This window comes from Cetorhinus maximus, chromosome 24, assembly GCF_964194155.1.
Source record: "Cetorhinus maximus chromosome 24, sCetMax3.hap1.1, whole genome shotgun sequence".
Classification (NCBI taxonomy): Eukaryota; Metazoa; Chordata; class Chondrichthyes; order Lamniformes; family Cetorhinidae; genus Cetorhinus; species Cetorhinus maximus.
This window is the reverse complement of record NC_135902.1, coordinates 1111454-1255632: the sequence shown is the minus strand read 5'-3', so window position 1 is coordinate 1255632 and position 144179 is coordinate 1111454. Positions and strand designations below refer to the sequence as shown.

Genomic DNA, 144179 nt, shown 5'->3' with positions numbered 1-144179 from the left:
GGGAGCTGCCAGTTCCACAGCTGGCACCTCCCCAGTCGTCGCAGCCTCACTGGATGCTGTGGTCACTGACAGAAGGGCAGAGGACCTGCTGCCCTCATCCGGAGCGCCCTGAGAGGAGCCCGCAGAGACGCCAGGCAACTGCTCCGCCGACATGAGGTCGCTTCAGACCTCCCTGCTCACCGTGGATGGATGGGCACCGAGCTGGGATACTTGTTGCCCAGACCATCTCCCCCACTGGCACTGACCAGCTGAGGTCAATGCCAGTGTGAGGGTTTGCTGGTCCGACCCTGATGGGTCTCCTGGAGGAACCTCTCCACGAGAGTCGCCACTCTATCCATGGGGGACACATAGCGCTCGGACATGAGGCTCATTGCTTCAGCGATAGTCCGTGTAGACTCCTCCAGCACGGACACCAAGCCAAGCATAGCCTCATGTATCTCCCCCAGATGCTCCCACACACCCGGCCGCATTTCCTGCAGCTGCTGCATCGCAGGAGCTCAGCACCTCCCCCACCTCCTCCCAGGCAGGTTTGGCCATGTTGGGGGGGGTCTCTTCCTCCCATCCTGGGAGAACCAGCACCTCCCCCCGTGTGGCCACCTCCTCGAGGGGGGGCAGTAAGGCCGTCATCAGAAAAACCAGGGGCGCACTGGCCCCCTGCCCTACCCTCCGGCCTGACCTGCTCACCAGCAGCGCTGAGGGGGACCTTCCACTGGGTGATTCACAGCCTTGGAGATGCTGCAGCAGCTTCTTAAACAGGCCCCGGGGTCACTATTGGACCCGGTGGTCACTGCAGACCCACCGCCCCCCCGCCCACTCCCACTGTCCTCGGGGGCCGCATAAAATGGCAGCGCGGACCCGATCACCCACCCGCCCACTCCCGCCCCCCCACCCAGCCCGCCCACTCCCACCCCCCCACCCCCGCACCCCACCCGCCCACTCCCGCCCCCCCACCCAGCCCGCCCACTCCCACCCCCCCACCCCCGCACCCCACCCGCCCACTCCTGCCCCCCCACCCAGCCCGCCCACTCCCACCCCCCCACCCCCGCACCCCACCCGCCCACTCCCGCCCCCCCACCCAGCCCGCCCACTCCCACCCCCCCACCCCCGCACCCCACCCGCCCACTCCCGCCCCCCCACCCAGCCCGCCCACTCCCACCCCCCCACCCCCGCACCCCACCCGCCCACTCCTGCCCCCCCCACCCAGCCCGCCCACTCCCGCCCCCCACCCCCGCACCCCACCTGCCCACTCCCACCCCCCACCCACCCACTCCCAGCCCCCACCCCCCCACTCCCACTCCCCAGCCCCACACCCCCACCCGCACCCCACCTGCCCACTCCCACCCCCCACCCACCCACTCCCACCCCCCACCCGCCCACTCCCGCCCCCCACCCGCCCACTCCCGCCCCCACACCCCCCCACTCCCACCCCCCAGCCACCCACTCCCACCCCCCAGCCACCCACTCCCGCACCCCCACCCCCCAGCCACCCACTCCCGCCCCCCAGCCACCCACTCCCGCCCCCCCACCCCCCACCCAGCCACTCCCGCCCCCCCACACACACTCGACCCCATCCAACTACCCCCCTCACACACACACTGTACCCCATCCAACTACCCCCCTCACAAACACACTGTACCCCATCCAACTACCCCCCTCACACACACACTCTACCCCATCCAACTACCCCCCTCACACACACTCTACCCCATCCAACTACCCCCCTCACACACACTGTACCCCATCCAACTACCCCCCTCACACACGCTGTACCCCATCCAACTACCCCCCTCACACACACACTGTACCCCATCCAACTACCCCCCTCACACACACACTGTACCCCATCCAACTACCCCCCTCACACACACACTCTACCCCATCCAACTACCCCCCTCACAAACACACTGTACCCCATCCAACTACCCCCCTCACACACACACTGTACCCCATCCAACTACCCCCCTCACACACACTGTACCCCATCCAACTACCCCCCTCACACACGCTGTACCCCATCCAACTACCCCCCTCACACACACTGTACCCCATCCAACTACCCCCCTCACACACACACTCGACCCCATCCAACTACCCCCCTCACACACACACTCTACCCCATCCAACTACCCCCCTCACAAACACACTGTACCCCATCCAACTAGCCCCCTCACACACACACACTGTACCCCATCCAACTACCCCCCTCACACACACTCTACCCCATCCAACTACCCCCCTCACACACACTGTACCCCATCCAACTACCCCCCTCACACACGCTGTACCCCATCCAACTACCCCCCTCACACACACACTGTACCCCATCCAACTACCCCCTCACACACACACTGTACCCCATCCAACTACCCCCCTCACACACACACTCTACCCCATCCAACTACCCCCCTCACAAACACACTGTACCCCATCCAACTACCCCCCTTACACACACACTGTACCCCATCCAACTACCCCCCTCACACACACTGTACCCCATCCAACTACCCCCCTCACACACACTGTACCCCATCCAACTACCCCCCTCACACACACACTGTACCCCATCCAACTACCCCCCTCACACACACACTGTACCCCATCTAACTACCCCCCTCACACACACACTGTACCCCATCCAACTACCCCCTCACACACACTCTACCCCATCCAACTACCCCCTTCACACACACACTGTACCCCTTCCAACTACCCCCCTCACACACACACTGTACCCCATCCAACTACCCCCCTCACACACACACACTGTACCCCATCCAACTACCCCCCTCACACACACGCTGTACCCCATCCAACTACCCCCCTCACACACACACTGTACCCCATCCAACTACCCCCCTCACACACACACACTGTACCCCATCCAACTACCCCCCTCACACACACACTGTACCCCATGTGACTCTGATTGAAAGACGCAGTGCTGTTCTGGGTACTGAATTCCCTATCCGAATTGTTTCTATTCTCTGTGACGTTTACCCTGATCTCCTTCCTCATTGTTCTTGGGGATTCGACATTTGACGATTGTTTGTCACCAAATCTTCAAGGGAGGAGCTTCTCCTGGAAGCCAAGTTAATCCATAGTGGACCCTGACTCCTTTGAGGCCGGCAGTGGGAATGTGTGTCACTTGCTGTTGGCATTTTTTGCTGCATTGGGAATTGCGACCTCACTGCTGAATTGGAGGTCAGTGAGGGAGGAACCGATATACAGGAGCAACACAGGGGTTCATTTATGGGAGTTATTGGGGTAATTTATAGGAGGCTATGAAGATAATTTACCCCGAGGACCTCCTATAAATGTATCCCATGACCACCTGGCATCTGGGAGGGAATCAGTCTCTGGAAGATGACAGGAAGATTGACAGTGGGTGTTTGCCAACTACAGGCTGCACTGGGAAAGATAGCAGCGCCCATCGGTAAACAACTAATCAGCGCTGAGGAAGAAGACTGGCTAATTTGGTTGAGCCATGGCACATTCAACCAAACTTCTCATTGAAAGATCACGTCCTTTCCCATTTGTGGCTCTGGATGCAAACAAAATCTCCCACATTTAGGTACATTGACTCGTTTAAAATCCAGCTTTTGGCTGGAAACAGCTATTGTTGGAGCTCAATGTGGAAATGAAAATAAACAAAGCTTTTAGACGTAGATCTATAAGAGCCATAAGACATAGGAGCAGGAATTAGGCCATTCGGCCCATCGAGTCTGCTCCGCCATTCAATCATGGCTGATAAGTTTCTCAACCCCATTCTCCCGCCTTCTCCCCGTAACCTTTGATCCCCTTACCAATCAAGAACCTATCTATCTCGGTCTTAAATACACCCAATGACCCGGCCTCCACAGCCTTCTGTGGCAATGAATTCCATAGATTCACCACTCTCTGGCTAAAGAACTTTCTCCTCATCTCTGTTCTAAAAGGTCTTCCCTTTACTCTGAGGCTGTGCCCTCGGGTCCTAGTCTCTCCTACTAATGGAAACATCTTCCCCACGTCCACTCCATCCAGGCCTTTCAGTATTCTGTAAGTTTCAATCAGATCCCCCCTCATCCTTTTAAACTCCATCAAGTATAGACTCAGAGTCCTCAAACGTTCCTCATATGTTAAGCCTTTCATTCCTGGGATCATTCTTGTGAACCTCCTCTGGACCCTCTCCAGGGCCAGCACATCCTTCCTGAGATACGGGGCCCAAAATTGCTCACAAGATTCTAAATGTGGTCTGACCAGAGCCTTATAAAGCCTCAGCATCACATCCCTGCTTTTATATTCTAGTCCTCTCGAAATAAATGCCAACATTGCATTTGCCTTCCTAACTACTAACTCAACCTGCAAGTTAACCTTAAGAGAATCCTGAACTAGGACTCCCAAGTCCCTTTGCAGTCCAGATTTCTGAATTCTCTCCCCATTTAGAAAATAGTCTATGCGTCTATTCTTCCTACCAAAGTGCATGACCTCACACTTCCCCACATTGTATTCCATCTGCCACTTCTTTGCCCATTCTCCTAACCTGTCCAAATCCTTCTGCAGCCTCCCCGCCTCCTCAATACTACCTGTCCCTCCACCTATCTTTGTATCATCTGCAAACTTAACCAGGATGCCCTCAGTTCCTTCATCTAGATCAGTAATGTATAAAGTGAAAAGTTGTGGTCCCAACACTGACCCCTGCGGAACTCCACTAGTCACCGGCCGCCATCCTGAGAAGGACCCCCTTATCCCCACTCTCTGCCTCCTGCCAGACAGCTAATCTTCTATCCATGCTAGTACCTTGCCTCTAACACCATGGGCTCTTATCTTACTGAGCAGCCTCCTGTGCGGCACCTTGTCAAAGGCCTTCTGGAAGTCCAAGTAGATAACGTCCATTGGCTCTCCTTTGTCTAACCTACTCGTTACCTCCTCAAAGAATTCTAACAGATTTGTCAGGCATGACCTCCCCTTGATTAAACCATGCTGACTTTGCCCTATTTTACCATGCACTTCCAAGTATTCTGAAATCTCATCCTTAATAATGGACTCTAAAATCTTACCAACGACCGAGGTCAGGCTAATCGGCCTGTAATTTCCTGTCTTTTGCCTCACTCCCTTCTTAAACAGGGGGGTTACATTAGCAATTTTCCAGTCCTCTGGGACCCTCCCTGACTCGAGTGATTCCTGAAAGATCACCACTAATGCCTCCACTATCTCTTCAGCTATCTCCTTCAGAACTCTGGGGTGTAATCCATCTGGTCCAGGTGATTTATCCACCTTCAGACCTTTCAGTTTTCCTAGCACCTTCTTGGTAATGGCTACCATACTCACCTCTGCCCCCCGACTCTTTTGAACTTTGGGGATGTTACTCGTGTCTTCCACCGTGAAGACTGATGCAAAGTACCTATTCAGTTCCTCCGCCATTTCTTTGTTCCCCACTACTACTTCTCCAGCGTCATTTTCCAGCGGCCCAATGTCCACTTTTGCCTCTCTCTTACCCTTTATATATCTAAAAAGACTCTTGCAATCTTCTTTTATATTACTGGCTAGTTTACCTTCATATTTAATCTTCTCCCTCCTTATTTCTTTTTTAGTTGTCCTCTGTTGGTCTTTGTAGGCTTCCCAATCCCCTGGTTTCCTACTGCTCTTCACCGCATTGTATGCTTTCTCTTTAGCTTTTATGCTGTCCCTGACTTCCCTTGTCAGCCATGGTTGCCTCGTCCTCCCTTTAGTATGCTCTTCCTAGGGATGAATTTTTGCTGTGTCTCCCAAATTACTCCCAGAAACTCCTGCCATTGCTGTTCCATTGTCTTTCCTGCTAGGCTCATCTCCCAGTCAATTCTGGCCAGCTCCTCCCTCATGCCTCTGTAGTTGCCTTTATTCAACTGTAATACCATTACATCTGATTCCAGCTTTTTCCTCTCAAATTGCAGGGTAAATTCTATCATATTATGGTCACTTCCTCCTAAGGGTTCCTTCACCTTAAGCTCCCTTATCAAATCTGCCTCATTACACGTAACTAAATCTAGTATTGCCTGTTCCCTAGTGGGCTCCACCACAAGCTGCTCCAAAAAGCCATCTCGTAGACATTCCACAAATTCCTTTTCTTGGGATCCACTACCAACCTGGTTTTCCCAGTCTACCTGCATATTGAAATCACCCATGATCACTGTAACCTTGCCTTTCTTACACACCTTTTCTATCTCCTGGTGTATCTTGTGCCCCACATCCTGACTACTGTTCGGAGGCCTGTACATAACTCCCATTATGGTTTTTTTACCTTTGCGGTTCCTCAACTCTACCCACACAGATTCTACATCATCTGACCCTACATCGTTTCTTGCTATCGATTCAATTTCATTTCTTACTAACAAAGCAACCCCACCTCCTCTGCCAACCTGCCTATCTTTTCGATAGGATGTATATCCTTGGATATTTAGCTCCCAGTCCTGATCCCCTTGCAGCCATGTCTCCATAATGCCCACCACATCATACCTGCCAATTTCAATCTGCGCCACAAGCTCATTTACCTTATTTCGTATACTGCGTGCATTCAGATACAACACCTTCAGTCCTGTATTTCCCGTCCCCTTTCTCATTGTCGTCCCTTTATCTGATGTGCTTGAAGTTAGATTCCTAGCCCTTTCCAAACACTCTGTCCTATTTTGTGTTCTGGAGAATTTAATAGCCTCTCCTGGGCTCTCCTTTCTTTTCAGTTTTTTCATAATTTTCCATGAAGTTGAATCCACCCCGCCCCCCCAGATCTCAGTATTATGCATTGTACCATGAAGTTCGAACAGAATAGAGGATTCTGGCTGGGATCTTGTGACAAACGGAGCCTTGATTCAATTTTTTAAAGAAAATGAGGCAAAAATGTAATTGAAACATCAGCCAGTGTTTGTAACTGCTATCTTAATTAATTGGGTGTCAAAGTAGAGTTGCCAACTCTGGCTGGACATAATACTGGAAATGTGATCACATGACCCCCCAACGTCAACCGCCCCTCCCACAGGCTACGGCCATTGGTCATCCAACATGTCAATCATCACAGAGCCCCACCTTCCCAAGGCTTTGCAATGTGCCCTGGTTTTGAGATTTGAAATCTGGTCACCCTCGCCTGTGTAGCCCCAATGTTTGAATATTGATGTTACTCTATTCTTCGTGTCTTTTGCAGCTTCTTCCTCATCTCCGAGGTTTAACCCTGATCTGGAGCAGGCCAGACCCCACACCAGTGGTGAGGAGGAGTTGCAGTTACAGCTCGCACTGGCCATGAGCAGAGAGGAAGCAGACAAGGCAACACAGGTAAAGCAATCACCAAGACACAGATCCCTTTAGCCAATATCAGTTTATATGCAACCGTTCCCAACCCGCAGAATGTACACATTTTTTTATTCATTCACGGGATGTGGGCTTTGCTGGCTGGGCCAGCATTTATTGCCCATCCCTAGTTGCCCTTGAGAAGGTGGTGGTGAGCTGCCTTCTTGAACCGCTGCAGTCCCTGTGGTGTAGGTACACCCATGGTGCTGTTAGGGAGGGAGTTCCAGGATATTGACCCAGCGACAGTGAAGGAACGGTGATATATTTCCAAGTCAGGATGGTGAGAGACTTGGAGGGGAACTTCCAGGTGGTGGTGTTCCCATGTGTCTGCTGCCCTTGTCCTTCTAGATGGCAGTGGTCGTGGGTTTTGAAGGTGCGTTCTAAGGAGCCTTGGTGAATTCCTGCAGTGCATCTTGTAGATGGTACACACTGCTGCTACTGTGCGTCGGTGGTGGAGGGAGTGAATGTTTGTGGATGTGGTGCCAATCAAGCGGGCTGCTTTGTCCTGGATGGTGTCAAGCTTCTTGAGTGTTGTGGGAGCTGCACTCACCCAGGCAAGTGGAGAGTATTCCATCACACTCTTGACTTGCGCCTTGTAGATGGTGGACAGGCTTTGGTAAGTCAGGAGGTGAGTTACTCACCGCAGGATTCCCAGCCTCTGACCTGCTCTTGGAGCCACAGTATTTTTATGGCTAGTCCAGTTCAGTTTCTGGTCAATGGTAACCCCAGGATGTTGATAGTGGGGGATTCACTGATGGTAATGCCATTGAATGCCAAGGGGTGATGGTTGGATTCCCTCTTGTTGGAGATGGTCATTGTCTGGCACTTGTGTGGCACAAATGTTACTTGCCACTTGTCAGCCCAAGCCTGGATATTGTCCAGGTCTTGCTGCATTTGGACATGGACTGCTTCAGTATCTGAGGAGTCGTGAATGGTGCTGAACATTGTGCAATCATCAGCGAACATCCCCACTTCTGACCTTATGATGGAAGGAAGGTTATTAATGAAGCAGCTGAAGATGGTTGGTCCTAGGGCACTACCCTGAGGAACTCCTGCAGTGATGTCCTGGAACTGAGATGATTCATGCCCAACAACAGAACCATCTTCCTTTGTGCTAGGTATGAAATCAACCAGCAGAGAGTTTTCCCCCTGATTCCCATTGACTCCAGTTTTGCTAGGGCTCCTTGATGCCACACTCAGTCAAATGCTGCCCTGATGTCAGGGACAGTCACTCTCACCTCACCTTGGGAGTTCAGCTCTTTTGTCCATGATTGACCCAAGGCTGTAATGAGGTCAGGAGCTGAGTGGCCCTGACAGAACCCAACTGAGCATCAGTGAGCGGGTTATTATTAAGCAAGTGCCACTGACCGCACTGTTGTTGACCCCTTCCATCACTCTATTGATGATTGACAGTAGACTGATAGGTTGTAATTGGCCGGGTTAGATTTGTCCTTTTTGTGTACAGGACAGACCTGGGCAATTTTCCACATAGCCGGGTAGATGCCAGTGTTGTAGCTGTACGGGGACAGCTTGGCTAGGGGCATGGCAGGTTCTGGAGCGCAAGTCTTCAGTACTATTGCCGGAATATTGTCAGGGTCCATAGTCTTTGCACTATCCAGTGCCTTCAGCTGTTTCTTGATATCATATGGAGTGAATCGAATTGGCTGAAGACTGGCATCTGTGATGCTGGGGATCTCCAGAGGAGGCTGAGATGGATCATCCACTCCGCACTTCTGGCTGAAGATTGTGTTTTTTTATATTTGCTCAGGGGAACTGGGCGTCGCTGGCTAGGCCAGCATTTATTTCCCATCCTTAGTTGTAATTGCCTTGTACTGATGTGTTGGGCTCCCCCATCAATTGAGGATGCGGATATTTATGGAGCCTCCTCATCCAGTGAGTTGTTTAATTGTCCAGCACCATTCACAACTGGGTGTGGCAGGATTGCAGAGCTTAGACCAGATCCATTGGTTGTGGGATCGCTTAGCCCTGTCTATCAATTGCTGCTTATGCTGTTTGGCACACAAGTAGTCCTGTGTTATAGCCTCACCAGGTTGATACCTCATTTTTAGGTATGTCTGGTGCTGCTCCTGGCATGCCCTCCTGCACTCTTCATGGAACCAGGATTGATCCCTGGCTTGATGGCAATGGTAGAGTGGGAAATATGCTGGGCCATGAGGTTACAGATTGTGTTCGAGTACAATTCTGCTGCTGCTGATGGCCCACAGTGCCTCATGGATGCCCAGTCTTGAGTTGCTAGATCTGTTTGAAATCTATCCCATTTAACACAGTGGTAGTACCACACAACACGATGGAGGGTATCCTCAATGTGAAGGTGGGACTTTATCTCCACAATGACTGTGGGGTGGTCTCTCCTACCGATACTGACATGGACAGATGCATCTGCGAGGGGCAGGTTGGTGAGGATGAGGTCAAGTATGTTTTTCCCTCTTGTTGGTTCCCTCACCACCTGCCACAGGCCCAGTCTAGCAGCTATGTCCTTTAGGGCTCGGCCAGCTCGGTCAGTAGTGGTGCTACCGAGCCACTCTTGGTGATGGACATTGAAGTCCCCCACCCAGAGTACATTCTGTGCCCTTGCCACCCTCAGTGCTTCCTCCAAGTGGTGTTCAACATGGAGGGGCACTGATTCATCAGCTGAGGTGGGGCGGTACGTGGTAATCAGCAGGAGGTTTCCTTGCCCATGTTTGAACTGGAGGAACAGCACCTCATCTTCCGACTAGGCACTTTACAGCCTTCCGGACTGAATATTGAATTCAACAATTTTAGATCATGAACTCTCTCCTCCATCCCCACCCCCTTTCCGATTTTCCCCCTCCTTTTTGTTTTTTCCAATAATTTATAGATTTTTCTTTTCCCACCTATTTCCATTATTTTTAAATGTATTTCCACCCATTGTTTTATCTCTACCTTTTAGCCTTTTTCGATTCCTTCACCCCACCCCACCCCCACTAGAGCTATCTGTACCTTGCTCGTCCTGCTTTCTACCCTTAATTCGCATATTCCTTAGATAATATCACCACCTTCAACACCTCTTTGTCCGTTTGTCTGTGACATCTTTTGGTTATCTCCACCTATCACTGGCCCTCTATCCAGCTCTACCTGTCCCACCCCCCCTTAAACCAGCTTATATTTCACCTCTTTTCTATTTTTACTTAGTTCTGTTGAAGAGTCATACGGACTCAAAACGTTAACTGTGCTCCTCTCCGCAGATGCTGCCAGACCTGCTGAGTTTTTCCAGGTATTTTTATTTTTGTTTTGGATTTCCAGCATCCGCAGTTTTTTGCTTTTATATTAAAGTAGCTGCTCCCAGTCCACTTAGGCCAGATCCTGTCTTATCATATTTAAATTCAGGATCTTTTTTCCATCCATCTTTGTCCTTTTCCATAACTACCTTAAATCTTACAGCGTTATGGTCACTATCCCCGAAATGCTCCCCTATTGATACTTCTACCACTTGCCCGGCTTCATTCCCTAAGATTCAGTCCAGTATCGCCCCTTCCCTTGTAGGATTTTCTATGCACTGGCTCAAAAAGCTCTCCTGGATGCACTTTAAGAATTCTGCCCCCTCTAAGCCTTTCACACTAAGACTATCCCAGTTAATATTGGGGAAGTTGAAATCCCCTACTATTATTACCCTATTATTTTTGCATTACTCTGAGATTTGCCTACATATCTGCTCCTCTATCTCTCCCTGACTGTTTGGGGGTCTATAGTACACTCCCAGCAAAGTGATTGCCCCCTTTTTGTTTTTAAGTTCTACCCATATGGCCTCATTTGAGGATCCTTCTAGGACACCATCCCTCCTCACTGCAGGAATTGACTCCCCCCCTGCCCCATCCACCCACCCCGTCACGCCTGAAGATTCTATACCCTGGAATATTGAGCTGCTAGTCCAGCCCTTCCCTCATCCATGTCTCTGTCATAGCAACAATATCATATTCCCATGTGTTAATCAATGCCCTCAAATTAATCTGCCTTACTTGTAGGGCTACTTACGTTAAAATAGATGCAGTCCAGCCTTGCATTATTTCCTTGTGCCTTAACAGGCCTATATTTACACTGCCTTCCAGACTTAGTTTCTCTTCTGTATTTGGCTGTTCATCACCCCCTGCTGTACCTCCACTCTGTATCTCATGCCCCACCAAATTAGTTTAAACCCTCCCAACAGCACTAACAAACCTCCCTGTAAGGATGTTGGTCCTGTTCCGGTTCAGGTGCAACCCCGTCTGACTTGTCCAGGTCCCACCTTCACCAGAAACAGACCCAGTGATCCAGAAAACTAAAGCCCTCCCTCCTGCACCATCTCTTCAGCCACATATTCATCCTCTTTATCCTCCTGTTCCTATACTCACTGGCACGTGGCACAGGGAGTAATCCAGAGATTACAGCCTTTGAGGTCCTGCTTTTTAATCTGCTACCAAGCTCCCTAAATTCTTATTGCAGGACCTCATCCCTCTTTCTACCTATGTCGTTGGTACCAATGTGAACCACAACCTCTGACTGTTTGCTCTCCCCCTTCAGAATGCCCTGCAGCCGCTCTGTGACATCCTTGACCCTGGCACCAGGGAGGCAACACACCATCCTGGAGTCACGTCCACAGCTGCAGAAGCGCCTGTCTGCACCCCTCACTATTGAGTCTCCTCCCACTATTGCTCTTGTACTCTTACTCCTCCCCCGAAGTGCAGCTGAGTCTCCCACAGCGCGGTGAACTTGTCTCTGGCTGCACTCTCCAGAGGAACCTTCACCCTCACCATTTTCCAACACAGAAAAACGGTTCTTGAGTGAGATGCACTCTGGGGCTTTCCTGACTACCTGCCTGCCTCCCTTCTTCTGACTGGTGGTCACCCATTCCCTCTCTGACTGCATTTCCTTACGTTGTGGAGTGACCACATCTAAAAACGTGCTATCCACGTAACCCCCAGCCTCCCGGACGCTCCACTGTGACTCCAGCTGATGCCCAAACTCCGAACCTGGTCAAACTGGTGGCACTTCCTGTACATGTGCTCATCCAGACTGGAAGGAGTGTTTAAGAATTTCCACATGCTACAGGCCGTACAACACACGGGACTCAGCTCCCTCGCCAAATTTTTTGTTTGTTTTTAATTAAAAGGCTATTTCCTTAAATTTAAGCCCTGCTCTGCTCAGTGAAGTCTCGCTCTTTACAGCACCACTCTGCTCAATGAAGTACTGAGGGAGCGCTGCACTGTCAGAGGGTCAGTACTGAGGGAGTGCTGCACTGTCAGAGGGTCAGCGCTGAGGGAGTGTCGCACTGTCAGAGGGTCAGTACTGAGGGAGTGCTGCACTGTCAGAGGGTCAGTACTGAGGGAGTGCTGCACTGTCAGAGGGTCAGGACTGGGAGTGCTGCACTGTCAGAGGGTCAGCGCTGAGGGAGTGTCGCACTGTCAGAGGGTCAGTACTGAGGGAGTGCTGCACTGTCAGAGGGTCAGTGCTGAGGGAGTGCTGCACTGTCAGAGGGTCAGTGCTGAGGGAGCGCTGCACTGTCGGAGGGTCAGTACTGAGGGAATGCTGCACTGTCAGAGGGTCAGTACTGAGGGGGTGCTGCACTGTCAGAGGGTCAGTACTGAGGGAGTGCTGCACTGTCGGAGGGTCAGGACTGAGGGAGTGCTGCACTGTCAGAGGTTCAGTGCTGAGGGAATGCTGCACTATCAGAGGGTCAGTACTGAGGGAGTGCTGCACTGTCAGAGGGTCAGTACTGAGGGAGTGCTGCACTGTCAGAGGGTCAGTACTGAGGGAGTGCTGCACTATCAGAGGGTTAGTGCTGAGGGAGTGCTGCACAGTCAGAGGGTCAGTGCTGCACTGTCAGACTGTCAGTGCTGAGGGAGTGCTGCACTGTCAGAGGGTCAGTGCTGAGGGAGCGCTGCACTGTCGGAGGGTCAGTACTGAGGGAGTGCTGCACTGTCAGAGGGTCAGTACTGAGGGGGTGCTGCGCTGTCAGAGGGTCAGTACAGAGGGGGTGCTGCACTGTCAAAGATGCAGCCTTTCCAATGCAATGTTAAGCTGAAGGCACTTTCTGTGTTCTTTGGTCGATATCCCAAGGTTCTAACTTAAAGAAGAGCTGGAGAGTTATCACCAGGGTCCTGGCCAATATTTATCCCTCAATTAATTTCACAAAAAACTGATTTATCTGGGCCATTATCACATTGCTGGTTGTGGGATCTTGCTGTGTGCAAATTGGCTGCTGTGTTTCCTACATTATAACAGTGACTACACTTCAAACGGTCCTTCATTGGTTGTAAAGCGCTTTGAGATGGCTTGAGGTTGTGAAAGGCGCTATATAAATGGAAATCTTCCTTTCAAATCAAACTTAGTCTGCACAATGTCAGGCCTTGTTAGAGCCTTGGATACAGACAGCAAGTGGAGGGCGGTTCACAGCAGAGAGTAAACACAGGGACACATGTGGCTGCTTAGAGCCTCTGTTGAACAGTGTGAAGGTTGGAAGTTATGTGGCTGATTCGCACTCACTCTGTTGTTGACCAGCCCTCGGCAACAGCAGCTCAAGTGAATTGAAACCTCTGAGATTCTGGTGCTTCTGCAGATAGTCCACAGCCCCCTCCCTCTGGCAGAGCCGGTCATAACCAGCATCGGTCAGCTAGAGAGAGCCCACACTGCCAGCTCTGTCAGAGAGAGAGAGCTGGCACAGACCGGTCAGTCAGAGAGAGAGAGAGAGAGAGAGAGCTGGCACTGACCGGTCAGTCAGAGAGAGAGAGAGAGAGCTGGCACTGACCGGTCAGTCAGAGAGAGAGAGAGAGAGCTGGCACTGACCGGTCAGTCAGAGAGAGAGAGAGAGAGAGAGAGAGCTGGCACTGACCGGTCAGTCAGAGAGAGAGAGAGAGAGCTGGCACTGACCGGTCAGTCAGAGAGAGAGAGAGAGAGAGAGAGAGAGCTGGCACTGACCGGTCAGTCAGAGAGAGAGAGAGAGAGAGAGAGCTGGCACTGACCGGTCAGTCAGAGAGAGAGAGAGAGAGAGAGAGAGAGCTGGCACTGACCGGTCAGTCAGAGAGAGAGAGAGAGAGCTGGCACTGACCGGTCAGTCAGAGAGAGAGAGAGAGAGAGCTGGCACTGACCGGTCAGTCAGAGAGAGAGAGAGAGAGAGAGCTGGCACTGACCGGTCAGTCAGAGAGAGAGAGAGAGAGCTGGCACTGACCGGTCAGTCAGAGAGAGAGAGAGAGAGAGCTGGCACTGACCGGTCAGTCAGAGAGAGAGAGAGAGAGAGAGCTGGCACTGACCGGTCAGTCAGAGAGAGAGAGAGAGAGCTGCCACTGACCGGTCAGTCAGAGAGAGAGAGAGAGAGAGAGCTGGCACTGACCGGTCAGTCAGAGAGAGAGAGAGCTGGCACTGACCGGTCAGTCAGAGAGAGAGAGAGAGAGAGCTGGCACTGACCGGTCAGTCAGAGAGAGAGAGAGAGCTGGCACTGACCGGTCAGTCAGAGAGAGAGAGCTGGCACTGACCGGTCAGTCAGAGAGAGAGAGAGCTGGCACTGACCGGTCAGTCAGAGAGAGAGAGAGAGAGAGAGCTGGCACTGACCGGTCAGTCAGAGAGAGAGAGAGAGAGCTGGCACTGACCGGTCAGTCAGAGAGAGAGAGAAAGAGAGCTGGCACTGACCGGTCAGTCAGAGAGAGAGAGAGCTGGCACTGACCGGTCAGTCAGAGAGAGAGAGAGAGAGCTGGCACTGACCGGTCAGTCAGAGAGAGAGAGAGCTGGCACTGACCGGTCAGTCAGGGAGAGAGAGAGCTGGCACTGACCGGTCAGTCAGAGAGAGAGAGAGCTGGCACTGACTGGTCAGTCAGAGAGAGAGAGAGCTGGCACTGACCGGTCAGTCAGAGAGAGAGAGAGAGAGCTGGCACTGACCGGTCAGTCAGAGAGAGAGAGAGCTGGCACTGACCGGTCAGTCAGAGAGAGAGAGAGCTGGCACTGACCGGTCAGTCAGAGAGAGAGAGAGAGAGAGCTGGCACTGACCGGTCAGTCAGAGAGAGAGAGAGCTGGCACTGACCGGTCAGTCAGAGAGAGAGCTGACACTGACCGGTCAGTCAGAGAGAGAGAGAGCTGGCACTGACCGGTCAGTCAGAGAGAGAGAGAGAGCTGGCACTGACCGGTCAGTCAGAGAGAGAGAGAGAGAGCTGGCACTGACCGGTCAGTCAGAGAGAGAGAGAGAGAGAGCTGGCACTGACCGGTCAGTCAGAGAGAGAGAGAGAGCTGGCACTGACCGGTCAATCAGAGAGAGAGAGAGAGAGAGCTGTCAGCAGGAAAAGGGGCATGTTATGGGAACTGTCGGTCTGGCTGTAGACTGACTGACATGTTTGGAAATGAATTAGTTAGAAATATTAAATCTCTGATCAAGAATTGAAGGTTATAGTGTGTGGCCTAGGGCAGCAGCAAAACTCTCCTGTGTTAGATACAGAGTAAAGCTCCCTCTACACTGTCCCCATCAAACACTCCCAGGACAGGTACAGCACGGGGTTAGATACAGAGTAAAGCTCCCTCTACACTGTCCCCATCAAACATTCCCAGGACAGGTACAGCACGGGGTTAGATACAGAGTAAAGCTCCCTCTACACTGTCCCCATCAAACACTCCCAGGACAGGTACAGCACGGGGTTAGATACAGAGTAAAGCTCCCTCTACACTGTCCCCATCAAACACTCCCAGGACAGGTACAGCACGGGGTTAGATACAGAGTAAAGCTCCCTCTACACTGTCCCCATCAAACACTCCCAGGACAGGTACAGCACGGGGTTAGATACAGATTAAAGCTCCCTTAACACTGTCCCCATCAAACACTCCCAGGACAGGTACAGCACGGGGTTAGATACAGAATAAAGCTCCCTCTACACTGTCCCCATCAAACATTCCCAGGACAGGTACAGCACGGGGTTAGATACAGAGTAAAGCTCCCTCTACACTGTCCCCATCAAACATTCCCAGGACAGGTACAGCACGGGGTTAGATACAGAGTAAAGCTCCCTCTACACTGTCCCCATCAAACACTCCCTGGACAGGTACAGCACGGGGTTAGATACAGAGTTAAGCTCCCTCTACACTGTCCCCATCAAACACTCCCAGGACAGGTACAGCACGGGGTTAGATACAGAGTAAAGCTCCCTCTACACTGTCCCCATCAAACACTCCCTGGACAGGTACAGCACGGGGTTAGATACAGAGTAAAGCTCCCTCTACACTGTCCTCATCAAACACTCCCAGGACAGGTACAGCACGGGGTTAGATACAGAGTAAAGCTCCCTCTACACTGTCCCCATCAAACACTCCCAGGACAGGTACAGCACGGGGTTAGATACAGAGTAAAGCTCCCTCTACACTGTCCCCATCAAACACTCCCAGGACAGGTACAGCACGGGGTTAGATACAGAGTAAAGCTCCCTCTACACTGTCCCCATCAAACACTCCCAGGACAGGTACAGCACGGGGTTAGATACAGAGTAAAGCTCCCTCTACACTGGCCCCATCAAACACTCCCAGGACAGGTACAGCATGGGGTTAGATACAGAGTAAAGCTCCCTCTACACTGTCCCCATCAAACACTCCCAGGACAGGTACAGGTGAGTGGAACTGTGACTCCCTTTCATTCTTGTGGACACTGCTGGATTCTTTACCTTCTGCCTGTTTGAATGCACTATACTGCTTCGGCCCTCACACACACAGCCTACTGCTGACCATTGCTCTGTTTGTAAATTCTGATGTGTAACTGTGTGATGAAGGCCTACAGTTCCTGGGTTCACTGTCCAGTCTGGGTGTCTCAGGGTGTCCTGGAGATGGGGACAAATCGGCCAGGGCTCCAGCTACTGTCACTGCCCACTGAGTCCGGCTGGCAATGTCGGCGTGTGGACACACACAAACAAGTTCATGGCTCTCAGCTCTGAGGCTATCATGGCCAAATAGCTTGCGCCACTCACCGTGGAGACTCACGTGAAGAGTGGTCTCCTGGGTGAGGAGTCCAGGAGTATCTCACAGTCCCTGTGACAAGAGGTGGGGAGAGTGGGCATTGGGGTGAGTGTGGGCATTGGGGTGAGAGTGGGCATTGGGGTGAGTGGGCATTGGGGTGAGTGTGGGCATTGGGGTGAGAGTGGGCATTGGGGTGAGTGGTCATTGGGGTGATAGTGGGCATTGGGGTGAGTGTGGGCATTGGGGTGAGTGTGGGCATTGGGGTGAGAATGGGCATTGGGGTGAGTGTGGGCATTGGGGTGAGTGTGGGCATTGGGGTGAGTGTGGGCATTGGGTGTGAGTGGGCATTGTGATGAGAGTGGGCATTGGGGTGAGTGTGGGCATTGGGGTGCATGTGGGCATTGGGGTGAGAGTGGGCATTGGGGTGAGTGTGGGCATTGGGGTGAAAGTGGGCATTGGGGTGAGTGTGGGCATTGGGGTGAGAGTGGACATTGGGGTGAGTGTGGGCATTGGGGTGAGAGTGGGCATTGGGGTGAGTGGTCATTGGGGTGATAGTGGGCATTGGGGTGAGTGTGGGCATTGGGGTGAGAGTGGGCATTGGGGTGAGAATGGGCATTGGGGTGAGTGTGGGCATTGGGGTGAGAGTGGGCATTGGGGTGAGTGTGGGCATTGGGGTGAGTGTGGGCATTGGGGTGTGTGTGGGCATTGGGGTGAGTGTGGGCATTGGGGTGTGTGGGCATTGGGGTGAGTGTGGGCATTGGGGTGAGAGTGGGCATTGGGGTGAGAGTGGGCATTGGGGTGAGTGTGGGCATTGGGGTGAGTGTGGGCATTGGGGTGAGAGTGGGCATTGGGGTGAGTGTGGGCATTGGGGTGAGAGTGGGCATTGGGGTGAGTGTGGGCATTGGGGTGAGAGTGGGCATTGGGGTGAGTGTGGGCATTGGGGTGAGTGTGGGCATTGGGGTGAGTGTGGGCATTGGGGTGAGTGTGGAAAGACTAATTTCACCTGGTCTGATTTTCATTCTGAGGCGTCTCAGATTTTGCTTTACTCTGGAGCTAACCTCCTGAACACAACTGTGAGCAACTCCTCAGGGCATCAAAACAAGTTGTGTTTCTGAAGTATTTTCTGAACACTTGTTTATTAAAACTTTTGGGCAGGGGATAATTGTATTTGAAGAGAAGAATCACCCAATCAGGTAACAGAGTCTACTCATTTTCCCATTGATGGGGGGGCGGGGGGCGTTGACATTTCAGGCGGCCAATTGCAGGCGTGTGTGGCAGGGCAATTGGAGGTAGACGGTCATGTGACATCAAAGCAGCATTGACTCAGGGTCTGAGAGGGTTCCAGTGATGTTAGCCTGTGTTTCAGTGTTGAGTCCATGATGTACTTGCTAATCCCGGCTTTTAATACCTTGTAGCAGCCAAGCACAGAGTCCGATGAAGAAATCCAGCTGCAGATTGCATTGAGTTTGAGTAAAGAGGAGAATGAGAAGGTAGTTTCTGCTCATTGAGCAAACTCACTAATGCTGTCACCGTATCGCCTCGTTGTGTGTCTGTGCTTTCAGCCTGTCTGCTGCAGCTACTTGTTCATTAACAGTGGTGCACCTCCTGCTCACTTTCCTGGGGATAAAGGGGATTGAAGAATCTTCATGTTGCATCCTTGGCTGACTCATAGCTTAACCATCTGTTGACATGTCTGGCTACTGGCAGGCAGTGAGAGACCAGGGGAACTTCAGGCCAACATCTGTAGCACTGTCTCTCTGACCTGGTTCAATGAGGAATGAGCATCAACTTGGACCCAGACAGATTTGCCTTTGTTAAACTAGACCTGGGCACAGTGACAGACACGTTCCCATCCAGGTGGCTGACATCGACACTTTAATAGAAAGGTTGTTCTTGGTGCAGGCTCATGAACCTTGATCCCAGTGATTACTTCATTGTCACTCTTCACTGGGACAGAGTTGCACATCAATAATTAATATGTAGGAGTGTCTGGAATCTGTCAGGCTAATTTTTAAACATGTGTCACCAAAGCATTTTTAATGACTGGAAACGGGGCAGTGGTGATGAGAGTCAGATTAATGGGTATCAGCAAGTTCTCCCTACCAAACCTGCTGTGCTCCCACATTATCCCACTCTTTCATGAAGTATATTCCCAAGCAGGAAGTGGACCCTGTTTACATTTGCAAATCGGTCTGAGAGGGCAGAGGAGGGATCACTGTCAACTCTCCTGCCCAACCACAGCTGGAGCCAACCCCTGCTGCTGGATTCTGGGCCAACCGTTGGGCGAGATCATTGGGCTTTCCCCATGAGCAGACATGTGACAGATGAAATTTAATGCAGGCACATGGTTATATTTTGAGAGGAAGAATGAGAATGACCATACTTACTAAACGGACTCATTTTGAATGGGAAGCAGGAAACCAGTGCAGGGGGGTGAGGGCGGCAATGGGGAGGGGGTGCCTGTGCACGAATTTTTAAAGGTGGCAGGACAAGTTCAGAAGGCTGTTTAAAAACAAACGGGACTCTTGGTTTTATAAATAGAGGCTTGGAGTACAAGAGTAAGGGAGTTATAGTGAACCTTTATAAAACACTGGTTACCTCACAACTGGAGCATTCCTTTCCTCTCTGATATTCTCCCACTCCCGTCACTAATATACTTTCTTAACTGCCTTATCAATAGAACATAAATCAGCAAGTTAGAACATCCTTGTAATGAGGGTAATGCAGTAACTGCGGGGATTTTAATCTTCATGTGAACTGACAAAACAGTTGGAGGGCAAGGTCCTGCAATGGATTCAGGAGAGTTTTTGAGAACAATTATGTCAAGGCTATTTTGGTTCTAATATTGTGTATGGAGACTGTGTTAGTTATAAATCTTATAATCTAAGATCCCCTGGGGAAGAGTGATATGTTAGAATTTCATAACAAAAACTGAATTACCTGGAAAAACTCAGCAGGTCTGGCAGCATCGGCGGAGAAGAAAAGAGTTGACGTTTCGAGTCCTCATGACCCCTCAGCAGAACTGAGTATAGTTAGGAGAGGGGTGAAATATTGAGAATTTCATATTGAGTTTGAGAATACTATGGTTAGCAGCAAATTTGAAATTAGAGTTTTAAATTTAAGCAAAGCCAATTATGTAGGTTTGAAGGTGAATTGGCTAAGATTGAGAAATTAGATTAATTTATGATGATAGCTAAGAAATGGCAAAGATTTCAAGAAATAGTTCATTATTCTCAACAAATATACATCCCCTTGCGAAACAAAACTTCTGTGGTAAAAGGGGCCCAGCTGTAGAGAACGAGAGAATTTCAGCATTAGAATAAAGGAAGAATCTTACCCAATTTTGCTTAAAAAAACGGTTCAGAAGCCTGAGGATTGGCAGGATTTTAGAAATCAGCAAAAGTGACCAAGCATTTGATGAAGAGAAAGAAAATAGAACGTAGGTTAAACTAGCAAGATATATAAAAACAGGTTTTAAAAGCTTCTGCAAGTATGTGAAAAGAAATAGTAGCGCAAGCAAATATTCTGTATATGTATTAATGATAGAGAACACACCGGAATTAACAAGGAACTAGAGGCCTAATGAGTGCGAGGTACTCAAAGTAGTTATATTATGTAAAGAGTCAGTACTAGAGAAACTAATGGGACTGAGAACCTACAAATCCCCAGGGCCTGATGGTCTACATCCTAGGGTTTTAAAAGAGGTGGCTGCGGAAATAGTCAATGCACTGGTTTCAATCTGCCAAAATTCACTACATTCTGGAGCAATTCTCAAGGGTTGGAAGTTACCAAATGTAACATTGCTATCCAAGAAAGAATGGAGAGAGAAAACATGGAACTACAGATCAGTTAACCTGATAACAGGAGGGAAAATGCTAGAATCTAGTTTTAAGGAAGTGCTAACAAGACACCTCAGAAAACACAATTTGCTTAGAGTCACTGTGGCTTTTATGAAAAGGAAATCATGTTCAACAATTCTAATAGAGTTTTTGAGGATGTAGCCAGCGGGGTAGATAAAGGGGGACCAGTAGATTCAACGTATTTGGATTTCCAGAAGACATTCGAGAGATTGTTATACATGATTAGGGCGCATGCGATTGAGTATAATATATATATTACAATGGATTGAGGATTGTTTAACAGTCAGAAAACAGCAGGAATAAACAGGTTGTATCTACAGCAGCGGCACAAGGACTTGGGCCTCAACTATTTACAATCTGTATTAATGACTTAGCTTAGATGGAGGGACTGAGTGCAATATATCCAAGTTTGTTGATGATACAAAGTTAAGCAGGAAAATAAGCAGTGGGGAGGACATAATGCAAAGGGATATAGACCAGTTAGGGGATTAGTTAGGAAGGTGGTAGATGGAGTATAATGTGGGGAAATGTGAAATTACCCACTTTGGTAGGAAGAACAGAAAGACTGAATATTTTTTATAAGGTGAGAGTCTAGTAACTGTTGGGATTCAGAATGATTTGTGTTCCTTGTACACACAAATCAAAACAAGCAGGTACAGCAAACAGTTAGGAAAACAAAGGATATTTTAGGCTATATTACAATGGAGTTGGAATATAAGATTAGGTAGGGCTTTGGTGAGATAACCCCTGAAGTAATGTGTAGAATTTTGTGATGTTACCTAAGGAAGATCATCCTTGTCTTAGAAGGGGTGAAACAAAGGTTCACTAGACTGATTCCTAAGGTTGTTGCATGAGGAGAGATTGAGCAGAATGCACTTATATTCTGTTGAGTTTAGAAGGATGGAACTAATTATATTGAAACGTGGAACATTGTTAGAGGGCTTGACAGGGTAGATGCTGAGAAGCTGGAGAATCTAGAACATGGGCACAGTATCTAGATAAGGGGTCGGTCATTTAGGACTGAGATGGGGAGAAATTTCTTCACCAGACGTTTTGAATCTTTGAAATTCTCCACCCAGCGGGTTGTCCATGTTCAGTCAGTGAGTATATTCAAGATTGACAGATTTTTGGGCACTAAGAGAATCGAGAGATTTTGGGAATAGTGCAGAAAAGTGGCATCAGTTGTGCTGAGGCTAGCCTCCATGCCAGGAGTTATGGGCCTTCAGGTGATGAATGTCCCAATACAGATGATCAGACTTGAGAGGCCTTATGGCTAACTCCTGTTCCTATTTCCTATTTTATCAAAATACCCCAACACTTTTGAGGATGTGTGAATATGTACCCCCAGGCTCCTTTACTCATGCTCCCCCTCCCACTCCACTCAAGATAGTATCATTTAGATCATACTGCCTCTCTGAATTGTGTCGCCCAAAGTGCGTCACATCTCCACATTAAACTGTACCTGCCATGTGTTTGTCCATTTCACCAGTCTATGCCCTCCTGAAGTCTGCCTCTGTTTTCCTCACTATTTACTACATTAGCAAATTTTGTATAATCCTCAATTTGGAAGCTGTATTCCCTGCACCCAACTTAATGCCATTCATATGTAACAAGAAAAGCAATGATTCAAATACTCAGTATCCTTCCCTCCACTCAGACAACCACTGATCATCATTACTCTCTACCTCCTATGTCTTAGCCAATTTCATACCCAAATTATCATTGTTCCATTAATCCCAAATCAATTCTACTCTATTCTATTTCCCAAATAAATCCGTTATGTGACAGTTTACCAAATGCCTTTTGAAAATCCATGTACACAACATCCACTGCACTACCTTCATCAACCCTCTCTGTTACTTCAACTCAGTCAAGTTATTCAGGCATGAATTGCCTTTAACAAATTTGTGCTGCCTATCCCTTATTAGCCCATTCTTCTCCAAATGAGAATTCATTTTGTCTTTGACGGTGATCTCTGTAGTTTTCTCAGTATTCACATTAAGCTGACTGAGCTGTAGTTACCAGGTTTATCCCTGTTTCCTTTTTTGAGTCTGGTGGAACGTTTGAGGCTCTGGTGTCACTCCCATGTCCAAGGAGGACTGAAAGGTTGAGGTCAGAGCTTCTGCTATTTCCAACTAAGCTGCCCTCAGCAGCCCAGGATGCAGCCTGTCTGGCAACTTGTTAATTTGTGCGATGCCAACCTAATTGCCACCTACTTTCTATTTATTTTTATTCTAAACAATATCCCTGCTTCCTCCTGGGTAACTAAGGAGTCTGTTCATTTTCCAATTGGCTGGGTAAGACACTGCACCTGCAAGATGGGCCAATGAAGCAAGTGGGAGTGGGGTGGTTTGAGGCAGGAGGTCATGATCAAACCTTTAGGAGTACATCAACCTGAGAGCAGAATGGGAGACATTGCTGGGCCAGATATTTCGGTGCCAGTCACTCGGTGATGGCGGAGTTGGTGTCAGGTCATTTGGTGGCGGGCGGCTCGGTGCCGGGTACATCTCTTCACTTGCCTCTCTTGTCTAAGCCCGTTAAGACCAGAAGAACGCTAGACAACCCTCGCGAGTTCTGGGGTAACTGACTGAACTTTGTAGCTGTTGATCACTCAAAATTCTCACCTCTGTAAGGAGCAGTGTCACCGGGTGGTCTCACTGAAGGTTATTATGTAAAAGGCTAGAGCTGGTCGCACAGCCATTTTGAGTGAGTGTAGCAAAGGCTTTGTAGGAAGACTGGACCATGTGACAAGACCACCTTGTAGCCTATTCTGTGACAACGTTAATAAAGCTGCTTGATCCATGTCTGTTTACGATAGAATCTGTTGAGAAACTGGGGATATTTCTCTAGTTCCTCGTTTGACATGTTCTGCTTTTCTCAAGTACAACTTAACCCGGAGAAGCTCGTTTCTCTTACTTTGTAGCAACTAAGAGCGAGGTCTTCCCTTGACGATGATGATGAGGAAGCGGATGAAAATCTTCAGAGAGCCTTGGAACAAAGTCGCAAAGAGACTGAAATAGCCAACGGGAGAAATGAGGTACATCCAACTCTCCCTGTGCCAAATAAGGGCCAGCCTCTGGAAACAATGTCACTGTCAACCATGGCTAAATTAGCAGAACATTCACCACAAAGCCAGAAGGTTCAAATCCCACCGCAGAAACTAGAGCTTGTGAACCAGGCTGACACTCCAATGTGACTGAGAGAACGCCTCACTGCCGAAGGGTCAGTACTGAGGCAGTGTTGCACTGTCAGAGCGTCAGTACTGAGGGAGTGCCGCACTGTCAGAGGGTCAGTACTGAGGGAGTGTTGCACTGTCGGAGGGTCAGTACTGAGGGAGTGCTGCACTGTTGGAGGGTCAGTACTGAGAGAGTGCTGCATTGTTGGAGGGTCAGTACTGAGAGAGTGCCGCACTGTCAGAGGGTCAGTACTGAGGGAGTGCTGCACTGTTGGAGGGTCAGTACTGAGAGAGTGCTGCACTGTCAGAGGGTCAGTACTGAGAGAGTGCTGCACTGTCAGAGGGTCAGTACTGAGGGAGTGCTGCACTGTTGGAGGGTCAGTGCTGAGAGAGTGCTGCACTGTCAGAGGGTCAGTACTGAGGGAGTGCTGCACTGTTGGAGGTCAGTACTGAGGGAGTATTGCACTGTCAGAGCATCAGTACTGAGGGAGTGTTGCACTGTCAGAGGGTCAGTACTGAGGGAGTGCTGCACTGTTGGAGTGTCAGTACTGAGGGAGCGCTGCACTGTCGGAGGGTCAATACTGAGGGAGTGCTGCACTGTTGGAGGGTCAGTACTGAGGGAGCGCTGCACCATCAGAGGGTCAGTGCTGTGGGAGCACTGCACTGTTAGAAGGTGAGTGCTGAGGGAGGGCTGCAATTTCGGAGGGTCAGTGCTAAGGGAACACTGCACTGTCAGAGGGTCAGTGCTGAGGGAGTGCTGCACTGTCATATGGTCAGTACTGAGGGAGTGCTGCACTGTTGGAGGGTCAGTGCTGAGAGAGTGCTGCACTGTCAGAGGGTCAGTACTGAGGGAGTGCTGCACTGTTGGAGGTCAGTACTGAGGGAGTGTTGCACTGTCAGAGCATCAGTACTGAGGGAGTGTTGCACTGTCAGAGGGTCAGTACTGAGGGAGTGCTGCACTGTTGGAGTGTCAGTACTGAGGGAGCGCTGCACTGTCAGAGGGTCAGTACTGAGGGAGTGCTGCACTGTTGGAGGGTCAGTACTGAGGGAGCGCTGCACCATCGGAGGGTCAGTGCTGTGGGAGCACTGCACTGTTAGAAGGTGAGTGCTGAGGGAGGTCTGCAATTTCGGAGGGTCAGTGCTAAGGGAACACTGCACTGTCAGAGGGTCAGTGCTGAGGGAGTGCTGCACTGTCATATGGTCAGTACTGAGGGAGTACTGCACTGTTAGAAGGTGAGTGCTGAGGGAGGGCTGCACTATCATATGGTCAGTACTGAGGGAGTACAGCACTGTTAGAGGGTCAGTACTGAGGGAGTGCTGCACTGTCAGAGGGTTAGTGCTGAGGGAGTGCTGCACTGTCAGAGGGTCAGTACTGAGGGAGTGCTGCACTGTCAGAGGGTCAGTGCTGAGGGAGTGCTGCACTGTCAGAGGGTCAGTACTGAGGGAGCGCTGCACTGTCGGAGGGTCAGTACTGAGGGAGTGCTGTACTGTCAGAAGGTCAGGACTGAGGGAGTGCTGCACTGTCAGAGGGTCAGGACTGAGGGAGTGCTGCACTGTCAGAGGGTTAGTGCTGAGGGAGTGCTGCACTGTCAGAGGGTCAGTACTGAGGGAGTGCTGCACTGTCAGAGGGTTAGTGCTGAGGGAGTGCTGCACTGTCAGAGGGTTAGTGCTGAGGGAGTGCTGCACTGTCAGAGGGTCAGTGCTGAGGGAGTGCTGCACTGTCAGAGGGTCAGTACTGAGGGAGCGCTGCACTGTCGGAGGGTCAGTACTGAGGGAGTGCTGTACTGTCAGAAGGTCAGGACTGAGGGAGTGCTGCACTGTCAGAGGGTCAGGACTGAGGGAGTGCTGCACTGTCAGAGGGTTAGTGCTGAGGGAGTGCTGCACTGTCAGAGGGTCAGTACTGAGGGAGTGCTGCACTGTCAGAGGGTTAGTGCTGAGGGAGTGCTGCACTGTCAGAGGTGCCATCTTTAAATGAGATGTTAAACCTCGACCCTGTCTACCCTCTCGGGTGCATGTGAAAGATCCCACTGGATTATTTTAAGGAAGAGCAGGTGAGTTCACCCTAGTGTCCTGCCAATATTTATCCTTCAATCAACACCACACAACCAAATTATCTGGTAATTAATTTCATTAATGCTTGTGATTCAGTACATTTCTCAACATACTGCAAAACCAGTGGCTGTGAAGGACGTTGGGCTGTTCTGAGAATGTGGAAATTGCTGTATAGATGTGAGTTTGTTCTGTCAGGCAGTGTCGATGGTATTCCAATAATCACAGGTGCAGGAACAGAGAATCTGTATCTTACTCTCTAACTGTTACTAACCCCCACCCTTTCCTTTCTCTTCATGTTGAGATTGTGCCTTTAACTGGGCTGCACTTCCTGAGGACCAGACACCCTGCAGTACATCACACTGTGTGTATCTGCAATGACACCGCGTGTTGGCAGGCAATTCTACACGTGAAGCATCACAGTCCTGAGGTGCTACAATTTGACCCCAATGTCCCTAGACTAGAGATTCAACCAGGGTTCCTGCACCAATTGCTGCTCAGTGCACAGGTATCGAAGCAGATGAGAGCCTTGGCAGTCAAGTAGCCCATGAGCATGCACACCCAGCTGAGGTATGGACTGCTTGCATTAACCATATGGAAACTGGATCCCAATCAGGAATCACCCCTTCCAGGAGGGGGAAGGGAGACATTGGGAAGAAGGAATATTTGGAATTTGTTAATGTTGCTCAGGTCACTAACAGCTGTGTTTTATTCTTTGTCTAGTCCTCGCTGCAGGAACTGGCTGATATCTTCGGGGGCTTGGTGACAGCAACAGAAACCAGAGCTGATCCATGGGACACCAACACCCAAAGTCATCCCTGGAGGAGCAGTAACATGGCCACTACTCCTTCCGCAGCCTGTCCTGAGCTCTGGAATACCCTCGGTAAAGCTCTCCAATCATAAGCTTAAAGTCGCCTCAGCACTAGGACATCCTGAGGGTGGGAAATTTGAATCTTTTCTTTCCCAGGTTCCTGTGACATCCAGAAAGCTGAAGGTACAACCCCCTCCCCCTCAGGCTGATGGATCTAAAGGGATAAAAACAGAAAATGCGGGAAAAACTCAGCAGGTCCGGCAGCCTCTGTGGAGAGAGAAACAGAGTTAACTGGGCTCTGAAGAAAAGTTGTATTGGACTCAACGTTAACTCTGTTTCTCTCTCCACAGATGCTGCCGGACCTGCTGAGTTTTCCAGCATTTTCTGTTTTGATTTTAGATTTCCAGCATCTGCAGCATTTTGCTTTTGTTTTAGTGAATTTAAAGAGTTGGTCAGTCTGTCTCCTTCAGGCTCCTGAACAGAGGGTGACTGGGCTCTGAGCTGCATTTGACAGGACAGTGAGCACCAACACACCTCCCCCTCCTGATGGAGGGATCACCAGCCCTTCGGCCCAGTTGGGTGAATGGGTGAATGTCGCTGCTGTACGTTAATTTTACTCAGAGAATTTACAATCTGCAACTACTGTCCACTCAGGGTATTATGAGAAATCTGCTGGTTTTTAACTGGACACTGTTACTGCAGCTCGGATCAGGGCTGCAGACTGAAAACAGACTCAGTTTGTGACAAGTTCAACGATAACCCAGCCCTGCCTCTGACTCATTGGCTGGCACAGGCATGTCAATGATCAGCCCGTTTTCAGGTTTAGTGGGGGAGGGTATTGCAGAGTCTCGGTAAAACCAGCAGCACTGCATCTAGCTGACCCTCAAAATCTGTGCATTTGGACTGCCCTGGAGCTGAGAATGAGTGATCAGTCTGTTAGGAAGAGGAGGAGTGGGTTCCCATTCAATACTTCACTGAGCAGGAGGGTAACTTCAACAGGTAGGAATCCTGTCCAAACTGCACTATTAGCTGTGGCTCTTTAACAGAACGATGACAGATTTTGTGTGATTTCCTTCAGGTACAAAAGCGTCTGTCCCGTGTACTGCAACTTCTTGGCCATCTTTAGACACCAAAGCTGCTGCCTCTCCACAGGTGTGGGACACAGACCCCTGGGCCCAGACGTCTGACCCAGCAGCTACCACCCAGTCCAGTGTAGATCCATGGGCAACAGTGTCAGCCGCCAGCATCTCGGGCAGTCTACCATGTGCCAGTGTGCCAGGTAAATGGGAAGCAACTTCCATACCACCGACTCCCTGTCAACCAACAGGCAAAACTCCCCAAGCTCATTCTCTCTCTAACAGCCTGCAGCCAATAGCATTGTAACAAAAATGAGATATTTCAGGCTCTGATGCCTCAGCCCTTGTAGCTTTCTGTCTCAGTACATCAAGGGTTAACCGCCAGGCAATCGCTCAGGAGGTGAGGTTAAGAGATCTCAGGGAACATGCGGATTGGACAGGATGGTCCTCGGCAATTTCACACTAATGGGGTGGGCAGTTGTGGAAGATTAAATGGAGACCCCCTCACTCTGCATACCTCACCCATTATCCCACCAATTCTGGCATCAGTCTCCTCACTGAGAGTAACTGGCACCACACCTAAGGCAGGCTATATTAGTCATAGAGGGAGTGCAGTGCAGAATGATATCAGGGCTAAAAGGGTTAACATTTGAGGACAGGCCATATAGACTTAGCTTGAACTCCCTTGAGTTTAGAAAGTTGAGGGGTGATCGAATTAAGGTTAGATAGAGAGATAAAGGGTTAGCTAGAGAGAATCCATCTCCTCTGGTTGGAGAGAGACCTGAACAAGGAGGCATAATCTTAATTTTAGAACCGCACCTTTCCAGAGGGAAATCTGGAAGGACATTTTCACATGAAGGGTAGCAGGTGAAATTCTGCCCCCCACAACCTTCCCCCAAATCGGCTTGAATGCTGGGGGCTATTAGGGCTTTCTAGAATAAAGTGGATAGATTTTTGTTATGTAGGGTATCAAGGGAGATGCAGCAAAGGTGGATAAATGGAGTTAAGATTCATAAAGGTCATGATCCAACAGTGAGTTAGAACAGGTTTGATGGGCTGAATGGTGTCCTCCTGTTGCTATGTTACTTTTATTCATTCATGGGATTAGGTGTCGCTGGCCGGGCCAGCATTTATTGCCCACCCCTAATTGCCCTTGAGAAGGTGGTGGTGAGCTGCCTTCTTGAACCACTGCAGTCCATGGGGTGTAGGTACACCCACAGTGCTGTTAGGGAGGGAGTTCCAGGATTTTGACCCAGCGACAGTGAAGGAACGGCAACATATTTCCAGGTCAGGATGGTGAGTGACTTGGAGGGGAACTTCCAGGTGGTGGTGTTCCCATCTATCTGCTGCCCTTGTCCTTCTAGGTGGTAGTGGTCGTGGGTTTGGAAGGTGCTATCTAAGGAGCCTTGATGAATTCCTGCAGTGCATCTTGTAGATGGTACACACTGCTGCTAATGTGCATCGGTGGTGGAGGGAGTGAATGTTTGTGGATGGGGTGCCAATCAAGCGGGCTGCTTTGTCCTGGATGGTATCAAGCTTCTTGAGTGTTGTTGGAGCTGCACTCAACCAGGCAAGTGGAGAGTATTCCATCGCACTCCTGACTTGTGCCTTATAGATGGTGGGCAGGCTTTGGGGAGTCAGGAGGTGAGTTACTCACCGCAGAATTCCCAGCCTCTGATCTGCTCTTGTAGCCACAGTATTTATATGGCTAGTCCAGTTCAGTTTCTGGTCAATGGTAATTCCCCAGAATGTTGATACTGGGGGATTCAGCGTTAGTAATGCCATTGAACATCAAGGGACGATGGTTAGATTCATCCTTGTTGGAGATGGTCATTGCCTGGCACTTGTGTGACGCGAATGTTACTTGCCACTTGTCAGCCCAAGCCTGAATATTGTCTAGATCTGGCTGCAGGATTCCTAGCTTCTGACCTGCTCTTGTAGCCACAGTATTTATATGGCTAGTCCAGCTCAGTTTCTGGTCAATGGTAACCCCCAGGATGTTGATAGTGGGGGATTCAGTGATGGTAATGTCATTAGATGTCAAGCTGTGATGGTTAGACTCTCTCTTGTTGGGGATGGTCACTGTGTGGCACTTGTGTGGCATGAATGTTACTTGCCACTTGTCAGCCCAAGCCTGGATATTGTCCAGGTCTTGCTGCATTTGGACATGGACTGCTTCAGGATCTGAGGAGTTGTGAATTGTGCATTGGTTCAGCCCAGGAGAGGAACCAGATCTTTCTGTTTAAATATAAACATGTGACTGTTATTTAGAATCAGTTCCTTTTTGAGTTTGAGGTATGTATTCACATTTTCTTTATCCTGACCAGATATTGAAAACTATTTCTCAGCTTGTGCCTTCTAACTGGCTTCTTCATCTGGAGCCAATAGTGAGATGGCAGAGATAGGGAGGGGCCCTGAAGGCATTTGAAACAAGGATGAAAATTGTAAAATTGAGTCCTTGCTGGACCGGAGCCAACGTAAGTTAGCATCAGGGGTGCTGGTGAACAGGACTTGATGTGACTTTAGCTATGAACAGCAGGGATTTGAATACGATAAGGTTTTATGGAGGGTGGAAGATAGGCCAGCGAGGAGGGCACTGTAAGAGTCGAGTTTGGAGATAACAAACTCGACATTACTAGAGGTAACACTTTGGACCTAAAAAGAGCAAAAAAAAAACTAGAAACAGTGGAGGACCAAAGAGACTTGGGGATGGAGGTACAAAGATCATCAAAATGTGAACAGATACCGAAAATATTCAAGAGGGCTAATGGAATCTTGGCCTTTATATCTCAAGGGCTAGAATACAAGGGAGTGGAATTGATGACTCACCTATACAAAGCCCTGGTTGGACCTTGCCTGGGAGAACCATGAGCAGTTCTGGACACCACACCTTAGTAAACTAGCCTAGGAGGGAGTGGAGCTATGATTTGCCAGAGTGATACCTGCACTGCAAAGGTTAAATTACAAGGAGATCTCATACAAACTAGAATTGTATTCCAGGGAATTTAGACGGTTAAAGGGTGATTTAATCAAAGCTTTCAAGATATTAAAAAGAACAGATTTAGAGAAACTATTCCTGATGGACTGAGAGCCATAGTCTAAAAATTAGAGCCAATATTTTCAGGAGTAAATTTAGGAAAATATCTTCATGAGAAAGTTGGAGAAGTTTGGAACTCTCTTCAGGAAATGGCATTGATGCTAGATCAATTATTAATTTTTAATTTTTTATGAAGGGAAACAGGGCAGAATGCAGCTTTATGGAGTTAGTCACAGATTGGTATGAATTGGGGGCTCAGACTCGAGGGGTTAAATGGCCAATTCCTGGTCCTATATTCCTAAGGCCTGGATGAGGGCTTCAGCAGCAGATGAGCTGTGGCAGGCCGGAGCTGGGTGATGTTATGGAGGTGAATTGGACATTGTGAAGAATTAAAGGATTAACAGTTGAACATCTGCAAAACAAGAATTTTCCAACATCAACACCATGGTTTTAAACTGTGAAAAAATGACACCTGTGTCACGACACTCGAGGAGAGCTGACAGTCTGACTCAGATCCGGGGGCTGGGGGCAGGGGGCGGGGCGGGGGGGGGTCAGGGCTGGGGGCAGGGGCGGGGCGGGGTGGGGGGGTCAGGGTGGGGGATGGGTTGGGGGGGTCAGGGTGGGTGTTGGGGTGGGGGGGTCAGGGTGGGGGTTGGGGTGGGGGGGATGGGTTGGGGGGGTCAGGGGATGGGGTGGGGGGTCAGGGTGGGGGTTGGGGTGGGGGGGGTCAGGGTGGGGGTTGGGGTGGGGGGGTCAGGGCTGGGGATGGGTTGGGGGGGTCAGGGCGGGGGATGGGGTGGGGGGGGGGTCAGGGTGGGGGGGATCAGGGTGGGGGATGGGGTGGGGGGGGGTCAGGGCGGGGGATGGGGTGGGGGGGGGTCAGGGTGGGGGGGGTCAGGGTGGGGGATGGGGTGGGGGGGTGTCAGGGTGGGGTGGGGGGTCAGGGTGGGGGATGGGGTGGGGGATGGGTTGGGGGGGTCAGGGTGGGGGATGGGGTGGGGGGGTCAGGGTGGGTGTTGGGGTGGGGGGGTCAGGGTGGGGGTTGGGGTGGGGGGGATGGGTTGGGGGGGTCAGGGGATGGGGTGGGGGGTCAGGGTGGGGGTTGGGGTGGGGGGTGTCAGGGTGGGGGTTGGGGTGGGGGGGTCAGGGCGGGGGATGGGGTGGGGGGTCAGGGTGGGGGGGGGTCAGGGTGGGGGATGGGGTGGGGGATGGGTTGGGGGGGGTCAGGGTGGGGGATGGGGTGGGGGGGGTCAGGGTGGGGGATGGGGTGGGGGGGGGTCAGGGTGGGGTGGCGGTTCAGGGTGGGGGATGGGGTGGGGGATGGGTTGGGGGGGGTCAGGGTGGGGGATGGGGTGGGGGGGGTCAGGGTGGGGGGGTGCGTGTCAGGGTGGGGGATGGGTTGGGGGGGTGTCAGGGTGGGGGCTGGGAATCCATCTGTTTATTCTGTTTCTGTGATGTTTTTCTCCGTCTCTCAGACAGCTCCACCTTTGACCCCTTTACAAGTCCAGGGGATTCTGCGCCGGATCAGTTTACAGAGAGTGTCTGGGCCCAGCCACCACCAACTGTGTCCGATAGTCCAGCGGGTAAGGTTCAGGCTCTCTCAGCAATGGCCTCTCTATAGGGCTGGATCTGTAATGGCCACTTGTTCACTCCCCTGCCCCCAACTCGCCCCCAATCCCTCCCACTCCCCCCACACCCCTCCATTTCTCCCCACTCACCCCCAATCCCTCCCACTGAGACAGGACTCTGACTCCTGGATGGTTGATTGGAGTGGAGTGATCCATATTCCTCTGAATCACACTCTGACACAAGTTTGGGCTGGAGGGAGGTGAAATCAGCCCTACCGCTGAATGTCCTGCAGTTCCTCCTCATGCACCCTGCCTCAACTCACAACAACTTGGAGTTTGCCTGCGGCTCCTCCGAAACTGGTCTTCCACATGAGGAGTAGCTGCTTCCACCCCAGTGTCACTGAGCTACAGGTGTGTCCCTTGACAGGAGTGACAGTTCAGAGGAGGACTGAGAAGCAGCAGAGAGAAGGAGGAATTTAAATTTTGCTAAAACATCTGAAGGTATCTTCAACAACAACAACTTGTACTTATATAGCACCTTTCATATACTAAAACATAGCAACATGCCTCACAGGAGCAATTATCAAACAAAATTTGACACTGAGCCACATAAGGAGATGTTAGGTCAGGTGACCAGAAGCCTGGTCAAAGAGTTTTTAAGGAGCTTCCTGAGGGAAGAATTGAGGAAGAGAGACGGAGAGGTTTAGGGGGGCAATTCCAGAGCTTCGGGCTCAGGCTACTGAAGGCACAGCCACCAATCGTGGAGTGATTAAAATCAGGGACGATCAAGAGCCCAGAGTTGGAGTGCAGATATCTTGGAGGTTTGTAATGCTGGTGAAGACGGGGGTGTGGTGGCGAGGCCTTGGAAGGATTTGAAAACAAGGATGAGAATTTTAAATACAAGGTGTCGCTTAGCTGTGAGCCAAAGAGATAATAAAACATCTTTGCATCCCAGTCCTTCCCCTAGAAAAGTGCAGCTGATGTTGGAATACCAACCAACAGGCAAACGAGAAGGAAGATGTTGAAATTCTCTGGAATCTGAAGCTCTTGGCACGTCATAACATTCAAGGCTATGGGCCAAGTGCTGGTAAATGGGATTAGGTAGGTAGGTCAGGTGTTTCTCACGTGTCGGTGCAGACTCGATAGGCTGAACGGCCTCTTCTGCACTGTGTGATTCTGTGATAAAGGAAAGTGTCAGTCACCACCTAACAAGTAAAGAGGGGTCAGCCTCTGCCTCAGAACTGGACAGCGACAGATAACAAATCCATTTTTAGGACTCTGTGAATCCAGGCAATTGAAGCAGTCTTCAGTCTTCCCAAAGATTGACTGAGCAGTTAGCTGGCAGAGAGACAAGGTAGGAAGCTTAGTGATTCCCCTAAAGAGGCACAGCTCGTTGTTACCATATCCTTTTATGTTTGTAGCATTGTGGGAGGCACAGCCTATTGGATTGAGAGCAGAAAGGTACTGAGGGGCCAGGACTCGAGGATAAAGATGAGCCAGGAAAATTAATCTCTAATTCTAATCCTGCAGGAAAGATGGACCTGTTTGGTGAAATGGTTTCAAACACAAAGCAAAATGGCAGCAGTAGTCCAGATGTCCTTGAAATGATCGAAGTAGGGAATTCCCTAAAGGACTCCTCAAATGGGCCTCACCGGACCCCAGAACTATTCCTGGATCCTAATGCTGCATCCCTGGTGAATCTGGACTCGTTGCTCTCTGCACCTTCTCACAATCTTAAGAGCAAGAATCCTTTCCATACATCAGGTAACAGTCTGACGGAGAAATGTATGTCTTCTGGTAAAACACATTCAGGGCAAAAATTTGTAGTACCAAGCATGGCTGAGAGTGACGGACTGAGATAAACCTGGAGTGACTGAGAGTAATTGACCTAGATAAACTGAGAATAATCAACTAAGATAAAGCAAGAGCGACTGACTAAGATTGACTGACCAAGATAAACTGTGACCAACTGGGGTAAACTAAGAGTGACAGATTGAAATTATTCGACCAAAATATACTTAGAATGACCAACTTGAGAGTGACCGACTGAGATGAACAGAGAGTGACCAACTGAGTGTGATCAATAATTAACTCCTTTAGAAACAAACTGGACCAACATAGATGGGGAATAAAATTAGCGATGAGAAGGGTCAATACAAACTGAGACAGTAAAATAATGCCTAGGACTGGGTGGATCATGTGGGGGTAATGGGGTTGGGGAGGGGTGGAGAGGGGTGCAATTTAGTGCTCAGCTGAACAGGGCTGTGAAAGGAGGTTAAATGGATGGATGATTGCGAATGACGGGTCAAATGTCTTTCAGTTATTGCCCACTGTCCCCAAGATGATGATGTTTGTGTCGGGATTTTGATGATGTCACAGCAGAGGGGAAATCGCTGCCATTATGATTTATTGTGAATGCTGCCACTCCCATTGTTCACTCCTTTCAAGTCTGGGAACCAAAGCAAACCCACTCCACCCAGATGGAGTGAATCTCCTCCTTGTCTCTAAGAGGCCCATTTGAGTTTTACTCTGTATCTAACCCCGTGCTGTACCTATCCTGGGAGTGTTTGATGGGGACGGTGTAGAGGGAGCTTTACTCTGTATCTAACCCCGTGCTGTACCTATCCTGGGAGTGTTTGATGGGGACGGTGTAGAGGGAGCTTTACTCTGTATCTAACCCCGTGCTGTACCTGTCCTGGGAGTGTTTGATGGGGACAGTGTAGAGGGAGCTTTACTCTGTATCTAACCCCGTGCTGTACCTGTCCTGGGAGTGTTTGATGGGGACGGTGTAGAGGGAGCTTTACTCTGTATCTAACCCCGTGCTGTACCTGTCCTGGGAGTGTTTGATGGGGACGGTGTAGAGGGAGCTTTACTCTGTATCTAACCCTGTGCTGTACCTGTCCTGGGAGTGTTTGATGGGGACGGTGTAGAGGGAGCTTTACTCTGTATCTAACCCCGTGCTGTACCTGTCCTGGGAGTGTTTGACGGGGACAGTGTAGAGGGAGCTTTACTCTCTATCTAACCTCGTGCTGTACCTGTCCTGGGAGTGTTTGATGGGGACAGTGTAGAGGGAGCTTTACTCTGTACCTAACCCCATGCTGTACCTGTCCTGGGAGTGTTTGATGGGGACAGTGTAGGGGGAGCTTTACTCTGTACCTAACCCCGTGCTGTACCTGTCCTGGGAGTGTTTGATGGGGACAGTGTAGAGGGAGCTTTACTCTGTATCTAACCTCGTGCTGTACTTGTCCTGGGAGTGTTTGATGGGGGATAGCGTAGAGGGAGCTTTACTCTTTATCTAAACCTGTGCTGTACCTGTCCTGGGAGTGTTTGATGGGGACAGTGTAGAGGGAGCTTTACTCTGTATCTAACCCCGTGCTGTACCTGTCCAGGGAGTGTTTGATGGGGACAGTGTAGAGGGAGCTTTACTCTGTATCTAACCCCGTGCTGTACTTGTCCTGGGAGTGTTTGATGGGGACAGTGTAGAGGGAGTTTTACTCTGTATCTAACCCCGTGCTGTACCTGCCCTGGGAGTGTTTGATGGGAGATTATAATCCAGCCTGATGACAATTACCTCACTAGCACATGCTGCATTGTGACGAGATGTTGGGTGTGAAGGGAGTTGGACTCAGTTTGCTGTCAAATTATGAACTTTCTTCTCTTTGCAGGAGGTCTCGGTTCAGTCTCAGCATCTAACCCTTTCCAAGTCACCGGGCAGAATAAACTGACCTTGAAGCAGATTCAGAACAGTGCTGGTTTTGCCCAACCTACCATTATGGGCAGTGGCACTGTAGGAATGGGCAGGGCATCAATGCCCTTCATGACTCCTCTACCCAGTGCCACAGGCTGCATGTCCACCACCATGGCTCACCCTTCAACATTCAATGGTTTACCCCAAGGGGCAGGCATGATGCCAGCCACAAGAATGGCAGTGGACAATAGTCATTGCTTTGGCCAACCGCTGCTACCAGTTTCTACAGCTGCTGGAATGCCTCAGCCAACCACAAGCCTGAACCCCTTTCTCTGAGGTCAGTGACCTTTAATTAGCCTATAGGAGCTGTGTTTATAGCGGGGTGTATATCCTACCTGGTCATTAGGAACACTATCCCATGCTGCTTCAGTGGGATTAACTGGAGTGACTTTGCAAATATATATTGGGGCTGTTTAATTCTTCAAAAATAAACATTTAATTTTATATCACTGACTAATGTGTCATGTGTTCCATTTTCTACAATTTAACACAAATATTGTCTGGATGTTCGGTCAGCTGTCTTAGCCTTGAATTGGCATCTCAGCAGTGATTGGGTAAGGCACCTCGGCAGTGATTGGGTAAGGCACCTCAGCAGTGATTGGGTAAGGTACCTCAGCAGTGATTGGGTAAGGTACCTCGGCAGTGATTGGGTAAGGCACCTCAGCAGTGATTGGGTAAGGTACCTCGGCAGTGATTGGGTAAGGCACCTCGGCAGTGATTGGGTAAGGCACCTCGGCAGTGATTGGGTAAGGCACCTCGGCAGTGATTGGGTAAGGCACCTCGGCAGTGATTGGGTAAGGCACCTCGGCAGTGATTGGGTAAGGCACCTCGGCAGTGATTGGGTAAGGCACCTCGGCAGTGATTGGGTAAGGCACCTCGGCAGTGATTGGGTAAGGCATTGTCACTCAGCCTTCTCCAAAGCTCCTGTTGTAAACAAGAATCTGTCCATGACATTAGCCGTGAGCTCAGTGCCTTGGGGGTGCAGCCGTGGGTCATTCAGCTTCTGGTAGCTGATGATCCGGGTGGTTTCCCTCCACTATCACTCACCCCTCTAAGGCAGAGGAATCCAAATATTTTCTAAATGCTGAGCTCAGAACTGTGGGGGTAGGCTGAGAAATATTGGATCCAAGTACAGAAATCACTCCGAGCTGGTGGGCAGGTTCAAAGCTACTCAGACTAATGGAACGTTGGCCTTTATCTTGGCCGGGGGGGGGAGGAAGAGTGCCTGTTAAACACCATCTGGAGGAAGAGGATACACTGGACTTGGAGGGGTGCAGAAAAGATCCTGGGATTAAAGGGTTAAATTAGAGAGCCATTTGCCTTCAGTGGCCCCTCTGTTTTCTTGTGTATGAAGTTCTGAGGGTGATCTAATAAAGGCAACTGATTAAAAAGCCAACAAGGTAGGCATTTCCTCCGATTGGGGAAAGTCCAGAACAAGGAAACATTTCTTTGCACATAGTGAAAATTGGAAAATCTCTCCCCCCAAAAAGTTAGTGGGGGTTTCAAGTGAAAATTCCAAGACCAGGATTGCTAGATTTTGATAAAAGCAAAAAACTGCAGATGCTGGAAATCCAAAACACCTGGAAAACTCAGCAAGTCTGGCAGCATCTGCGGAGAGGAGCACAGTTAACATTTCGAGTCCGAATGACCCTTCAACAGAATGTTCTGTAGTTCTGACAGTTCTGTTGAAGGGTCATTCGGACTCGAAACGTTAACTGTGTTCCTCTCCGCAGATGCTGCCAGACCAGCTGAGTTTTCCAGGTATTTTTGTTTTTGTTTTGCTAGATTTTGGTTGGATTAGAGGCTACAAAGATTACAGAACCAAGGTGGGCAGATGGTGTTGCTACAGATGAGCTCAGCACTAATACATTATCGGAACAAGCTCGAATGTTGTTCTTGTCTACACCACCAGAGAGAGTACGCCGATTACTCTCATTCACTGAGCTCCCAGCTGAGAGCTAAAGGGTTAACAAGTTGTAAAAACACTGAAATCCAGGCTCACCAACCAGGGAAAAACTTTTTGTTCTCAAACACACACACACAATTGTAACATCTTAATCATACAGACATTCAGCACAAACTGAAAGACCCAGTCCTCCCCACGCCCCTCCCCTGACCCACTGTGCCCCCCACCCACTCCTCTCCCCCTGACCCACTGTGCCCCCCACCCACTCCTCTCCCCCTGACCCACAGTGCCCCCCACCCACTCCTCTCCCCCTGACCCACAGTGCCCCCCACCCACTCCTCCCCACTCCCCTCCCCCTGACCCAGTGCCCCCCGCCCATTCCTCTCCCCCTGACCCACACTGCCCCCCACCCACTCCTCCCCACTCCCCTCCCCCTGACCCAAAGTGCCCCCCACCCACTCCTCCCCACTCCCCTCCCCCTGAACCAGTGCCTCCCACCCACTCCTCCCCACTCCCCTTCCCCTGACCCAGTGCTCCCCACCCACTCCTCTCCCCCTGACCCAGTGCTCCCCACCCACTCCTCTCCCCCTGACCCACACTGCCCCCCCACCCATTCCTCCCCACTCCCCTCCCCCTGACCCAGTGCCCCCCGCCCACTCCTCTCCCCCTGACCCACACTGCCCCCCACCCACTCCTCCCCAATCCCCTCCCCGACCCAGTGCCCCCCACCCACTCCTCTCCCCCGACCCACTGTGCCCCCCACCCACTCCTCCCCAATCCCCTCCCCCTGACCCAGTGCCCCCCACCCACTCCTCCCCACTCCCCTCCCCCTGACCCACTGTGCCCCCCACCCACTCCTCTCCCCCTGACCCACATTGCCCCCCACCCACTCCTCTCCCCCTGACCCACATTGCCCCCCACCCACTCCTCTCCCCCTGACCCACATTGCCCCCCACCCACTCCTCTCCCCCTGACCCACATTGCCCCCCACCCACTCCTCTCCCCCTGACCCACATTGCCCCCCACCCCTCTCCCCCTGACCCACAGTGCCCCCCCACCCACTCCTCCCCACTCCTCTCCCCCCCACCCACTCCTCCCCTCCCCCTGACCCACAGTGCCCCCCCCACCCACTCCTCTCCCCCTGATCCACTGTGCCCCCCACCCACTGCTCCCCACTCCCCTCCCCCTGACCCAGTGCCCCCCACCCACTCCTTTCCCCCTGACCCACATTGCCCCCCACCCACTCCATGATGAGATTTCCAGGCCTTGGCAATGACACTGGATATTAAAACCCGAATTTGGTATCTCTGACCCTCCTGATTTTCCGGATGGTTCTGCCCTAGTTCTTTCCCCTGAGGTCTTAACATTAACCGTGTCCCACAGGATGTGCAATACATAGAAACAAACACAGTTCTTTGATTTTAACTTTTATTGCTTAAAATTTACACACATTGATAAAAATATAGTTTCTAAAAATTACAATGTGTCTGAGTTTGGACAACAAATCGTTCTGTTTTACAACTTGGAAGCTACAGATTGAGAAACACTTTGATCTCGGCATGTTATACACTGGAGGAAACTCCTCTACAACTTGCAGTGTCTCTAACTCAGGACTTGTGCTAATTAAATCAGACTACACTTGCTCCACACTGATCAAACACAGTGTACTGACAAAATCAAAGCTAATAACAAATAGAAACACGTACATAGAGGATCAAACTCAGCTCAGGTTTCCTGAGGCTGTAAGTGGCATTTTACTTTCACAGAAACATTTCCACCTGACCGTCAGCCTAGTCATGTTTTTTTAATATAAAGTGTACAAGTTGTATTGAAAAAAAGAAAATGCAACATAAAGTACAGTGACAAGATAGAATGCCACATTAGGAAACAGACCATGATTGTACCCAGATTAACCCTCAACATATTGCCCTGGAATTGGGACTAAACCCAGAAACTCTTAAATTTGGCGTAAAGGCGCTGGTCCCTGTGGTAACATGTGAAACGAGGTCCCTTGAGAAATCGTTTATTTTGGAAATCACGCAGGATTTGCCTTCACCACGGCTCCCAGATCCCAGGCATCATCTCGATTTGAGATCCCGAGGGTTAAAACTAAAAAAAGCTGGGGTAATACAATCTCTAATTCCACCCAACCTATTAGGAGGTCAGTGTTACAATTAAAAATTCCAGTCACTCTGAGGGTTCCCAACTGTCTTATTAGGAGGAATGTTTTTGCAGATTTACACAGATTTACACTGTGACTGACCCAAACCAGTTTTTTACGAAATTCCTTCTGAACTTGCCACAGTGCAGGGAGCTCAGGACTTCCTGGCTGATCAATGTCGCATCATTTCATTCTTCATTTCTTTTAACTGAATCGGTTTTAAACCAAAATCCCCTTTGGAAGCAAATGAGAAGCCTGATAAATTTCCAGGTTCCAGAAGCTTTTCACATCAGAACTCACTTGTGGCAAATTAAAGCAAATTACAAACGCTGGTGGTGGTGATAAACTACAGGTGGCCCCTAGTTAAAAGACAGGAAGAGGTGGGGGCATTCTGTACACAGCGGAGTGAATTAATAAAACACCCAAACTTCAACAAAGAAACTGGCAATGACAGTTCAGAACTGATAAACCAAGAGCCCCTTTAATAACCCATCATCCACAGAACGTCCTAAATAATAAGGTCCAACCCAACAGGAACGCTAGCAGACACATACTACTCTGCCGTTACAAGATTCAAACGTAGGGAAGGGGAAATCAACATATCAGTAACTAGACCAGCATTAAATCGGCCAGTCTTAACTAGGTCACCATTAACAAAACATTTTCCCAGGTTAATTGGACTCGATAACACATTTTTCCCATAGGTACACAGACCAGCAGTTATCTGAGTGCCCAGAGGGGCACTTTATACCCCAACATGATCCAAATCAAAGCTTCATTCATGATCAGGGACAATAAGAGTGAGGAAGGTTGGTCTTTGAAAACGAGACTTGAAACCTAAAGAGTAGGTTGGACAGAAATAGAGGAAGGAGATCCCAGGGACTGGATGGGTTTGATGTTCTTGAATTATGCTATAAATGAAAGCCCAGATAATATCCTTGCATGGCAACACTTCTCCGTAACTGGAGTCAGTTGGAGTGTTGGCAAACTGGGCCCACGCCCATTCAACAGAAATGCACACTCCTCATCAGTTAGAATGAGCTCAGCTTGATAAGGATGGGCAGCCAAGGTCAGCAGAGGCCAGCGAGACACAAGGGCCCTCATGGGGACAGCTCAGTCTATCAGCACTGACTAGTATCCTTACCATCTAGTTCAACATGTAAAGCAGCCATCACTTCTTACCAAAGCCTCATCTAGTAATTCAAACTAATGAATGTAGTTGATTGCATTTTGTAGATTTGACTTGATTTTAAAAGGAAGAATCTAAATAAAACACGGTAATTTCACACAGCAAGTTAAAGAAAGTGTGATCCTGTTATTGGTAAAAATCTGGGGTTCTTCACTAAGTGAAATTTGTGTCAGTGATTTCAAAGTTTTGACAGTTTCACAACCCTCTGTTCATCAGGAGCAAGGAACAATTTCTGCCAAAAATCACCAGGTTTGTGAGTGAATGGTAAGTGTTTTCAGCTCAGAACTCAGTGCTTGAAGACAGATTTAACATTTGGCCTGTTTTTAGTAATCAAAGGGATCAGGGTTAAGTTCAGGTAGTGACTGTGTAATGAAGCCTGGTCTGAAATCTCTCTCTCAGTTCACCCAAGGCAAAAAACCAGCCTGTACTGGGCACGGAGCGGGGGGAGAGAGAGAGGAGGAGGAGGAGGGCAGAGGGTGGGGGGTAGGGGGAGGAGGGTGGGGGGGAGGAGGGCCCCCTCCTCACCCCCCCACCCCAGGGGGGCAGGAGTGGGGAAAATCAGTGACAGGGCAGCAAACAGGCTCAAAGATGTTAAGACAGGAGAATGCTCCCAACTCCACAACACTGTCCCTGTCTAAGTTCCCACTGGAATGGAGTCCACGGTGACAGCTGCCCTGTGGAATCCCAGCACTTCACTAGGAGAGGGGCCTCAAATACAGTCTGGACTAAATCTCTGCTCAGGGTGGGACAAGGGGAGAACTTGTCACACTGTCCCCTGCTCAACTAACACAAACCAGGCCAATGACAACTGGACATGATGCTGGATGTGGCTTGGCTCTAACCAGAGGGAGGAAAGGGTTTCATAAGCCAGCGAGGGGGGGACCCAACATGTACCAGGTTAAAATTTGCTGGGTTTAAGAAAACAAAATTACCAGAGAAATTAACATTTTCTGAGGTTATTAAAGCTGAAGCTGAGATTAGCAAAGGCTCTGTCTCCATTACAAATTGCTGAATAGTTCATTCTTCTTGCTCCAGTCCATCTGGGGGGCCCGCTTGTTTGAACGTTTCGAATGAACCTTCTCCTTGGCCTCTGCTGCAGAGGTACTGAGGCTCAAACCCACCTCCACAAATTTCCTCTCACCTTCAGGCTGGAGCTGCCAAACAAAGAGAGAGAGAGAGAGAGTCAACTTTCCCTGTGACCATCACCTGCTCAAACTGGAGAACAGGATGGCCTGAATTCATATAGCCCCTTTCACCACTTCCAGGCATCCCATAATTATACAACTAATGAAGTTTGAAGTGTAGTAACTAGAGTAGGAAACATGGCACTCAGTTTGCACACAGCAAGATCCCACGAACAATAGCTAATCTGCCTTTAAATAAGGCTGGCCAGGACACTAGGGAAAGCCTGTCTGCACTTCTTTGATCTGCTTCTCTGCAGTACATTTCATTTTATACTTTGAAATAGTGGCCACGGAATCTTTAATATACATCCAACAGGGCAGATGGGATCTCAGTTTAATGTCTTATGAGAAAACCAGCTTCTCTATCAGTGCAGCGCTCCCTCAGGACTGACCCTCCGACAGTGCAGCGCTCCCTCAGCACTGACCCTCCGACAGTGCGGCACTCACTCAGCACTGACCCTCCGACAGTGCGGCGCTCCCTCAGCACCGACCCTCCGACAGTGCGGCGCTCCCTCAGCACCGACCCTCCGACAGTGCGGCGCTCCCTCAGCACCGACCCTCCGACAGTGCGGCGCTCCCTCAGCACCGACCCTCCGACAGTGCGGCGCTCCCTCAGCACGACCCTCCAACAGTGCGGCGCTCCCTCAGCACCGGCCCTCCGACAGTGCGGCGCTCCCTCAGCACCGACCCTCCGACAGTGCGGCGCTCCCTCAGCACTGACCCTCCGACAGTGCAGCGCTCCCTCAGCACTGACCCTCCGACAGTGCAGCGCTCCCTCAGCACTGACCCTCCGACAGTGCAGCACTCCCTCAGCACTGACCCTCCGACAGTGCAGCACTCCCTCAGCACTGACCCTCCGACAGTGCAGCACTCCCTCAGCACTGACCCTCCGACAGTGCAGCACTCCCTCAGCACTGACCCTCCGACAGTGCAGCACTCACTCAGCACTGACCCTCCGACAGTGCAGCACTCACTCAGCACTGACCCTCCGACAGTGCAGCACTCACTCAGCACTGACCCTCCGACAGTGCAGCACTCCCTCAGCACTGACCCTTCGACAGTGCAGCGCTCCCTCAGCACTGACCCTCCGACAGTGCAGCGCTCCCTCAGCACTGACCCTCCGACAGTGCAGCACTCCCTCAGCACTGACCCTCCGACAGTGCGGCGCTCCCTCAGCACGACCCTCCGACAGTGCAGCACTCCCTCAGCACTGACCCTCCGACAGTGCAGCACTCCCTCAGCTCTGACCCTCCGACAGTGCAGCACTCCCTCAGTACTGACCCTCCGACAGTGCAGCGCTCCCTCAGCACTGAATTGGATGTGTCAGCCTGGATTATGAATTTGAGTCTCATTCTCAATCCCCTAAGCTTCTGATTCAGGGGTGAAAGTTGCTAAGCACTGAGCTAAAGCTGACAAAATGTGGGATCTGCATGGGGGCAGCGGGAGGAGGGCAGGGTGAGGCACCCCTTGCCCTTCGTTAGGGTAACAACCCAATAGCAATCACTCAGTACTGCATCACTATTTGTTAAATTTAAAGATTTATTCCCCAAGTCATCACTAGCCTGCTACCTCTCCTGAAGATTCTGGTCCTTTCAATCCACCAGAACCTCAATCAAGTTGCTGTCTTCATTGCCAGCCAATGAACATTAATTGGCAAGTCGACTGCGAGGTGCATCATTGATCCGGCTATGTCTTTTATCCACGCAATGTTCCCTTATATCGCAAGGAACAGGAAAACAAGGTGAGGATTTCCCCAGCCCAGTGGTCCTGAAGCTATAACAGCAGCAGCCGCGCAACGATGATCAGCTACTGACCCCAGATTGAACTGTGTGGGGTCAAAGTTCAAGGAAATTCGGTTATCCTACTTAGGATTTCAGATAAGGATCAGGCCCATTCAATAAGAAACATGTTACAGTGAATGGCATTCACACTCTTCAGATTATAACACAAACGCTGGTCAGGAGCACAGTGTTTCAGCTCAAACCTGTACTCAGGCAGCTGGCACTGTACAGGGCTGGAGAAAAGGCACCGAAATTAAACTCGGAGTCACAAAGCCCCAACTAGGAGCCATGCCTGCTCCTTGCAGCCTCCACTAACCCTCAGTAAAGGTGCAGCATTTGGTGTGGGAAATATCAGGCTCACACATGACCTAACCGCACTTCACAACACTGCCAGGTTCATAGAGAGCAGGCCTCATCAGCACTCACCATCTCAACACATATCTGCACTTCTGAAGTCAGTGCTCTAACAGAGGAAACATGTCATTGGCGGGCCTCCCAGGTCATGGGTCGTGACCTCAACAGATCATTGGGATCACAAGCTCCAAGGCAGCAAAGGCGACCGTCAAGATGTGAATTTCCCCCCCCCCAAATGGTTCATCGATGGGACAGGTTTTCGCTGCCCTGATTGGTCATTATTTCAGGGCCCTCATTGGCTATTCCGTTCCATGCTCCAATTGGCTAATCAGGGTCATCCTTGGATGCACTCATAATGGAGGCGTTATTTTGAACATGGGACAGTCCAAAGCTCCATTACATGTGTGCCCCAGAATCTTCAAAACTATTGTGGCCAAAACCATTCTCCCCGCCCCCCTCAACAACAGCCCCTACCCCTCCGACCCACTCCACTCTCAGTCTGGGGTCGCACCAATTTTCAAGCATTAAAACCAGGTCACAGTGGGTAGGTGTTTGGGAAGCACTGTCATAAGCAATTGTAAAAATCTACCTCGACCATCTGGGCACTCTCATCCCTGGCTGGAGTTGTTGGAGTTGATGGGGAGGATGATGAATTGGAAGAAGGTGCTGATGAGGGAGTCACTTCTGCAGAGATGTTCCCATTGGCCTGTGAACGGGGAGGGAGGAGGTGGTCAGTCATCACTAACTTCACAGAAAAGCAACAAATAAACAAAAACAAACACACGCAGCCAGAGGGAGGAATCTCCGGGACCACCACAGCCTCTCTCCTCTGCTCGGCCAGTTTCTAGCTCCTTTCTGCTCAATCAGGAGCTGAAGTCCAGGGGTAAAGATGGGAGAGATTGGCCGGAGTATTTTGTATTCAACATCCTCCTCCATCTGAAATGCGAGGTAAAAGCAGGGGGGGGAGGAGGGGGAGGATTGAATGGATCTGCCTCTCTAACGTGGAAAGAAAACTGCTAAAGTGGGGAGTTCCAGAGCTGGAATCAAACCCAGGCTCAGGAGCAAACCCAGGCTGGGCCTCCCCCCCCACCACCGCACTCAGGCCTGTGAGCTGCTCATTGAACTGCATAATCCAGTGGGAGAATCTGCTTCAATGGGCTGATCAACTACAGCGAAGCAGGTCATACTTCCTGGCTGGATGCTCAGAGTGCAGCTTTCTACATCAATCACTGGCAACGGGGGAGCGGGCCGGTCTGATATCACTGGCAACGGGGGAGCGGGGCGGTCTGATATCACTGGCAACGGGGGAGCGAGCCGGTCTGATATCACTGGCAACGGGGGAGCGAGCCGGTCTGATATCACTGGCAACGGGGGAGCGGGGCGGTCTGATATCACTGGCAACGGGGGAGCGAGCCGGTCTGATATCACTGGCAACGGGGGAGCGGGCCGGTCTGATATCACTGGCAACGGGGGAGCGGGCCGGTCTGATATCACTGGCAACGGGGGAGCGGGCCGGTCTGATATCACTGGCAACGGGGGAGCGGGCCGGTCTGATATCACTGGCAACGGGGGAGCGGGCCGGTCTGATACCACTGGCAATGGGGGAGCGGGCCAGTCTGATATCACTGGCAACGGGGGAGCGGGCCGGTCTGATATCACTGGCAACGGGGGAGCGGGCCGGTCTGATACCACTGGCAATGGGGGAGCGGGCCGGTCTGATATCACTGGCAACGGGGGAGCGGGCCGGTCTGATATCACTGGATTGTTGGCACTGCACAAATTCCTGAGGTCCAGCTACGTTTGCGCATTACTAAATTTTCAGATATAACTATACAAACTCTCCCCTCCCCCAAGACAAGGAAGGAGGAGTGAGGAAAGACAGAGAAGAGAGAGACAGAGATAAAGGTCAAAGAGTGAAGATGAGAATGAGATTGCAGGCTGGCCTGAACTGGGAATAAATCCTGAGAGGCTGTGTGAGGGTTCAGGATCATCCCTTTTGATCCTGAGATGTGGGTGACATGAAAAAGGTCACATTTATTACCTATTCTGAAGCCACATGATGTGGGTCTGAAGTCCTACATCAGTTAACCCAGGTAAGGACAGCAGGTTTCCTTCTTTGAACCAGTTGGGCTTTGAACACCTATCAACCTGCACCTCTGATACTAACCCACAACTTGGCAGGTTCACAACTTAACCTTTGGGGGAATTCCAACTCTCATCGTCTGGGTTTACTGATTCACGCGTGTTACATATTCTCTATACAGGATGTCAGTGGACACTGCCTGGGGTCAGAGTTTATCTCTTGTCGGGGTGTAGATCAATCACTCCCTGCTGAGCTGTCTTGAGCCAGCCTTCAGTCGGCCAATACCAACGTGAAGGCCCAACAGTTTATCATTCCTCCATCGCGAGGGATTGAGAGATTGACAGCTATAGTTCATGTTATCTGGGAAACTGGAAGCTGACACAGGGATTTAGTAGCAGGGCATAGGAAGCCAGCAACTCATTTAAAAAGAGCAATGTCTAAATTCTAAATAATTGTTTAGCAGGAAGTGACTATTAGTATATCATAATTACAGTTTGCATTCAAGATACATCAGCCACATCTTGGGTCATATTTCTGATGCACAAAGAGTTTTTATGGACTCACCAAACAGGAATGAGGATTAGCAGAATGAGCATTTACTGCACAGGTCAGCCAGCACTTAAGTAGAGGGGCTCTTGGCAAAACTAGATTAGTGAGGGATTGAGAGTCACTAGGAGTGGGCCAGATGGACAGTTATAGATTAATTGGACAGCCCTTGCCATCACCTCACAATGTTATCCATTGCTTTGCCAGGCTGGCTATAGCCATGACAACAATTAAGAAGATTGGAACAGGAGGGAGGTCAGTCCCTTCAGTCTATGTCACTTAGATCGACACTGATCTATATCTTAACTCCATTCACCTGCCTTGGTTCCATTACCCTAAACCCCTGGGCTAACAGAATCCATCAATCTCAGTTTTGAAATTTTCAATTAGCCTCACCAGTGTTTTGGGGGGTGGGAGGAAAGAGAGTTCCAGATTTCCACTCCCCTTTATGTGAAGTGCTTCCTGACATCGTCCCTGAACAGCCAAGCTCTAAGGTTCTGCCCCACCTCCCTTCTCCCCCACACCAGAGAAAATAGTTTCTCTCTATTGACCCTATCAAATCCTTTAATCATCTTATACACCTCAGTTACATCACCCATTCATAAGACCATAAGACATAGGAGCAGAAATTAGGCCATTCGGCCCGTTGAGTCTGCTCCACCATTCAATCATGGCTGATAAGTTTCTCAACCCCATTCTCCCGCCTTCTCCCCGTAACCTTTGATCCCTTTACCAATCAAGAACCTATCTATCTCAGTCTTAAATGCACTCAATGACCTGGCCTCCACAGCCTTCTGTGGCAATGAATTCCATAGATTCACCACTCTCTGGCTAAAGAACTTTCTCCTCATCTCTGTTCTAAAAGGTCTTCCCTTTACTCTGAGGCTGTGCCCTCGGGTCCTAGTCTCTCCTACTAATGGAAACATCTTCCCCACGTCCACTCTATCCAGGCCTTTCAGTATTCTGTAAGTTTCAATCAGATCCCCCCTCATCCTTCTAAACTCCCATCGAGTATAGACTCAGAGTCCTCAAACGTTCCTCATATGTTAAGCCTTTCATTCCTGGGATCGTTCTCGTGAACCTCCTCTGGACCCTCTCCAGGGCCAGCACATCCTTCCTGAGATACGGGGCCCAAAATTGCTCACAATACTCTAAATGTGGTCTGACCAGAGCCTTATAAAGCCTCAGCATCACATCCCTGCTTTTATATTCTAGTCCTCTTGAAATAAATGCCAACATTGCATACAACCTCTCATTAAGCTCTCTATTTCTCCATCCATTCCAGGCCACCATAGATAGCTGCATGCTATGGTCTTCATTCGGGAAATACCTGGGTGCACACTATGTAATTCAGTTAACAAAGGTTTTTGTCCTTTTGGAGGAACAATCACTCGAGCTCCCCACAGTAAGATACCCTCCTGGCTGGTTATCTCGTATCTTCTGTGAAAATAAGGTTTCATTTCGTCAGATTCTTGTTCTTGTGACCAACCGTGAAGAACTTGTTCTCGTACTTTGGATAAGACTGGGTCTGGACTTGTCCAATCTCTGATCCGTCTGGCACATACCGGGGATGGATCGAAGAAGTTCAACAATAAAATGAGTTCTTGAGGAACTGGAACATCCTCATCGTTTTCTTTCAAAGGCAAATGACTAAGTGTATCAGCGTTTGCAATCTGACTTCCAGGCCTTTGGATGAAAGTATACTCATACGCTGCCAGAATCAAACGCCCAGCTCTGTATTCTTGCTGAGACTATGGGTGGTATAGTCTTGTCTTCGCTGAACAAGCCTAGCAATGGCTTGTGGTCTGAAACAATTGTAAAATGACGGCCGTGTACATACTGATGAAATTTCTTGACACCAAAGATGATTGACAAACTTTCTTTTTCTATCTGTGAGTATCCCTTTTCCACTATGTTGAGCGTTCTTGATACATGTCCAATCTGAGCCATCATCCATTCGATGGGAGAGCACTGCTCCTACTCCATAAGGAGGTGCACCACATGTCAGAATTAACCCTTTCCTTTGGTCAAAATGTACCAATAGGGTGGATGAATGCCACAGCTGTTTCACTTTTGTGAAAGCTTCTTTCTGTGGTGTTCGCCACGACCAACGTTGGTTTCTCTTGAGTAGGTAATACAGGGGTGGCCTTTCTGTCGACAAATTAGGCAAAAAGCATCCATAGTGACTGATCATCCCCAAGAATGATTTTAGCTCGAGGGTGTTCCTTGGTACTGGTGCCTCTCTATTTGCTCTCACTTTTTCTTCAACCAGGTGGAGGCCCTGTACATCTACCCTGTGATCTAAAAGACTATCTCTTTCGCTTGGAATGTGCACTTATCTTTTTTTTTCCCCACCTGTGAAAAATGCTACAAATCTTCTTCCAAGTTTGCCAAATGCTCCTTTTCAGTGAGCCCTGTCACTAGGACATCATCTAAATAAACTACAACATGAGGCAGTCCCTGCAGTAAATTTTCATTACCGAGGGCTTAGGCTGGTAATGATTCTTCACAAGATTCACTAAATCATCAAAACTATTCGAATCTGGGACACTGGGTGCCATTGAACTTCGGATCAATCCATAAGTCTTACTCCCACACGTGGATAAGAGGATCGCTCGCCTCTTCTCCACCCCAGCAATGTCATCAGCTTGGAAAAGGAACGCAAGGCATTCAACATAACGAGACAAATTGTCCACCGCTGGGTGGAAAGGATCAACTCTTCCAAACTGCGGGAGGCTCCGAGGGGACTGCTTCGATGATTAAGACGGAAATTCTATTTACAATTACCATGCGAGGTCCGGCCTGATTTTGGTTCACTCGATTTCCTTCCTCGCTTTTCTTGCTTTTTTTCCCCGTCCTTTCTTGCTTTTTTCACCTCGTCGCCAGTTTGTCGGATCCTGGTCACTGGTTTAGTTGGACTAATGGATCCATGTTGCACACTTCTTTTGGGATGACCGAGTCGGTACCACAGACAGAGCAGATCAGCAGATAGTTCTTATGCAGAACACATACTATTTATTTACAAAGGAACTCAGCAGCTACTCTTGTGTATTTACAACTAAAGCCCTGTCTCTACATTACAGATACTTACTCTAGACTACTCACTACCAACTACGAAGGTAGCCTGTGCTACTCTGTCATTGGATAATAAGATCATGTGATCTTCCATCACAACATTCTTCTTAAAGGTATATTACACATCAGATTACCACACCATCAGACAAAACTACTCTGACACAAATGAGTGGATAAGTGTCCCCTTGCTGAAAGGTGGTTAAAGCTCTGTCTGGACTTTACTAGAAACTCCCAAATCCCACCTGCCATTGTCACTGTCTCTCGCCACAATCGGTAAATGTGAGATGGAATTGAGCAGAAAAGTCACCATTCTGCAAACGAGATATAGAATGGACAGACTATAAGACAGAACAATCCACTACTTTATAAAATTCATAAATAGGATGTAAATGATTGGGAATTTAATGAACTCAACGTGAAACATATGATCGATGGACTTTAATACAAAATGCAGAATGCAGTAGACCTTTCATTGCTGTTCTGTAAATTAGGGAGCCCTGCATTTTGCAACATATTGTAATTATTTGTAAGCTGAATAAGCATAATTGTACAATCCTTTTACTGTTTGATGTGTTACTTTTATTTTAATGATTGTCTTTCACTACGTTATGAATTATGGTTACTTGTTTTATTTGTATAATCATCACAATTCAGCACCAGCCATCATGAGGATTTCCCAATAAAGATAACACAGGGAAGTAACACAGGCTTCAAACAGCACAGAGTGTGCAAGGAATCTCTGTGAAGTTCTCTTTTTGCAACTTCTGTAACAGTTTAAACATAACAATAACAGGAAGGAAACTGTACCAGGCAGATCAAGGGAGCTCTATCACAGAAACAGATCAAGAGCACTTAACACAGAAATACATTAGCTGCACAGCAGAGAGGCTATTCAGCCCAACGTGTCTGCAGTTATACACTGTTTATTCTCCACACAAAACCTTTCCAATCCTTCTACATCTAATCCCATCATCATATATTTCTATTCCTTTCTCTCCCTCATTGTTTACCCAGTTTGTTTCAAATACATCAACATTTCACCTCAACCACTCCCTGTGGGAGTGAGTTCCACATTCTCACCACTCTCTGGGTAAAGACGTTTCTCCTGAATTCCTAATTGGATTTATTCATGATTGTCTTATATTCCTGCTTCTAGAATGTACTCTCCAACAAGCAGAAACATCTCTACTCTGATCAGTAAGTTTTAACATTATTCTTCAGGCAGCCCTATTAGTTTTAGTTCATCAGCTCAGGATATTGCTCTGAATTGTGTTGTTAATCTTCACTTTGCACATGGACGTATCTGATATTCAGATCTTCCTTGCAATAGTTATTGATTAAAACAACAATGAGGGGAGTTGATAGGAGGATTTAAAATTATTAAAAAGGATTTAAAGTTATTAAGGATGTGACAGAGTGGATAGAAATAGGTTGTTTCCAGTGATTTGGGGATCTTGAACAAAGGGGATATAGATACAAGACTGAATGTAGAGATTTAAAATAGACAGCAGGAGAAGCTTCTTTCCACAGAGAATTTTCAGGCTGTGAAGCTCATGGTCAGAGTTAGTGTCAACATTTAAGAATTAGCTAGATAAATGTTGAAGGGATAAAGGAAGAGACCAGATATATGGAATGACAATGCTGCTCCAGGGAAGGATAAACACCCACATGGACTGGTCAGATCGAATGCTCGGATTCTGTAATAATTTCTGACAAAAAACGCAACATGAAAACATCACACGTGGAACACTGCTCCTCAGTGAAATTTTAATGATAACCTCAAAGAGATTCCATTTCTTTAGCACAAATGTAACTGGAGTGAATGAAAGAGAGAGAGAGGGGGGCAGATGGAGTACTTCTGAGAGCTGAAGGGTGTGTGGGCAGTTCAGAGTCAGCTCAGCAGGGGTGGGGCAGGGGGATCTCACTGTAGTCCTGGCCAGTCCAACATTCCCAACCAAAAACAGTGGCCGATCTCAGAGTCGTCATGGATTTATATTCATCAGAGAATAAAAACCAAGCGGGAAACAGAGAGTTGCCTTGAACAGAGGAAACTAGTCAGGTTCTGAGAGGGTCCAGTGGGGATTAAAACACGACGTGGGTCACAGGTCTGGTTGGGGCAGAGTTGCACCAGTCGACACCTCAGAGACCCTCGTGGAGGAGAGTCTGCAAGAGTCTGAGGTGCCAAATAGGGGGTTGCCAACCCTCCAGGATTGCCCTGAAGTCTGATGAATTATTGCCTGGACATTGCAAACCCTGGGGGAAAATCACAGCCACTGTAAAAATGTTGAATCTCACTTCAATTTCCTGTGGACAAAATGTTTCATTAGTTTACAGAAGTTGTGGGGATTGGACAGGAGGTTATTTGACTGGGCGAGCTGTTAGAGACAGGAGCTCATGTGACGAAGGCTCCAGCCAGAGTTGGTATCCCTGGCGCCGAGGGAATTCAGGAATTATGCCAGATGGGAATGCCTTGGTCATTTAAAAAAGAAGACATTTCATCGAATGTGTAAACAGCAGGTTCACAAGGAAGGAAGAAAATGGCCAGCAAAGGGACACCCTCACAAAGTTGTGAGGGTGGAGGCAGTTTGCTTTGATGATGCTTTACACTTGGACACTAACTCCTGTGAACTACATGTTACAGTTGTGAGACTGCACTAAAAGGGGAGGAGTTTTCTACCTTCTGTTCGAGATCCCCATTCACAAGCAAATGTGGAAGAGGTCCTGGAAAACAAAACAAAGCATTACTTATTAGTATTCAGTTTGCATTTCCAGACAGAGCCACCAGTATTAAACACAGACCCTCAGCGCACCAGCCCGTCAAACACAGACCCTCAGCGCACCAGCCCGTCAAACACAGACCCTCAGCGCACCAGCCCGTCAAACACAGACCCTCAGCGCACCAGCCCGTCAAACACAGGCCCTCAGCGCACCAGCCCGTCAAACACAGACCCTCAGCGCACCAGCCCGTCAAACACAGACCCTCAGCGCACCAGCCCGTCAAACACAAACCCTCAGCGCGCCAGCCCATCAAACACAGACCCTCAGCGCGCCAGCCCATCAAACACAGACCCTCAGCGCGCCAGCCCATCAAACACAGACCCTCAGCGCGCCAGCCCATCAAACACAGACCCTCAGCGCGCCAGCCCATCAAACACAGACCCTCAGCGCGCCAGCCCATCAAACACAAACCCTCAGCGCGCCAGCCCATCAAACACAGACCCTCAGCACGCCAGCCCATCAAACACACGCAGTGACCGAAATATTGTTCCAATACTCCACACCAAACCCACACCCCACACTTCTCAAATTTGCAGACTGTCTTCAACACACTGTCCTGACCAGACATCACCGCAGTTTCTCCAGCTTCAGCCAAGGAATTGGCCTGATCCATCCCGCTCCTATGTTCTCATCACAGTACAAGCGGAATGGGAGCTGTGACCTTGAAGCACAATTAAAGCCTTACCACAGAAAAATCCCATTATCACACCGTATTGAAAGACGGGGCTGTTACTTAGCAACCGCTGAGAGGATTTAGTGCTCAATAAAGACCACCCAATGCTGAGATGGGAGATCTTTCTGAAGTCAGGATTTAATTATTTCAGGACTAGCAGCACATTACTGGAACACTGCAAGTCCCATTCATGCCAAGTTATTAGAGTTTACTATGGGTACAGGCACTGTATTGAAAAGCTCTGGGAAACTGCACCTGCTTATCAACTGTACAACCTTCACAATCTCAGGCAAGATCCATCTGCTGCATTCTGAACAAGTACAGTGCAACCAGTACATTGAAATGAAAGCGTAAAGCATTTTACTCTGTATCTAACCCCGTGCTGTACCTGTTCAGGGAGTGTTTGACGTGGACAATGTAGAGGGAGCTTTACTCTGTATCTAACCCCGTGCTGTACCTGTCCTGGGAGTGTTTGATGGGGACAGTGTAGAGGGAGCTTTACTCTGTATCTAACCTCGTGCTGTACCTGTCCTGGGAGTGTTTGATGGGGACAGTGTAGAGGGAGCTTTACTCTGTATCTAAGCCCGTGCTGTACCTGTCCTGGGAGTGTTTGATGGGGACAGTGTAGAGGGAGCTTTACTCTGTATCTAACCCCGTGCTATACCTATCCTGGGAGTGTTTGACGTGGACAGTGTAGAGGGAGCTTTATTCTGTATCTAACCCCGTGCTGTACCTGCCCTGTGAGTGTTTGATGGGGACAGTGTAGAGGGAGCTTTACTCTGTATCTAACCCCGTGCTGTACCTGTCCTGGGAGTGTTTGATGGGGACAGTGTAGAGGGAGCTTTACTCTGTATCTAACCCCGTGCTGTACCTGTCCTGGGAGTGTTTGATGGGGACAGTGTAGAGGGAGCTTTACTCTGTATCTAACCCCATGCTGTACCTGCCCTGGGAGTGTTTGATGGGGACAGTGTAGAGGGAGCTTTACTCTGTATCTAACCCCGTGCTGTACCTGTCCTGGGAGTGTTTGATGGGGACAGTGTAGATGGAGCTTTACTCTGTATCTAACCCCGTGCTGTACCTGCCCTGGGAATGTTTGATGGGGACAGTGTAGAGGGAGCTTTACTCTGTATCTAACCCCGTGCTGTACCTGCCCTGGGAGTGTTTGATGGGGACAGTGTAGAGGGAGCTTTACTCTGTATCTAACCCCGTGCTGTACCTGTCCTGGGAGTGTTTGATGGGGACAGTGTAGAGGGAGCTTTACTCTGTATCTAACCCCGTGCTGTACCTGTCCTGGGAGTGTTTGAAGGGAGATTATAATCCAGTCCTGATGACAATTACCTCACCAGCACATGCTGCATTGTGACGAGATGTTGGGTGTGAAGGGATTTGGACTCAGTCTGCTATCTAATTGTGAACTTTGTTGTCTGTCAGAGGGTCAGTACTGAAGGGGTGCTGTGCTATCAGAGGGTCAGTGCTGAGGGGGCACCGCACCGTCGGAGAGTCAGTACTGAGGGGGCACCGCGCTGTTGGAGGGTCAGTACTGAGGGAGCGCCGCACTGTCGGAGGGTCAGCACTGAGGGGGCACCGCACTGTTGGAGGGTCAGCACTGAGGGGGCACCGCACTGTCGGAGGGTCAGTACTGAGGGAGTGCTGTGCTATCGGAGGGTCAGTACTGAGGGAGTGCCGCACTGTCGGAGGGTCAGCACTGAGGGGGCACCGCACTGTCGGAGGGTCAGTACTGAGGGGGTGCTGTGCTATCGGAGGCGCCATCTTTCAGATGAGTTGTTAAATCGAGGCTCCTTCTGCTCTCTCAGGTAGATGTAAAAGATCTCATGGCCCTGCTCAAAGAGAGGGTGTCCTGGGGCCAATATTTATCCCTCAACCAACATCCCTAAACTAGATTAAATGACCAATATGACATTGCTTTTTGTGGAATCTTGCTGTGTGCAAATCAGCTGTCTGGTTTCCAACATTATAACAGTGACTGCACTTCATGTATTGTATTGGTGCCCCCACCACCTCCCCTTACCCCGCCCCCCCTCACCCCCACCACCTCCCCTTACCCCACCCCCCTCACCCCCACCACCTCCCTTTACCCCACTCCCCCTCGCCCCCACCTGCCACCCCCACTTGCCATCCTCTCCCTCCCCCCCGCTATCCCCTTTCTAATGCAGCTGAAGCCAGGGAACAATCTCCAGTTGTAGGGGAATTGGTGGGGGACAGAGTGAAATGGATATTGCCACAATTCAATCACTTCACGTCATTTTCCCAAAGTTAATCTTTGCTGAGCTTTCACCTGGTGAAGCTTTATTGTGACTTATTGCATTTCAGATCAAAATAGAGGCACAGGCTACAAGGAGAAAGAGACAATGGTAAATCTCTTGCTTTAGTCATGGTGAGAGCTCCTTGGTGAGAGTCCATTAAAGTTAGAGAGACTCGAGTGTAGATTCACCAGGATAATGCCAACAATCGGAAGCTATAATTGAGGAAAGGGAGAAACACTGGAACTGTTTCCATGGTAGCAGGGATTTATTACAGGTGTTTACAATTGCAAAGGCTTTTGATCCAACGAAGCAGAAAAAGATAATTTCCTCTGATTTGGGAGTAAGTATTTGAGGAATCAACAAACTCAAATTGTCACAGAGTGAGGGGAAAGGTTCAAAGAAATCTCTGTCCATAGAGAGAGATTTTGGAAATGGTTTATCACCAGGAGAGACTCAGAGACCACGGCATCTTTTAAATCAAAAAATAAATAACGGTCAAAGTAGGAGCAGAATCAGAGCTCCTCAGGGGCAGCCAGAGTACATAAGTTTGTGATTGATATAGGGCTATGGGGAGAGGGGCAGTGGGATTAGTTTGGGATTCATACTCGGCTATGGAGAGAGTGCAGAACAGTGGGATTATTTTGGGTTTGATACAGGGCGTAGGAAAGAGCAAGGGTCAGTGGGATTAGTTTTAGATGCACTAGTGAAGAATCCCTTTAGACACGATGGGGTACTTCAGAGCGGGCTGGATGTGTTGTGGTCTGCTCTCTATACCAGCTCTGGATCAGGAGTTAAGGAAATCCTGGTCCTGCGATTCGTTGGCTGACCCCAAGAGTCCAGTTCCGTCTTTTAAGGGACATAACCCTCGATCTCTGCAGCTGCTGAGCCCCTGTTCACAATCCAACATCTCCAACTAGAGGTCACAGCTTCAGGCAAAGCTGAGCCGTGGAGTCAGTTTTCATGTGCATACTGACGGTGAGGGTGTGTACAGAATCACTACACTTCAGATCCTTCATTCCTGTAGAGAACATGTCCCAACTTTTACAGGAACAGAAGAAACTGGTGATCCTTGGACACAGCAGGATCAGTTATCAGGTAAGAGAGAGTGACTGTAAATCAGGTAACTGGTGATCCTTGGACACAGCAGGATCAGTTATCAGGTAAGAGTGAGTGACTGTAAACGAAAGGCTGCATCTAACTCATCACATCCTGTGACCCTGAACAGGAGAGACTGACCCACTCCCTCTCAGAACTCCACAGGAATGAGGAAATCAGAACACATTCGAAACCAGCCAGTCAGGAAGTTTTGAGATATCCAGCACCCCACCCTCTCCACACAGCCAGGTACAAACACAGGTAGCAGTATAACTCCTGGGACACCTGAGCCAGACACACCAACCAGCTAGGATCTGACCAAAGACTGCCCTCCCTGTAAGGTCTATGAATCAGGATAATCATGTGTCCAAGTAAAGGAGCCTTCCATTACAGAAATTACAGAGCCAGAGCGAGTCTGTTCCAGATTGACAAATACACACATCATCTATAGACTCTGCTCCATGTGAGGGTGGTAAAGGCTGCGCTCACAGTTAAATCTCTCACACTGGACATACAGCAGTGGACAAAAGGGATTCCCTCATAAGGGACAAGAGCTTGCACAAACACAACAGGCTGAATGGCCTCCTTCTTCTGTGTTTTCTGTATCAATGAAGAGATTATCACTGCCCTGTTTGTTCCTCTAGTCTTTGATAATCAACTTTCTCCTGCAACTTTCCAATTTCCAGCTTTAATAGATTTTATTTCACTAACAAGTCATGACACAGAATCCCATGTTCAAATACCTCTTCAAGGCTAAAAATATTTTTGTTTCAATTCTCTTTGCAATTAGCTCATGTTTTGCCAAGTGTTTATTAATTCCCCCAGTATTATACACTCCGTTTACCAATAACTCAAGCAAGACTAACCAGCCAATTAAGACCATCTTATCTTCATCTCCTTTTTTGAAAGTGGGGGATGGGGGTGCAGAAACACATTCACCTCCGTCCTGTCTCCTAATGCAAGATTTGCAAACATATAGTCACGTTCATTTCTATTCCTTCCATCTCTTTCCTTAGAGACCCAAGAGACAAGCCATCAGGTCCGACAATTTGTTTACCTTAAGTCTGACTAGCACTTCAGTAAACTTCATAAAATTACATCGAATTTTAGAGCACAGCAAGAGCCCATTGGTCCATGCTCCACGAGTCTCCCACTCTCAGCCCCTCTTCATCTCATCCCGTCATCATATCCTTCTATTCGTCATCATATCCTTCTATTCCTTTCGCCCTTGTGTTTAACCAGCTTCCTCTTAATTGCCTGAACCGCTCCCTGTGGTAACGAGTTCCATATTCTAACTGCTCTCTGGATAAACAAGCTTCTCCTGAATTCCTTCGTGGGAATTAGTGACTATCTTATAGTTATGACCTTAGTTCTCAATTCCACCACAAGTGGAAACATCTTCCCTATGTCCAACCCAGCAAATCCTGTCCCTCCATCAGGTCATCCCTCTATTTCTCGCTATAAGACGACTCCATAGCATCCTCTCCCTCATTTCTTCACTATTACACACCTCACTCCTCCATCTCGTACAGATTCTACTCCTACCCTAACGTACCATTAGAAAGCAGCTGGATTGTAATTCAGTGTTTTTTTAATTCATTTTCTGCCACACCCCCTCAGTCTCGGCAAGCTCCCGATATTTGTCCTGGATTTCAGTATTATCTCCCCTCCAAGTGTTAAGTACTTAAAAATTTCAATGTGATCTTTATTCACCTATAGGCTACCAGCCGACTTTCAATATCCTCCTTTTCCCTTACTGGAATAAATTGTATTTATAAACATTTCTTCCTCCAGTTCCTAATTTCTGATCTTTAGTTGTATCTACCAACTCCATTTTCCTTCAATCCAGATAGCTCCTGTTTAATCTCACTCAAATTTGCTTTACTTTCCAATCAAGAGACCTGTCCTTCACTCTTCTATTCTCACACTGAACCAAATTATACCGGGTCACTGCTTCCCAGACATCCCTCACTCTGCTTCATTACCCAGGCTCAGGTAGAGGATCGGCCGCCTCCTCCCTCGTTGGTAAAATATTTTACTGGAGAAAAGAATTTTTGACATAATCCAAAACAACAGAGGCCCCAACAGCCGGATTCTCTGGTGTTAGAAACACTGCTAACTGTGACAGGATATGTACACTAGTTACAGAATGGTGAATGGTTAATGAAGGACACATTAAAGATGTGAATTTGACAAATGTCATCATTTACGAAGGGGCAACTGGGTAGATAATGGGAATACAGTAAGTGGATTTCAGAAGATTCTCGAGAAGGTGTCTGTTAAGAGGCGATTTTGGCTAGTTGTAGAAATCACATTAACGCCAGACAGTGTGAACAATTGCAGGATTGACAAACCACCATAATGAGGAGAAATACTGGAACTAGTTTCACTCAAGGGCAGAAAGGTAATAGATTTGGTCGAGGTTTTTGAAATCATGAAAAGTTCTGGTAAAGTGAATTCGGGAAGATCATCTCCTCTGATTAGACAGCTTAAGGAAAGGGAGTCATCAATGCATCATTGTCACTAAGTTTAGGAGAATCTCTTACAAAGAAAGCTGTTGGAATTTGGAATGTTCACCTACAGGAAGTAGCTGAGCTAGAGACCACATGCACATATGAAATAGGAGCAGAAGGCAGCCATTCAGCCCCTTGAGCCCGCTCTGCCATTCAATAAGATCATGGCTGATCTGTTTGTATTTCGAGTTCTACATTCCCATCTACTCCTGAGAACCTTTGATCCCTTTGCCTAACAAGAATCTATCTAAAACAAAATAAAAACAGAATTACCTGGAAAAACTCAGCAAGTCTGGCAGCATCGGCGGAGAAGAAATCAGTCAACGTTTCGAGCCCTCATGGCCCTTCAGCAGAACTGAAGCATAGTTTCAACAAGGGAGAAATATAAATTGGTTTAAGGTGGTTGGGGGGGAAGAGACACATTGAGGGTGTGGTGTGAGCAGATAATCAAAAGATGTCAGAGACAAAAGGGTCAAAGAGGTGTTGAAGGTGGTGGTCTTTGTCTGAGAAAAGTGCTAATTAAGAATGCAAGACAGGATATTCAAAGTACAGCTCTAGTGGGGGTGGGGTGGAAAGACTAAAGGTTTTAGTTTTAGATTTAAAAATAATGGAAATAGGTGGGGAAAGAAGAATCTATATAAATTATTGAAAAAAAAGGCGGGTGGGGGGGGAAAAGAAACGGGGTGGGGATGGGGGGAGGGGGGTTTAAGATCTAAAGTTGTTGAATTCAATATTCAGCCCAGAAGGCTGTAAAGTGCCTAGTCGGAAGATGAGGTGCTGTTCCTCCAGTTTGCGTTGGGCTTCACTGGAACAATGCAGCAAGCCAAGGATTTTTTAAACCAATTTATATTTCTCCCTTGTTGAAACTATGCTTCAGTTCTGCTGAAGGGCCATGAGGGCTCGAAACGTTGACTGATTTCTTCTCCGCCGATGCTGCCAGACTTGCTGAGTTTTTCCAGGTAATTCTGTTTTTATTTTGTTTTGGATTTCCAGCATCCGCAGTAGCTTTTAGCTTTTTGTAAGAATCTATCTACCTCTGCCTTAAAAATATTCAGTGACCCCGCCTCCATCACCTTCTGAGGCAGAGTTTCAAAGTCGCACAACCCTCAGAGAGAAAAATTCTCCTCATCTCCGTCCCAAAAGGGCGACCCCTAATTTTAAAACAGTGTCCCCTAGTTCTGGATTCACCCACAAGAGGAAACATCCTTCCCACGTCCACCTTGTCAAAACCATTCAGGATCAAATCACCCCTCGCTCTTCTAAACTCCAGTGGAAACAAGCCCAGTCTGTCCAACCTTTCCTCATAAGACAACCCACTCATTCCAGGTATCAATCCAGTAAACCTCCTCTGAACCACCTCCAACGCATTTACATCCTTCCTTAAATAAGGAAACCAAAACTGCACACAGTATTCGAGATGTGGATTACATCCTTTGAGATGGGCTGGGATTGAAGCAGGGCTCTGGGGAGAGAGCGGGGCAATGGGTTTGCTTTGGGGTTGCTCCAAAAGAAATGCAGCAGAGATGCGACGGGCTGAGTGGCCTTTTTCTCTGCCGAAGCGTCTACAGTGCTATGGACTGGCCAGAGTTTTCTTCTGAATAATAATGTTTTTTTACTGTGAACATTAACAAACTGATGAAAGCTCAAGGCCCATAACACACTTCAGCAAGGTGGGAGGGAAGATCAATCAGGAACCAATAGTAAGTCTCGAAATTCTGTAGATTGCTGGAGGAAGGGAATAATTAAGGGAGGATGTATTTCTGTCGCTTTGATGTCATGGGTATTGGATATTGATTCCGACAAAGGGATTGGGAACTGAGAAGGTTTCTAGATCCAAAGGTGAGATTTCCAGAGGCTATTATTCCAAGAACGCGTGCATGAATAGGATCAGACACAGACTGACACTTTCCATCTCTCCTCAAATGAGGGGGCTGCTAGGGTTGGGGGAGCAGAGGAGGGCACCTGATAGCCCAACTAGAGTTAGCAGAAAGGGAAAGAAGATGGATTTGATTTTGTGGGTGTAACATAGAAACTAGGAGCAGGAGTGGGTCATTCGGCCCTTCGAGCCTGCTCCACCATTCAATATGATCATGATTGATCCTCTACCTCAACGCCGTACTCCTGTTCTCTCCCCCATACCCCTTGATGCCTTTAGAGTCTAGAAATTTATCTATTTCTTTCTTAAACATATTCAGTGACTTGGCCTCCACAGCCTTCTGTGGTAGAGAATTCCACAGGTTCACCACTCTCTAAGTAAAGAAGTTTCTCCTAATCTCAGTCCTAAATGGTCCACCCTGTATTCTGAAACTGTGACCCCTTGTTCTAGATCCCCCCCGCCAGAGGAAACATCATCCCTGCATCCAGTCTGTCCAGCCCTATCAGAATTTTATACATTTCAATCCAATTCCTTCCCATTCTTCTAAACTCCAGTGAATACAGGGCCTAGTCAACCCAATCTCTCCTCATACGACAATCCTGCCATCCCAGGAATCAGTCTGGTGAACCTTCGCTGCACTCCCTCTGTGGCAAGTATATCCTTTCTTAGGTAAGGAGACCAAAACTGAACACAATACTCCAGGTGTGGTCTCACCAAGGCCCTGTACAGCTGCAGTAAGACATCCTTGCTCCTGTACTCAAGCCCTCTCGCAATGAAGGCCAACGTACCATTTGCCTTCCTAACTGCTTGCTGCACCTGCATGCTTGCTTTCAGTGATTGGTGTACAAGGACACCCCGGTCCTTATATACATCAACATTTCCCAATCTATCACTATTTAAATAATACTCTGCCTTTCTGTTGTTCCTTCCAAAGTGGATAACTTCACACTTATCCATGTTACACTCCATCTGCCATGCATTTGCCCACTCACTCAACCTGCCTAAATCGCCTTGAAGCCTCTTAACATCCACCTCACCGCTCACATTCCCACATGGTTTTGAGTCGTCAGCAAACTTGGAAATTTTACATTTGGTTCCCTCATCCAAATCATTGATATATATATTGTGAATAGCTGGGGCACAAGCACTGATCCCTGTGGTACCCCACTAGTCACCACCTGCCATTCTGAAAAAGACCCATTTATTCCTATTCTGTTTCCTGTCTCCTAACCAATTCTCAATCCATGCCAATATATTACCCCCAATCCCATGTGCTTTAATTTTACACACTAACCTCTGATGTGGGACTTTATCAAAAGCTTTCTGAAAATCCAAATATACCACATCCACTGGTTCTCGCTTATCTATTCTGCTAGTTACGTCCTCACAAAACTCTAGTAGTTTTGTCAAACATGACTTAAATTTCATAAATCCATGTTGACTTTTTGTAATCCCGCTGATCTTTTCTAAGTGTCCTGTTATCACATCCTTTATAATAGACTCTAGCATTTTTCCTAGTGCTAATGTTAGGCTAACTCTCTGCAATTCCCTATTTTCTTCCTCTCTTTTTTTAAATAGTGGGGTTAAATTTGCCACCTCCAATCTGCTGGGACTGTTCCAGAATCTACAGAAGTTTGGAAGATGACAATCAACGCATCCACTATTTCCATGGCTGCCACCTCCTTTAGTAACTGAATATCAATCTAGTGCATTGAGGGACAATGTAAACATCAGCCAACATGTGAATCAGCTAAAACTGCAGGGCCTTAACATGCAATGTGACAGCTGCAAAAACCACTAATTAGACTGCAGAGCATGGCCACTTCCTCAGAGCTCAGCACAATGCTTCTATTTTCTCAAGCATTTCTAGCTGCTCTCTCACATTCTCCCTCTTAAACTTAAGGTCATCCAAAGCTCTGCTGCCCATGTCTTAACATGCACCAATTCCCATTCCCCTATCACCCCTGTGCTCACTGAACTACATTGGCACCCAGTCAAACAACATGTTAATTTTAAAATTCTCATTCCTGTTTTCAAATCCCTCCAATGGTGTTACCCCTCCTTATCACTAATCTCCCAAACACCACAACCCTCAGATATCTGTGCTCGCCTACTCCTGGCCGATTGTGCTTCACCATTGGTGCCTTTAGCTAACTGGACCCCAAGCTCTGGAACACCCCCTCCACCTGTGTCTCTCAACCTCACTTTCCTCCTTAAAGACACTCCTTAAAACTACCTCTTTGACCAAACTTTTGGTCATCTGGCCTAATACCCCCTTATGTTGCCCAGCGTCAAACGGTTTTATAAAGCTCCTGTGAAGCATCTTCTGATGTTTCATTATGTTAAAGGTGCTATATAAGTTGTTATTGTTGTTGTAACGCAGAGGGCATTTGACTGCTTCATCTTTATTTCACACAGAGCCTCTCGGATGTTGAACCAGGTGGTGGTGTGGAGCTCAAGGTGAAAAGGACATTCTGCTGAACCATATCCTCCCAGGTCAATATTCATCACTAAACCAACATTAAACTAATTAAAAAAAAAAAATTTTCTTTTAAAGTTCTATATAAATTCAATACTTTCATTTCTTCCTCCTCCATTATCCGTGCCCGATCAGTGTCTTCTGGTTAATCCTTTTTATCAACTTTCTCTGGTCACAGCAGGAGTATCGCACTGCAATCATGAATCTAAGGTCAAATCAGAGACCATAGGATGTCCTGTCTCAGCAAGAGAGAAATCTTGAAGTCTAGGAAACCCACCACCCACTATTTAATCTCCCCTGCCCAGCTCCTGAGCACTCAGCTACCTCTGTTTGTGACAGCTGATATCACTACTCCACTTTATAACCGTATCACCCACCGTAAAAAGCCCCCTCTCCTGCTTTAGCTGCGTTGGCATCACAGACTAATATCCTTCTTCCACCAACATCTCTATGGGTAGTGCCAGCTAAACCAGCCATGACCTGCTGAATTGGCAATCCTGATAGGAGAAGTTTATAAATGGAAATAACCTAAAGATGGGTCTTGAAGATTTCCAGTGATGGTGCTGTGACTATTCCCTTTGGCAGCTTGTTCCATTATGGCATTGTCCTTGGGAAGAAAGATTGTTGATGCACTGTCTTGGAAACAAACGGTCTTTGTAGTTTGTGTGGATGGCTACCTGGTGATTAATCATTGCCGGGAGGCACCGTGTATTTGTTTCTGTCAATTCCACCAGCTCATTCCATCTTTTACAGAACACAGTCACTCTATTCTTCTCCCTCCTTTTCTGTAGTGATTCCCATTCCAAATCTTTGATCCAAGACGTGACGCTGGTGTATTTCCCACACTGATTCGTGCAGAATCGTGCAGCATGTCTTTGGATCGCTTCAACACTATTTATATCTCTTGCTTTATAAGGATCCCGCACAGCTTGCATACTCTAACCTTCTGTCCTCTCACAGCTGCTCAAAGGCAACACTGCCACCTAATTCTGGGCCTGCCTCTCCCTGATCAAATCCTTTCCCATTTGGTTTCTGTGCTGCCCACGATTAAGATCATCCAAGAAAACCTAACATAACTGAACAGAGTCAGCTTTCGTATCCTCTCTGCAACCTTCCAATTAGGGGGAGCTGGTGGCCTGGTGCTCATGTCACTGGATCAGTAATCCGAACCCCGGGTTAATGCTCTGGGGACACAGCTTCACGGGTGGATGGTAATTCAATTAATAAAATCTGGAATTGAAAGCTAGTGTCAACCATGAAACTATCATCAATTGTCATAAAAACCCATCTTGTTTACTAATGCCCTTTAGGGAGGGAAATCTGCCATCCTTACCCGGTCTGGCCTACATGTGACTCCAAACCCACAGCAATGTAATTGACTCTTAACTGCCCTCTGAAATTCAAGAACAATTCAGCGTGGACAAATGCTGCCCCTGTCAGCTATGCCCACATCCCATGAAGGAATAAATTAAAAAAAACATTTGTCCTCACCTGTTTCACACTGATAACTCATCACTCAGATAGTTCCATCCTCATAACATCATCTCCTTCCATCCTTATCTCAACATCACCGATGCTGAAACTCTCAGCTACTCACAAATCGCACTGCATTCCATCGCTCCCCACCCCACCCTACAATCCAACCCCCTGCCCTATACCCCCATCCCCACCTCATTACCCCAGCCTACACCCTTCCATTGTCACCTTCTGCCCCCCAATCCCCACCCCCTGCTGCAATCCCTACCCTGTCAACCCACCCTACGCAATATTCAGGAAGGGTTTTCAATCCCATGCTGAATAGAACATTCACTATATCAATGGCCACAGTTCCTTCACATCCTCAGCTCATATGGACCCCCTGCCCCCACACCAAGACCTCCCCCATTAACCCCACACTGAGACTTGCTAACCTCTGCACAGAGACCTCCTCAACTCTCTCCCCGCAACCTGCCCCTACCTCTTTATCCTGGCAATGTACATTACTGCACGGGGTACGGGTTGGAGGGGATAAGCACACAGCTTCCTAGATAAGATGCACATGGAGTAGCCCTCGACTCCTCAAAGCCTTCACTTCACTGACTCTCAACAAGACCAATAAGGATCCAGAAACATCCTCACCTGACCCTCTCACCTAGCGAGAGCAATCCCCATCTCCTGGTGTCTGATCCATCAGGAGTTTCCTGAAACACCGGCCTCAGTCTGAGATGAGATTCCCAGTCAGGCCAATTCTTAAACAAGAGCCACCAGATACTCAGCAACCTCCAGCTCATCAAGTCAGATCAAGCTCCAACGTTTCACACAGTCGTGTTTTCGACTCCCAGTGTACGCTGACCCCTCTGCGCCCTATAGGCACACTCCACCCTGTTTCCTCTGACAACCTCCAAAGCAACAAATAAAAGTCTGCAGGGCCTGGGACCAACATTCAGGCTGCGAATGAACACGAGAGAGTTGATGAAAGGCACTGGGCTAAAATCTCAAAACCACTTCAACAACTGAAGGGCCAAATGGGCAACATCCCTGCCCCCCCCCGGGATCCCTGCCCGCTGCCCGCTGCACCCCCCCACACCCCACACCCCACACACACACACACCACACCAGGATCCTTGCTCCCCTACCCCCCAGATCCCTATAGGGCGCAGAGGGAGAGTTCTCGGGACAGAGGGGTCAGCGTACACTGGGAGTCGAAAACACGACTGCGTGAAACGTTGGAGCTTGATCTGACTTGATGAGCTGGAGGTTGCTGAGTATCTGGTGGCTCTTGTTTAAGAATTGGCCTGACTGGGAATCTCATCTCAGACTGAGGCCGGTGTTTCAGGAAGATCCTGATGGATCAGACACCAGGAGATGGGGATTGCTCTCGCTAGTTGAGAGGGTCAGGTGAGGATGTTTCTGGATCCCTGCACCCCCCCCCCACCCACACAACGGCATCCCTGCCACCCACAGGGATCCCTGCCCGCCCCCACCCCCACCCCCCACAAAGATCCCTGCCAAGGAAAAACATCCCCTCCTACACAAACTCTGATCCGGTCGCTGCATTCACAAATTCCAAACAGTAACCTGGGTGGGTGAAGGACCATCACAATCTCTGGGAATTGCTAAGGATCCAGCTCAGGGTCTGGCAGAGTAGGCGTCACTCACAACATGCAGATTGCCACAGATGTTTCTGCTCCCACCTCCTCAGGTTCTTGAAAATACATCAACAAATCCAGGTCTAACTCCTCTTATTCCCACTTCCCTTATTCCCACTCCCCCAGATGAGGAGAACAGAGTTCCGGAGCAGGGATCTTCCCCCCCACCACTGACCGGCAACGACAATGACCCAATCTAACATGACCATTGGGCAACAGAACAATCACCACATCACACACCCTGAACCCAAATTCACTCAGAGACCAAGGACCAATGGCTTCAATTGTAATAAAAGCAGAAAATGCTGAAAAAACTCAGGTCTGTGGAGAGAGAAACAAAGTTAGTGTTTCGAGTCCGTAAGACTCTTCTTCACAGCTTTGAAGAGTCTGAAGAGGAGTCATATGGACTGGAAACGTTAACTCTGTTTCTCTCTCCACAGACGCTGTCAGACCTGCTGAGTTTTTCCAGCATTTTCTGTTTTTATTTCAGATTTCCAGCATCCAGTATCCTGCTTTTACCAATGGCTTCAATCCTCAAACCCTGCTGCTCCCAGGACAGGAACCAGACCCAAAAACATTAATGTTCATTACTATCTCTGCTGCAAACAAACTCTTATCTTAAAAGCCAACAAAATGGGAAAAAAAATCAATAAAAAAGAAAAGCAAATAAATTAAAATGACTATTTCTAATCTAGACCATGATATCCAAAAGTAAACAGGAAGTTGAAAGCCTGGCATTGACATCTGACCCAATACCTGTAACGTGGGCAACTGACGGCAAAACTTTGCATTTCTTGAAAAATTCGTCTGTCTCTGGATCGACAACCAGCAGCGAGGTCTCCACACCGCCCATCTTAATGGCTGTCACCACATCAGAGTGCTGCTTCCCTTCAACATTCTCACCATTAACCTGGAACACACACACATTCTGTCAGACTTCAGGTAAGACACACAGAGCAGCAGAGACACACAAAGGAAGAGACAGAGACATAGAGACAAAAGGAGAACTAGCGGATAACCACAACGATACAGTTTTGGTGGGGACAGGTCTGTCACTGTATAACACTGGGGTACAGTACTGGTGGGGACAGGTCTGTCACTCTATAACACTGGGGTACAGTACTGGTGGGGACAGGTCTGTCACTCTATAACACTGGGGTACAGTACTGGTGGGGGCAGGTCTGTCACTGTATAACACTAGGGTACATTACTGGTGGGGACAGGTCTGTCACTCTATAACACTGGGGTACAGTACTGGTGGGGACAGGTCTGTCACTCTATAACACTGGGGTACAGTACTGGTGGGGACAGGTCTGTCACTGTATAACACTGGGGTACAGTACTGGTGAAGACAGGTCTGTCACTGTATAACACTGGGGTACAGTACTGGTGGGGACAGATCTCTCACTGTATAACACTGGGGTACAGTACTGGTGGGGACAGGTCTGTCACTGTATAACACTGGGGTACAGTACTGGTGGGGACAGGTCTGTCACTGTAACAATGGGATACAGTACTGGTGGGGACAGGTCTGTCACTGTATACCACTGGGATACAGTACTGGTGTGGACAGGTCTGTCACTGGTAATAGGATCAATCTGAACTTAATAAAAAACATCAGATTAGGCAGATGTTGATATACATTAATGCCCTAGTTGACTCATCACCCCTCAGCCTTCCCATGCAGCCCCTGCTAGTTGCTATCTGAATCTGAACGTCAATGTATTGCAATGAGCACCATGGATGGACTTTGCTCTTGGGGGTGTTCTTGGTCAGATTATGTTACCCGCATAAAATATCGAGTGACGTAACATTGATGAAATGAGTGTGTCCCAGGACTTGATTTGGTTATTGGTATGGTACTTCCAGCATTCTCACCCACAGCGGAGTTCCAAATATTGTTCCCTACTAAGCACCACAAAGCATTGCCTGTTTTAGCAGCATTTCTCACTGCCAGAGCTACATCAACAGTAAACATCACTTCAGACACAGAGCTCCAATAAACTGAAATGATAACAGAAAAAGCTGCAAACACTCAGAAAAACAGGCAAATCTGAGCCTTGTGAACACAAGTGGCAGGTATCCCCAGGTTGTACCAGTGACTGTGAGGGAGCTAGATGTGGAGTGTTTCAGTGGGGAACAGGAGGTAGGAGTGACATACAGGGGTGACCAGAGGGTAGGACAAAAAGCCAAAAACATACGAGGGACAGAGGGGTCAAAATTAGTGTCCTTCTCCCTGTGGACATGACTGTTTAATATAGGAGCTGACACAAACCATTCGGAGTCTGAATCAGAATCATTCCCACAGAATTCATCCCATTGAAAGCATCATGAGATGCAGGTCGTAAATACTTACTGTATGAAAGGAATTTCTCACAGTTCTATCAATTTGTTGTAAAGGTTACATTTGCAGAGAGGCATCAACATTGTGAAATGACCCTGCAGAGTTTGTTAAACATGCTCTCGGGAAGGTTCCGGGCTTGAGTCACACTAAACCAGAGCACATAATTTAGACCAACACTTCAGTGTAGCACTGAGGGTCTGCTCTCACCTTCTATAATCCAGTGTGGAATTATCTAGCGTATATAGTGGGGCATTAAACAGAAGCTCTAACTTCACTCTCAGGGAGAGACCAGGCCCATACTGACCCCCTCACCCCAACAGTCTCTGGGATACCAGCTCAATATTACTTCCTCAGCCAAAGAAAGAGAAACCAGTTGGCCAATCACTTCCTTACTTATGTGGGGAATTTGAGATGTGAAGAAAGAATTTCAGAATTATCTGTATAATAAACCAATACAAGTAACATGATCAATATAAATTGATTTGAAAAATCCCCATGATACCTGATGGGATTTGATACAAAGACAAGGCTTTTTCTTTTTAAGTTTGATAAAGCATTCCCGAGATATCTCATTGGATGTGAAGTTCGAGGCTGAAAACTCCCCAAATTAAAGGCTTACAAAGGGTGGATTGTTATCTTGTATTGCAGTGTTACCAATAACCAAATAGTGCAGCGAGCACTCAACCCACAAACTGAGATTAAACAGCTTTTGCTGGTATTGTTTATGTTTGACCAGCTTTATTCAGTGAAATTAATATTTTTCCATCTTTCTACTGCCCATTTGACTATGGTGACAAAATTTTCCTTAAAATATTCAAAGGAGGAAGAGATACGATCGCTGAGCAGTGAGATCGGCATGGGTATTGCAGAGATTGCTGCAACCCATCATGAGGCACAGAATAAGCGAGCAATGGGAAAAGTACAAGCTGATTAGGGATCATCGATATGATTTTGTGAAAATAAACCAAGTTTAACCAACCCTAGAGTATTCTTTGCAGAATCTATTCTCAAAAGGCATTTCATAAGGTTGCACACAAAAGATTAGTGAGTAAAATGGAATCAGGTGAAAATGGAAGGAATCTCTTGGCATTGGATGGGAAATTCAAGAGAGTTGGAATAAAAGGGACATTGTCAGGTTATCAGGAAGAAATTGATGGTCACCTGGTTTCTTCCAGTTTCAATTTATACAGAGAGAGGGACTCTCTCTAATATTCCCAATAACTCTGATCTGGAAGGTGCACCAAACCTTGCACTAAAAAGCCGCAAACTGCACTGAGCAGGTGGTGGATCGACAACAGGACATGATGAGGTCAGTAATGCATTCCAGGCACAAGAAAATGGGAATCAGGACTGAGGGAGGAAAACTGGCTGAGACACCAGGAGCAGTCCCTGATTAATGGGGAAGGAGACCCCAGAATTACGGAGAACATGGAATACACGGTGTCAGGAAACCATGGATAGCAAATAATTGTTAGAAGGATGATTGATGGATAGGAGGGAAGGAATACAGAGAGGAGATACTGCATTGTGACTGAGAGAGAGAGAGAGAGAGCAGGTTGGAGAGACTTCCTCTGGTCCATGTTTCCAATCTCATGTCCGACATTTCTTTGGTAGAGCTGCTGATCACTAATGAGATGTGAGGAGTGGCAGACTCCCAACCAATGGGATGCAGTTTGGGTAGAAGTTCTCATGTTTCCTGTTTCAAAGCAGGTACGGAGGTGAAGAGCATCATCGGCTACACTGATTGCAGAACATCACCAGAGTGTGAGCTCAGGACAAGAGCCCCACTCACAATCACACTAACCACTCTGGCACTATCCAAAATAGTAGCCAGGTGAGCCAGCATATTGCTGTCTAAGGGGAAGTCAAATACCCCGGGTCAGACCCTGACCGACAGTTATCAGGTAAGATTCAGCCACGGTTTGAAGGGGCAGCTGTGGGGAAAGAGTGGAACTAATTGGAGATCTCATTCAAAATGTCCATCTGTGCTGCAAGGGTCCCACCCCAATCACAACTTACTGACCCCTACTGGGAAGAAAAGATGAGGACAGGTCAGGCTCTGGTGTGAGGCTTCCCAGAGTCAAATATTCCACTAACTGTCCCCACCCAACGCCCACCCCATGACAGAGACATACAGAAAGAAACAGCACGCGAGAGGCAGAGTGAGGGGGCGAGAGAGAGACAGGGAGAGGGGGGGTGGAAAGGGGGTGGGGGTGGGGGGTGGAGAGAGAAAGAGACAGAGAAAGAAACAGAGAGAGGGGGTGGAAGAGAGGCAGAGAGAGGAGGGGGAGAGAGCTGAGGGGAAAAGAGGGGGGGGAGAGAGCGGGGGGGGGGGAAAGAGAGAAACAGAGAGAGAGAGAGACAGAAAAAGAGAAAGCGGGAGAGAGAAAAAGAGAAAGAGAGAGGCAGACAGAGAGAGGGTGGGACAGAGACACCAATAGTGAAAGAGAGAACACACTGTGGTATAAAGATTGCAGGAGGCTGTGTCACCAATGCACCTTTGAAGTTACTTGAGCTAAATGATCCTGGACCCAATAGATTCAAACGAGCTGAACTTGCAAATTAAGTGTAAGGTACCTCAATGATACGGTCCTGAGGCAGAAGTCCGGAATGTTCTGCGGGAGAATCAGGGTCCACGGCCCGGATATACTGGCCGGCCTTTGACTTCTCACTGTGCAGGTTGAAGCCATAACCATTGGAGCCTTTCTGCATGTGACAGAGACGAGGGCGCAGCTCCTTCAGAGTATCAGAAACTTCCTGAAATCACAAGAGCAAATCTCATTACAGCCCGTGTACAGGGAATTAGGGACCAAAGAACTCGGCAACTGAGCAAGCAAAACACAACACACAGAAATCAAGTGTTTTCAACATCAGAATGGTGCATTCAGTAGAGATTTCTATTGCCAGCAAGGGATGTGGAGTGAAGATGGTAAAATAGAGTCGAGGAAGATCAGCCATGACCCAGTCAAACAGCAGAGAAGGCCCAAGGGGCTGAGTAGCCTCATCCTCTTCCTACGTTAATAGGAGATCCTCAGTCCATGAGCTTCACTATAACTTTCCACATTAACAGTTACAACTGGAGGGAGTCATGTTGTTCATATCAACACAAGCTGCCCGAGACCTATACGGTCTGAACCACTTACAAAACAGGAATAACTGTGCATCATAAAAATCCAGAGAGCAGGAGCAATGGAAAGTTAATGGAGATAGAGAGATGCCAGTTACCTCAGGCACACAATCATGACCTCCGACTGCATTCCCTCAGTACTGACCCTCCAACAGTGCTGCACTCCCTCAGTACTGACCCTCCAACAGTGCTGCACTCCCTCAGTACTGACCCTCCAACAGTGCTGCACTCCCTCAGTACTGACCCTCCAACAGTGCTGCACTCCCTCAGTACTGACCCTCCAACAGTGCTGCACTCCCTCAGTACTGACCCTCTTGACAGTGCTGCACTCCCTCAGTACTGACCCTCCAACAGTGCTGCACTCCCTCAGTACTGACCCTCCAACTTTGCTGCACTCCCTCAGTACTGACCCTCCAACTTTGCTGCACTCCCTCAGTACTGACCCTCCAATAGTGCTGCACTCCCTCAGTACTGACCCTCCTGACAGTGCTGCACTCCCTCAGTACTGACCCTCTTGACAGTGCTGCACTCCCTCAGTACAGACCCTCTTGACAGTGCTGCACTCCCTCAGTACTGACCCCCCAACAGTGCTGCACTCCCTCAGTACTGACCCTCCAACAGTGCTGCACTCCCTCAGTACTGACCCTCTTGACAGTGCTGCACTCCTTCAGTACTGACCCTCCTGACAGTGCTGCACTCCCTCAGTACTGACCCTCTTGACAGTGCTGCACTCTCTCAGTACTGACCCTCTTGACAGTGCTGCACTCCCTCAGTACTGACCCTCTTGACAGTGCTGCACTCCTTCAGTACTGACCCTCCTGACAGTGCTGCACTCCCTCAGTACTGACCCTCTTGACAGTGCTGCACTCCCTCAGTACTGACCCTCTTGACAGTGCTGCACTCCCTCAGTACAGACCCTCTTGACAGTGCTGCACTTCCTCAGTACTGACCCTCCAACCGTGCTGCACTCCCTCAGTACTGACCCTCCAACAGTGCTGCACTCCCTCAGTACTGACCCTCCAACAGTGCTGCACTCCCTCAGTACTGACCCTCTTGACGGTGCTGCACTCTCTCAGTACTGACCCTCTTGACAGTGCTGCACTCTCTCAGTACTGACCCTCTTGACGGTGCTGCACTCTCTCAGTACTGACCCTCTTGACAGTGCTGCACTCCCTCATTACTGACCCTCTTGACAGTGCTGCACTCCCTCAGTACTGCACTAGTAGCTCAGACTGGATGATGCGCTCAACTCTCTGTAATGGAACTTGACCCATGGCTTTCAACTCATGGGATACCAGTGATTCCTAAGCCATGGCTGACATAGTGCAGCTCTCCTCCCTTTTACTCATCTACCTGGCTGCCGGGATCATGCACCTTGCACAGGTACAGGTACAGACTACAGCAATCTGCATGTCAACTTTCGACATGTAGCTCCCATCATTTCACCGTGTTCCAGTACATCACTCTTCAATAGAGTGGCCTCAAATGCTGAATGTTACTGAGAATGGGAGGTTCAAGAACTTCCAGCACATCCTTCAGTTCTGTGAGAAATGTTCACTTCACAGCAAGATGGAGGCTACAACCGAGTACCTGTCCTGGGAGTGTTTGATGGACAGTGTAGAGGGAGCTTTACTCTGTATCTAACCCCGTGCTGTACCTGCCCTGGGAGTGTTTGATGGGGACAGTGTAGAGGGAGCTTTACTCTGTATCTAACCCCGTGCTGTACCTGTCCTGGGAGTGTTTGATGGGGACAGTGTAGAGGGAGCTTTACTCTGTATCTAACCCTGTGCTGTACCTGTCCTGGGAGTGTTTTATGGGGACAGTGTAGAGGGAGCTTTACTCTGTATCTAACCCTGTGCTGTACCTGTCCTGGGAGTGTTTGATGGGGACAGTGTAGAGGGAGCTTTACTCTGTATCTAACCCCGTGCTGTACCTGTCCTGGGAGTGTTTGATGGGGACAGTGTAGAGGGAGCTTTACTCTGTATCTAACCTCGTGCTGTACCTGTCCTGGGAGTGTTTGATGGGGACAGTGTAGAGGGAGCTTTACTCTGTATCTAACCTCGTGCTGTACCTGTCCTGGGAGTGTTTGATGGGGACAGTGTAGAGGGAGCTTTACTCTGTATCTAACCCCGTGCTGTACCTGTCCTGGGAGTGTTTGATGGGGACAGTGTAGAGGGAGCTTTACTCTGTATCTAACCTCGTGCTGTACCTGTCCTGGGAGTGTTTGATGGGGACAGTGTAGAGGGAGCTTTACTCTGTATCTAACCTCGTGCTGTACCTGTCCTGGGAGTGTTTGATGGGGACAGTGTAGAAGGAGCTTTACTCTGTATCTAACCCCGTGCTGTACCTGTCCTGGGAGTGTTTGATGGGGACAGTGTAGAGGGAATTTTACTCTGTATCTAACCCCGTGCTGTAACTGTCCTGGGAGTGTTTGATGGGGACAGTGTAGAGGGAATTTTACCCTGTATCTAACCCCGTGCTGTACCTGTTCTGGGAGTGTTTGATGGGGACAGTGTAGAGGGAGTTTTACTCTGTATCTAACCCCGTGCTGTACCTGTCCTGGGAGTGTTTGATGGGGACAGTGTAGATGGGGCTTTACTCTGTATCTAACCCCGTGCTGTACCTGTCCTGGGAGTGTTTGATGGGGACAGTGTAGAGGGAGTTTTACTCTGTATCTAACAGCTTCTATATCACTGGCTGGCACTTAAGTCCAGTTTGTAACTACAGTCAATGATGGGGAATGCTATATACATATATAAAGCAAGCAACACTTGTAGCATTCCCCGGTGTAAACTGTCCTGTCGTAACCAACCAATCTTAATCAGCATATCTTTCGATGTTGATTTAAGAAAGCAAATTCAATTGCACTTTGTTCCCAATGGTGATAGACATTCTCTGATAGCCCAGTGAGCAAGAGCCAGGAATCCCACATTTAACCAAAAGGCTGAATTCAAGTCATAGAATCACAGTACAAGGGGAGACCAATTGGCCCGTTCAGCCATCCTGTCTCTTTTAAAGAGCTATCCAACTTGTCTCACTCCCTGAAACAGAAATACCTGGAAAAGCTCAGCAGGTCTGACAGCATCGGCGGAGGAGAGCACAGTTGACGTTTCGAGTCCTCATGATCCCTCAACAGAACAACAGAGTCATGAGGACTCAAAACGTCAACTGTGCTCTCCTCCGCCGATGCTGCCAGACCTGCTGGGTTTTTCCAGGTATTTCTGTTTCTGTTTTTGTTTTGGATTTCCGGCATCCACAGTTTTTTGCTTTTGTCTCACTCCCTGCTCTTTCCCCACAGCCCTGCAAATGTTTCCTTTCAAGTATGCATCCAATTCCCTTTTGAAAGTTATGATTGAATCTGCTCCCGCTGCCCATTCAGTAGTGTATTCCAGATCACTGTTAGCAAAAGTTGACAGGGTTACACTTGGTTCAGTTGGAAGCCCAGGTTGAATCTCCTCCCTAGGAGATGCTGAACCATCAACTGATACCGCACCCCCCTCCCCTAACCCATCATCCATACACCTCATCAGGAAGAGCAGGCTCTTAGACAAGACAGATCTGGCTGTGGCTACTACATGATCAACTAGCTAATTGGTTGAACTCGTATGAAAGCTAAGGGACAAATGCAGACAAGTCAACACCATTCTCACTGGATTGTGTGACCATCACCAGCGTTCAAACCCTGTCACTCATTCTTCCTAACTCCACCTAACCCACTCAGTAGAATCTTTTAAAGACATTTTATAGCTTTAACAAAATTCCCTAATGGAAAGTAATATCCCTTCTGCTCCCAGTTGAAACCGTGACACACGCGCAGGAAGCAATTTAAGACGTTTATGTTCCTTGGTCTCTGAGGGAAGGACAGTGGCTGCTAAAGTATCAGATCGGCTCCATCTAGACAGAGTGTTCGGCCAAGTGGGAACCCTGCAAAAGCTACTTTCGTGCCCCTCAACCCAGACTCCAGCCCTAATAGTTTCACACAATCAGGGAATTAATCTACGTTATGGAGACACAACACTCCAAAACCAGAATGGTTGTGTCTTGTGGTCCTAGCAAATGCCGTACTCACATTACAGTGTTTATTAATCTTAAAAAATAAATACAAAAGGACAGAAGAGAGACAATGGGTTTCTTCTGCTCCAAGAGTTGGTCTACAGCTCAGTTGCCATCCAATAACTATGTGATGACCTTTGACCCGGAAGCAGTACAGTAAAGAAAATCTGTAATTTCTTTCAAATGTCTGTGGAATCTGTAATTGTTTTTAAAGAGTATCTGAAAAGGACTTTTAAGAGTTTGCATCAATTGTAAAGGGGTCAATTGCAATTTTCTTGGATAAGAGAAAATACTGGTCCATGTGACCTGGTGACCCTTGACCTAGAAGCAATACCAACAAGAAGTTAAGAATGAAGCTATGTAGCTGGCGGATGTAAAGGAGAGCTACAAGCAGAGGAGCAGGCAGGTGAAGGCGATCAGCACAAAGATACAGACACAAAGAGTAAGCAGACAGAAAAAGAAAGAGGAACATAGAATTATTGTGAGGAGAAGAAGCAAATCACTCTCAGCAAGAGGTCTGATTTTCTGGTTGGCAGAAAAGGAGACAGGAGCTCTTGGAGGCACTGTGCGAGCTGGCTAAAAAGATCTAAAATCTGGAAAAATGTGTGAATAGCTCAGAGATGACAAAGAGCTGGGTATTTTCTCAGAAGTGGCCAAACAGTGAACCAGGGTGTTATTGGTTGGTCAGTTGAAAGGGAACTCTGGAAAATGATACCATCAGGACTGTCGTGACCTGAGGGAGAGAATTGGAACAGACAAGAGGCCAAATGGCCTCTGCTAGGATTATATGACTTCATGTATGTTTATGAGCAACTCACCTGTTGTCAGATAGGACTCTTGGCCTACCCTGCATGAATAAAGAACAGTATATTGTGGAACTGCAGCTAAGTAGTGTCACGTGTCTGTGGGGAGACATGTAGGTGCTTGTGGTTGTGTAAGACATATCCTGGTTGCATCAACTATTTGAAATGAAGTTTACCTTTTTATTTGAAGTATCATTTGCCTGTAAATTCATGTTTAATTTGTGTTGGTTCTGATTCGTGTTAAAAAACTGAAAAAAGTGGAATTTTGTTGGTATTTCCTTCATTTGGGATCATTCAGTAAATTTTGATTTCCCCACAGGGATCGAAACAACTGTCTAACACCACAGCTCATTATTGCTGCTTATTTGCACTAAGGTCCAGTCACCAGGGACAAAGACACCCGACACTCACAGAAAAGCTCACATCCCATAAGACCATAAGACATAGGAGCAGAAGTAGGCCATTCGGCCCATTGAGCCTGCTCCGCCATTCAATAAGATCATGGCTGATCTGATAATCCTCACCTCCACTTTCCTGCCTTTTCCCCATAACCCTTGATTCCCTCCCTGATTAAAAATCTGTCCGTCTCAGCCTTGAATATACTTAACGACCCAGCCTCTACAGCCCTCTGCGGTAAAGAATTCCACAGATTCACTACCCTCAGAGAAGAAATTCCTCCTCATCTCTATTTTAAATGGACCCCTTACTCTGAGATTATGCCCTTTGATCCTAGACTCTCCCACAAGGGGAAGCAACCTCTCAACATCTACCCTGTCAAGCCCCCTGAGAATCTTATATGTTTCAATAAGGTCGCCTCTCATTCTTCTAAACTCCAATGAGCACAGGCCCACATTCACCACCACAGAATCTCCGACACATACACAAACTCCATACCCCAACACCCATGATTGGCATCAGGTTGAATTTGAAATGAAGATGATTTCAACCTTGCTGGCTTGTGTAACCAAAATACAGGAGGACACAGAAGATCAACAGTCACACCAACCACTTGGAGACTGACTAAATTCAATGCACAATTCCTGACAACATTGGAACTGGCAGGAATTGTACAAGATAATGCTGAGCTCAGAGAGGATGAGAGACAGATCTCCTTGGAGCAGGCATGAGGCAGAGAGTATGTGTTTTTCTCTTCAGTGCTGTTGACACAGGCTGAAATGCTAACCAAAGATCCAAGAATTCGCTGCATATTAAACATGGGGCCAGTACAAGGGTATCTCAGCAGACTAGGGGTGGTGATGTTTCTCAGAGATTGCAGAGATCTGCCCACCAGCAAATGTCAAGTGTGGGCACTAGGGTTAGGACACAATTTAGGTCACAGGCTTTCTTCTGTTGTCCAATGAAATTAAACTAAAGCAAGCACCTGGAGCTTGGCAAAGGGAGAATCTTGGCTCTAGTTTAACAAGGGTTAGGACAAAACATTCCAAAGGGCAGTCAAGCTTAGCAACTCCTGAGGTACAACGATCACTGTGACATTCTGGCACAAACTACACATTTCAAAAAGATGTGCCCATGTCGGTACCAAGTAACCACCTGTCTGCTGAAGGGGCTAAATTTGAAGTAGAACTTCAGATATTATTTACTCTAGGAAGCCCTGCTCAACCAGACCAGGGAAACTGACCCAGCCCCTAACATCATAGAACCTTACAGCACAAGAGCTGGCCATTCAGCCAATTGTGTCTGTACTCACTCTTTCAAAGAGCTGGCCAATAAATCCCACTGTCCTGCTCTCTCCCCGAAGCCCTGCAAATGTTTCCTTTTCAAGTATAGCTCAATTCCCTTATGAAAGTTGCTATTGAATCTGCTTCCACTGCTCTTTCAGCTAGTGCATTCCAGAGCACAATTAACAGGGATTAACTTTGCACAACAATGGCCTGAGTCCCAAATCAACCATGTTATCACAGTTAACTATCTAATGGTGGAAGACCCACAACCAAACTACCTACATCTTGCTACAAACCAGGAATTGACTTTATTAAGGCAGCTAGTGTGCGAAGTGACTGTTGAGCCAGAGTTAGGGTTTTATTCAGAGTTTAGCCCAGCAAACTGTGGCTTTGGAACCGTAATCGGTTCATTCAGGATTAGTGTAGCTTCTGGCCTTGATTGATCAAACCGATTTTTTTTCCTCATTACCAATTGTTAGAAAATATGTAGTTACCTAAATGTGTTTCTAATTTAAAAAGAATATCAGATATCTAAGAATCTCCTTGGCGATAGATGTTCTAACAGCTAGAACTTGTAAAAAGTTTAATCACAAAAATACAAAATTCTCTCAAAACCTTGTCTGGATCAAAAGTCACGACTAGTTATGTCATGTTGCCAAGAAAAATGATACCACATGCTATCGTGTTAATGGCTTACATATTTCCCACTAGCCAATCACACAAGTCCCTTGTAGGTCTTGATGGGAATTAAATGGCTTTTGTTTTTTCAAAAACTTATATTGACATTGTACCTGTGAGAAAGTATCAATTAACCATTTCTTTGTACAAACTTTTAAAATGATGTCGATATTATCAATGAAAAATGGCATTTGATTACTAGATAGATTAGAGAAGCTGGGACTGTTCTCCTCGGAGAAGAGAAGGCCGACAGTAAATTTGATAGAAGTGTTCAAAATCATAAGGGGTCTGGCCAGAGTAGATAAGGAGAAACTGTTTCCATTGGTGAAAGGATCGAGAACGAGAGGGCCCAGGTTTAAGGTAACTGACAAAAGAAGCAATGACATCATAAGGAAAAACTTCTTTATGCAGCAAGTGTTTAGGGTCTGGAATTTTCTTCCCAAGAGTATGGTGGAGGCAGATTCAATTGTAACTTTCAAAAGAGAATTGGATCATTATCTGAAGTGAAACGTTTGCAGGGCTACAGGGAAAGGGCAGGCAAGTGGCACTCGGTGAATTGCAGAGGGCTGGAACAGGCACAATGGGCTGATTAGTCTCGTCCTGTGATTTGATGACTTCATGTACATTTATGAGCACCGGTACAAAGTGGTTGCATTAAAATCAAAAATGTGTCTCTATCTAGTTTTTCATTATTATTGGTATTTAAGTAACGGTGTTGTGGCTCTTATTACATTTTTGACTAAATTGTTAAAATGGCTCTTCTTGTTATTAAGGTGCAGACCCCTGGTCTATCTGGCCCATGTCAAACACCTGTCCTGGGACTTCAGGCTGCAACCTGCTGGTTGACGCATCACATGATCACCTGTCTTCAAACACACTGTCCAATCAGACAGGCTCCCCACCCCCACTTCCAAATGATGGGGCGATTAAAATTGGAGATGCAGAAGAGGCCAGAATGAATACTTTTGTTACAAAGAATATGAAAACATTATTATATTTTTAATGCCCCAATGATTTTTCTCACTGGGTTTGATCGTAATGGTGTGTAGGAGGCTCATCTTGCAGATGCCAAGAGCACTGGCAATTCAACTGGGACTGCATGTTTCTTGTTCAGTATCTGAGATGTATCTATTCTTAAATGCCACACGAAAAGCAAACATTTACTCAGCTTCTGCTGGATTAGCACAAGCGGTATTCTACCTTATTTCAAGGTTAATATCTGAGTTACCAGTTAACATTCTGAAAGGAAAATGACTGTAAATGGTGTGGCTGGGGTGCGTGCAGGAGAAAAAGTCACGGGTTGGGGGGTTTCTGGAATTCACACAGGAAGATGTGGCCATTTGTCTAAGAGAAGCCATGTGAGTAATTTGCTCACACACAGCCATACAATGAAACAGGAAATGGACTGGGACTGAATGGTGGAAATGGGGTGTTGCTCTTGGCTGGACTAAGCTCTCCAAAGTGTCTTTGCCCATCATTGTCTGGACTTTATCTAGATTAGAGGATGAGTGGAGCTCAGCTCAAATTCACACCGATCCTGGTCATTGGTGACTGCAGCATGTTTGTAACTGAGGAGTAACTGGCATGTTTGTAACATTAACCAGTTACTCCTCATGTTACCTACACTACAACTAATGCAACAACAACTTATATTTATAAAGCACCTTTCTAATGCAATGGAACTTCCCAAGGTGCTTTACAGAGGCATTATAAAACAAAGTATGACACTGAGCCACATAAGGAGATACTAGCTCAGATGACCAAAAACTTGGTCAAAAAGAGGTAGGTTTCAAAAGTATCTTAAAAGGTGGAAAGTGAGGTAGAGAGGCAGAGAAGGGTAAGGAGGGAATTCCAGAGCTTGTGGCCTCAGCAACTGAAGCACGGCTACCAATGATGGAGCGATTCAAATTGGGGATGCAGAAGAGACCAGAATGAAATTCACGAGATTCAGAGTTGAGACTGTCTGAAGTAGAGCAGACTGACAAATGGATTCTCAAGGTTTTAATCCTTACAGCATGCTCCAGTGCGTGTTGCTGATAAATGCATGGCCTTAGACTCTACTCTTAACTCTGCACTAGTACCAGCATGATTAAACACCCCACTTCCCAGTGCCCTCTCATCTGCCTTGGTCCTTTCAGCCAAAAGAGTAAATCAGCTTTGGCTGGACCATGTGCATTGGGCTTCCTTCAGGTACACACTCAAGAAAGAAAGAAACTTGTATTTATATAGCGCTTTACACAACCAGCGGACAGCCCGAAGCACTTCACAGCCAATCAAGTATTTTTGAAATGTAGTCACTACTGTAACATAGCAGTTGGTTTGCGCTCCCACAAATAGTAATGTGATAATGACCAGATAATCTGTTTTAGTGATGCTGGGTAAGGGGTAAAATATTAGCCCAGGACACAAGGGGAGAACTCCCTGCCTCCTTTCCCAAAAGCCATAGGATCTTTTACATCCAGCTAAGGGAGAGGAGGGAAGAGGGGAGGTGCCTCGATTTCATGTGTCATTCCAAAGATGGACAAAAAGTTCAAAAGTTCTGGTTGAAACCTGCTGACAGCAGCAGCTGTTGTGTGGTATAACACAACTTGTAACCACAACTGAAATTGGCTGCTCACTCCTCCCTCGCTCCCTTTGCTGTTGAGATCATGCACTGAGAGGGACCCCTACTGCTTCGTGATAAAGAGAAATGAATTTCTGGGGTGGGGTGGGGGGGGGGGGGGGGGCGCAAGTCTTTATACAGTCTGTGGGACAGCGACAGTCTGAAACCAGAATGTGTTTGCCTGCATGGACAATGGCAAGTGTCGGGAACCAGGTACTGTAGAAATACAAAGTGTGGACCCATCTCCTGTACCCACTCCCCCCACCCCACTGCATTCCTACTTCCCTAACACCTTTAATGCAGGCACATTATTCCACTACAGTAGGCAGCACAGCAGAACTGGGTCACATGCTCATCCTACAGTCCCACATGGGCACTTTCCACAACAGGGATCACTGGGTAGCAATGCAGTCAGGATCACCCACGCTGCCAAGCTCTGAAGAACTGATACACTCTCCAATTTTATTGCCTTACTAATCCCCAAATCATGTGGGTGGCTCAGAAATTGGGTTCATGATCAATGGAAAGTTAATAAACAATCTAAGGAATGTTGACAATGCAGGGCTAATTGCAGATATATAAACAGATTACAAGAGAGACTGAGACGCAGGATGGTTTGATGGTGTGTGCCTATGGGTCAGTGTGCATGCTGCAGTGTACAGTGACTGATTCAGGAAATATCAGCTGTCCCTGAAACAGTGACTGTGTGAACGAGATGTAGATTGCAAACAGTCCATAGAATCAGATGGCAGAGAGCCATTCACCTCATCATGCCACTGCTGCCACTTTGAAAGTTATCCAATTAGTCCTTAGCCCCTGCAAACTTTTGTTTTCAAGTATTTTTTTTGAAAGTTCTTATTGAATCAGCTTCCACTGCCCTTTCAGGCAGCACATTCCAGATCACAACTCACTGTGTGAAACATTTCTCATCTCCCCGCTATTACTAATTACCCGAAATCTGCCTCCTCTGGTTCAAATCCTTCTGCCGCTGGAAAACACTTCTCCTTATTTACTTGATCAAAACCCCTAATAATTTTAACACTTCTATTAAATCTACCTTTAACCCTCCCTGCACTAAGGGGAACAATCCCAGCTTCTCCAAGTAACTGAGGTAGTTTACTCCTGGTAAATCTCCTCTGCACCATCTCCAAACTCTTGGTCTCCTTCCTTATGTATGGTTCCAAAAATTAAACAGAAAACTTCTAGGACACCAAGGAGAAAAAGCAAAAATAATTTCCAAAGAAGATGGTAGGTGGGCTCAGCTGCTTCAGGCCCCGCATCAGGACTGGAGTATATAATCTAGGTTCGTTCTTCAGGCGAATGCTGAGTACTACTCAGTCCTGTTCGAATGAGTCATTAAACCGAGATCTGTCTGTCTGCTCAGGAGGATCAGGAAGGCATATGTCCTGATGTCTTGACTAACATGCTTCCTTCAACCAAATAGATGAATTGGTCATCCCATCACTGTTGTTGGAACCTTGCTATTCACCAGCTAATTTGCATACTTGCCTACAAATCAGTGACTACTCTTTTTAAAAATATTCTGCTATTGTGAAGCCCTTTGGATCATTTGAAGACACAAGAGGAAATAGGTTTTATAAATGGCAGCATCTGCGGAGAGGAGCACAGTTAACGTTTCGAGTCCGCATGACTCTTCAACAGAACTAAGGAAAAATAGAAAAGAGGTGAAATATAAGCTGGTTTAAGCGGGGGGTGGGACAGGTAGAGCTGGATAGAGGGCCAGTGATAGATGGAGATAACCAAAAGATGTCACAGACAAAAGGACAAAGAGGTGTTGAAGGTGGTGATATTATCTAAGGAATGTGCTAATTAAGGGTAGAAAGCAGGACGAGCAAGGTACAGATAGCCCTAGTGGGGGTGGGGTGGGGGGAAGAAATCGAAAAAGGCTAAAAGGTAGAGATAAAACAATGGATGGAAATACATTTAAAATTAATGGAAATAGGTGGGAAAAGAAAAATCTATATAAATTATTGGAAAAAACAAAAAGGAGGGGGAAAATCGGAAAGGGGGTGGGGATGGAGGAGAGAGTTCATGATCTAAAATTGTTGAACTCAATATTCAGTCCGGAAGGCTGTAAAGTGCCTAGTCAGAAGATGAGGTGCTGTTCCTCCAGTTTGCGTTGAGCTTCACTGGAACATTGCAGCAGGCCAAGGACGGACATGTGGGCATGAGAGCAGGGTGGAGTGTTGAAATGGCAAGCCTGCTTTCGGTCTGTCCACAAGCATTACCCAGACCTCCCTGTCGCTTGCCATTTCAACACTCCACCCTGCTCTCATGCCCACATGTCCGTCCTTGGCCTGCTGCATTGTTCCAGTGAAGCTCAACGCAAACTGGAGGAACAGCATCTCATCTTCCGACTAGGCACTTTACAGCCTTCCGGACTGAATATTGAGTTCAACAATTTTAGATCATGAACTCTCTCCTCCATCCCCACCCCCTTTCCGATTTTCCCCCTCCTTTTTGTTTTTTCCAATAATTTATAGATTTTTCTTTTCCCACCTATTTCCATTATTTTTAAATGTATTTCCACCCATTGTTTTATCTCTACCTTTTAGCCTTTTTCGATTCCTTCACCATACCCTCACCCGGGCTATCTGTACCTTGCTCGTCCTGCTTTCTACCCTTAATTAGCACATTCCTTTAGATAATATCACCACCTTCAACACCTCTTTGTCCTTTTGTCTGTGACATCTTTTGGTTATCTCCACCTATCACTGGCCTTCTATCCAGCTCTTCTTGTCCCACCCCCCTCTTAAACCAGCTTATATTTCACCTCTTTTCTATTTTTCCTTAGTTCTGTTGAAGAGTCATACGGACTCAAAACGTTAACTGTATTCCTCTCCGCAGATGCTGCCAGACCTGCTGAGTTTTTCCAGGTATTTTTGTTTTGGATTTCCAGCATCTGCAGTTTTTTGCTTTTATCTTAGGTTTTATAAATGTTTGTTATTTCACCTCTCCTGCCTACATTAATTAGTGCAATCCTTAGCCCAACCCAAGAGTGACAAATCAATGTGTCCCTCTGAGGCTAACTGAGCTGCTCCCACTCCCAGTGGGAATACAAGCCCACGGATGGATTAGAAAGGCTGATTCAGATTCCCATTTCCCCCTGACCTGCCAACACTCCGGGTCAACCAGCAAACATCAATCGTAGGTGCATTTACACTGAGCTAGTAACAACCACATAAAAGAAAAGCTTGCAACTGAGTTTGCATCAGGTTTCCCAGAGGTTACTCCTTCAAAGTATTTTGGTAATGAGAGAACTGGAACAAGGGAAACTGTCCTGCATCACATTCCAGCTAAACTTGGAATGATATCAAAGCCATGAAGAGCCATTCGTTAAACACTTAACCTTCAGTCTCCTTAACAAGCTGCAATTCCCACTAGCAAATTGCCCGCTCTCATTAAACCACATGTGCAAGTGGGCTTGATTAAGGCTGTCAGTTCAGTTGTTAAGGGTAAAAGGTAGTGGGCACAGAGACAGGAGACCCCTGCAGTGATTTCTGGTCAGCACTGAGGTCATGGATATTATCCAGGGGATGAGAACTAGCCTCAGTAATGTTTGCCCTGATTCCCACTGACAGTAACAGCCAATAGGTGAGAACAGTATCAGATATCAAACAGCTCAAAAAAAAACTCACCACCAGGGTGCACACACCTTAGTGCAAGTGGAGGGTGACTGATACATGTAGAATCTTTCCAGAATAGGAATCCAAATCTCCTGAGGGCCCAAGGGAAGGCTGACATAAAAATCCCTGTTTTCAAACTTCCATCTAGGAACAAAGGAACAAGAGGAGGCCATTCAGCCCCCAGCACCTATTCTGTCATTCAGTTAGATCATGGCCAGTCTGTGTCTCAATTCCACCCACCTATCTTGGTTCCATATCCCTTAATCCCCTTGCCTAAGGAACATCCATCAATCTCAGCCAGGAAATGTTCAACTGACTCGCAAAAATCCATCGTTTTTGGGGGAGAGAGTTCCAGATTTCCACTCCCCTTTGCGTGAGGAAGTGCTTCCTGACATCACCCCCAAATGGCCCAGCTCGAATACGAAGGTTCTGCCCTCCTGTTCTGGACTCACCCCAATGAGGAAATAGTTTCTCTCTACTGATCCTATTGAATCCTTTAAAACCTTAAACACCTCAATTAGATCAACATGGCCTTCAGTTTCCTGTCAGCCCCAAACTGGTAGCAACAAGGAACTAACTATCTACCTTGCAGCCAGTGTATCAATTTGCCTCTTGTCAGGGATTCACAGGTCCCAGCTTTGAAAGTGGTTTTAAGTTGAAGCCCAAAGGCTGTAACTCACCAATCAAGTGCCCTAGAAAACACAGGAAACCCCTTGAATTCCGAACACTATCAAACCTTTAATATACAGATAGCATGTTACTGCATGTGAGCAGGCCAGTCAAACAGGAAGTTAGAGCAGCTCAATGCAAATGCAGTATTTCTTGGTTCAATTATGAAATGAGAGTATGAGATGGTCACCAGCTGGATATGCTTACCAATTCCTGGCTGGAGGGTAACAATTTAATTCTGGAATTCAGTACAGGAAAGGAGGAATGGAGATAGGGAATGGCCAAAAATAGACACAGGATAGAAAAAGTACTGCTGGTTAGATCAAATGATACACACAGGTTAATTAGTCCAGAGAGTGTATTCATGCTAATCCTCCAATATGCCACATAACACATCATAAACGTCATTCAATTATAGTTGGCAACTTGTACCTGGACTTAATGTCTCTGTTAAGTTTCTGGGAGAGGATTAGCTTTGTCATATAGTCCTCCAGCATCCTGACTTCAACTCAGAGATGCTCTGACCCAGGTACAGGAAACCTCAGTATCCAACCCAATATCAAACTACATACTGATCTAAAACAGAGGGCCTTCCAAATGAACTCAGGAGGTCGCAACACTGAGCCAAGGAAACCGAGCCTTTAAATTGCTCATCTTGCAGCTGTTAAGATTTGTGTCTTCAAAGGACATTTCAACTGATAGAGCCCAAGGTCTTGGCTGAAATTTTGTTGGGCATCTCCCTGTAAAACCCTCAGCAATTCCATGGATGCAGACATAAAGTGAAGAATGTGACCTATGACCTCCTGTTGGGCTAGGTTCAGGCTCTTTGATGGGATTGACTTCATCACAGACAGTAACTCGGGCTGCGTACCCGGGTACAGGCTTCAGCATCGCCAGGGAGATGGGTGCTGATTCACTGCCAAAACACACCATGTTCACAAGATAGGTTTGGGTGCAAAAGGGGATAATAGCTATTCTCCCAGAATCCTACTGTTTTTCCCCATCAAGCTATCAGCATTATAATGATTTTAAAAAGGCCAATATGAAGCCCTCAACCTTCATTCCTGACAGCCCCGTGCACCTACTTCATTCAGAAACCTCCACCCGAGTCCTTTGGCCTGGCTCCTCGCTAACATCCAAAGCTGATGCTCCATATTTACTTGCATTATCTGGCTAAGGGCTTTGGATACCTTGACATCTACCCTTATCTGGTGGATCCTTCAAAGCTCATCATCAACGCCAAAGGTCAGACATGTTGCTCTCCGCTGTACCATCTCCAGGGCTTAATGTCCCCTTTCTGTCATTGCAACCAGAGATGTAAACAGATCCGACAGTCTGGTTTAACCCAGCTCTCAGCACTTTCCTGTGACTTCTTGTCCTTGTTATCTCATAGTACTCGGATACAGTAACCAAGTCTCAGTGTAGGTCTGCCCTGCTTTATCCCCCTGAGGGAGTACATACAGCTGGTATTTGTACTTCCAATATACACAGTACCTTATGTCTGTGGATACTGAACACTGAGCTAGCCAAATAATAACATTCACAAATCCCCCTTTTCAACTCGAGGTCAGAGAGACTACAATCCAGGTCATTTATTCACACAAGGATCAAGGAGGAATCTCAAAACAGAGCCTGAGAGTAACTCTGACACTGATCTCCATTTCAATCTAACTACTTTCTACTACCTTCCGTTAGCCAGTCACTCAATCTACCCGAATGTCGATACTCACCGATCTTTGTTTGGGAAGGAAGGAGGCTTGTACATTCTGCAATTCCTCTCACCACAGCGCTCTGTGCTCAAAGCAAGGTCAGACCACTTCTGCTAATTACATATTCACCACACAGTTACAAAATGCTGCCATGACAGCAATGAATATCAGTTATTAAACCTGTATTACACTCCTGCTTTTGCCCTTCTCAGTGATTGAGGTTGATGGGGCAGTGAGGAGAGGAGGGCTATCCAATAATTTCAGTGAATTGCTACAGTGCATCCAGGTGATGACTTCATTACGAGAACCCACGTTCTCTACATTTTTAAAAATTCTTTCAAGGGACTGGAGCGCCACTGGCTGGGCCAGCATTTATTGCCCATCCCTAATTGCCCTGGAGAAGGTGGTGGTGAGCTGCCTTCTTGAACCACTGCAGTCCGTGTGGTGTAGGTACACCCACAGTGCTGTCAGGGAGGGATATGTAGCAGTGAAGGAACGGATATATTTCTAAGTCAGGATGGTGAGTGACTTTGAGGGGAACTTCCAGGTGGTGGTGTTCCCATCTATCTGCTGCCCTTGTCCTTCTAGATGGTAGCGGTCTTGGGTTTCGAAGGTGCTGACTAAGGAGCTTTGGTTAGTTGCTACAATACACTTTGTAAATGGTACACACAGCTGCCACCATGCATCGGTGGTGGAGGGAGTGAAAGTAGTGAATGGGGTACCAATCAAGCGGGCTGCTTTGTCCCAGATGGTATCCAGTTTCTTGTATCTTGTTGGAGCTGGACTCATCCAGGTAAGTGGAAAGTATTCAATCAGACACAAAAACAAAAATACCTGGAAAAACTCAGCAGGTCTGGCAGCATCTGCGGAGAGGAACACAGTTAACGTTTCTGGTCTGAATGACCCTTCAACAGAACTAAGTAAAAATAGAAAAGAGGTGAAATATAAGCCGGTTTGAGGGGGGGGGGCGGTGGGACAGGTAGAGCTGGATAGAGGGCCAGTGATAGGTGGAGATAACCAAAAGATGTCACAGACAAAAAGGACAAAGAGGTGTTGAAGGTGGTGCTATTATCTAAGGAATGTGCTAATTAAGGGTAGAAAGCAGGACAAGCAAGGTACAGATAGCCCTAGTGGGGATGGGGTGGGGTGAAGGAATCGAAAAAGGCTCTCTTAGTCACCACCTTCAACACCTCTTTGTCCTTTTGTCTGTGACATCTTTTGGTTATCTCCACCTATCACTGGCCCTTTATCCAGCTCTACTTGCCCCCACCCCCCTTAAACCAGCTTATATTTCACCTCTCTTCTATTTTTACTTAGTTCTGTTGAAGGGTCATTCAGACCAGAAACGTTAACTGTGTTCCTCTCCGCAGATGCTGCCAGACCTGCTGAGTTTTTCCAGGTATTTTTGTTTTTGTTTTGGATTTCCAGCATCCGCAGTTTTTTGCTTTTATCTTAGTGTTCCATCAGACTCCTGACTTCTGGCTTGTAGATGGTGGACAGGCTTTGGGGAGTCAGGAGGTGAGTTACTTGCCGAAGGATTCCCAGCCTCTGACCTGTTCTTGTAGCCACAGTATTTATATGGCTAGTCCAGTTCAGTTTCTAGTCAATGATAACCCCCAGGATGTTGATAGTGGAGGATTCAGTGATGGTAATGCCATTGAACATCAAGGGAAGATGGTTGGATTTTCTCTTGTTGGAGATAGCTATTGCCTGACACTTGTGTGGCGTGAATGTTACTTGCCATTTGTCAGTCCAAGCCTGGATAATGTCCTGGTCTTGCTGCATTTGGACATGGACTGCTTCAGTATCTGAGGAGTTGTGAATGGTGAACATTGTGCAATCAGCGAACATCCCCACTTTTAACTTATGATGAAAGGAAGGTCATTGATGAAGCAGCTGAAGATGGTTGGGCCGAGGGCACTACCCTGAGGAATCCTGCAGTGATGTCCCGGGGCTGAGGTGGCTGACATCTAACAAGCACAACTACCTTCCTTTCTGTTAGGTATGATTCCAACCAGTGGAGAGTTTTCCCCCCTGATTCCCATTGACTTCAATTTTGCTAGATTTCCTTGATGCCACACTTGATCAAGTGCTCATGATGTCAAGGGCAGTCACTCTCACATGTCCCATCAGTTAACAGGTCCCAGTGCATACTATGTTCACCCACACCAGCATCCCAAAAAGTGCACACAGTGTAATTAGAGAGAGCAGTCTGTGAATCATTGCAGTAAACACCACACCCAGTCTGATCCAATCAGTGCTGAATCAATGACTGACAATGAAGTTATTGTTAGAGTGCTGAATAGTATTTTGGGAAACGTAAGTACAAATAATGAATACTTGTTACCAAGTACAAGAACAAACCAACTGGTCAGAAATTAAAGCTGGCAACTGGGTCATCAGAGCACCAAGATCTTCAATTTCTACTGGCCACATATCCCACTGGTTCTCACCAATTAACCACTACAATTCAGCAGCTGGTTAGCGGCAGGGGGAGCAGTTTACCCCAAGCCCTATAACTGCTGCCTAATACAGCATTTCCAAACTTTCAAACCACTCCAATCATCCAAAGACACAACCCTTGTTGTGGTATAGAGCCCAATCTCCTGCACAGGGCTCCACCAGCTTAACCAAGGAGATACTCCTGACATCAACAAGAGCAACTGGTCATTAGTATCAGACCATCAAATGGTGTTGGCCTCATATCAAGGCAAATTCGATCCCCACCCAATGTTCACCCACAGAGGGTCCAGCTGAGTGGAATCCAGGTTATTCCTATTTTTAACCAAGGGCTGTGGGGTCAACCATCAGCTCCCAATTGTCACCTCAGCTAAATTCAGGTGAAAAGCTGGACCTTGCACACTGTGTGACAGTTCCCAGGTTCCTTTACAACAGGACTGGGGCTGTAAACCAGTGCCTCTTTGTGAATGTAAGCTGTTAACATCAACGTCTATCCCATTGCCACTTAATAGTTTTAAAATCAGGCAGAACAAAGATGCTCAGCATTTATATGCATCAGTTAATTGTGTTTTGTCTTACAGAAAATTAAAATTGAAATTGGTTGTGACAAGTTGGATTTTTGTCCATGTTGATTCTTTTTGAAGCCACTGGAAACAGCGTGAAAGGGTTAACGACCAACCTCATTAGAAGTTAGCAACTCAGACCAGAGTCTCAGGGAAGGAGCTACACAATTGCAAGTTTGCCCTCGCCTATTTGATGGTGGACTGACGAGTTCACTGGTTAATCAGCCCAGGCGGTCTCAATTTCCAGTTCCAAATATTCTCCGCTGCTCAGAGAGCTAGCACACATTGTTCTGCACAAGCACCACCAGGACATCTTGCTGTTTAAAGAGCTTCTCCATTCGATCTGCCCACTGAGCTGCATCACCAGACTGACTACAAGGCCCTTCCCCTCAGTCACAGCTCAAAGGGTTGGATCAACCTGGCACTGTGACTGACCAATGAAAAAAGGGCAGACTGTCTGGAGCCATGACTGATAACTAGCTCGGAGGAAATCTCAGCTCAGTCACAACCTTCCAAACTCAATGACCAGATTCAAGAAGTGTTTTAAAACCGTGTGCCAAGTAGCTTGTTAAAGGAAAGGAATTCAAGGGCAGTTTCATTGAGGCGTTTAAGATAATGAAGGAATTGGAGACAGTGGATAGAAGCAGATTTTTCCACTGGCTGACAGGATGTACATCCAAGTTTTAGAGCAGGTCAAACTTTATTTCAGCACAGGAGGTTTGAGAGGTTGTGGAATGCAATACCAGAGATGGTGACTGAAACAGAGACTACATCAACATTTAAGAATTGGTTGGATAGATGCTGGAAAGAAAGGAAAAAGGATATGGGAACTCAAAATATAATCATCATTCCTTTATCACCGCTGGGTCAAAAGCCTTGACCTCTCTGCCGCGCAACACTATGGGTACACCTTCACTGTTTTAAGGTTACAGTAAATAAACATATGGCTAGGGACTGCATCCAGGGAGAGATCTTGTTGCTTTTATGAAGATCAAGGATCAAAGGGAAAATCTCTCAAGCCTGTTAAGCCGTGGACTGAGCATTAAACAAAACCAGGTCTCATGAGTTCTAGTAAAAGGTCATCAACCTGAAGCTTTAACACTGTTTTTCTCTCACAGATGCTGTCAGAACTGCTAAGTATTTCCAGCACTTTCTGTTTTTATTAATTAAACACACACAATTGGCTCAAGCTGGTGTCTTGATTTAACAAGATCACGTGGAAAGGAAATTCACATGCAGCTCAGTAACCACCCTGAGTGCTCCAACCCCATCACTCAACAAGATACTGGATAGGAAAAGGTACACTCCAGATTGAAAGGGACACAGGGGCCTTGTGACCAGCATCACTGAACCCCAGGGGCATCAAAGGTTAAAAACCCCAAACCACAGTTTGTCTGCAAATTCTACTAATGCACCCTTTAATAAAAACCAAGTGAACTGGTTTGTCAAAGTAAAGACATCCACCACAATGCACGCGACAATCCATCAACTTGGGATCCATTTGTCTAAAAATAAGCATCAACCATGCTTTGAAATATTTCGAGTGCATCATGAAGTGCACGGATTCGTGCAGACTGTAAGAGCTCATCAGTCAGCTGTTGATAAAAGAAGCTGTACTGAGAGGTACAGTGGTTTGGCCATGACCTTTTACCTCAAAGACTGGATTTAAATCCAGCTGTATACATGGGATCAAAGTCTCAGAGGCCTGTTTTACAAGGCTGTGACATAAAAGGATCGTAGTGTCAGCTGAGTTCTTATACCAACAACAGAAAGCTGCTAATTGGCGATAAATTGTGTCAGTGACATGGACATGGCACAAGTGGGTGATACAAAATTGGGACTTTGGAGCTGTGCCTAAAACACATTATTGGGTCATGTACACACTTTATCCTGCATCTAACCATTGCTGCAACCCAAAACTGATATTGGCCTGGATATCTGAAAGGGAACAAGTGCCGAAATTCTTCACCTCAATGAGGGCAAAATCCAAATTAAAAAACAAAACATTCTTGAATTGAACACATACGTCCTTCCACTTGTCAACTCAGGTGTGTGATGGAATACTCTCCACTTGCCTGGTTGAGTGCAGCCCCAACAACACTCAAGAAGTTTGACATCATCCAGGACAGAGCAGCTCCCTTGACTGGCACCCCATCCACAAACATTCACTCCCTCCACCACCGACGAACAATGGCAGCAGTGTGTGTACCATCTACAAGATGCATTGCAGCAACTCACCAAGGCTCCTTTGACAGCACCTTCCAAACCCACGACCTCCATCACCTAGAAGGAGCAAGGGCAGCAGATGCATGGGAACACCACCAACTGCAAGTTCCCTTCCAAACCACACACCATCCTGACTTGGAACTATATGGCCATTCCCTCAATGCCACTGGGTCAAAATCCCTAAATTGGGAGGAGTAGGCCATTCAGCCCCTTTAGCCTTTCCACCCTTCAATAAGATCTCATTGTGGCCTCAACTCCACATTCTGCCTACCCTCTTGACTCCTTTGTTTGTCAAGAATCTATCTACCTCTGCCTTAAAATATTCTATGACCCTGCCTCCACCACTATCTAGGGAAGGGAGTTCTAAAGATTCACAACCCTGAGAGAAAAAAATTATTTTTATCTCCATCTTAAACAGGAGGCTCCTTATTTTTAAACTGTGTCCTCTAGTTTTAGTCTCTCCCACAAGGGGAAACATCCTTTCAGTATCCGCTCTGTCAAGTCCCCTCAGGATCTTGTATGTTTCAGTAAGATCATCTCATTCTTCTAAACTCCAATGAATACAGACCCAGCCTGTCCTCATTAGATAAACCCTCCCAATCCCAGGAATCAGCCGAGTGAGCCTTCTCTGAACTGCTTCTAATACATTTATATCCTTTCTTGAATAAGGAGGCCAAAACTGCACACAGTACTCTGGATATGGTTTCATTAATGCCCTGTTCAACTGTAGCAAAACATCCCTACTGTTATATTCCATTCCCCTTGCAATGAACAATAACATTCCATGTGCCTTCCTAATCGCTCACTATACCTGCATCCTAACCTGTACTGTGGGTGTCCCCACACCACATCGACTCCAGCACCTCACGAAGGCAGCCAGACTGACCAACCATCTCGCACCATCCTGTACTTTGGCATTTTGTCCCACATCAGGCCAGGTCCCCCACCAACAACTCCCCCATCCTGCCCCAGAGGTTCAGCAGCCACCTGCATAGTGAAGTGGCCCCTATTTTCTTCGACCAGAGTTGGTCACCCTGAGGCTCACCACCACTTTCTCAAGGGTAATAAATGCTGGCCCAGCCAGCGATGTCCACATCCCAGGAAATAATTTTTAAAGTGTCACGGTGAAGAGTGCCTGACCTTCATTCAGGTCCTTGTGCAATCAGTACAATTCTCTTCTCCAAAATCAATGGGCTCCCACCCTCTGTGCAATTATTACAAAGGAACAGTTACAAACTTCAAAGTATCTGGAGTCAGGTTGCCAGGAATTGAATAATAATCTCCAGGACACTGCTCCGAGCATTCAGTAGAAGCATCCTAGGCAAAGTAAAAGCATGAGTTTCAGTCTTAAACAAAAATGTTCAAAGACAATGTTTGTGACAAAATTATTGGAAAAAAATTGACACTCAAGAACCATCCAATCGGATAACAAAGAGATCGCTTACTTAGCGAGTGCTGTGAGGAGGTGGGGCATCATGAGGATTGACATGGCTGTGGTGTGGGGGTGGGGCATTGGGAGGTCATGTGATGAAACCTCCCAATGTTTCTCCATCTGGAGTTGGCAACCCAAATCCGCAGTTTGGAGGAAGGGACAATAATCTCCCCCTCCCCCACAGGAAGCGAGATGTGGGGAAGAATACTGGCACCTTCTCTCACCTCAGGGTTTGGAAACTTATGACATAGCCCAGTCCAGCACCAAGGAAACATCCCTCAGAACAACGACAGAACCCCCTCTCCCAACTAATGGCACCACCAACAGGATCCCCTCCCCTCACTAATGGCACCACCGACAGGACACCCCCTCCCCCACTGCAGTAACTACACCACCGACATAGCCCCTCCCCCCACTAATGGCAGCATGAAAAGGACCCCTCCCAAACCCCACACCCACAGTGACTTCACTAACAGGACCTCCTTCCCCTCTGCAGTAATTGCATCACAAACATGATCCCCTCCCCCTGCAGTAACAGCAGTGCTGACAGCAGAACCCCTCAGTAATTGTCTCAACAGCAAGATTCCCAGCAAATGACACATAACACAATGGTAAAAACAAAGTGTGTTGTTAATGGAAACTCCCAAATGATGAAACAGCCCAGTTAACTCTTCTAGACCAGTCAGCTGGATCTGACCAATATGCATGGGCAAGACTTGGTATTTAATGGTTTAATTTATCACCAAATTGTCCATAACCTGTAACACATTAACCAGGTCCCTTCACCAACTGCAGATCATAGCCCACTCTCCTACACCCCTCCTCAGATAGATGAGAGACCCACAATGAAACAGAACAACAAGGTTTGTATTTTAAATCTTGGGAATTTTGCACCGTCTGCAAAATGTGACTGGAGAACAGGAGGGCACCACCACTGTCCACACTCCTGAGTTTTCACTCACTTTTTCACATTTAGCAAATTTGCAAAGCATTAACCCTTTACAGGGAGTAGACACCCCAAACCTCCCAGGATATGCTCATCCAAAATTGATATCATATCAAATTCCCATTCACCCACCACCCCAGTGCTGAATAACACTGACCCCTCATCCAACAAAAACAGTAATTTTAAAATTCTCCTCGTTTTCAAATCCCTCCAGGGCCTTGTACCGCCCCCCCCACCCCCCCGCCACCCACCCATCTCTGTAATCCCCCCACCCATCTCTGCAATCCCCCCCCACCCATCTCTGTAATCCCCCCCCACCCATCTCTGTAATCCCCCCCAGATCCACAGCCCTCAGAGATATCTGCACTCCTCCAATTCTGACCCACTGATTATCCCTGATATCCACCGCTCCAACATTGGCAGCCACGTCTTCCGTTCCCTAGGTCCCAAGCTCCAGAATTCCCTCCCTAAACCTCTCTGCCTCTCTATTTCACTTTCCTCATTGAAGATACTCCTTAAAAACTACCTCTTTGGCCAAGGTTTTGGTCACCTGCCTGAGTATCTCCTCACCTGGAAACATTGCTGAAAAGCAGCCTGGGATCCTTAGGCTGCCAAAAGCTCTGAATAAATGTGAGTTGTTGTACACAGGTCATTGGTGCAGCTTCCTCCCAGCACCAATGACAGGAGCTGTCGGTGGTGGAATCAAGCAAGCCTAGACAACAAGTTATTTGTCCAAGCCAGGCATCACACCAGAGCACACGGCACACCCACACACGGGGCAGGATGTTCTGCCTGTCGGGTGGGCGGGCCCGACCCAATCTCCGGCGGGTGGGGAGCCAATCCCTGCCAGAGAAGCGGGCCCTGCCGCCATTTTACATGGACGGGCCAATTAAGGCCCACCCAGCGTGACGTCCGGCGGGAAGCGCTATGCGCTCCCTGTGCGGGCGAGGGGGGGGATTCCCCAAAAGCGAGAGTGCGCTCTTTCACACATGCGCACGATAGAGCGCACATCTCCCTGAGGCTAAGTCCTGCCTCAGGGAGATCGCTGACACTTTTAAAAAGGTTAAAAACAGAAAAAAAAACATTCCCTAACATGTCTCCCTCATGTGACAATGTCACATGAGATGGGACATGTTTGTAAGTTACACTATAACTTTATTAAACTTTTTAGAACCCTGCATGAAACTTCATCCCGCCGCTGGATGAGGTTTCATGTTTTCTCTATTTGCCGCCGGGGCTCCTGGCCGACCCACCAACCTTAAGGTTGGACGGGCAGGTCCTTTAAATTGTTTAAACGATCCGGTCAATGGCCTCAATTGACCATTGACAGGTCGGTGGGCCCACAGCTGATTTGGCTGCGCCCCCGCCTTCCTGAAAATTTAAATGGGGCGGGATGACGTTGGGGGTTCCACATCATTTTACACGTCGGTGAGTGGGCCCCGCCCCCTGCTCACTGACAGCAAAATTCTGCCCACTGCGCCGCCAAATACAGCACACCCAGCGCCTGGCGCCGCCAAATACAGCACACCCAGCGCCTGGCGCCGCCAAATACAGCACACCCAGCGCCTGGCATGGTCAAATACAGCGCACCCGGCGCCTGGCATGGTCAAATACAGCACACCCGGCGCCCGGCATGGTCAAATACAGCACACCCAGCGCCTGGCGCCATCAAATACAGCGCACCCAGCGCCCGGCATGGTCAAATACAGCGCACCCGGCGCCCGGCATGGTCAAATACAGCACACCCAGCGCCTGGCGCCATCAAATACAGCACACCCAGCGCCCGGCATGGTCAAATACAGCGCACCCGGCGCCTGGCGCCATCAAATACAGCACACCCAGCGCCCGGCATGGTCAAATACAGCGCACCCGGCGCCCGGCATGGTCAAATACAGCGCACCCGGCGCCCGGCATGGTCAAATACAGCACACCCAGCGCCTGGCGCCATCAAATACAGCACACCCAGCGCCCGGCATGGTCAAATACAGCGCACCCGGCGCCTGGCGCCATCAAATACAGCACACCCAGCGCCCGGCATGGTCAAATACAGCACACCCAGCGCCTGGCGCCATCAAATACAGCACACCCAGCGCCCGGCATGGTCAAATACGGCACACCCAGCGGCCGGCATGGTCAAATACGGCACACCCAGCGCCTGGCGCCATCAAATACAGCACACCCAGCGCCTGGCGCCATCAAATACAGCACACCCAGCGCCTGGCGCCGCCAAATACAGCACACCCAGCGCCTGGCATGGTCAAATACAGCACACCCAGCGCCTGGCATGGTCAAATACAGCACACCCAGCGCCTGGCGCCATCAAATACAGCACACCCAGCGCCCGGCATGGTCAAATACAGCACACCCAGCGCCCGGCATGGTCAAATACAGCACACCCAGCGTCTGGCATGGTCAAATACAGCACACCCAGCGTCTGGCATGGTCAAATACAGAACACCCAGCGCCCGGCATGGTCAAATACAGCACACCCAGCGCCTGGCGCCATCAAATACAGCACACCCAGCGCCCGGCATGGTCAAATACAGAACACCCAGCGTCTGGCATGGTCAAATACAGCACACCCAGCGCCCGGCGCCGCCAAATACAGCACACCCAGCGCCTGGCATGGTCAAATACAGAACACCCAGTGCCTGGCATGGTCAAATACAGAACATCCAGTGCCTGGCATGGTCAAATACAGCACACCCGGCATGGTCAAATACAGCACACCCAGCGGCCGGCATGGTCAAATACAGTACACCCAGCGCCTGGCATGGTCAAATACAGCACACCCAGCGCCCGGCATAGTCAAATACAGCACACCCAGTGCCCGGCATGGTCAAATACAGAACACCCAGCGCCTGGCGCCGCCAAATACAGCACACCCAGCGCCTGGCATGGTCAAATACAGAACACTCAGCGCCTGGCACCGCCAAATACAGCACACCCGGCGCCCGGCATGGTCAAATACAGCACACTCAGCGCCTGGCATGGTCAAATACAGCACACTCAGCGCCTGGCATGGTCAAATACAGCACACTCAGCGCCTGGCGCCGCCAAATACAGCACACCCGGCGCCCGGCATGGTCAAATACAGCACACTCAGCGCCTGGCATGGTCAAATACGGCACACCCGGCGCCCAGCATGGTCAAATACGGCACACCCAGCGCCCGGTATGGTCAAATACGGCACACCCAGCGCCTGGCATGGTCAAATACAGCACACCCAGCGCCTGGCATGGTCAAATACAGCACACCCAGCGCCTGGCATGGTCAAATACAGCAGAACTACACACGGCCCTCGGAAAGGGTTCGAGGACCTGAAAGGTAGAAGCGTGTTCAGTAGCCAGAGCAAGGTACAGCGCTGTGCCCAAATCTACAAATTAAACAGAGTTTCAATGTTTGATGGATATCGCTTATCCCCTTCTGTGTATCTGTAATAGCTACAGATTAACACTCCAAACAAAGGTGTGATTTAAATTCTCCATACGTGAGTCACTGCTCACAGTTTGCCCAGCTTTTCTATTTAATTCAGCAGCACTCATTAGCTGGTCAAATTTCTCCTGAAAAGTTCAGAATATCTCCACACAAACTTTCCCATCATCACTTCTCATGACCCGAGCCCTGCTGCCCTCTTCCCCTCCCCCAAGTCTCTCCCCCCACACCCCGTTCTCCCCAGCTGTGCACCGCTCCGACTGGACTAACCGAACAGTCATTGGAAGAAGAATTTCTCTCCTCAGCCCAGGGGCCCTGAGGCCAACGTGCCCCAGAGGAGTACGGTGCAAAGAGAGAAAAGACATTCATCTCTACAGCACCTTTCAAAACCTTGTAACACCTGAAAGCACTCTGCAGCCAATGATGTAATTCTGAAGTGTAGTCACTATTGTAATGTGGGAGACAGTGCAACACTATGGACAGGATCTCAAAATTAGATAAATGACCAGATAATCTGTTTTTAATGATAGCGTTCGAGGGATAAACATTGCCAGGACACCAGGTAGAGTTTGCCTCTCCGAATAGTGCTATGGAATCTTTTACATCCACCAGAATGGGAAGCCTCGGGCAAGAATTCATTGAGGGTATTCGAAGCAGTTTCCGAGAACAATATGTTGTGGATCCAACCAGGGATCAGGCTATCTTGGATCTGGTAATATGTAATGAGGCAGGTTTAATAAATGATCTCAGAGTAAAAGATGCCCTAGGAAACAATGACCATAACATGGTAGAATTTAGCAATCAGTTTGAGAGTGAGAAACTCAGGTTGGAAACAACTGTGCTAAACTTAAATAAGGGTAATTACAAAGGAACGAGGGCAGAATTGGCTGGAGTGGACTGGGAAAGGAGTTTAGCAGAAAAGATGGTTGATGAACAATGGCAGACGTTTAAGAAAATAGTTCATGACTCACAACAAAGAGATAACCCAGTGAGGAAGAAGGATTCTAGAAAGAGGATAAACCAACCACGGTTAACCAAGGAAGTTAAGGATATTATCAAATTAAAAGGAAAGAAATACAATATGGCAAAGATTAGTGGTAAGCCAGGGGATTGGGAAAGTTTTAAAAACCAACAAAAGATGATCAAAAAAAGTAGAGGGAGAAAATAAACTGATGGTAAAATAGCAAGTAATATAAAAAAAAACAAACAGTAAGAGCTTCTTTAAATATATAAAAAGGAAAAGAGAGACCAAATTCAACATAGGCCCCTTACAGAATGAGGCTGGGGAAATAATAATGGGGAACCAGGAAATGGCAGAGGAGTTGAATAAATACTTTGCATCAGTCTTCACGGTAGAAAACACTAATAGCATTCCAAAAATACTAAATAATCAAGGGGCAAAAGAGGGGGGAGAAATAAATACAATAACTATCACTAGAGAAAACGTACTAGGGGAACTAATGGGGCTAAAGGCCAATGAGTCCCCTGGACTTGAAGGGTTGCATCCTAGGATATTAAAGGAAGTAGCTGCAGAGATAGTGGATGCACTGGTAGTAATCTTCCAAGAATCCTTAGATTCTGGAAAAGTCCCAGAGGATTGGAAAACTGCCAATGAAACACCCTTATTCAAAAAGGGAGGGAGACAAAAAACAGGTAAATATAGGCCAGTTAGCTTAACATCTGGCATTGGGAAAATGTTAGAGTCTATTATAAGGGATGTAATAGCGGAGCATTTAGCATAATCTAGTCAAGCAGGGTCGGCATGGCTTCATGAAGGGGAAATCACACTTGACAAATTTATTAGAATTCTTTGAGGTGGCGGCAAGCAGGATAGATAAAGGGGAACCAGTAGGTGTAATATATTTGGATTTTCAAAAGGCGTTCGATAAGGTACCACACTTAACGCTACTTAATACGATAAGAGCCCATGGTGTTGGGAGTAATATATTAGCATGGATAAAGGATTGGCTAACTAATAGAAGATAGACTTGGGATAAGCGGGGGATTTTCAGGATGGCAACCTGTAACTAGGAGTGCCACAGGGATAAGTGCTGGAGCCACAATTATTTACAATATATTCTAATGACTTAGATGAGGGAAGTGAATGCAAATTTACTGATGATACAAAAATAGGAGGGAAGGCAAGTGATGAGGATGACACAGAGTCTACAGAGGGATATAGACAGGTTAAGTGAGTGGGCAAAAAAGTGGCAGATGGAATATAATGTGGGAAAATGTGAGGTTATGCACTTTGGCAGAAAGAATAGAGGAGCTGAATATTATTTAAATGGAGAAAGACTGCAGCACAGAGGGATTTGGGGGTCCTTGACCATGAATCCCAAAAAGCTAACATACAAGTTCAACAGGTAATAGGGAAGACAAATGGAATGATGGCCTTTATTTCAAAGGGAATGGAGTATAAAAATAGGTAAGTCTCGTTAAAACTATAAAAGGCATTAGTTAGACCGCACCTAGAATACTGTGAACAGTTTTGGTCCCCTTATCCAAGGAAAGATATACTGGCATTGGAGGTAGACCAGAGAAGGTTCACTAGGTTGATTCCGGGTATGGAGGGATTTTCTTATGAGGAGAGGTTGAGTAGGTTGGGCCTGTACTCATTGGAGTTTAGAAGAATGAGGGTGACCTTATTGAAACCTATACGATTCTCAGGGGCTTGACAGGGTAGATGCTGAGAGGTTGTTTCCCCTTGTGGGAGAGTCTAGGACCAGAGGGCATGATCTCAGAGTAAGGGGTCACCCATTTAAAACAGAGAAGAGGAGGAATTTCTTCTCTCAGAGGGTAGTGAATCTGTGGAATTCTTTACCGCAGAGGGCTGTAGAGGCTGGGTAGTTAAGTATATTCAAGGCTGAGATGGACAGATTTTTAACCAGTAAGGGAATCGAGGGTTATGGGAAAAGGCAAGAAAGTGAAGTTGAGGATTATCAGATCACCCATGGTTTCATTGAATGGTGGAGCAGACTCGATGGGCCAAATGGCCTACTTCTGCTCCTACGTCTTATGGTCTTATTTGCCATCTCAACCAAAAGATAGCATCTCCAACAGTGCAGCACTCCCTCAGTACTGCACTAGAATTGTCAGCCTGGATTTTGTGCTAACATCCTGGAGTGGGATCCAGGTGAGATTGAGAATCTGAGTATACAAGCAGGGACCACACTAGGTTACGTCCTATACACCACTAAGGTAGAGAGGGCAATAGAAAATTAGTGCTTCACAAAGTTGTCAGTTTTACTGCAGACTGAACAATTCTGCATTAACTTATTGACAAATGAAGTTCAACATAGATAAATGTGAGGTAGTACATTTTGGCAGGAAGAATAGGGAGATGACTTATTACTCGGAAGGTGTGAGTCTGGGTTGGGTACAGGAACAAAGGGGCCTCAGAGTACAAGTACATCAATCACTAAAAGGTTAGCAAGGCCATATAAAACAAACCAAGCACTGAGCTTTATTTCTAAAGGGTAGAATTGAAAAGTAGGGAAGTTATGCTAAACCTGGATCGAACTTTAGTTGGACCATACTGCGTTCAGTTCTGGTCACCATATTATAAAAAAGGTATAGAGACACTGGAGAGGGTGCGGTGTTATGACCCGGCAGATAACATGTGCAGGCAGACCAAATCCACAAGGGCAGCTTGGTCACCCTATCACGACGGTTTTGCAATTTGTTTTTATTTCGCGATGCGTGCACTGAATTCAGAAGTAACAAGTCCACCAAGAGTGTTAGAAATTTTTAAAAATTAAATTAAAATATTAAAATAAAATATTTCAAGCACATACATAAGACTAAAATTACTACTATAATAATTCCTAAAATTCCTAATTAACCTGACTCCCGGTTCCTGCCCCTTTAAGGAAACAGTCTAAAAATAGATTTTAGATTTTAAACAGATCCAGCAAATTAATACAATACCCTGGACAATGGAATTCCAAATGGCATTTCTTTAGTTTTGGCAGACAGCAGACTTATGCACAAATACTGGAGGCTTCATTATGGCTGTTTCACACACTTCTGTTAGATCTCACATGGCCTTCTCCTGACATATAGCCTCATTCTCCTTTATATACGTTTCCCTCTTTTAATATGTAAATTCTATTGTTTCTTATGTCTTTGAAACTCTATCTTCCTCACAATATAAAAACTTTCATGTTGCTACTATTTATTGTCAGTAACCTTTGGGAAAAATAAACACATTCCTTAGTCTTGCTTATCTGGCTAGTTGTAAACAGACTAAAATTCCTTTGAAATCCAAATCTCCCTTCATCTATCTAAAAATGCAAATTCCCATCACACCTCACATGCTAAGCCAGCATCCATGTTTACTCATTAGCATGTCAAGCACCTAAGCTTCTTTTGATGAGTTAAAGCTTGCAGTCTTACTTGCCTCCAAATGTAATTCAATCACACACAGACAGACCCAACGATAATTACCCCCATAAACTTACTCCACAATAAACCAGAGAAATATTATGAAAATTATTATACTTTCATCACATGCGGAGAAAATTTATAAGGATGATACCAGAAATGTGTGGATATACAGATCAGGAAAGGATCGACAGGCTGAGTCTATTTTCTCTTGAAAAAAGGCAGCTGAGGAGTGACCCGATAGAGATCTTTGAAACGATGAAAGGTTTTGCTAGGGTGGATTGGAAGAGAATATTTCCTCCTGTGGAGAAGAGCATGGCTGGAGGCCATCGATATAAGATAGTCACCAAGAAATCCAATAGAGAATTCAGAAGAAACTTCTTTACCTAAAAAGAGCGGTGAGAATGTGAATTCACTGCCACTGGGAGGATTTTTTAAATATTCTTTCATGGGATGTGGACATTGATGGCTAGGCCAGCATTTATCACCCATCCCTAATGGCACTTGAGAAGGTGGTGGTGAGCTGCCTTCTTGAACCACTGCAGTCCATGTGGTGTAGGTACACCCACAGTGCTGTTAGGGGGGGGGGGTTCCAGGATTTTGACCCAGTGACAGTGAAGGAACGGTGATATATTTCTAAGTGGTGGTGTTTCCATGCATTTGCTGCCCTTGTCCTTCTAGGCGGTAGAGGTCACAATTTTGGAAGGTGCTGTTGAAAGAGCCATGGTGAGTTCCTGCGGTGCATCTTGTAGATGGTACACACACTGCTGCTACTGTGCATTGGTGGTGGAGGGAGTGAATGTTTGTGGATGGGGTGCCAATCAAGTTGGCTGCTCTGTCCTGGGAGGTATTGAGCTTCTTCAGTGTTGTTGGAGCTGCACTCATCCAGGCAAGTGGAGAGTATTCCATCACACTCCTGACTTGTGCCTTGTAGATGGTGGGCAGGCTTTTGGGAGTCAGGAGGTGAGTTACTTGCCGTAGGATTCCTCTGACGTGCTCTTGTAGTCACAGTATTTATATGGTTGAAGTGAATAGTATAGATGTATTCAAGGAGAAGCTAGAAAAACATATGAGGGAGAAGAGAATACATGGGTACGATGATCGATTTAGATGAGGAAAGATGGGAGGAGGCTTGAGTGAAACATAAATACCAAAGTGGATTGGTTGGGCCGAATAGCCTGTTTCCATGTCGTATATCCTGTGTAATACAATGTTATTGATTTTGTCATGGCTTCATGATGATCAGTGAGTGTCCAAGAGCAGGAAGGTCCCTCATCTATGACCAGTTAGTGAGAGCAATAAGTCCGGTCTAAGCAGAGAAAAAGATAAAAGGCAGGATTCCCGCTGAAGGTGGGGTCGGAGGTTCCCGGGGTCGGGGGTTCCCGCTGAAGGTGGGGTCAGGGGTTCCCGGGTCGGGGGTTCGCAGGGTCGGGGGTTCCCACTGAAGGTGGAGTTGGGGGTTCCCGGGTCGGGGGTCCCGCCAAAGGCGGGGTTGGGGTCGGGGGTTCCCGCTGGGGTTGGGGTTCCCGCCGAAGGCAGGGTCGGGGGTGCTTGAAAATCGCTCCAATGTAACGTCCCATTTCACTATAGACTGTTTGCCAACAGTCTCCATTAACATAAACTGAAGCCGGTACCTTAATCTCTGCCGTCACAGGTCACAGTTGGACATCATTTGGTCCATCAATTCCTGTACCAGTTCTTTGAAAGAACTACTCGATTCAGAAAGGATTGAAAAGCAGAAGTTATGTCAAGTTATGTATAGAACCTGGTTTAGACCACATTTAGAGAACTGAGAACAGTTTTGGTCTCTATATTGTTAAAAGGATATAAAGAACCAGGAGAAGGTGCAAAAACAATTGACTAGAATTATACTGGGGAAGAGAGGTTACACCCATCAGGATAGCTTCACCAGGCTGGGGCACTCCGCAAAAACGAGAAGGCTGATGGATGACCTGATTGAGGTTTTAAGATTACAAAGAGGTTTTGATAAGGTCAAGATAGAGATGTTTCAACAGAATCCCCATCCTCCACCTCCCCCCCACCCCACCCTCCCCCCCTCACTGGAATACAGCTCCATAGGTAATGTCCACCTTCCAGTATCCCATTAGCCCCCATGCAAGCCTAAATAGTGAGCATCAACAGGCTATTCAACCACAGGAAGCAGCATCATTCTGTCTTCCTCCCAATCCCATACACAACTTTTCCAGCAGAAGTCAATGAAAATACTGCGCCCGACACTGCCAGACATGTACAGTCAGGGATCTTCAAGGTGACATGGTTCAGCTTTACTTTGCATTTACCAACTGATCCACTGAAGAAGGCAATGTTCATTGAATCTGGCCAGTAAGCAGAAAAACTGCCAATCTCTCAGGGTCATAACACCAAATTCTTCACTAGATTGCAATAACAGCAATGTTATCTGTAGAGATAAAGGTGAAATGACACCTCCTCCCAGGAATTTGGGGATCAGTAAGTTCACTGATTAGGGAAGTAGATGAGGGGGAAAAACAAAGACAGAAACTGCACAAAGCTGAGAAGCTCTCTCATAACCCCCACTCCACAGGAATGCTACCTTAGCACCAAACCAAACACAACTGTGCTCATTCTGCTGGTTATAATCTAAGGCAACAGGTACAACTACTTATCTTGTTCCTACTTCTCTTCCACTGTCAGGCTCATTTCTGCCTCTCAGTCTAATGGTCACAGGTTCAAATCCAACTCCAGAGACTGGAACCCATAAACCAGGCTGACAATCCAGTGCAGTACTGAGAGAGTGCTGCACTGTCGGAGCTGCTGTTTTTCAGATGAAATGTTAAACTGAGGTTCCGTTTGCCTTCTCTGGTGGATGTAGAAGATCCCAGGGCACTTCTGGAAGAGGAGGGTGGTTCTGCCTGGTGCCCTGGACATATTTACCCCTTAACTAAAATCAGTTAAGCAGGTTGTCTGGTCATGAGGACATTATTGTTTGTGGGAGATTGCTATGTGCAAATTGGCTGCCACATTTCTAACAATACAACAGTGACTACACTTCAAAAGTACTTGGTTGCCTGTAAAGTATTCTGTGATTCCCTGAGGTGGTGTGAGTCGAGATATATGATGTTATATGATATTTGATGTTCAATCTCCCTGCTTAGTCTGATGCCAACACTACGTTCCACAAGCACTGACCAGCAGCGTGCAAAGGAAATGGCCTCTATCATGGCCCTGGAAAGAGGAACACTGTTTAACCCTCCTCCAGTGCCCAGTGACAGAGCTGAAGACTAGCTGGACGGTGGAACTGGTGCATGATGTTTGAGACCATTAAAAGGCCCAGCTAATAAATGAAAGGGCATTATTCACAGCAGCCATTCCACAATCAAACCAGATCTCAGGATTAACCTTGCCTCTCAAAACAACACATTTTGACATTCAGCATTTCATAATTGAAGCCATTTGATAAGTTTTGATTTGATTAAACAGTTTATCAGGGTTTACGCTGCTATTGGAATTCTCAGTCCGGTTTTCCAAGAATAACACCAATAAAATATAAAAGAATTTCACACTTCAGCTATTATCATACTCTCAATCCGCTAGGTCAAAATTCCACCCAGCATGTACCCCAGTGTTATACAATGACAGACCTGTCCCCACCAGTACTGTACCCCAGTGTTATACAGTGGCAGACCTGTCCCCACCAGTACTGTACCCCAGTGTTATACAATGACAGACCTGTCCCCACCAGTACTGTACCCCAGTGTTATACAGTGGCAGACCTGTCTCCACCAGTACTGTACCCCAGTGTTATACAGTGGCAGACCTGTCCCCACCAGTACTGTACCCCAGTGTTATACAGTGACAGACCTGTCCCCACCAGTACTGTACCCCAGTGTTATACAGTGACAGACCTGTCCCCACCAGTACTATACCCCAGTGTTATACAGTGACAGACCTGTCCCCACCAGTACTGTACCCCAGTGTTATACAGTGACAGACCTGTCCCCACCAGTACTGTACCCCAGTGTTATACAGTGACAGACCTGTCCCCACCAGTACTATACCCCAGTGTTATACAGTGACAGACCTGTCCCCACCAGTACTGTACCCCAGTGTTATACAATGACAGACCTGTCCCCACCAGTAGTGTACCCCAGTGGTATAGTTAATAAAGGAACGAGTAACTAGTCAGCAGCAAATGTCACAAGCATATTCTCATATTAAGTTGTAAAGCACCCTCAGACATCTCAAGAGGTTCCGAAACTGACACCTCATTCTGTGCAACGTGAAGTATCGTTACACTGCATCCTATACTGCACTAGAACACAGCAGTGGGGAAAAGCGAATCCCAGGTTATGTCACAGCTTCCAGTTATTTATTTTCCTTGTTGCGTTCCAGTGTGTGCAGCCTTCATCCACTGGGCTATTGTTCTGTATTTAATTTTAAATCTCTGGCGTTTTGAAGGGGATATTTATTGTTAGAGATGAATGGAGTCCAGCAGCCACAGGAAGCTTCACACCCTGAGCATGGCTCCCCATGAGGGATCAGAGTGAGTTTAGTTTCCCCTGTACAATGGTTAATGACTGAGGGGCCATCAGCACAGCAAACAGTAAACCAGGATTCTGTGCCATGGGTCAGTGTGAGCTGCTCCCAAAAGCCTTTTCCTGTCTTTCCTGTATTTATACTGCATCAAAGAGCTTATTTTCCAAGAAATGGGAAAAGATTGGATTAACCCCAAATGCTGGAAAACAAGACTGAAGACATTCAACATGGCCAGGAGAAAGCTCCCCAAATGGACCCAGGAGCTCAGGTCCCCTTCTCCCCCACCCTGGATTTTAATTGCCCCATCACTGGTGGCCATGCCTTCAGTTCTCCAGATCCTAAGCTTCGGAATTTTCTTTCGAAACCTCTCCACCTTTCGAACTTTCTCACGTCAAACAGCACCTCTTAAGGTCTTATCTCTTTGACAAGGGTTTTAATCACTCATCCCAATATCTCCTCATATGACTCAGTGCCAAAGGTCTTGTTTTATATTTGCTCGTGACTCTCCACAGGATGTTTTATTAAGTTAAAGGCACTATCTAAATATAACTTGTTTAACCATCCCCCAACTGTGTGTAAATATTTAAGTGTCCATTCAGCAGCTTATCATCTCTCTCAAAGCACTTCTTGTACAATGAATTACTTTGAGTAACTGCTCTGTAGGCAAATGTGATCAAAGAATGTGAAACTTTAACTATTAGAGTGTCTTCCAACACTGAAGCATTCGCTCAGAGCTGCATGTGTCAGAATGGGGACCTCACCCACTATCTTCAGACTCAGAGACATGATGTACTTTTAAGCAAGCCAGGCTGCCCACCCTCGCTGATGTGTGGTTACTTTTCAGCTAATGTGACCAAGTCAATAGTGAGCAACACTGACCTTTCCCCAGCACAGAGCTTGTGTATCAACAGAAGAACAGATTGCTGCAATCTCAGGGCTTGTGAAAGAGAGAGAGAGAGAAGGGTCTGTGTGTGTTGTAAAGATTCTGCACCAGTGATCAGATTGTAAACCATTTCGGGTTTGTGTGTAAAATTGTTTTAAAGTGTGTAAGGAAAGGGGGCTGACAGCCCTAGAGTTCCTGCGCACACTTTTCCAGAAATCAATGCGGCAACTTAACAATAATGAAACTGAGACTTCCAAACACGGGGTGGAGTCTGTTTCTCTGTAGGCCCGGACTCACTGCAATCTCTGGCCCTAAAGCAGGCTGCAGCTTCTCAAACCCCTCCCTGCAATGATCTGTAATCCTGAGAGGTGCAACCTTTATAAAGGAGATGCCCAGGTGAACAATCCCTTGCATTCCCAAACTGGAAAAGTTTGGACCAGATCCCAGGGGATCTGGAAGCTGGGTCTCAGCCTTCCTTGCCCCATCCACACCAGAATAACAAAGGCCCAGGAGGATTGCATTCTCCAATTACACTCATATCTCATACCACACTGCAAGCTGGAGAGTCACTTCATTGGGAAACAGGCTCCACAACCAACAGTTAGGATCCGGTAAGGAACCAAACAGCTGGTTCTATCACAAAAACAGAAACAGAGATACCTGGAAAAACTCAGCAGGTCTGGCAGCATCGGCGGAGGAGAGCACAGTTGACGTTTCGAGTCCTCATGACCCTTCAACAGAACTAAGTAAAAATAGGAAAGGGGTGAAATATAAGCTGGTTTAAGGGGGGGTGCAAGTAGAGCTGGATAGAGGGCCAGTGATAGGTGGAAACAACCAAAAGCTGTCACAGACAAAAGGACAAAGAGGTGTTGAAGGTGGTGATATTATCTAAAGGAATGTGCTTTATATTATTATCTTTATCTTTATAATATTATCTAAAGGAAGAGTAGAGAGCAGGACAGACAAGGTCAACACCACCTTCAACACCTCTTTGTTCTTTTGTCTGTGACAGTTTTTGGTTATCTCCACCTATTACTGGCTGCTTGTCCCAACAACCAACCCCCCCTTAAACCAGCTTATATTTCACCCCTTTCCTATTTTTACTTAGTTCTGTTGAAGGGTCATGAGGACTCGAAACGTTAACTGTGCTCCTCTCCGCCGATGCTGCCAAACCTGCTGAGTTTTTCCAGGTATTTCCGTTTCTGTTCTTGTTTTGGATTTCCAGCATCCGCAGTTTTTTGCTTTTATCAGCTGGTTCTATCATATTGGTTGGAAATAAAGAGCCCGTATGGTACAGTGCCAGCAGCAGACTCTTATCCTATATCACACTCCAAACACATTCAGTGACAGATCTGTGCCCACCAGTACTATATCCCAGTGTTATACAGTGACAAACTTGTATCCACCAGTACGGTTTGGGGGGGGGGGTGGGGGGAGAGTGCAGGAGGAAGGAGGTAAACTGCCTCTGAGCCCCACTTTGGTATAAATTCCGCCAAGGCTAGCTCAGAGTGTGTGCCACCAGAAGTCGGTGTTAGTTAAACCCAACTCCTTAACTCAGCTCCGATCCCCTCCCCCTTTCCAAAGCGACCTCTTTACCTCTGCTTTTTAAGCGAAAAGGTTTTTATTAGTTAGCTCTGCCACTTGGCACTTTTTAATGATCAGCTTTAAAAATTATTTACTTATTGCTTTGACATTGATTTTTTTTGGCTCAGGAAGTTGTTTATGTTTTCTTCATACCTCAGCTTTTTTCGAAATTCATGTTTAACACTGTGCTAAACTTCATCTTGCTGAGTTTACTCATTGACCCCTCCACCGAGTGAGAAAAAATGTGGCTCCTCATGTGAAAAGGTTACACAGCCCTGGTTTACACAGCCCTGGTTTACACAGCCCTGGTTTACACAGCCCTGGTTTAGAAGGACGAGAGGCAATCTCATTGAAACATACAAAATTCTGAGAAAGCTTGACAAAGTAGATGCAGGATGTTCCCCCTGGCTGGGGGCGGGGGGTGGTGTCTAGGACCAGGGAACAGAGTCTTAGAACAAGAGGCAGGCCATTTAGGACTGAGATAAGGAGGAATTTCTTCACTTGGTGGGGGAAGGGGAGGGTGTGAATCTTTGGAATTCTATACCCCAGAGGGCTGTGTAAGCTCAGTCACTGAGTATATTAAAGTCTGAGATTGATAGATTTCTAGATATTAAAGGGGATAGTGTGGGAAAAGTGTTGAGGTAGATCAGACGTGTTCTCGTTGAATGGCGAGCAGGCTCGAGGGGCCGAATGGCCTACTCCTGCTCCTATTTCTTACATTCCTATGTAAGCTAGTGTTATACAGTGACAGACTTGTACCATGGAGCCACGGTATTTTATAGAAATAAATGTGCAAGAGTGGGTTATGGACCGAGTGTATTGTTCTGCACACTTTTGTCATTGCTCTCTTGTATGACACTGACATTAATCATTACAATGTAACTAGCAATTGCTTATTACATAAAAACACTCAATAATTTGAAAGTGACACTGGAACCAGAAACTGAGCAGTGGAACCTCCCAGATCTTCCCCACCCTCTTATGTCTCACTCCAAACACACAGAGTCTGTTATCTGAAGCATCGAAACCAAAGTTTAAACTGCTCAGACTCAAACAAGTTTAGAAAGTGTAGAAGATCTCAGGTAATTCAGGAATAAGAACAGAAAATGCTGGAAAAACTCAGCAGGTCTGGCAGCATCTGTGGAGAGAGAAACAGAGTTAACCTTTCGAGCTGGTATGAGTCTTCTTCAGAGCTAAAGAGAAGTAGAAATGCGATGGAATTTATCCGCAGTATTCTGCTTTTATATCAGGTAATTCAGGAAGTAGCTGGCAAGTAGTTAGGATTTCAAAAACCTGTCAATTGCATAAAAGGAAGCTTGAGGTTTCTGTTCTGGGAAGAATGAGTTTGAGGAGGGGATGGATAGGTCCCAGGAGAACAGTGCACAGGAGTGCTGTGCGTGGGAACGCGCTCCTGGGAGTTTGATGTTAAATCAGCTTTCTGTAGAGTGCCTTACAAAATCAGAACATATGAAGCTGCCGCAATAAATGAATATAAAGCAGTCCAGCTTCTGAAACTGGCCCTGCATCTGTACCACAGCTGGACAAACCCTTCATCTCAACCTTTAGTCTTGAGCACCAACTCATTCTGTCAGAAGCATGATGTCCTGTAGAAATATATCACCATTACAACACCAGCAGGCCATATGGCCCACCAGTTCATCACAATGTTTACCCACCAGGTCGGTAAATGCTCCAATCGCATTTACCCATCCTGTCTCCACGCTTCTTCAACACTTTTCCATCATCCACCTACCCAATCTATCCTTCAATGTTGTCTTAATTTATGCTTCAACACCTAACCCTAGTAATAAATTCACAATTCCATAGAAGATTCTCCTGTTCTCTTTTCAAAATCTCTGGCATTCCTCTGGCCCCTTATCTGAGACCCTCAGTAATTGTAAAAACTTTGCTTCTATGTCTCCTTCCCTAACCCTCCACCATCTGAAAAAAAAACTGTGATGTTCCAATGAAAACAGAGCCAGTTTTTCAGGTCTTCCTATTTTTTCTTCCTCATACCTCAAAGCAAACAAAACAAAATACTGTGGATGCTACAAATCCAAAATAAAAACAGAAACTAATGGAGATGCTCAGCAGGTCCGGCAGAGAGAGAGAGAGAAACAGAGGTAATATTTCATACCAAAAATAAAAATACCTGGAAAAACTCAGCAGGTCTGGCAGCATCTGCGGAGAGGAACTCAATTAACATTTCGAGTCCGAATAACACTTCAACAGAACTAAGTAAAACTGGAAAAGAGGTGAAATATAAGCTGGTTTAAGGGGGGGGTGGGGGTGGGACAGGTAGAGCTGGATAGAGGGCCAGTGATAGGTGGAGATTGCCAAAAGATGTCACAGACAAAAGGACAAAGAGGTGTTGAAGGTGGTGATATTATCTAAGGAATGTGCTAATTAAGGGTAGAAAGCAGGACAAGCAAGGTACAGATAGGCCTAGTGGGGGTGGGGTGAAGGAATCAAAATAGGCTAAAAGGTAAAGATAAAACAATGGATGGAAATACATTTAAAATTAATGGAAATAGGTGGGAAAAGAAAAATCTATATAAATTATTGGAGGGGGGTGCGGGGGGATCGGAAAGGGGGTGGGGATGGAGGAGAGAGTTCGTGATCTAAAATTGTTGAACTCAATATTCAGTCCGGAAGGCTGTAAAGTGCCTAGTCGGAAGATGAGGTGCTGTTCCTCCAGTTTGATTCTGAAGGATGCTCAAACCCAGAAAATGGTGTAAGTGCTGAGTGGGTCAGGCAGTATCTGTGGCGAGAAATCTTTCCAGTAATATTTCATGTTGCCTGACTGGAAAGATTTCTCGCCACAGATACTGCCTGACCCACTCAGCACTTACACCATTTTCTGGGTTTGAGCATCCTTTTGAATCATCTCCCCCCAATATTCATCTCTCATTTAACAGAAAAACAATTCATCTGGTCATTTACCACATTGATGTTTGTGGGATCTTGCTGTGTGAAAAATGGTTGCTGCGTCTCTGACATTGCAGCAATGATTTCCCTTCCAAAGTACTTCATTGGCTAGAAAGTTCTTTGGGAGATTCTAAGTTATAAAAGGTATTATATATATCCAAATTTCTCTTTCTTTCTCTCTCCAAAGCCACAGGACTCCTCAGCAATGAAATCCAGATCTCCTTAACACTAGGCAAATGAGACACAGGCAGAATAATTCCTACTCTGCTGGAAAGATGCCTATATATACAGGCTCCCTCCAGCATGCACAAAGTTACACCTTGCAATTTATTTCTTACATCTCTCCAAAGGCCCTCCTCCCCCAACAGACTTTTCACTGCGAACAGAGCAACATGCAGAATCCAAGGGGCCCACAGCCCCTGGCTCCCCAGCACCCCTGGCTCCCCAGCACCCCTGGCTCCCCAGCACCCCTGGCTCATGTGGCTCTATAGTGATCTGTAATCTAACTCAATCCTTGTGACAGGAAAGTAAGGAAAACAGGAACTAATTCAGATGCCATCTGTCCTGATGAGGCAGGGATATCGGAATCAGGTTCAGGCTGGTTTCCCCCCCCCCATTCATGCTAGCCCAACATTTATTGCCCATCCCTAATTGCCCTTAAGAAGGTGTTCTGTAGAAATATGTTGCCATTACAACACTAACTGGCCATTTGGTCAGTGCAATATATTTCCAAGCCAGGTTGGTGGGTGGCTTGGAGGGGAACTTGCAGGTGGTGGTGTTCCCATCTACCTGCTGCCCTTGTCCTTCTAGATGGTAGAGTTTACAGGTTTGGAAGGTGCTGTCAAAGGAGCCTTGGCTCCTTTGTATATCACTAATTCCTGCCAACGCAAGATGGCCGGTCTGCTCATGAGCACTGGCCTACGTGTGAGTGGAACACCAATGACATCATTCTGCTGTGCCCTGCCTGCCTGTACACCAATGGGCATGTGTGAATAGTTCTGAAGCTCCAGAGCTGTTTGTATGAGGTTGTTCATAAATAAGAGGGGAAATCTCAGAGGGCAATTCAACTCCCACATTGCTTTACAAAATCTACTCAAACATGTTGGCTTAGGAGGTCAGGAAGAGAAAACAGAAGTTTTATGGGCTACATTTTCTCTATCTATAAGCTGTTGCCACTTTGAGCTGGCTTTCTATATGCAGACATTATTGGGGCTCAGTGGCTGAACACAAACCAGCTTCCAGCCTCTCAAACATTAGTGAGAACGTGTCCATCAAAGCGAGTGTCTATACTCTATCAATACATTACTTAATACCTTCCTCACAACACAATGGATGCTAGAAACGCACACTGGTCAACCCAAGAGTTTAGAATACTCCTCAAAATACAATTCCTCAGTAAAAGCAAATTATTGCTCTTCTCCACCCACAGAAGGGGAACTTAATATCTAGATAAAGTACAGTGAAATCCGGTCAGACACAAAAGATTAGACAAAAGTTATTAAGAAACTGATTTCTCGATGACAGGACTGATATATCATCACTGATCTGTTAAGGAGATAAAATTGTTACTTGTATTAATGAACTGAGACAGTATCAGGAATGATTATTGTGGATTTGATTACTGTACTTATTGAACAGGTTTATTTCCATCCTCGCGACTTTCCCATAAAGTATTGAGGATTCGACAGCACATTTTATTCTCTTCATTTCCTCACTACACATTTTAAAGGTCTGCATGTAAATATATGTTTACAGCCTGAGGATCTATCGCCCTTTCTGTAACTAACGCAGGGTAAGCAGTTCAGCATCAACACGAAAAGCAAGTCGACATCACGTCTGCAGTCTTACAATAGCTTTGAAAGGGGCGTTTTAAAATTCATAGGATAGTTAGAAATATAAGAGAGCAGCAACGAGTGATTAACAGGAGAACCAAGCTCCATACTCCACTCGCACCTCGCAAACCATACACTGCACCTCCAACCTGAAGGCCAGTGCTCACTCCACAGGAGCTGGTGTACAGGTTTGTGAAATTCTCAAGATGACAATGTTAAAGAAATCCTGCTAATGGAAAGACTGATGGGCTGCAGTCTTATCCTTTACCGGTTATTGAGAAAACAACCAGCTATTCCACTTGTAAATATAACTATCGAAATGCAGACTGTTACAGTGGCTTTAGTGAAATCTTTGGAGATGGCATTTGGAGTTATTTTATTTTCCCATTCCAATTTCAATAAGCTGTAAAATCAGCAAATGTGACAAATCCAACTAATATTTCAAATCTAGATTGCAAAAACAATATTTGGCTGGAAGCTTTGAATGGAATCTTCAGAGAAACGCAAAACAGTTTTCCATAAATAACAAGTATTTTAACAAACAATAATATTTTAATATGCCAGAGGATGTAAGTTAATACAACAATGTGCGGTCTGTACCCTTTTTGTTCTGGTATTTTCTCTCACTATCTTTTAATTGATTACAAGAAAGTATCTGCTAATTCTACAAAGACTGACAGAAATGAGTCCCAAAGTATTAACAAACCTTAAAACTCATTTGCATTACATTTTCATTTTAAAAAAAATGTTGATCAGTAACATTTAATGCCTTGGGTCATTCCTATTTTGCAAAGTTTGCTGCCTGAGAAATGGAAAAAGGTGGACTTGGCTTAAATGTGCAAATTAAATGTAAAACTTGTTCAAGAGCAAATATGTTTGACTAATAGATGTTTATTATTAATTTGCAAATGCTAAAACCGACTCGTGTTGTTAAAATTTATGAATCGCTAAAGCACTACTGTTTACTTATGTGACTATAACAAATTAAATTGACATGGGCAAGAATGACGAATGGGAATGCTGTCTTTAAATACGAAGTGCAGATGAAGGAGTGTAAGTAACAGATGTGCCTGATAAATCAAAGCTACTGGATCACGGGGAGAAACACAGCTCTGATTGTTTGAGTGACACCATTTTTGATCCTGGCCGCTGCCGACTCCATCGTTCTTCTACAACGTAACAGAGCAGCAGAATCGACTGGGCGTGCTCAGCATTGGCAGCGAATGCAGTCTTTGTACATACTACACACTGCTGCCACTGTGCATCGGTGGTGGAGGGAGTGAATATTTAAGCTGGTGGATGGGTCTCTGCGATCGAATCAGCTGCCCAGAATCATCACCTCATCTCAGACATGAAGAACTGCTGCCCATGTAACCATGGCACAGAGTCAAGAGAATCAGAAAGGATGAATCGGCAACAAAGGGAGGATTCAATTAAAAACAAGAGAAGCAATAGATTCACTAACTGGCCCCATTGATTCAATTCAATTCAGCAGCTCTGCCAAGTTAGCCAGGCCCTTCCAGAGCACCAGTCACCCAACATTCATTTATCATTAAGTATCAGCTGTGGGAAGCACTCTCAACCAAATCAGACGGTCACAGGGTTCAGAGACTTCAGCACTATCTCAACTGACATTCCAGTCCAGTATTAACAGAGTGCTGCACTGTCAGAGATACCATCTTTCAGGTGAGATATCAAACCAAAGTCCTGCCTGCCACCTCAGGTGGGCATAAAAGATTCCCATGGCACGACTGAAGAAAAGCAGGGCAGTTCTCTCTTGTGCCCTGGGCAATACTTATCCCTTACCCAACGCCTAAAACAAATCATATCAATTGGTGTTTAATATATTATATATAGGAACTGGCTGAAAGAGGGGTTGTTGGCTGGAAGTGCATGATGTGTAATACATAGGTTAAAAGTTTTGAACCCTATAAAGGCTCAGTTTGAGTATTCGAACCTTCACAGCCTGGCTCTCTTGGGACTAACAATCCGGTAAAATGTATTTCATTGCTGTTGGTGGAACTTTGTTACTCACTAATTGTTGTGGGAAATATGCCAGCCAATGACTGCACATCAAATTAAAATACTACAAGAAGTCCTGACATTGTGAAAGATGCTTATAGAAATGAAAGTAATTTCTCTTTATTTTCTTTTGAACTTCAGTACTGAGCTAAGGATTAAAAAGCAGCCTCACGCAGAGTCCCAACTCTGACTGTACAACTATCAGGATCAGACTGAGTTACAATGATCCTGTAGACATAAAGCACAACAATAACTATCAGTCCAGAAAAACATGCAGAATCTGCTCTAACTGCAGTCGATGGGGGTCAATGTCAAGGAGGAACTCCAAGAGGTGAAGAGCCAGCAAGCCTCGCACTTTGCCTCGGAGGCCTCCAAGATCATCTTCCGTTCCAGAGTCTGCTCCGTGGAGCAGGATGAGACGTGCTCACGTTTCTTCTTCCAAAAGGTACACAGAGAGAGCTCTGTGATCAGCAGCCTGAAGGAAGAAGACGGCTCAGTAAAGTCATCGCAGTCCGACATTTTGAGGATCAGCAAATCCTTTTATGCCGGATTGTATGACATGAAGCCCACGGACAGCACGGCCTCCCAGTCCTTCCTGTCCTCTATCACGGAGAGGTCTTAGACGACAGTACACGGGAGAGCCTAGACAAACCGCTAACTCCTGACGAACTGACTAAGGCCCTCGAGTCCTTCGAGAAGAGTAAAACTCCCGGAAGCGACGGCTTGCCGGCGGAGTTGTATTCGGCTCTGTGGGACTTGATCGGCCCAGACCTGCTAGGAGTGTACGAGAGTATGCTCCTGGCCGGTAGTATGTCAGAATCCATGAGGAAAGGCATCATCACCCTCATCTACAAGCACAAGGGGGGAAGGGAGGAAATTAGAAACTGGCGACCCATTTCACTGTTGAATGTGGACTATAAGATTCTGTCCAAGGTCATCGCCAATCGGGTCAAATCCGTTCTGGAATTGGTGATTCACCCTGACCAGACCTGCACTGTGCCAGGCAGGAAGATCTCTGACAGCCTCGTGCTGCTCAGGGATACGAGTGCCTATGTACAGGACAGGGGTGTGGACACCTGCCTCATCAGCCTGGATCAGGAGAAGGCCTTTGACAGAATATCGCACACCTACATGGGGGGTGTGCTCTCCAAAATGGGGTTTGGGGAGGGAATTCGAAATTGGATCCAACTGCTCTACACTAACATCAGTAGCGCAGTCTCAATCAATGGGTGGGAAACAGATAGCTTTCCGATTAAATCTGGAGTCAGGCAGGGCTGTCCTCTCTCGCCTGTTCTTTTCGTGTGTTGCATAGAACCCTTTGCCGAGTCCATCAGGAAGGATCCGGGCATAAGAGGAGTGACGATCCCAGGCAGTGGAGGCACTCAGGTCAAAGCCTCCCTGTACATGGACGATGTCGCCGTCTTCTGCTCGGATCCGCTGTCGGTGCGCAGACTGATCCACATCTGCGACCAGTTCGAACTGGCCTCGGGAGCCAAGGTAAATCGTGGGAAGAGCGAGGGCATGTTCTTTTGGAACTGGTCTGACCGATCCTTTGTCCCCTTCACTGTCAGGGCTGACGGCCTGAAGGTGCTGGGGATATGGTACGGAGGGACCGGGGCATGCGTTAGAAACTGGAAGGAGCGAGTGTCTATGGTGAAAAGGAAACTGGGCATGTGGGAGCAACGCTCCCTCTCCATTGCGGGTAAGAACCTGGTCATCAGGTGTGAGGCACTCTCACTGTTGCTGTACGTGGCGCAGGTCTGGCCCATTCCACACTCCTGCGTGGTGGCGATCACTCGAGCCATCTTCCGCTTTATCTGGAGGTCAAAAATGGATCGGGTCCGCAGGGACACGATGTACAAGCCTCTAGATAAAGGGGGAAAAAACGTGCCCAACATCGCCCTCATACTGATGGCCACCTTTGTGTGCGGCTGCATCAAGCTGTGCGTAGACCCTCAGTACGCAAACACCAAGTGTCACTACGTGCTGAGGTTCTACCTGTCCCCGGTGTTGCGAAGGATGGGTCTGGCCACGCTGCCGCGGAACACTCCAAGTAGTTGGACCGTGCTGTACCACCTGTCCCTGGTGGAAAAATTTATGCAGAAAAACACCTTTGACACAAGTCCATCAGGCAGTGGTCAACACGTAACGTCTTAGAGGCCCTGAGGGAAAAGGAGAGGGTGGATCCTGTGGGATGGTTCCCCGAGCAGACTGTCAAAGTCATTTGGCAGAATGCCTCATCGCCAGAACTTTCCAACAAGCACCAAGACGTGGCTTGGCTGGTGGTGAGAAAGGCCCTCCCCGTCAGATCCTTCCTACACGCCAGGAGGCTCACCCCCTCTGCACGTTGCCCTCGAGGTGGCTGTGGTGTCAGCTGTGGCTCAGTTCATAGCACCCTCGCCTTTGAATCAGAGGGTTGTGGGTTCATGTCCCACTCCCGGAAAACAAGAACTGTGATTGTACTTGAAAGAGTTGCAATCTGTGACTGTTGATAACTGGAAAGAGTTTCAGCAGTTGTTCACCTCGAGGTGGCTGTGGTGGGGAAGAGACCGTTGTTCACCTCCTTGTGGATTGTGCCTTTGCAAAGAAGGTCTGGAGAGAGATGCAGTGGCTGCTGTCGAGGTTCATCCCGAGCAGTTCTGTGACACAGGACTCTGTGCTCTACGGGCTGTTCCCAGGGACACACACCGAGACAAACATCAACTGCAGCTGGAGGATCATCAACTCGGTGAAAGACGCGCTTTGGTCTGCCCGAAACTTGTTGGTCTTCCAGCACAAAGAGTTGTCCCCGACCGAGTGTTGCGGACTGGCACAATCCAAAGTCCAGGACTACGTGCTGAGGGACGCACTAAAGCTTGGGGCAGCTGCCGCAAAGGCGCAATGGGGAAGGGTCGCTGTCTAAGACCTTTCTGCCACAGCGCACCGAGGGGCTGGGAATTGTTTAAATCCCCTCGGGCTGGACAGCTCAAAATGAAAGGCTGTAAACGATTGTAATATTGTTTGTACTGATGCACCTGGTGATACATTTTGTAAAAGTTGAACCGGATTGTACCATTGTAATGGTGTTTTTGAAATGGTTTGGAATGTGGTTGAAGATATTTTATGAATAAAGTATATTTTTGCAAAAAAAAAAGTGAGCTGGCTGAGATACACCAGCAACTTGCATTTATATAGCATTTTTAATGTAGTAAAGTTTCCCAAAGTGTTTCACAGAAACATTCAGACAAAAATTTGACACTGAACCACACAAGGCCATTAGAACAGGTGACCAAAGCTTGGTCAAAGAGGTTGAGTTTAAGGAACATCTTAAAGGGGGAGCGAGAGAGACAGAGAGGCTTAGGGAAGGTGTTACAGAGCTTAGGGCCCAGGTAGCTGAAAGCACAGCCGCCAATGGAGGAGCGATTAAAATCAGGGATTCTCAAGAGGCCAGATCAGAGGAGTGCAGATATCTCAGAGGGCTGTTAGGAGGAGGTTACAGAGATAGAGAAGACACCAACAAGGGGTTATTAATAAGTCACTTCATCGCCCACACCCCCACACCGTCTTCCTAGATTGTCCGCCTCCGAACACAGGAACCATTGCGTCCTGTGATTTGAATGAAGTCTAAAATGCTTATCGCAAAAGGATTTCCTAATCACTTTCTGAACAAGAACTCTGGCCAAACAAATCAACCAAGTAACATCAAACAAAATAAATAAAACCTTTTGAAAATTTCTAAGTACACGTTGAACCAAGTGCCCTGGTTTGTTGGGGTTAAAGGATCCAGGTTTCACACTTGTTTCAGGGTGACTGAGTAGGTACCAAGACAGAGAAGATCAGTAGACTGATCTTCGAAGAAACACATTTTGTTTCTTTACAAAAGAAACTCAGATACATTTGTGTGCTTACAACTCAAAATTCTGCCTTTACTCTTCAGACTCTAACTCAAGACTACTAACTACAGAGGTAGCCAGCGCTACTCTGCCAATGGGTATCAAGAGCACGTGACCTTACATTACAACATTTGTCTTAAGGATATATTACACATCAGATTACTACAGTGCAGCAATTGATTAAAATACACAACCTGGATCTGAGTTTCTAACAGCTCAGGTGAAAGTACTCCCCCATCCGATCCCTAGACACAGCCATCGAGCGTTGACCCAGAGCAGAATGCCTGAATCATACAGACCTCAGATAAAACCCTTCCTCCTCTGATAGCAGGGACACACATCAGTCCACAGCTAGCCTGAGCCACTGAACGTTGGGACACAACCCCAACAGTCAGCTATGGGTAACTGACCAAATGACAAGGCCTGGTAGTTGTCTTAGTGAGTCTTGGTAGACTCAGGATTTCCATTAACCAACCCAGCTCTGGCTAAATCTTGGCCTTTATATCTCAAGGGCTAGGATACAAGGGAGTGGAATTGATGACTCACCTATACAAAGCCCTGGTTGGACCTTGCCTGGGAGAATCATGAGCAGTTCTGGACACCATACCTTAGGCAGGGTAAACTAGCCTAGGAGGGAGTGGAGCTATGATTTGCCAGAGTGATACCTGCACTGCAAAGGTTAAATTACAAGGAGATCTCATATAAACTAGGATTGTATTCCAGGGAATTTAGAAGGTTAAGGGGTGTTCTGATCAAAACTTAAGATATCAAGGGGAACAGAAAGGATAGAGAGAAAGAAGCGACTTCAGTTGTTTGGGGATTCTGGGCCTAGGAGACAAAGCCTCAAAATCGAACCCAGAAACTTTTGAGTGTAAAATTAGGAAACATTTCTTCACACAAATTGGTGGAAGACATTTGGAACTCTTTCCTGCAAACAGCAATTGAAGCTAGGTTAATTGTTAATTTTAAATCTGAGGTTGATTGATTTTTTGTTATCCAGAGGTATTAAGGGATATGGGACAAAGGCGGGTATATGAAGTTACTGGTCAGCCACGATCTCACCGAATGGTGAGACAGGTTCAAGGGACTAAATGGCCTCCTGTTCCTATCGTCCAGCAATGTGAATCCTGAAAACAAACCCATGGAGGGATTTGGATTTAAGGCACAATAGCAAGCAGACTTGGTACATGTCCACCTACAGCTTAATGAGATCAGAGCAGTGACCATCTTCAGAATGAGCAGATGTCAGGCAAATGAGTATACTGGGGTTCACTCACTGACATTAACCTTTGGAAGATTCTTTTCAAACCAGATAACATGTGCTTACAAGGAAGTATGAAAACAAAGGAAAATTGGGGCTTCATTAGAATCATGGGGATTTAGCCACAATATAACTGTTTCAAGTTAAGAAAGGATGGGAACAGGGTAAATAGAAGCAGAAACAAAAACAGAAAATGCTGGAAAAACTCAGCAGGTCGAACAGCATCTGTGGAGAGAAGAAACAGAGTTAATGTTTCGAGTCCTTATGACTCTTCTTCAGAGCTCTGAAGAAATCACACGGACTCGAAACGTTACCTCTGTTTCTTCTCTCCACAGATGCTGCTCGAACTGCTGAGTTTTTCCAGCATTTTCTGCTTTTGTTTCAGATTTCCAGCATCCACAGTATTTTGCTTTTAAATAGAAGCAGAAACTGTTTTCAGTAGCTGAGGGTCTACAACAAGGGGACACAGGGACAAGATTAAAAACGCCAGATTTAGAAGTGAACAGGAGAATCGTTTTCACATAGTGAATTGAGAGGCTGTGGAACTCGCTACTAGGGTTCAAGTAGAGGCAGAAAGTATGTCAAAATGCTAGGTTCAATTAGATAGGTGCATGAAGGCAAAAGGGTCGACCGGATATGGGAACAACGTCGGCAATTGTGACTAGAATAATTTGCTCACACAGAGGGTTAATGCCCCTTTCAGTGCTGTAACTGCAATGTCTCTCCTCTGACCCACAGCACATGAAGCTCATTGTAGCTTCACAAATGCTACAAATTAACTGAATTATCACAACATTCAATTATAGTAACACACACTTCCTCAACTCAACTGAGTCCTCGGGTAGAAACTTCACCGCATCCAACACCAACATGGCCCACAGTCGCCAGATGAATCTTCACAATCCAGGCCGCTTATTAAAGCTCAGTACCACAATAAACCTGGCACTCTACACCACATAGACTCCCCAAACATGTACTACTCCCACAAACTAATTTATTTCAAACAACCACACTCTCAAATTCCCTTCACATGCAGCCTACCTCCCACACACTCACTAACTCTTGCATAAAGCAATGTAATTTAAATAGAAGTAGAGTCAGACAGACAGGCAGGCCCAAGTAGGACTATATTCAACCTATATTCACTCAAACGGCCCAAGTACTAAGTGCCAGCCTTGGAGAAAGACAAGGTACCAGAGCCTGACCTGGACCCCACCCAACAGGCACCAGCATGAGGCTGGCAGGGGCCATATACCGAGGGAGTGCTGCACTGTTGGTGATGCTGTCTTTCAGAGGAGATATTATACTGAGGCCCTGTCTGCGCTCTCAGATGGATGTAAAAGATCCCAAGGCATTGTTTCAAAGAGAAGCAAAGGGAGTTCTCTCCAGTGTCCTGGCCAGTTATTTACCTCTCCACCAATGTCACAAAAAATTGTCTGGTCATTATCACATTGCTGTTTGTGGGACATTAGTGTGTATAAACTAGCTGCCATATTTCCTACATTATAACAGTGAGTACACTTTAAAAGTATTTCATTGGTTGTAAAATGTTTTGAGAGAAGTGCTGAAGCTGTGAAAGGCACTAGGTAAAGACAAGTCTTTCTTTATTGTTAAACCCCTACTGAATGTTTAGATTAATTTTGACAGAAGCAGGATGAAAGGGTTTTCTTTAATCTACACTAAAGCTGATTCCATCACGTGCAGTGATGTGTGAAGTAAACAGTGGGGGTAGTTTGGAAGGTGCAGATGTCGAGAGTAATTCTGCTGCTTACAGTGTTGAAATTAAAGCTGTAAGAGTGAGGTTTTCGAGCATGTTCTCTTCACAGCTCTGCTAATGTCCTGTGCAGTCACTGAGGAAGTCTCTTGCGGTTTCAGTCGCATTCTTCATGATCCTCGGTGGGCCCAATTGCAATTCTGGGGTCAGCTGACTCACTACATTAAACCTAGTGCCTCAGCCGCTTTATCGGAAACCACAAAGGGTTGCATAAGTTCTCGACTGAGAAGTTCAAGTGTTTGCCACCGAGTGCTGCAGGAAGTTTATCAAAGAGATAGAATAGGACTAAACCACAGGTGAACATATAATGCAGTAAAAGCCCAGCAGGCTCACTGAACATGTCTGGTAACTAAATATTCACTGATACAGGGATAAAATTATTGTGAATAAACACAGGATTGTTAGCGAGGGACAGGACCGGATCTACTGGATCCCTCACGAATATGCTAGCACCCATTGCACTCGCACTGGGTGGGGTGACAATCTGTAGCTGTCAGACTGTGACACCCCTCTCCCAAATCCACCCTCCAACACTAGGGTGGTGCCTTCAGGTAAAGAGATGACAACAGGGTCCTATATAGTAGGCAGAATCTCATGACCAACAGGGTAAAAGAGCAGGAAATTCAGCATTTCCATTAATCAAGATGCATCAAATACTCAGCTACCAATAGTTGGACTCAGACAGGAATGGACACAGCAAGATTGGATCTGGACTGGACAGGTTTCAAGTATACCAACAAGAAGTTTTTGTCAAACTCTCATCTGGGAATGCCACAAACACTTCAAGAAACAGACAGGTGCCCATTCAATGAGGACAGAGTGTCCACTGCCTCTCAACATGCCCCCTCAGCAAGGGCACAGTGTCCACTACACTTCACCCTCCTCCCTCAGCCAGGGTACAGACCATGTCAGATATTATGCATTAGGAATACACAATCAAAGACTGCAGGAGCTCTCATTTTAGACAAAACCATTTTAAATTTAGAGGACAAGGTGTCAGCTGTGGTTTTACTCAGTAACAGTCTCCACTTCAAATTAGGTGATCATGGGTTCAAGTATCACTCTAGATACTCGAACCCATAATCTGGGTTGACACTCCAGTGCATTACTGAGAGAGTGCTGCACTGTCAGAGGCACCTCCTTTTGAAGGAGACTGAAAAGGGATGTCCAATCTGCCCTCTCAGGCGGATGTAAAAGGTCCACAAGTATTATGTGAAGAGGAGCAGGGGAGTTCTCTCCGGTGTGATCGCACACATTTATCCCTCAGTCAACAGCTGCAACGTTCTCCAGTCACAGTAGGTCAAGGATCCACAACTTTGTGACTCGAAGGAACGGGAGAATTACTAACAGAGCCAAGTTAACAATTTATGAAAAAGTTTCTAAAACTTTGCCCAACAGTTTAAAAAAAACACATGGAAATTCCACAACACAACACACAGTCAACAAGGGCCATTTGCTTCAGAATGTCACATCCAAAAGAAGCAGCCTGCTAAGAGGCAGGTGTCATCAGGGTCATTTCAGCTGACTGAGTCCAGATCCACCCTGTCCACACACAGTAATTCCTCCAAAATCTGGTTCTCAGCTTCAAAACAATTACTCTGTCAATGTGCCAAAGGGAAGGTTTTTCACAGGTTTTATAATCTAGCAGCAGATCAGTGTAAATCTGGGGCTTTTCAACAACACGATAACCACCACTGGATAAACACACAGCATTAACTCTTACTCATCAACATTCAACATCATCAGAGATTTCCATTCTATTAGCTCACATAAACTGGGAACTTCTAACCCCATGCTGTACCTGCGCTGGGAGTGTTTGATGGAGACAGTGTAGAGGGAGCTTTACTCTGTATCTAACCCCGTGCTGTACCTGTCCTTGGAGTGTTTGATGGGGACGGTGTAGAGGGAGCTTTACTCTGTATCTAACCCCATGTTGTACCTGTCCTGGGAGTGTTTGATGGGGACGGTGTAGAGGGAGCTTTACTGTGTATCTAACCCCGTGCTGTACCTGTCCTGGGAGTGTTTGATGGGGACGGTGTAGAGGGAGCTTTACTCTGTATCTAACCCCGTGCAGTACCTGTCCTGGGAGTGTTTTATGGGGACAGTGTAGACGGAGCTTTACTCTGTATCTAACCCAGTGCTGTACCTGCCCTGGGAGTGTTTGATGGGGACAGTGTAGAGGGAGCTTTACTGTGTATCTAACTCCGTGCTGTACCTGTCCTGGGAGTGTTTGATGGGGACAGTGTAGAGGGAGCTTTACTGTGTATCTAACCCCGTGCTGTACCTGTCCTGGGAGTGTTTGATGGGGACGGTGTAGAGGGAGCTTTACTCTGTATCTAACCCCGTGCAGTACCTGTCCTGGGAGTGTTTTATGGGGACAGTGTAGACGGAGCTTTACTCTGTATCTAACCCAGTGCTGTACCTGCCCTGGGAGTGTTTGATGGGGACAGTGTAGAGGGAGCTTTACTGTGTATCTAACCCCGTGCAGTACCTGTCCTGGGAGTGTTTTATGGGGACAGTGTAGACGGAGCTTTACTCTGTATCTAACCCAGTGCTGTACCTGTCCTGGGAATGTTTGATGAAACACAAGTAGCATGAGATGCTTAGGGGTTCACAGTATGAACAACTGTAAGCTTAAGATGAAAAATATGAAAAATAACAAGAGCCCAGGTTTCCCACCCCCATAAACCTTTCAAAACAAGTGCTTCTCACACAAACAGTGTCAAAGTACACTGGATCCTGTCAATATTAAACAGTTGCAGAGACTGTCGTGGGAAAAGTCCAGCATATATGGACCAGTTAATCAAAATTCTTTAAAAATATGTCAGGGCACAAAAACTTTAACATCTCTGAATGATATTACCAAGGATATTGATTGTTACAAAGTAGAAGATCAAAGTCTAACATTGTAATTCAGCATAAAGACAGACCAAATTATGGATTGACAGAGTTCTGAGGTCTTTTTTTTTTTAATGCATTCATGGGATGTGGGCATCACTGGCTGGGCCAGCATTTATTGCCCATCCCTAATTGCCTTGAGAAGGTGGTGATGAGCTGCCTTCTTGAACCGCTGCAGGTACACCCACAGTGCTGTTAGGAAGTTCCAGGATTTTGACCCAGCGACAGTGAAGGAAAGGCGATATATTTCCAAGTCAGGATGGTGTGTGGCTTTGAGGGGACCTTCCAGGTGGTGGTGTTCCCATGTGTCTGCTGCCCTTGTCCTTCTAGATAGTAGTGGTCGTGGGTTTGGAAGGTGCTGCCTAAGGAGCCTTGGTGAGTTCCTGCAGTGTATCTTGTAGATGGTACACACTGCTCCTACTGTGCGTCGGTGGTGGAGGAAGTGAATGTTTGTGGAAGGGGTGCCTATCGAGCAGGCTGCTTTGTACTGGACCGTGTCAAGCTTCGAGTGTTGTGGGAGCTGCACTCATCCAGGCAAGTGTACAGTATTCCATCACACTCCTGACTTGTGCGTTGTAGATGGTGGACAGGCTTTGGGGAGTCAGGAGGTGAGTTACTTGCCACAGGATTCCTAGCCTCTGACCTGCTCTTGTAGCCACAGTATTTGTATACTAGTCCAGTTCAGTTTCTGGTCAATGGTAACCCCCATGGTGCTGATAGTGGAGGTTTCAGTGATGGTAATGCCATTGAATGTCAAGGGGTGATGGTTGGATTCTCTCTTGCTGGAGATGGTCATTGCCTGACACTTGTGTGGTACGAATGTTACTTGTCACTTATCAACCCAAGCCTGGATATTGTCCAGGTCTTGCTGCATTTGGACATGGACTGCTTCAGTATTTGAGGAGTTGTGAATGATGCTGAACATTGTACAATCATCAGCGAACATCCCCACTTCTGACCTTATGACGGAAGGAAGGTCATTGATGAACAGCTGAAAATGGTTGGGCCTTGGACACTACCCTGAGGAACTCCTGCAGAACTGAGATGATTGGCCTCCAACAACTACAACTATCTTCCTTTGTGCTAGGTATAACTCCAACCAATGGAGAGTTTTCCCCAATTCCCATTGACACCAGCTTTGCTAGGGCTCCTTGATGCCACACTCGGTCAAATGCGGCCTTGATGTCAAGGGCAGTCACTCTCACCTCACCTCTGGGGTTCAGCTCTTTTATCCATGTTTAAACCAAGGCTGTAATGAGGTCAGGAGCTGATCTCCACTCTATAGTATGGAAACAGCTCTGAGGGTGTGCCCCTAAAGACTGTAGACAGATGAAAGAGGTCAGGATCCCCAGACCTGCCACAGATCCAGAGTGAAGACTGGACCAACATCTGGTTCCACTATGAGGAGCTTCATGATTGAATACCCTGCAGACACATGGTATATAGGTTAGTACGAGTGGATACAGGAGCTAGTGACACTCGGACAGTAAGTTCACCATTCGACACTATCTTCAGAAGGAAAACAGAACTTCAATTTCACATTTTTGTCACTTCCACTGTACCAACACTCAACAATAACCTGCATTTACATAACACCTGGAACATCCCAAGGGGTTTCACAGGTGTGTTATCAAACAAAAATCAACATCAAGCCAAAGGAGGAGATATTGGAATGGTGGCTTAAAACTTAGTTAAAGAGGTAGATTTTGAGAACAATATGAAAGGAGAGGGAGGCAGGGAGGGAATTCCATGGAATGTGTTAGTTGGGATAGGAGGACGATCAAGAGGTCACAACTGGAGGTTGTGAGGTTGGAGGGGATTACAGAGAAAGGCAGGGCAGAGGCCATGGAGGGATTTGAAAACAAGGGTGAGAGTTTTAAAATTGAGACAGCATCAGAGCGGGGTAATAGGTACGAATTAGAAGATGGCAGCAAAGGTTTGGAAGAGCTGAAGTTTGCAGAGGGTGAATGAGGGAGGCCAGTCAGAAGAGTATTTGAATAGAAGAGTCTGCAAGTAACAAACCACTTCACACATCAAACCACCAATAACATGTGGCAACTCTTCCTTAATGGGCTGAAAATCAGAATGCATTGTGCAGCAAGTTATATAAAACTATGACAGCTGATGGTTCCTATTTAACATTGTACCTTTAATGAAAAGAATGGGAGCTCCCTTACTGGTTAATTCAGTAACCACAGGACCCAGTATGAGCCTGAGACCCACAAACTAAGTTCCAGGTTCAGAGATGTCATAGACAAAAGGACAAAGAGGTGTTGACAGTGGTGATATTAGCTAAGAAATGTGCTAATAGGTGACATTAAGGGTAGAAAGCAGGACAAGCAAGGTACAGATAGACCTAGTGGGGGTGGGGTGGGGGAAAGGGATCGAAATAGGCTAAAAGGTACAGATAAAACAACGGATGGAAATACATTTAAAAATAATGGAAATAGGTGGGAAAAGAAAAATATATATAAATTATTGGAAAAAGGGGGATCGGAAAGGGGGTGGGGATGGAGGAGAGAGTTCATGATCTAAAGTTGTTGAATTCAAAATTCAGCCCGGAAGGCTGTAAAGTACCTAGTCGGAAGATGAGGTGCTGTTCCTCCAGTTTGCGTTGAGCTTCACTGGAACAATGCAGCAGGCCAAGGACGGACATGTGGGCATGAGAGCAGGGTGGAGTGTTAAAATGGCAAGTGACAGGGAGGTCTGGGTCATGCTTGCAGACAGACCGAAGGTGTTCCACAAAGCGGTCACCCAGTCTGCGTTTGGTCTCTCCAATGTAGAGGAAACCGCATTGGGAGCAGCGAATGCAGTAGACTAAATTGAGGGAAGTGCAAGTGAAATGCTGCTTTACTTGAAAGGAGTGTTTGGGCCCTTGGACGGTGAGGAGAGGGGAAGTAAAGGGGCAGGTGTTGCACCTTCTGCGGTTGCATGGGGAAGTGCCGTGTCTCCACCTATCACTGGCCCTCTATGCAGCTTTACTTGTCCCACCCCTCCTCAAACCAGCTTATATTTCACCTCTTTTCTATTTTTCCTTAGTCCTGCTGAAGAGTCATACGGACTTGAAACGTTAACTGTATTCCTCTCCGCAGATGCTGTCAGACCTGCTGAGTTTTTCCAGGTATTTTTGTTTTTGTTTCGGAATTCCAGCATCCGCAGTTTTTTGCTTTTATCCGGGTTCAGTGTCCTGTCCTGTGAGCTCAACTTGGGCAGAACATTAAAAAGGGTGGAAATCACCAAGGGTCATCATAGTTAACTAACAATAGTGACATCTGGTCAGAGGGGCAAGTATGTGATGACAGCCAAGAATAGGACAGGGAGTATCAGCAATGCCCCCGCCCCCTCATGAAATAGTCAGACTCACCATCTGAGCAGCAAAGCACTTGCCACCTATGCCCCCTCACATGTACTTCCCTCCTCCATATGCACTGCCACACATTCCCCCCAACACAGGATTCTGTATAAATATTAACATAGCAAAGAAACAAAAGATATATTTAAAATCAATATTTTCTCTGTGTATTAATGCTGAGATAACAAGCTTTGAAATTTGCTTAGTTCGATTTTTTGAAACATAGCCTCATGCAAACTCTCGGACTTTGAGTTATGCGTCAGTCTGGGTAAACAACCTTGCAGCTTCATTTAATAGTTCAGCACATTGCACCATCCCCAACAGGAGGTTAAGTGCTGAAACAGGACAAAACAGTTTCACATACAAAACCAACTCCTCTTCACATATACTTGGCCACAGCAACACTTTCTTAAAACACAAACTGTACAATCTAACAGCGCAGGACACCATTCAGCCCATCGTACCCCTGCTTGTGCTTTGAAAGAGTTCTCCAATTAATCCCATACCCACTGTTCTTTCCCCATAGTGTAAATCCTTTCAACTGGCTACTGTCCCTTCTGCCACCTCAAACAGTTTCTTTATTTGCTGTCAAAATCCCTCTTGATTTTGAATATCTCTATTAAATCATCCCTTAAATTTCCCTGCTCAAGGAGAATATCCCAGCTTCTCCAATCTTTCCATATAACTGAATTCCCTCATAGAATCGGAGAAAGTTTACGGCACAGAAAGAGGTCACTTGGCCCATCGTGTCTGCGTCGGCCAAAAACAAACCACCCAGCCTCATGATACCATCCCAGTCAATCTTCTCGATACCCTCTCAAAGGCCTTGATATTCTTTCTAAAGTGTAGCATTCAGAATTGAACACAATATCTCAGGCTAAGGCCAAAACAGTAAATTATAAAGGGTTAGCATAACGTACTTACTTTTCTACTCTAAGCATCTATTAATAAAGTCAAAGATCCCAAATGCTTTTTTAAAAACCAGCTTCCCAACTTGTCCTTCAAAGCTTTTGTGTATGTGAACCCCCAAGAATCTCTATTCCTGTAGCTCCTTAAAATGGAATATAGGAAACACTGCTGTTGCTGAATGTTAATTTTTGTTTAATCCATTCAGAGGATGTGCACATTGCTGGCAAGTACAGCATTTGTTGCCCATCCCCAACTGCCCTTGAAAAGATATTGAGTTGCCTTTCTGCTGAACCGCTGCTGTCCATGTGGTGTAGGTACACCCACAGTGCTGTTAGGGAGGGAGTTCCAGGATTTTGACCCAGTGACAGTGAAGGAACGGCGATATATTGCCAAGTCAGGATGGTGAGTGACTTGGAGGGGAACTTGTAAGTGGTGGTGTTCCCATCTATCTGCTGCCCTTGTCCTTCTAGATGGTAGCGGTTGTGGGTTTGGAAGGTGCTGTCGAAGGAGCCTTGGTAAGTTGCTGCAGTGCATCTTGTGGTTGGTACCCACTGCTGCTACTGTATGTCAGTGGTGGGGGGAGCGAATGTTGAAGGTGGTGGATGGGGTGCCAATCAGCAGGCCCTGGCTGGTGTTAAGCTTCCTGAGTATTGTTGGAACCGCACTCATCCAGATAATGTCATAGGTACCATGTGTTCTAGGTGTTGGTTGAGAGTTAATGTTCACCAGGCCAGCGGGGGGAACTCTTTAAACAGGGATCTTTCACTGTCTGCTGCTATGGTCCACAACTCATAGCTTGGGTCCACAGATATAGGTCCTCAAAAGGAAACCCAAGGTGCTCTCCCCATTTTATTGAACCACTACTCTCTATTGGAAGGGATAACAGAATTAACAAACCGTCCATGCCTCCACATTCCTTTCAGTCAGGTTCCGCTGCAGTCAGAATCATGCATCTGCCTCCCTTTCACAATCACACATTGGCAAAAAATACACACAACCTGCCGTCTGTAAAATGTGCACCAAATGCTCAGTGACAGAAGGAAAACCAAGTCATTTGCTGTGCTTTAAGGAATCCAGGCTATTCACAAGTTCACTATGCAGAATGGGGTAAATCTAAAATAACTGCCAGTTCTGACTATACTCTCAGGATACATTTTCTTTTACTTGATGTAGAAGAAGCTGACACAGGAAATCCAGGGGTTGGGTTGATCATGTGAATGGTGCCTGGATGGTGCGGAGAGAGCGACACCAGCCTCTAGAACTTGGTTCAGACTTTCCTAGTCTCGAGCACAAAATCCAGACAGACACTCTCAGCCAGCACTGAGGGCCAGTCTTTCTGATGGGGGTCACTATTGCAAAGAAGAGCAGAGAATGTTCTCTCCAGTGTCCTGGACAATATTTATCCCTCAACCATCATCACTAAAACAGATTATCTGGCCATTGATAACATTATCACGTTGCCATTGTAACCTTAGGTGTCATTAGTGCAGGTGCCACACCAACAGCAACCTGTGGAGCATCAGTTAAAAACCACACTGACACACCAGGAAGTGAACAGCATCATTACTTGTCTGTTCAGTTTGCAGCTCCTAGCTAACCTCCTTACCCTGCCCATAGTTACAAGTGTGTCTATCAAGGAGCTCTCAGTAAGGATGTCCATGAGACAAACAGCAAACCTTGTCTGATAATTACTTTCACATGCTGGACTTACCCTAACTTTCCATCAAGCCTCTCTCCAGCCTTCAAAGGCACAGCATTTTATGGTTAAAACAAATCAAGTGAATTTATTCAACTATAAACGAACAAGCCCGTGAAGGACAGGCATATAATCTAATTCGACAGTCACCACTGACATCATTCTAATAACGGAGTGGACAAAATAATAAAAAGATCACAACTCAAAGAAACACATTCGTTCTGTTTCTTTTCCGATCAAACTAATCATTGGTGTTCAGGAATTTCAAACTGATCAGTTTGTGCTCTGAATGTTACAGGAACTTCCTAGATTTCCAACATTCCAACACTCACATCTAAAAGGGGCCAGTCATGTACGAACAGAACCATGCACAGCATTGTTTAATTTTGAATTATAGCCTATAATCAACACACTGTGAAACTTGTGTCAATACTGTTAACAGTAATAAGAACTCAGGCAATTTTTAAACAGCTCATGTACAGTAAATGGATTTTAAAGGGACAGCTACAAAAAGCCAATGGGTCCCAATTATTCCACACTACCAGACCCAGCTCTCTATCCAGCACAACCCCAACATTACCAAAACCCTCAACAATCTAACAGTTAATTCAGCAGAAAGGTTTGCTTCAGACTGGTTATAATTATGCTGCAGTTAAAGGAAGCAGTATCATTCCACTTACCAAAACATTATCTGAGCAACTACCACCCATGGAAGTCAAACCTGCATTCCAAGCCTTTAGTTGATTTCACATAAATGAATTTCTGGAGTTAAAACGGATAGTCTCTTTGCACACTAATGAATACACCAGGCAGTTTAAAGGAAAAACTAAGCTATAGTTACTTTGGTGGCAGGAACGCTGGATGCTAATCCATGCAAATTGATAGAGTGATGACACTCTATAAAGGGGCTGGGATGAGGCAGGCATTAAGCAAGTTGTCTATTTATTACATCTCCCCAATGAAGGGATATTGGTTTACTGAGGCCTGTTTCATCCCCACAGCCAAAGTACATCAGGCAGAGCAGAGCTCCATGTGAAGAGGTCTGAACAAATCTGCATTTGTGGATCTGGTTAGCAGGGCTCAGACATTCCCCAATTCAGGAATGCCCCAAATATGGAACTGAAGAGTTCCTCACTGTTGGAGGCAGTAACGACCACCAATTGGAGGGCATTCTTTCCATCTGCTATTTAGTACATCACCCATATTTAAATTATGGAGCTATTTTGGGGTCTTTCTGCTTCAGTATATTACTTTAGCTAGAGATAAATCGGATTCATTGGTTTAGCCTGCAACTAGCTCTGGTGATTATTTTCAGCCTTTGAAGGAGGTAGAGAAGATGGCTGGCATCATATATATTCACCAGTTAATGGGTTAGTTGTGAAATCAGGACACACTAACCATAGACTGTATCGAATAAAAATGCAAGCTTCAATTTATTGGAAATGGATTGCCTTTTTGTTATGAACAAGAGACCAAGTATTTGTAAAAAGCTTACAATTGTCTCAGACTGCTGGCCAGAATTCAATCTGACTGGCTTCACTCCAGAATGGCATTTACATAATGTGCCAAACTACTGTGTAACTTCAGAATCCATCACCACTCGTCTCCCATTAGCACCAACAATAACTGACACAAAGGGTTGTGGGTTCCTGCCTAACCAGGCACCAAGGAGGCTCACAACGTTGGAAGCACAACCTCCCAGAGATATCTCAACCATGGTCACACTGCAGTGGGTCTAGTGAACTCTGAGGATCCCAACAGCAAAACACAGATCATGATTGACCGATGCCATTTGGGAGTTAATGGTAAGCGGACAAGCCATTAAACTTTCCTGATTAAGAGACAGTACTTCAACAGGAACTCGCTGTGAAAAATACTGCAACAATTCAACAAAAGGTTCCACAAAAGCAAAAGCTCCAAAAAAATAAGTCCATGAAAACCACAATATGGCCATTGTGCAGTCTGTCCACTGGGCACCTGACTCTTCCAAGTTTCCTCATAGTTAGAAAGATTCATTTCTAGACTTTCTCCTCCTAAAATTGGGCTATGCTTAGAGAGCATTTTGATCAACACAAGATATACAGGTCAATCACTATAACGCTGGGGTACAGTACTGGTGGGGACAGGTCAACCTTTGTATAACACTGGGGTACAGTACTGGTGGGGACAGGTCTGTCACTGTATAACACTGGGGTACAGTACTGTTGGGGACAGGCCTGTCACTGTATAACACTGGGGTACAGTACTGGTGGGGACAGGTCTGTCACTGTATAACATTGGGGTACAGTACTGGTGGGGACAGGTCTGTCACTGTATGACACTGGGGTACAGTACTGGTGGGGACAGGTCTGTCACTGTATAACACTGGGGTACAGTACTGGTGGGGACAGGTCTGTCACTGTATAACATTGGGGTACAGTACTGGTGGGGAATGGTCTGTCACTGTATGACACTGGGGTACAGTACTGGTGGGGACAGGTCTGTCACTGTATAACACTGGGGTACAGTACTGGCGGGGACAGGTCTGTCACTGTATAACACTGGGGTACAGTCCTGGTGGGGACAGGTCTGTCACTGTATAACACTGGGGTACAGGGACAGGTCTGTCACTGTATAACACGGGGGTGCAGGGATAGGTCTGTCATTTGAGGTGAAAGTAATTTAGGTGCAATTAATAATAACGAAGCAGTAACTCAAGTGTGGTGGCTTTTGGTTTCCATCTATAATGTATTGATATTAATACTTGGAGGACGTAATTGTGACAGTAGTGAGTTACAAATTTCAGAAAAAGAATGATCCGCTCTTCAAGCTCAGCATCAAAGTTGATACTTAACCTCAACGCAGGAGAAACGCTGAGGCGTCGTACAGGGGTTTTCCGTATTCACGTCCGACAAGTGAATGAAGTGAGCCATTTACGAGTACACAAACTCATGAATTTTCTATGCAAGTTTGGATGTCAATCCAGCATTTCCCCAAGTGATTCATTTGAAACATTAATTGAGCTCCTTCTTTCAGAAGCAAAAGTGACCAGATTCAACTCATATCGCTCACCTGTCAGTATGAGGAGCCTCAGCACCCGAGGTTGGGGGGTGCAGGGGAGAAACATACAAAACATAGAAAATTTACACTACAGGACGCCACACAGACCAGCATGTCTATGCCAGTTGAAAGAAGTGATCCAGTCTAATCCCACTCTCCAGCTCTTGGCCCATCACCCTGTAGGTTACAGAACCTCAAGGGCATCTTCAGCTACTTTTTAAATGTAATGGAAGGCAGTGAGTTCCAGGTTATCACCACCCTCTGGGTCAAAAATCACTCCTCAAATCCTTCCACCAATTACTTCAAATTGATGCCCCTGGTTACTGACCTCTCTGCTAAGGAAACCTGTATCCAGGCCCCTCATAATTTTATACATCCCCTCAGCCTACTCTATCCCAAAGAAAACAACCCTACCTAGCCTGTCCAATCTTTCCTCATCGCTAAATTTCTCCAGCCTTAGCAACATCCTCATAAATTTCCTCTGCACCCTCTCTAGTGAGGTCACATCCTTCCTGTCATGTGGTGACCAGAACTGTATTCGTTGCTCTGTGGTAAAACGAGTGTTTTACACCATTCTAGCAGAACCTCCCGCTCTGCATACCTGGGCCTCAGTTAAGAAAGGAAAATATCCCCATGTGTCTCCTGAAGGAATTTTTAAAAATTGTTCACTGTCTTCATCAGTTCCTGCAGGAAATCTCCTGCTCCCCAGCCAGGCTCGGGATCTCCGCTGGGCGAGGGGTGAGACACCTCCACTACTGCCAGTCACAGGCAGTTTGACGAACTGCACTGGCTCTCCAGGTGGAGGCAGTAAAAGAAAGAAGTTTTCTCTGTTCTACCCAATAATGGGGTCTCACTCCTAACTCACTACCTCAATGTGACACTTTCCCCATTTCCCAATAGGAATCAATCCTGTGAACAATGAGTGAAAAGTAAATACAGTTTGTGCTGTGAATCCAACATGGTAACTGTCCTGGCAATGCCCAGATATCTCTTACTGTTGAAATGTGACAGCCAATTAGCACCCAATCAGATCCACAAACCAGAACATGGTAACAAGCAGATAACCTGTTTTAGTGGTGCTGGTTGAGGGATAAATATTGGTCAGGACACCAGGGAGAATTCCCTTGTTCTTTAAATAATGCTGTGGAATGTTCCACATCCACCCAGGAGGATAGGCGTTGCCTCAGTTTTACATTGCATTCAGAAGACAGCAGTTGCGCCGGTGCAGCACTCCCTCTGTACTGCACTGGAGCAGCAGCTTGTTTATTGTGCTCAAGGCTCCAGAGGTGGATCCGTAAACTTTAAATAACCACTTTCAAGTGACTAGTGCCAAAAATGCAAAACTTTTCCCTCCAAACTTAGACAAGAAAATACTGCAAGACATGGAGCTTTACACAATCATCAACTAACAGAGTCCTGTGGAGATCACCGACTGATACTCTTTCAGTGTAGCAGCAGCTTTAGTGGGGGTGATCAGATTTGGGATCCCACTACTGTAAACCTGCACCACACTCCCATTCATCCAATCGATGGCTTTAGCACTGGCTGTACACATGCTATCCTCAATGACTGGAGAAATGCCTGAGCTGTGGTCATCCAATACATACCCTGTACAATAAATACATGAGCTACTGACCAATCGTGTGTGTCCACAAGTACGAAAGTACACCCCCCCCACAGCCCCAGGCAGTGCCCACACACCCCCACAGCCCCGGGCAGTGCCCACACACCCCTGGGCAGTGCCCACACCCCCTGGCAGTGCCCACACACCCCAGCAGTGCCCACACACCCCCATAGCCCCTGGCAGTGCCCACACACCCCAGCAGTGCCCACACCCCCTGGCAGTGCCCACACCCCACACTCACTGGCAGTGCCCACACACCCCCAGGCAGTGCCCACACACCCCCAGGCAGTGCCCACACACCCCCAGGCAGTGCCCACAGCCCCACCCCACCCCTGGGCAGTGCCCACCCCCCCAGGCAGTGCCCACAGCCCCACCCCACCCCTGGGCAGTGCCCACCCCCCCAGGCAGTGCCCCCTTGGGCCAGCCCAGCTCCCTCCTCCTCACCTTCTCGCTGCTGCTCTGAGACACAGTATCGGCCGCTTTGGGCTCGGCTGCAGGGGTTTTCTCCTCGGGTTCCTCCTGCTGCTCCTCGCCCTGCTCGGTGTCGGGGATGCCGTCGATGAATTCCTCCTTACACACCAGCCCCCGGGCCCTCAGCAGCTCTTCCGTCTCCCTGTCCACCACCAGCAGCCGGGTCTGCTCGGCCACCGCCTTGATCTTCTGCACCACTTGCTGGTGACTGTCCTGCTCCACATTGTCCCCGTTCACCTGAACCACTTTATCCCCGGGCCGCAGCCCCGCTCTCTCAGCCGGAGAGGCCGCTTCCACCAGGCGGATAAACTGGCCGGTCTTCCCCTTCTCCCCGTGCAGGTGGAAGCCGTATCCAGTCGGGCCTTTCTCGATGACACAGAGCCGGGGCCGGAGCTGCTCCTTGGTCATGGTGTCTCCCCCCGTCCCCCACCCCGGGATCGCTCCTCACTCACTCGGGGATACTCTGTATCGGAGCCGGGGACCGGGGATACTCGGGATCGGAGCCGGGGACCGGGGATACTCGGTATCGGAGCCGGGGACCGGGGATACTCGGTATCGGAGCCGGGGACCGGGGATACTCGGTATCGGAGCCGGGGACCGGGGATACTCGGTATCGGAGCCGGGGACCGGGGATACTCTGTATCGGAGCCGGGGACCGGGAATACTCGGTATCGGAGCCGGGGACCGGGGATACTCGGAGCCGGGGACCGGGGATACTCGGTATCGGAGCCGGGGACCGGGAATACTCGGTATCGGAGCCGGGGACCGGGAATACTCGGTATCGGAGCCGGGGACCGGGGATACTCGGAGCCGGGGACCGGGGATACTCGGTATCGGAGCCGGGGATACTCGGTATCGGAGCCGGGGACCGGGGATACTCGGTATCGGAGCCGGGGATACTCGGTATCGGAGCCGGGGACCGGGGATACTCGGTATCGGAGCCGGGGATACTCGGTATCGGAGCCGGGGACCGGGGATACTCGGAGCCGGGGACCGGGGATACTCGGAGCCGGGGACCGGGGATACTCGGTATCGAGTCTCCGGGATACTTTGTCTCGGGGCCGGGACTTGACAAACTGCAACAAAGTATCCGCGCAGCCCAGGCAGCCTCCGCCCCCCCTTTGACTGACAGCTCAACCCTCCAATCACCGACAGTACCGCTCAGCCCCCAGCCAATAGGCGCTGTCGCCCTGGCTGGCCCCGCCCCTTTATTAATATTTATTCCACGTTGCCCTCAGGATTTGCTTCTCTGACATGTGAAAAGTCGGAGATTTTTTTATGTTCGTCAATTCATTCAGCGCAGGCGAACCGATGCGGAGAGGGAATAAATTCCACGTTACATATACTTTGCAAAATGCCGAGGCTTACATTTGCAAAAAGAGATTGCATTGCAAACTTTAAGAATATTGTCAAAGCCCAGCCGTGGTCGCCCGGCAACCCTTTTGATTGACAGGTCAGAGTGAGGCCGCGGAGTGAACTCCGCAAGTTTGGGGAAAGTTTAGAAAAACGCGATCGTGGCTCAGTAGCGAACTGTCCAATTCACACTGTACCCACAATTATAAAACAATGCTGCAAAGATACAGGCAAGAACAAAACTTAGTGAATATATATATATATTTATATATAGTCAGATACTTTACCTCCCCTTTCATGCTGCAGATGCTGCCTCCTGCTGGTTATAAAATGTACTTTGCAGAATTTACAAGATTTATTTCCAAGACTTGAGGTGGTTTCGGGAAAGTTATGATTTTTGACCTTTTCCTTAAAATAATTTCAAACACGTTTGATGTATCCGGACAAATTTGTGTAAATGTACTTCCTGTAGAAAAACAGAGGGCAAAAGAGAGGGAGGAACTTAAAACAGTCACTATCATTGGAGAAAAGTACTAGGAAAACTAATAGGACTAAAGGCTGACAAGCCCCCTGGACCTGATGGACTTCATCCTAGGGTCTTAGAAGATATGGCTGCAGAGGTAGTGGATGCATTGGCTGTAATCTTCCAAAATTCCCCCCTCTCTCTCCCTCTATTCAGGTACCATGCCCTAAGAGGGTGTTGGCAGGGTGACCAACTGTCACATATTTTAAGGTTTTGTGCTTTACTTTGACTTTTTGTCCCATGTCCCTTAAGGGACACCTTTGTCCCGTATTTCTACAACAGTCTATGGGAGGCTGAGCCAGGGAATGAGTATCAGTTGAGTGATTTGAGCAGGAATGCAAGTCTGTGAGTCAGCCAGCACACTCTACAAGATAAATTATAACATTTAGTTACTTTCAAACCCCTCCCACCCACTCTTATAGTCACCAGCAACCCCCTTCCAGTCCCTTATTTTCACAGAATAGCAGAATTGTTACAGCACATTTGGCCCATCGTGTCTGCTCTCTGAATGACCAATTCATCTACTGCCATTCCCCTGCCTTCTCCCTGTAACTCTGCACATTCTTCCTTTTCAGTTAACAGTCTGATTCACTTTTGAATGCCTTGACTGAACCTGCCTCCACCACACTCTCAGGCAGCGAATTCCAGACCTTAACCTCTTGCTGCCTGAAATGTTTTTTCTCATATTGCTTTTGCTTCTTTTGCCAATTACCTTAAATCTGTGCCCTCTCCTCGATCCTTTCACAAGTGGGCACAATTTCTCCATCTACTCTGCCTAGACCCCTCATGATTTTGAATGCCTCTATCAAATCTCCTCTCAACCTTCTCTTCTCCAAGGAAAACAGTCCCAACCTCTCTGATCTATCTTCATAACTGAGGTTCCTCATCCCTGGAATCACTCTTGTGAATCTTTGCTGCACTTTCTCCAATGCCTTCCTTCCTGCCTGAACTGGATGCAATACCCTGGCTGAGGCTGAACTAGTCCCTATACAAGTTCAACATAACCTCCTTGCTCTTGTAGTCTATGCCCCTATTAATAAAGCCTAGGCCACTGTATGCTTTATTAACTGCGCTCTCAGCCTGTCCTGCCATCTTCAATGACTTATGCCCATATATACTCAGGTCCCTCTACTCCTGCATCCCCTTTAGAATTGTACCCTTTATTTTATATTGTCTATGTTCTTCCTACCAGAATGAATTACCTCAAGTTTCTCTGCAATGAACTTCATCTGTTATCTGTCCGCCCACTCCAACAACTTGCCTATATCCCTTTCAAGTTCTACACTATCCTCACAGTTCATAATGCCTCCAAGTTTTGCATCATCCACAAATTTTGATATTGTGCCCTGTACGCCAAGGTCTAGGTCATTAATATATATCAGGAAAAGCAAGGGGCCCAATACTGACCCCTGGGGAACTCCACTACAAACCTTCCTCCAGCCTGAAAAACATCCATTAACCACTATTCTCTGTTTCCTGTCACTCAGCCAATTACATATCCATGTTGCTGCTGTCCCTTTTATTCCATGGGCTGTAACTTTGCTCACGAGTCTGTTGTGTGGCACTGCACCAAATGCCTTTTGGAAGTCCATGTACACCACATCAACAGCAATTCTCCAGCCCTCTGGCAGCTCCCCTGAGTCTAAGGAAGACTGAAAAATTATGGCCAGTGTCTCTGCAATTTCCACTCTCACTTCCCTCAGTATCCTTGGATGCATTTCATCTGGTCCTGGTGCTCTGTCAACTTTCCAGATAACCTATCCAATGCCCCCTCCTTATCAATTTTAAACCCTTCTAGTGTCTGAATTACCTCCTCTGTCACCATGGCCTGAATAGCACCTTCTTCCTTGATAAAAACAGATGCAGAGTAATCATTTAATACCTCAGCTATGCCCCCTACCTCCATGTGAAAATCCCCTTTTTGGTCCCTAATGTTAGGCCCTACACCTCCTTTTACCATCCTTTTACTACTTATATGCCTATAGAAGACTTTGGAATCCCCTCTTATGTTGGCTGCCAGTCTCTTTTCATACTCCCTTTGCTTCTCTTATTTTTTTTTTGTCACCTCCCCTCTGAACCTTCTGTGTTCAGCTTTGTTCTCAATTGTAGTTGATACCTGACACCTGTCATAAGCACACTTTCTCCTCTTTACCTTAATTTCTTTCCCTTTTATTATCCAGGGAGCTCTGGATTTATTTGCCCTATCTTTACCTTTCAAGGGAATATACTTTGAATGTACCTGAACTAATACTTCTTTGAATTATTTGTTCAGCTACTGTTTTTCCTGCCAACCTGTGGCTCCAATTTATTCGGCCCAGATCCATTCCTACCCCACTGAAGTCAGCTTTCCCCCAGTTAGTTATTCTTACTCGGGATTGTTCTTTGCATTTCCCCATAGTCAGCCTCCACCTTATGATACAGTGGCAACTGTCATCTAAATGTTCTCCTACTGCTACTTGGCCCACCTCACTTCCAAGAATGAGATCCAGCAGTACCTCCTTTCTCATTGGACTGGAAACATGCTGTTGTAGAAAATTCTCCTGAACACACTGTAGGAACTCTTGCCCCTCTCTGTTCTTTACACTACCTCTATCCCAGTCTGTATTTGGATAGTTAAAGTTCCTCATTATAACTACTCTATAATTTTTGCAGTTCTCTGTAATTTCCTTGAAGATTTGTTTCCCTGCATCCTTCCCACTAGTTGGTGGCCTGTAGACAACACCGAGCAATGTAATTACACCCTTTTTGTTCCTTAGCTCTAGCCAAATAGATTCTGTCCTTGACCCCCTGGGACATCCTCTTTCTCCAGCACTGCACTGTTTTCCTTAATCAATACTGTCACTCCTCCCCCTTTCCTTCCTTTCCTGAACACCTTGTATCCACGAATATTTAACACCTAGTTCTGCCCTTCTTTGAGCCAGGTCTCTGTTATAGTCACAACATCATATTTCCACATGGCAATCTGCACCTGTAACTCTTATTGACCACACTCTGTGTATTCACATACATGCACTGTAACCCTGATTTAAACTTTATTACTTTCTCCCTTACCCTGATCCCACCTTTTAACTTACTATTCCCTATTCTAGTGCTATCTCTGTCTCCCAGTATTCTGTACACCTTGGTGTTCCTCTCTGATATTATCTCCTGGTTCCAACACCCCTGCAAAGTTAGTTTAATCTCTCCCCAATAGCACTAGCAAAATGCCCCATAAGGAACTCAGTCCCGGCTCTATTTAGGTGC

At 47.2% G+C, this 144179-nt stretch overlaps 2 protein-coding genes across 11 annotated transcripts in view; one reads left to right on the top strand and one right to left on the bottom strand.

Moving 5' to 3' along the window:
• The window catches only part of LOC144699597 (epsin-3-like), an 81444-nt gene extending 44438 nt beyond the window's left edge, over positions 1-37006 (top strand). For 7 of the 10 annotated variants that reach the window (XM_078570644.1, XM_078570650.1, XM_078570648.1 and 4 more), the window contains exons 3-10: positions 7151-7278; positions 18645-18719; positions 24013-24126; positions 27037-27196; positions 28203-28403; positions 32713-32820; positions 34336-34569; positions 36471-37006. In XM_078570644.1, coding sequence (XP_078426770.1) covers positions 7151-7278; positions 18645-18719; positions 24013-24126; positions 27037-27196; positions 28203-28403; positions 32713-32820; positions 34336-34569; positions 36471-36829 — 1379 coding nt within the window. In that variant the 3' untranslated portion in view covers positions 36830-37006. The remainder of the gene's footprint in view (positions 1-7150; positions 7279-18644; positions 18720-24012; positions 24127-27036; positions 27197-28202; positions 28404-32712; positions 32821-34335; positions 34570-36470) is intronic. The other 3 variants (XM_078570647.1, XM_078570654.1, XM_078570646.1) reach the window with 2 other exon arrangements.
• A 2864-nt stretch (positions 37007-39870) lies between these two features.
• Positions 39871-139488, bottom strand: LOC144699596 (Na(+)/H(+) exchange regulatory cofactor NHE-RF1-like). The gene is made up of 6 exons (XM_078570643.1): positions 139034-139488; positions 72560-72739; positions 68395-68548; positions 53510-53553; positions 45718-45834; positions 39871-42963 (listed from the first exon to the last, which is right to left on the bottom strand). Exons 1-6 carry the CDS (start codon positions 139466-139468, stop codon positions 42808-42810), a joined length of 1086 nt encoding a protein of 361 aa, XP_078426769.1. The 5' UTR covers positions 139469-139488; the 3' UTR covers positions 39871-42807.
• Between the last annotated feature and the right edge of the window lie 4691 nt (positions 139489-144179).

Bases quoted from the DNA above. Each gene is read 5' to 3' on its own strand.
- LOC144699596 (XM_078570643.1), bottom strand. From the start codon at position 139,468: ATGACCAAGGAGCAGCTCCGGCCCCGGCTCTGTGTCATCGAGAAAGGC. The intron at 68,549-72,559 runs GTACCTTACACT...TGTGTGTTCCAG, and splicing joins CTCAGGACCGTATCATTGAG to GTTAATGGTGAGAATGTTGA. The intron at 45,835-53,509 runs GTAGAAAACTCC...CCCCGTTCACAG, and splicing joins ATGGGGATCTCGAACAGAAG to GCCAATGGGAACATCTCTGC.